At 45.5% G+C, this 138,827-nt stretch overlaps 10 protein-coding genes and 1 long non-coding RNA gene across 26 annotated transcripts in view; 7 read left to right on the plus strand and 4 right to left on the minus strand.

The window, feature by feature from the left end:
• The window catches only part of cadps2 (Ca++-dependent secretion activator 2), a gene marked incomplete in the record, with an annotated part of 66,545 nt that extends 60,706 nt beyond the window's left edge, over positions 1-5,839 (plus strand). The window contains 2 exon segments of the mRNA XM_078081966.1: positions 4,080-4,184; positions 4,717-5,839. Of these exon segments, the coding sequence (XP_077938092.1) occupies positions 4,080-4,184; positions 4,717-4,887 (276 nt within the window).
• Positions 5,840-8,179: 2,340 nt separating this feature from the next.
• On the plus strand, positions 8,180-14,774 carry fezf1 (FEZ family zinc finger 1). Its single transcript, XM_040163811.2, has 4 exons — positions 8,180-9,388; positions 10,293-10,427; positions 11,213-11,345; positions 12,771-14,774. Exons 1-4 carry the CDS (start codon positions 8,552-8,554, stop codon positions 13,004-13,006), a joined length of 1,341 nt encoding a protein of 446 aa, XP_040019745.2. The 5' UTR covers positions 8,180-8,551; the 3' UTR covers positions 13,007-14,774.
• An 800-nt stretch (positions 14,775-15,574) lies between these two features.
• Positions 15,575-33,284, plus strand: aass (aminoadipate-semialdehyde synthase). 5 transcript variants are annotated; one of them, XM_040162428.2, is made up of 25 exons: positions 15,599-16,181; positions 16,949-17,054; positions 17,859-18,094; positions 18,419-18,595; positions 18,894-18,978; positions 19,083-19,150; positions 19,230-19,376; positions 19,466-19,544; positions 19,788-19,915; positions 22,470-22,615; positions 22,997-23,119; positions 23,245-23,356; positions 23,446-23,505; positions 24,578-24,645; positions 28,240-28,361; positions 28,766-28,895; positions 29,137-29,247; positions 29,441-29,549; positions 29,759-29,899; positions 29,981-30,148; positions 30,340-30,435; positions 30,741-30,856; positions 31,475-31,563; positions 31,822-31,998; positions 32,130-33,284. In XM_040162428.2, exons 3-25 carry the CDS (start codon positions 17,876-17,878, stop codon positions 32,246-32,248), a joined length of 2,790 nt encoding a protein of 929 aa, XP_040018362.2. In that variant the 5' UTR covers positions 15,599-16,181; positions 16,949-17,054; positions 17,859-17,875; the 3' UTR covers positions 32,249-33,284. The 5 variants fall into 5 exon arrangements, with proteins under 5 accessions (XP_040018364.2, XP_040018360.2, XP_040018362.2 ...); XM_040162427.2 differs by having other exon boundaries at positions 16,036-16,181; positions 17,862-18,094; XM_040162425.2 differs by having other exon boundaries at positions 16,047-16,181; positions 16,949-16,990.
• A 952-nt stretch (positions 33,285-34,236) lies between these two features.
• ptprz1a (protein tyrosine phosphatase receptor type Z1a) lies at positions 34,237-82,156 on the minus strand. Of its 6 annotated transcripts, XM_078083053.1 has the most exons (31): positions 81,425-82,156; positions 65,430-65,492; positions 61,597-61,776; positions 60,042-60,193; positions 59,734-59,829; positions 58,892-58,958; positions 58,658-58,815; positions 57,536-57,683; positions 54,930-55,108; positions 54,579-54,708; positions 52,673-52,713; positions 51,949-52,600; positions 50,557-51,078; positions 49,096-49,234; positions 44,461-44,546; positions 43,790-43,875; positions 43,435-43,455; positions 42,785-42,881; positions 42,408-42,490; positions 40,647-40,781; positions 40,363-40,497; positions 39,720-39,883; positions 39,492-39,627; positions 38,837-38,983; positions 38,032-38,125; positions 37,856-37,929; positions 37,449-37,574; positions 36,183-36,332; positions 35,543-35,688; positions 35,331-35,466; positions 34,237-35,103 (listed from the first exon to the last, which is right to left on the minus strand). In XM_078083053.1, exons 1-31 carry the CDS (start codon positions 81,483-81,485, stop codon positions 34,960-34,962), a joined length of 4,548 nt encoding a protein of 1,515 aa, XP_077939179.1. In that variant the 5' UTR covers positions 81,486-82,156; the 3' UTR covers positions 34,237-34,959. The 6 variants fall into 6 exon arrangements, with proteins under 6 accessions (XP_077939179.1, XP_077939181.1, XP_077939177.1 ...); XM_078083055.1 differs by lacking the exon at positions 50,557-51,078; XM_078083051.1 differs by having other exon boundaries at positions 36,183-36,329; positions 50,557-52,600.
• Positions 82,157-92,525: 10,369 nt separating this feature from the next.
• On the minus strand, positions 92,526-104,145 carry tdrd12 (tudor domain containing 12). Its single transcript, XM_078083005.1, is given in 25 exon segments — positions 92,526-92,830; positions 92,927-92,987; positions 93,059-93,215; positions 93,337-93,470; positions 93,670-93,707; positions 93,909-93,952; positions 94,194-94,412; positions 94,496-94,653; positions 95,276-95,368; positions 95,450-95,663; positions 96,004-96,185; positions 96,365-96,446; positions 96,841-96,968; positions 97,078-97,293; positions 97,420-97,559; positions 97,833-97,950; positions 98,311-98,421; positions 98,542-98,567; positions 98,610-98,733; positions 98,832-98,959; positions 99,039-99,204; positions 99,312-99,429; positions 103,154-103,290; positions 103,413-103,568; positions 104,034-104,145. Coding segments are annotated over 25 exon segments (3,048 nt in total). The 5' UTR covers positions 104,058-104,145; the 3' UTR covers positions 92,526-92,756.
• Positions 104,146-105,768: 1,623 nt separating this feature from the next.
• faap24 (FA core complex associated protein 24) lies at positions 105,769-109,094 on the plus strand. 2 transcript variants are annotated; one of them, XM_078083061.1, is made up of 5 exons: positions 105,860-106,093; positions 106,190-106,458; positions 106,998-107,140; positions 107,221-107,379; positions 107,737-108,387. In XM_078083061.1, the coding sequence occupies exons 1-5, from the start codon at positions 106,059-106,061 to the stop codon at positions 107,986-107,988; spliced, it is 858 nt and encodes a 285-aa protein (XP_077939187.1). In that variant the 5' UTR covers positions 105,860-106,058; the 3' UTR covers positions 107,989-108,387. The 2 variants fall into 2 exon arrangements, with proteins under 2 accessions (XP_040018212.2, XP_077939187.1); XM_040162278.2 differs by lacking the exon at positions 106,190-106,458 and having other exon boundaries at positions 105,769-106,093; positions 107,737-109,094.
• Positions 108,322-113,495, minus strand: LOC120808925 (E3 ubiquitin-protein ligase TRIM21). 2 transcript variants are annotated; one of them, XM_078083060.1, is made up of 3 exons: positions 113,348-113,461; positions 111,520-111,675; positions 108,322-110,756 (listed from the first exon to the last, which is right to left on the minus strand). In XM_078083060.1, the coding sequence occupies exon 3, from the start codon at positions 110,745-110,747 to the stop codon at positions 109,104-109,106; it is 1,644 nt and encodes a 547-aa protein (XP_077939186.1). In that variant the 5' UTR covers positions 110,748-110,756; positions 111,520-111,675; positions 113,348-113,461; the 3' UTR covers positions 108,322-109,103. The 2 variants fall into 2 exon arrangements, with proteins under 2 accessions (XP_077939186.1, XP_040018209.2); XM_040162275.2 differs by lacking the exon at positions 111,520-111,675 and having other exon boundaries at positions 113,348-113,495.
• Positions 113,496-114,086: 591 nt separating this feature from the next.
• Positions 114,087-130,249, plus strand: ankrd27 (ankyrin repeat domain 27 (VPS9 domain)). 2 transcript variants are annotated; one of them, XM_078083058.1, is made up of 27 exons: positions 114,087-114,286; positions 116,925-117,046; positions 117,276-117,386; positions 118,594-118,902; positions 119,312-119,371; positions 119,822-119,875; positions 120,148-120,213; positions 120,376-120,452; positions 120,796-120,917; positions 121,696-121,774; positions 122,256-122,388; positions 122,467-122,559; positions 122,777-122,898; positions 123,185-123,267; positions 123,362-123,477; positions 123,705-123,797; positions 123,882-124,079; positions 124,551-124,604; positions 124,818-124,934; positions 125,007-125,051; positions 125,130-125,267; positions 125,349-125,543; positions 125,922-126,215; positions 126,683-126,776; positions 126,901-126,979; positions 127,052-127,115; positions 127,593-130,249. In XM_078083058.1, exons 2-27 carry the CDS (start codon positions 116,945-116,947, stop codon positions 127,989-127,991), a joined length of 3,297 nt encoding a protein of 1,098 aa, XP_077939184.1. In that variant the 5' UTR covers positions 114,087-114,286; positions 116,925-116,944; the 3' UTR covers positions 127,992-130,249. The 2 variants fall into 2 exon arrangements, with proteins under 2 accessions (XP_077939184.1, XP_077939185.1); XM_078083059.1 differs by having other exon boundaries at positions 114,154-114,286; positions 116,832-117,046.
• A 99-nt stretch (positions 130,250-130,348) lies between these two features.
• On the plus strand, positions 130,349-135,133 carry LOC120809548 (palmitoyltransferase ZDHHC7). 4 transcript variants are annotated; one of them, XM_040163410.2, is made up of 9 exons: positions 130,396-130,453; positions 130,710-130,784; positions 131,276-131,339; positions 131,874-132,182; positions 132,275-132,399; positions 132,672-132,768; positions 133,267-133,348; positions 133,439-133,569; positions 133,673-135,133. In XM_040163410.2, exons 4-9 carry the CDS (start codon positions 131,880-131,882, stop codon positions 133,850-133,852), a joined length of 918 nt encoding a protein of 305 aa, XP_040019344.2. In that variant the 5' UTR covers positions 130,396-130,453; positions 130,710-130,784; positions 131,276-131,339; positions 131,874-131,879; the 3' UTR covers positions 133,853-135,133. The 4 variants fall into 4 exon arrangements, with proteins under 4 accessions (XP_040019342.2, XP_040019345.2, XP_040019344.2 ...); XM_078083063.1 differs by having other exon boundaries at positions 130,397-130,453; positions 131,276-131,343; XM_040163408.2 differs by lacking the exon at positions 130,710-130,784 and having other exon boundaries at positions 130,349-130,453.
• A 1,607-nt stretch (positions 135,134-136,740) lies between these two features.
• The window catches only part of LOC120809332 (transmembrane emp24 domain-containing protein 6), a 2,213-nt gene continuing 126 nt past the window's right edge, over positions 136,741-138,827 (plus strand). The window contains exons 1-4 of the mRNA XM_040163052.2: positions 136,741-137,059; positions 137,213-137,339; positions 137,519-137,694; positions 138,206-138,827. The exon at positions 138,206-138,827 is cut by the window's right edge and continues 126 nt beyond it. Of these exons, the coding sequence (XP_040018986.2) occupies positions 136,787-137,059; positions 137,213-137,339; positions 137,519-137,694; positions 138,206-138,442 (813 nt within the window). The 5' untranslated portion in view covers positions 136,741-136,786 and the 3' untranslated portion in view covers positions 138,443-138,827. The remainder of the gene's footprint in view (positions 137,060-137,212; positions 137,340-137,518; positions 137,695-138,205) is intronic.
• LOC144383777 (uncharacterized) overlaps positions 137,936-138,827 on the minus strand; it is a 3,882-nt gene continuing 2,990 nt past the window's right edge. Inside the window, exon 3 of the long non-coding RNA XR_013451218.1 lies at positions 137,936-138,827. This exon is cut by the window's right edge and continues 801 nt beyond it. This is a non-coding gene — a long non-coding RNA (uncharacterized LOC144383777).

Here is a 138,827-nt window from a genome sequence, read left to right on the forward strand (position 1 = left end):
ATGTCATTGAAAGAGCTCCAATCAAATCCCAGCGTTACTTCTATTACACTTCTGTCCTCCAAAAAGACCCTTTTCCTCCTCAGTAATTCTCCGTCGTGTTCAACTTTTGGGTCAAATTCCCGTCTCAGCTCGGCATTTGATCAGTAAGCTCTCATCTCCTCGTGTCCTTTTTGCAACGTGCACGTAAAAACTCTCAAAGTGCAAGCGGCACAATCCTTCACAGTCGGGCGCCGGCGTGCTCGAGGTCTGATTTCTTCGGCTTTCGGAGCAGCAGTGGTTTCCATTCGAGGCCAAAAACACCGACTGCTTCTGTTGACCCGTTTATCACTTAGCGGAACACCAGGAGCCGTCTGTCCGCCCCTCCATCCCACGCTGTCTGTTTTGTGCACTACCCCCCTCCCTTCCCCCCAGGATACAGATTTGGAAGAATATTTGTTAGCGCAGAGTTGCAAAACACACCTCGGCTCACCGCCCCGAGTCGATGCAGCGGACATGGCGGCTCAGACCCTCGCACACATTAGCGCCGCGGAGCCCAGCGATGGATTTCTGCCACCTGCCGCCTCCTCCGAGGGCTCTGTGTGTGTGTGCGTGTGTGTGTGTGTGTGCGCGTGTGTGTGTGTGTGCGCGTGTGTGTGTGTGTCTTGGTCTAATGGAGCTCAGAAGAGCCCAGTCATGCACCGAGGAGGAGGTGATGGCGGGGGCCTCGGAGTGTCTCCACTCAGCACCAGTTTGTGTGCAACAAAAGTAAACCTCGTCAGGCGTCCCGCCAGGTGCATTATGGGTATGCCGTTTGTCTAGCAAAGTGTTAGTCAACACGGACGTGTGTGGAGGAGGAGAAGAGCCCGTTAGCGTGTGTAGCGCATGTGAGCATGCACGCAGCGGCAAACGTGCATGCTCACATGCGCCTGTTGGTCTATTTGTGTACAAGAGCTCACCAGGGAACGCTTTGTGTGAATGAGGAGTGTAATGCGCAAACACACACACACACGTCAGATCAGCCTTATGAAGCAGCTGAGGAGGTGAAGACAGAAATGTATCAGAAGTCATTTCCTCTCGTGGTTTCCTTGAAGCGGCTCTGGTACAGCAGGTGGCTCGAGGGTTCGGCGTTTCACTCCCAGTTTAATCCTCCTCTACGAGTCCCTGAACAAGACATTGAGCCCAAAGAGGCTCTTAGGATTTGATAATACTGTGATAAATATAATGTTCCTAGGATTCGTTTTGAGAAAAATATAATAGAAAAATTCAAATTTTTGGAAACCAAACAAGACCTTTTGTTCCCCAAGGATATATTTTTAGTTTTACAACAACATAGAATAATTTTATTATATTACATATAAATATTATATATAATATATATTATAATATATTATTAGATTTTCTAAAGGTGACACCTGATAAAAGCACAAATAATCTCATGCCACAGATATTTCAGATGAGAAAACAATATTTTGAGTCTCAATTGTGGCACTTTTTAGGATTTAGCAGTCTTTTTTTTTTCTTTTTTTTGTTGCCAAAACCAGAATGTGTCAGATTTCTAAATGACATCATTACTGCGACACCACCAACGGATGCAGCCTCCGCTTGTCATGTAGAAATTGTTTCTGACAGGACTAATGCAGACCCACAATGCCGTGCAGACCCCCTCCGCCCTCCACACATTCCCTCCATCTGTTTTCACTCTCGTCCTCTAATCAGCTCAATTAAGGAGCGTCTTCGTACTCAATTTCCACGACTGTTAACGCGGCTGGCGAGGCGACCGTCAGGCAGCTGATTAGCCGCTCTGAGGAGAGCTCCATGCCCAGAAACTCAAATGAAGGACTCATTGAGGAGGAGGAAGGAAATGAGAAGAAATCATGTCAAAAGCAGCAAAATATAATCCAGTAATTTCCACATCCTCGAGCATCTGTTAAGTCAAGAGCACGAGGCGATTGTCAGCGAGCTGATTAGCATACAAGTCGAATTCCAGCGTATAAATCTTGAGGAGAGAGGAGGAGGTGAACATGATGGAGGACATGATGATGGAGAAGGAGGAGGACATGATGACGGAGGAGGAATGAAACATATAATCTGTCACACACAAAGGGGACGAAAAAATTAATAAAAGATGTCACACATGAGGCAACATTTCACACGTAAAGGTACTTCAACGTGCTTCACATAAGATACAAAAACATTAAAGACAGAAACTACTTCTTTTTGCTCCGAATAATGTTAAAAGTCTGTCGCTGCCTCTTTTTTTCTTCCATTAAATGTGATTGCATTTATTTTCACTCCAAAAAATAAAGGCCTTTCATTTTTTTAGTTGGATTTCAATCAACAAACATCTTGGAAGACGTAAAACTATGCATGACACTAATTATGTTATATCATCAATAACTAAACGTTAAAAATAAAACCTGAGGAGTTTCCTGTAATCGCAAAAACAAATGGGCCAAATTCCCAAACGATGGCCTCTGAATTCCGTGTGTGAGCCTCGTCTTCTGACTCTTCCCATCGAGGTTCAACGATTTCAAAGAGCAATCTTCTTCGGAGTTTATTATTTTCAAAAGAAGAAGAAAAGCGATCAGGAGCTGTGATTTAAATCCTTTGACAGTCTACATAGATCTTCTCGTATTTAGATGAGACACTATCACCTAGCTTACATTGAGGCGCTAGCGTGAAGGAGGTCAGGGGGGTCGATCCCACAATAGATGGAATCAAACATTTGCGTGGCCCCCGAACCACCACGGTGTTTTGGCTTTCGTCAAGTGAATGAAATAACCTTTGCACTGTTTTTCTCTCTTAGATTGGAAGGTAATTACAGTTCTTGTCGGAGTAGAATTAAGTGTGCGAGCGGCTCTTGAAGCAGATCTGAATATTACGGGTCATTACTGTGGCAGAGCAATTTTCCCGAGCATTCTTGTTTGACTGGTGACTCAATAAAAGCCGCCCCATTGTGTGCATTTTACCAGCAGCGAGTGAGGACTGCTCTTCAGGTGAGGGAAAAGGGTGCGTTTGATTTCGCTGCAGTTGCAGCACGGGTGGCAGAAGGTGCGAAGGCGGAGAGTTGAATGAAAACCACAAAAGACGACTGCTGCGAACTTTTTAAAGCAGAGCCGTGAACTCTTCCTCAGAAGAAAAGAGGATGCTGGCGGTATTCAGACCTTTTTAAATGAGTAAACCCAGTAGTTTGTTTTTTCAGAAGCTGCCGGCGAGCAAAATGACAAACTGTCCTTGTTCACAGAGCAGACATTAACATAACGTGTCTTTTAATCATGGTCTTTTGGAGGGGTTTCAAGATGCTCCTCAGCGTGTTCCTGACTCCTGGAGCAGCACGAGGATGCTTTCAGGGGCGTGAATGAAGCCGTTCAGCTGGTTCCTGTACAGAATGCGCTCTGGTGGTTCGAGGTCGCCTGATCCTCACAAAGAAATGTGTTATACCGACCTTTTACATGTAGGCCCTGTTTGATCGCTTTCAATGCTCCTGTGCTTCATGCTTTGAGGCTCGCTGTGCTCATATCCAGGTTTGAGGCTTGGATCTTTCTCCTCGGCTTGGTGCTCCACTTGGATTCACTGCCGATGTATTTGTCTTTTGTTTTGGCTATTTGCGGTTTAAATATCAGATCTCAGTGTGAACTGATCACGGTGTGAAAGACAAAAGGAATATTAACAGAAATGTAGAATAGAGCAGGCGTTTTTTCAAAATGCAGCTTTAGTCGATACTTAAACAGGTTGAAAAGATAGCGATGGAAGCTGGTGTAGAAGACATTAAGTAACAACTCTCTTCCTCTTTAGTCACCATTACAACCATTAAGAAGCAAAAGCAGCATATTAAGACATTCAGTATACCTTCAGTAGCTAGCGTAAAAGTGCTCATGCTAGTTATGCTAACGTTCTTTGCTAATGTTAGCTCCACTGGTTTTTACCTCACAAGTGGACCGAAGTTTGAACCCCCGAGTTCGGCAGCTCGGCTGTCGCCATATTTTTTGCAACTAATGAAGGAAGTGACCACATTGGGACTGAGAAGGTCCCCACGCGTTTGAAGTTAAACAGGAAGTGGGACTGCAAGTGTACAGTAGTGTGTTTTGTGTTTCTTACAGCAATGGTACAGCAGCTCCATGAAGGTTGTGTGCGTCTGGCTGGCGGACAGACTGGACCTGCAGCTCCACACGTACCAGTTGAAGACGCTCATCAAGATTGTCAAGGTAAGAGAGTTTTCCTTCAACCATTCACCAGAACCTCTGACAAAAAAATATAATTAGATTTTGCATTTGTAGAAAGAAGTTAGTTTTGAAATTCACAGCCGAGGTTACTTTTCCCTTCTGATCCAAAGTGTCTTTGGGAGGTGTGTCAATGAATGAACTGCACATTAAAGGAAAAAAAATCTTATTTTGGGGCATATTCATGTGTAACAGTCAGAACTGACATTGAAGGAGAAGAAGAAAAGACAAATCACACCACGAGTGTCCTTGAAAGCGGCAGCGAGAGGAGAGAAAAACTGCTCAACTGTGCCGCTCGCCGCTTTTGTCTCCTCCGAGTCGAGAATGTAAAGAGACGCTCGGCTTTAAGTTGAAAGAGACGATGGTAATGGCGTCCCCCTCAAGGTGAAAGCCCTTAGACGCCTCGGCCTTCAGCATCAAATGCTTTTTTTCTCTCTCAGGCGGCGAAGCGGCACGGGCCTCCTCCCGCTCGCCACATTCCTAAAACGCTCTCTGTTTGCCTCCCCCGCCCCTACAGAAGACGTACCGGGACTTCAGGCTGCAGGGCGTCCTGGACGCCACGCTGAACAACAAGAGCTACGAGACCGTCTACACGCGGCTGGCGGGCGAGGAGGCCACGGCGGCCGTCAAGTCCGGGGACGGCCTGCAGGGCATCAGCATGAGGGACAGCGACGAGGAGGACGACTGAAGGCCCGCCTCTGCGTCTCTGTCTAGTCTTTTGTCTAGTCTTTTGTCCTCGTCCTTTCGTCACCTCCATGTCTTCGTCCTCCTCTCAGACCGGGGCCTTCGGTCGCCGTGTGCGTTCCGTCGTAGATGAAAAGAAGGAAGGCCGTTAGTTCTGATCAGATGATGACAAAACGCACGCTCAGGTGCTAACCCCCCCCCCCCCCCCCCCCCCCCCTCCCCCCTCCCTTTGTTTCCCTCCACGTTGAAACGTCCTCCTCCCTCCTCTCACCTGAACAGGAAGCCCCGCCCTCCTTCAGGTGCAGCCGTACTGATGTCACTCTGCACTGCTGTGGCGGTCTTTGACTGTCTTTTTATAAGCGACCTGTTGCCGTTTCTTTCTTTGTGGAAAAGGGTAATAATGGTGGTTTGTTCATGAGGATCCATTACAGAAATATAAAAAGAGCTTAATGAACATTTTATCGTTTTCTTTGGTTATCTCACTGGCGTAAAAAGAAAATGGTGGTTGTTGTTGGTTGCTATGGTGACAGGGTCAGTCCTGTTGGGTAACTTACATGACAAATGTGACGTGACCTTTTCTAAATGTGTCTCTCAAGCTGACAGGATGAAACTGAAAACATAAGGACAAAGTCCAAAGTTGCTTGCGTGATGTGTGTTCAGCGGTCTCACATCCGCAGGAACGTTTGGATCTTCTGAACCTTCTGGAGATCAAAATGTCCCAAGTCTCTCAGTCGGTCGTGGTTTTTACGTGTCGGGAGGAGCAGCGTGGAGGCCCAGACTCTCTCTCCGAGGCGTGGTTCCGTCTGTGATCCGACCGACTCGTCGGGGGTCTGCCGGTGAGGTGAGGTCGGGGGTCGGCCTCAGCGTGGCTCATAGGGCGACGCCACGTGAAGAAGTATATTTATATCATCTTGTTTCAGGTGTCTTCTGAGTGTAATAAAAGTGTTTTTAAATCTCCCGTGTTTTCATTCTTTTATTTCCTGCTTTATGAAGAGACGTGACGATAACTTGAGATTGACTTCTATTGTCCACAACTTTAAAACAAAAATGTTTAGATCGGAAATCATTTTTTAATTTGGGGTGAAGATCTGTAGTTTGTCTTTAAACCACTTTACGGCTAAAAGCGTTCACAATGTTGCATTTTACGTAATATTGTATACTCTAGTTCTTCACTTGTCTGCAAAGAGCAATGTCCTCAACTTCCAACAGAACAAAACCTTTTATGAATAATAATCCATCTGAACGAATCCAGTGCTTTAAAAGGGGATATTAATATATAAGAAAGATGGTGATTTACAAAATATAGAGAGATAACCATTTCAATATATCAAATACATAACCATAGGTAACCGTTATGTCTATACACACATATATTTATATATACTGTGTGTGTATATATATATATATATGTAGATGTGTGTATTTTTGTATATATATGCAAATATATATTTATACATATGTGTCTGTATACATTTATATCTGTGTGTGTGTGTGTATATATATATACATACACAAATATGTATATAGTATTGTTTTTCTTAAATCACTATTTGTGCAACAATCAGTTGAAGCTGATTTTAAAAGGCTTTAGTCTTAAAGATGGCTGCTCATTTACAGCCAAAGACCATCATTTGAAAAGTCCTTCTCAATATAGAGCGAAAGAAGATGTATTGGTGTCGAGGTTCTGAGGAGGTTCTTCTTCTGCTCCGTGGAGACCTGGTGCTGGCTGTGGGCCATCATCTGCACTTCTTCTCTCATTAAAAGAGCATCAGAGCTCTTCAGTGCTGCACACCAAGGACCACTGCTGCTTCATTTATAGCTACTACCGATAACAAAATACTCGACTTTCATGTTAGAATAATACTTGAAATTCCAGGTGTTCTAAAGCATTAAAACAAATAAATTGAAAAATAAATCAAGTTCATTAGAATCTTGTAAACAGCATTCAATTTTTTTCATCTTGATGTCATAGAAATACTGAACTGAACCTCTTTTTCCCTCTCGGACTTCTGTGAGATCATTTCAGCTCAATGGAAATAAAACTGGAGCAATTTTAAAATAATTCATAAACGTGATAATTGAAAGGAGATGAAAATATAATTACAAATTATAATAAATTCTTATTATAGCAGGCAGACAAAATACAAAAGCAAATCAACGCTTTATTACAGATACTAATATCTAATTATATTGATAATAATGACATAAAAATAAAGGCGTCCTTTCACGGGTGAAGTGGATCTGTTTCTTTGTCTCTCTGTGTTTCCCTTCAGCACGTGAACCTATAAGGACGTTTTAAAGATGTGTATTCAGTGTGTCATCGAGCATTACTTCCGATTTATTACCTAAATGTTTTGTATGATTACAAAGTTTTAATATATTTAAATCTGCTGACATATTTACTTTATTCAGCTGGAGGGCCGTGCTGCTAATATGAATGTAAAGAGCTACTTTATATTATTAAATAAAACAAAGCTCGTAACAAACTGTAAGAGGATAACTGCTCGTAATAATTATTGATTTATGTTATCACGTGACACTAATAAGAGCTGATGGTCATTTCATTCAGCTGGAATGTTTAAAAATATGTTGTTTTAAGAAAAGCGTCACGTGTCAGTTTGTGCCGCCAAAAATACATTTTATTACAGACACGTATTTAATTTTTGGCTTCAGTTTCAAGTTGTTTCAGCAGCTGTCATTAGTCAAATTGCTATTTTTTCAAATGCTATAAATTATGTTTATAGAGGTGATGAAAAAATAATATATATTACATTTTTAAAATCGCAATTTGTATTTTTTCGATATAAAAAAGCTTGTTCTTCACCCGAAGGAAAACAATCGTACAAAAATAATTTCCGTGTTTTTTTTTGGTTTGTGCTGTAAAATAATAAAAAGTAAAAAGAAAACCCATCCAATGAGTTGCTCTGCGGTCACGCCTCCCCGGATCACGGCCCCGGTTCATTCGGTGGAGGTCACGTGTTTGAGGTTCTTTTGAACCCAAAGGTGATGTTTAGGCAGAAAGAGAGAGTTCGTGCTTCCAGGACCTGAACCCCCCCCCCCCCCCGGCCGGAGATTGATGTCTTGAAATCCATCTTCTGATCAACAGATTGATCTGATCGCGTCTGGTTCCCCGCGTGGCGGCGCGGGACACCAGAGGGCCTCACGCGCCAAAAGATGCGTCCAGATGTGGAACAGCTGAGGGATCGTGAGCCTGAAGCTGCGTTGCGAGTCAAAGAAAAAAAAAAACAGAAAAACGAATGATGTCACGCAAAGCCACAAGGGGACCTGGGACTTACCAGATACCTTCCAGTTGAGCAGGAGTCCTGCCAAGAAAGGGACCTCCTCCTCTCCTCGTCTCCTCCTCTCCTCGTCTCCTCCTCTCTCGTCCAGCGGAGACAGAGCACAGAATCGACGGAGCAGAATTGAGCAAATTATCTCCTACTTTCTCCCCCGCTTCTCCGTCCTGGACGGTAACGATCGGCGAGGTCTCGGCTCTCTGCACGCCGTCATCGAGCATCAATAAGTACGGGGGCACCAGGCCGGTGATTCAGAGGGGTGGGGGTTCCCCGGCAGATGATGCCCTTTCGTGCGGGCCGGTGAGGAACCGCGCCGACCCCCAGCTTCCCCCGCAGCAGCTTCTTCTCCTTCTTCTTGTTGATGCGGAGGTGATGGACGGTCCACTCCGCCGCCCAGCGGGGATCCTCTGCTCCCCTCCTGCTCCTAGGAGCCAGCCCGCGGGCTCCGACATGCTCGCCGCCGCCGCCGCCTCCTCCTCTTCCTCCTCCTCCTCTTCCTCCTCCGGCGGCGGAAAGCCACTCGCTTTCTCCATCGACCGGATTATGGCGAGGACGCCCGAGCCCAAGTCGATTCCGCTCCCCAGCTGGCTCCAGCGCGCTCCCGCGGGGAAACCCGACGTGTGTCCGTCCTCTCTGCATTGCATGATTCCGCTGGTGCCGCTCGGGTACGAGCCGAGCCACCGGCTCAGCATCGCCGGGCTGGATCCGGGCCACTTCGACGCGTCGTCCCTCGCCGCTCCCGCGGACTTTTTGGGCTTTGGGTTGAAGGGCCAGCAGGAGGACCCCGCGTTGAGCCAGACCACCGGCGGCCAGTACAAACTCTTCCGACCGCGGGTCGTGAACCAATCATCCTTCCCCACCGTGGGCACCGTGTGCTACCTGAACTGCGGCCCGGACGCTGGGGCATGCCCGCCTCCCGCCGGCTTGGTCAACCTGCACCCGATGGCCTCGTACCTGTTCACCGCGCGGCACAAAGCCTTCATGGCGGAGAAGAGCAAGCCGGGCCTGCAGCAGGCCGGGGACAGGTACCCGGGCTCGGGGTGCGTGCAGGCCTTCAAGGAGCTGTCCCAGAGCCAGATCCAGCACTACATGAAGGAGCGGGACCAGATCCTCACCGAGAAGATGTTCAAGGGCTCCGCGGCGGCCCGGCTCGGCGGCTCCTGTCCCGGCACCAAGCCCAAAGTCTTCACCTGCGAGGTCTGCGGGAAGGTGAGTTCCGTTCCTCCATCGAGGCGGGAAACAACCGGGACAATTACGTGTTTGAGGGATTATTTTAAGGAGTTTCTTTATTTAGAAATCCAGATTTCAAATCGGATTCTTTCAAACTCTCTTGGGGAGAATGTTTGTAACTTTTAAAAAATGTCGAGATTTTAAATAATAGAAAATTTGTAAATACAGGAAAGTCGAAATTGTACGAATTTTAAGATGTATTTTATATCAGGATAGATAAAAGGGATTTTGGTCGGATTTGGAGGAAACAGTTTTTAGTTTTATTATAATGACAACATGTGGATGATGTTTTTTCATATTGTATTCCACTCTGACGCGTCAATGTCTTCTTTATTATATTTTACTAAAAACGGTGATCACGTGAACCAAATGCGAATTACATGCTGAGCAGGTTTCCATGGAGGTTATTGTGTTATTAATGAGTCCGGATACATGAACTTTATTAGACTTTTTGTCTTATTGGTCTTCTTTTTTTGGCATCAATGGAAAATAACCTTTAAGTTAACCCTTAAAATGGAGATTAGAGTGTTGTCATTAATAAACTCATGTATTTAATTCATATATCCTATTATATGCTGGACAGGCTGAAATAAGACCAAATAATATTTTAATCCATTTAAGCTGCACTAGAAACTCCCTCAGATTTAGACAATATAAATTGAATGTAGCGTTATTTGGTAAAAAAATACACTTTATGTGTCTGATTATTTAAATGTATTATTATGATGAGCTTAGTTGTTATTTTCATTTTCATTATAATATTATCATCATTATACTTGATCGTTATAATTTTTACGATATACAATTTCTTTTTTATAATTTTGTATCTTTATTATTGGCTGTTATTGTTGTTATTATATAGATGTTCTTATTTCCCTCCCAGGTGTTCAATGCGCACTACAACCTGACTCGCCACATGCCCGTGCACACCGGCGCGCGGCCGTTTGTGTGTAAAGTGTGTGGGAAAGGATTCCGACAGGCGAGCACGCTGTGCCGGCACAAGATCATCCACACTCAGGTAAAGAGCGGCGATCACGTGACTACCGGTAGAATTTCGGAAAAGACAGGACTTATTTTTAATAAGATTTTCATCTAATTGTTTTATTTTAATAGATTTTCAACCCTGATGAAATGCGTAGGGGAAGTCAACTTGCATAACTTTTTAGTAGTTTGTAGTTTATTTATCTTATTTTGGTGATACATTGTAATTCTTTACTAAATTAATGATGAATAGACAATTGTATCAAAATTGTTTTTTTTGTTTAAGGGGGATTTTAAATATCGGGACACACTAATGACGTAATACAATAACGTTTAATAATTCCTCTATAAATGTCTGTCGATCAATTTGAACTACTTTCAATTCGGTCCGATGAATTTTTCATTTTAAGGTAATCACTATTTAAACCCACGTGCGTGTTACAAAATAAATAAGTAATAATAATCTATCAACGAATTGAGTTTTTAACTGACTTTTTAACTATTTGTGTAAATAAATATGAATCATAATATCAGCTATTACGCTCATTTTTTGTATTGGTTGCTCAGCCTGTTCGTTGCGCTGCAGCTCCTCCCGGTGTCACAGTGACTCCCACAATGCATCACTTCCCCTGATGAGAAAATCAAGTGAGCAGATGTTCGCGAATGAAAGAAAATAAGAATGAATCTCATAATATTCCTGATGTCCTTGAACGCATCTTATTATAACATTTCTTCTTTATTATCATTATTTTATCGTTTACTTCATTTTCAACAGCGATTTTATATTCAATACATATTTGTTTTACTCTTGATTTCTTTTAGGAAAAACCGCACAAGTGTAACCAGTGCGGGAAAGCCTTCAACCGCAGCTCCACCCTCAACACGCACACGCGCATCCACGCGGGCTACAAACCGTTCGTGTGCGAGTTTTGCGGAAAAGGATTTCATCAGAAAGGTGAGAAAAGTTTTTTATTTGTTTGAATAGACAAATTACCTTTATAGTTTTTCAATTAAATTATTGTATTTGTATGTTTTTTAAATGAAAAACACTTCGCCGTGAAATTGTTATATTAATTATGATATAGCAATGTCGGTAACATTGTAATAAAACATTTTTTAAAATCAGGGGTCGACGTGGCGCGTGAGGTAGAGAGGGTCCGCCGGGGCGGTTCGAGCCCCCGGCTGCTCCATGTGCTCTGAGCGAAACTCCTAACCCCTAATTGCTCCCCGGGCAAAAATGTAAAAAGCTATGGGTTAAAAATGCAACGTAAGTCGCCAGCTAAAGACGTGTAATCTAATGTATAGCTTCAATTTGATTTTATGTTACATAGAAACGGCCAGCTGTCAATCTCACAGATCAAATCGTAGAAAAAAACTAAATCTCACAATAGAAAAAGTGATGGAGCATCTGTACAATAAAAACAAATCAAACACAGGGATTTAAAGAAGTTACACAAAGCTGCTGATCAAGTTACACAAGCTGATCAATCAGAGGAAGAAGTAAAAGTAAAACATTCAATATACTTACTTTTATAAAATATACTTACGGTTTGAGTAGAATGGCCCATTTCCGTGTAATATATATTCTATTGTTGCGTTTATGAAACAATAACAATAGTGATTAGTTTTTATTCTGGTAGCTTAATATGATAACACCCAGCATGTATTTGTTAATTATATTTAGCTTTAATAATATGGATTTGCAATAACTAAAGCTGTAAAAAAGAAATGTAGCAAACGTATAATAAACTGCCCTAAACGGAGTGGATTACTATAGAACGGAAGTACTCATTTCCCCCTCACTGATACCCTCAGATCTCTCTATACCTGAGTACTTCATTACTTCGTGGTACTTATTTGGGACCTGAGCATTTTTCTGCCGCGAGTAAAATAAAATTAGAAAACAACTTATTCAAATTAAATCTGCTGAGTCTGAGGATGGTTAAAAAACCCTTTATAGAAACTTTTTTTTATGTTCTTCTGTTTTTTATGATCTTTCCAAAAGTCACTTCGTCGATTCTGACATTCAAGGTTCTGTTTGCTCTTATTAGTTTTGGGAGTTACAGACGGATTGTTTCTATCCCCTTTACTGTTACTCCATTTATAGACGTATAAGCACTACTGTAAATGTTATTATAAAAATATAAAAAGCAATACAAATGTGTATCTGATTAAAAATAGGAAAAACTTTTCAGGGGTTAAAATATTCCTTTTATTCCTGAAATGCTCTTCAATGTGTGACACCAATTAGCTTTAACAGGTCAAAAGCTGAAACGTTTCACTTGAATCATAAATAATTCTTCTTTTTTATCCAACTGAATCAACCAGGTTCTTTTCACTCTTGTCCTGATCTGAAACTCACCCTCTGACCTTCGTGCAGGAAACTACAAGAACCACAAGCTGACACACAGCGGTGAGAAGCAGTTCAAGTGCTCCATCTGCAACAAGGCCTTCCACCAGGTGTACAACCTCACCTTCCACATGCACACGCACAACGACAAGAAGCCCTTCACCTGCCCCACCTGTGGCAAGGGCTTCTGCAGGAACTTTGACCTGAAGAAGCACATCAGGAAGCTGCACGACCTCGTGGGCCAGCAGTCGCCTCCAGAGGCCTGAGAGACGCCGATCAACACACTCCGCCCCCATCAGGCCTCGAACCGAACCTCGGCCCCTCTTCTTTTACATTACATGTCATTTAGCTGACGCTTTTATCCAAATTAGCAACTTGTACCCTCAAATGAACAGTGTGCCGTTTCCCCAAATGAGTGCTGCTCTCAGTTGGGCTTCTCTCTGAGCCATGAAAGAGTTTTGATGTTTATTTTCCCAAAATATATTGAAAAAATGGTTTTAAAAGCCTACATCTCCCACAATGCCCCTGGGTGGCTCAAATAATAACCCTGATGACATTACAGTGACATGATCAGGGTTATTTATTACCTCAGACTCGACTGAACTACTCCACCCGGAGGCCCCGGAGGAGGACGAGCCCCACGGACGAAACTGATCTGTGTTAAAAGCGTCCCTTCCACTTTCAGCGGGGGTTTGTTTGAGTGACAGGGACAACGGCCAATCGTGTCGCTTCTGGACAGTGACCCGAGTTCAACTTTCTCTGATCCCAGAAGGACCTCAGACCCCCTCAGTATTCATCAAATCGGCAGTATTTTGTCACATCGAGCTTAGTAAAGTGAAAGATGTTTTCCACGAGGAGGTTCTGTGGTTCTTTGATTCTTTGGTTCTGTGGTTATTTGGTTCTTTGGTTTTGTGGTTCTGTGGTTCTGTGATTCTTTGGTTCCATCGACGTGTCTCTGCTTCAATGTGAGCAGCTCGTCCGATTGACTCCAACAAAAGACATTTCCTTTGTATAAACAATGTGCCGTCCTCGACTTCTCCGGTCCATCCGTCAGGCCTGTTAACACCCCCCACCCCCGCCCCCCCGCCTTTCTTCACGCTGCAAGAGCCATCGGGACAAGTCGTAGCCCCCCCCCTGCAGGCCCCGCGGTGGGCCCCCTCAGACTCTCCTCGCGATGGTGCCCCGGACAGACCCAGCCCCCCTGTCGGCGGGTTACGTTGTGATGGTATCCACTCACCTTTCAGTCATCAGTCTCAGGTTGTGAGATTTAATGAACTGACTCCGGAGATGAGGTGAAGCGAGTTTAAGGAAACCCTGTTATTCAAAATAAGTGTCTGGTGATTTTCTACATTTATCCCATGAAAAGACCAACGATGAATTAAACGTCTGTTCTTCTGTGTCACCATGAAGTCACTGATCTTGATCCTGACCCACTCAGGTTTCCTCAAAACATCGTTGATCGAATCCTTCTCTTGTTTCCTCCAGAGGTTTAACAGTTTCTTTCAACCTCACTTGTGGTTTTTGGGTCCCCGAGGAGTCCGGAGTGTTTCACACCGTAAAGTATCCGCCCCCTTCATTCCCACTGGAGACCTTCTCTCTGCATATTCACACAATACCTTGAAGAAAAAAAACTCCATCAGGTTTTAAGCCCTGAAAACACGTTAGCCCTGCATTTCCCGTAATGCGTCTGGATCAGGTATTTTCATGCCGCCCCATTGAACAGTGTGGGAGACGGGCTTTCTGTTGCGCCCGTCTCCCACACTGCGCGAGTAAAGAGACACGAGCAGCCAGAGGGCCGGACTCATGTGCTTGACCCTTGACCTCGGGGGATTCTTACAGACACTTAAGGTGCAGGGCAACTGATTGTCTGACTGTGTTTCTTCTTTCTAGTGTAGTATAATGTTATAATTGTTATTAGAAATGGTGAAAGAAAATTGCGCTGCAATCCGAGCTGTTACGAACCAGAAGCCTCTTTTGATCAGCAACAAAAAGACACTAATTCATAAGACACTTATGAATTAAAATGCTCCAAAATGACACAAGGACCCTCCTCTGGACTTCACTCTGCGTCTCTGGTCCGTCTGTTGTTGTTTTATATTTCAATCTCAGGATTATTGTAAAACAACAAACAAATGTGTTTTATGAAATTTATTTAAAATTGTACTACGGTTATAAAAAAGAAAAGTTTTCTTGTCACAGTGAAGGTTAGTTTTTATTTTATTTTACGGATGAGCCTCTTGCTGCAGACACGTAACAAGGAAATAAAAATAAATGAATCCAATCTGTGATCCCCCCTTAAACATTGTATTTACACTTTGAATATTCCACAAGGTTGATTGAATATTAGTCAAACTAAAGGAAAAATATTATTTTTATTCATAAGCTTGGAATCTGTATTTGAAAATCTGAATATAGAGAGTAAATGATCAACTAACATAAAAAGTAGAAATATATGCCTCAAAAATATGGTGTAGAGGTATGGAGCAGAAAATGACTATTCAAGTCAGATACAAGTAGCTAAAAATAGTACTTTTTTTAAATTGAAAAAACAAATGACCAAATGAAAGAGACGTTGCAGACACACTGAACACAACAGTAGTGAGGAGCAACGGTATTCGTTAAATTGTTGCACTCCTGAAATATTTCAATATACATACACCACAGAGTTTTGTACCTTTACTTGATGTTTATAAATCAATGAGTCTCGATATTTACTTTAAACTACTAAAATCCAGTGAATGTCCCCTACGTCATCACATTGCGACCGCCAGGGCGAGATGCCGCTCCTCGGACCTGCAGCTGATTGGCGGAGAGGCCAGCGGACATGTGTTGACGTATGAACGCTCTGCGCCACCGTAGGACATTCACATCCGTAGGATAGCTGCACTCGTGCGCTCGTTTTAATATCTCCGCGCAGTTGTAGAGGCGGTGACATCGTTGCAGCTCCGTCTGCGCGTGGTATTTATCAGTTGGCACTTCACTTCCTATAGCTCTACGTTGGGTCTGCACGTTTAAAGCGTTGCAATAAACACGTCCGTTGCAACAGCGTGGTAATCCGCCCACACGGGGTGCCCTGTGCATCCAAAAACAATTACCCATCTCTTGTGTTGCTATAGCTTCACATTATAGGGGGAAATGAACACTTTTCACCAAACCTAGTAGTCTTAGCTTCAGAATAAACCCCAAATTGTACTTAAAAGTACTTCAGATCAATCTATATTCTATACATATTCTGAAACTGGGTTGAAATAGTGTTTTGTTCCACGTTTTGTTTTGAAATTCCGACCGGATACGGTTTAGTTTCGCCTCCGTCCGTGCAACCCCACAGCCCGGTGGGAGGTCGCTGATCGTCTCACCTCTGTGTGACTCTCCGGTGTTTTGTTGGTGAACTGTCGCCACGTTTTCGTCGCCAGGCAGTCGGCACGGTGAACAGAGAAAAAGGTGAGTCCGACCCCCGAGCTGCGTCACGTGCGTCCAGTTATCGGTGATCGATTACTCGAGTTAACTGGCTGAGTATGAGCGACGTAGAGGGTCGAGCGGACCAGGAACCCACCCATGCGGCTGCATGTAGGTGAAGGACTCGCGGAGCACCACGAGCTGCACCGGACTCCATTCACATTCTCCCCGATTTAAGAGGCTCATTTGGTTTGTGCACGAGCTTACGTTACTGAATGGGCTCAACCGGTTCCAAACTACTTCTAAATGCCGGGGCACTTGAGTTACATAAGAAAGTCTGCCTGTGGAACTAATTACTGTCTTCATGAATGGTTCCCAACCTGGGGATCGGTAACCCCTCCAGGACGGAGGAATCTTAAAGGCTCAGTTGATGACTTCCACTTCTCTCTCCCGTGTTCCATTTATTTCACCTCCCAATAAGTGGTTGCCAGTTTGTTGCACAGCCTGCAAATTCACAAAAGGGGTTTTACAACAAACACTGTGTAGCCCCGCCCTAAAGCGTCCCCTGCTTTATGTCAGTTTGACTCTACATGGACCATGATCTACTAAATGAACATCATGCTGTATTGAAACTAGAGATTGAGACCATACACTTGTGTTTACAATGCTTACTAATGGTATAAATCAAGAGAGAAGTAGTCATTTTCTCATAGACTTCTATGGGACCAGAGGAGTCGCCCCCTGCTGGTCACAAGAGGGAATACAAGCTTTAAAACACTTCAGCATCGGCTTCACTCTCTTCTGAACCGAAGGTTGGCGCCTTTGGTGAAACTGTCGCTTAGGATATTTCATGGGTGAGTATCATCGTTTGGTCCAGTGCTCCAGATCCGATCACACCGTGGAGCCCACTCTAAAAACGTACGTAGTTACATTTTTAATTAAACAAATTGGATCGAGTCTTTGTGGTTAGCTAATTGTACCGCCTCCTCCGCTGTACTTTGATATCAGGCTAAATAGTGACTGTGACGAGCAAAACGTTTTATCCATCGTTGATATTTAGCATCTCTTGGTGCCCAGAAAAAAACGTGTCAACGCTTCGTCCACAGACTTTATACAAGAGGTGGACATTGTCATGGTGACATTACCCATTTGTTTGTGGACTGATGTTTGGCAAATTTGCCGTCGCCGTTTTAGATAACGGCCGTTACCTTGTTTTTTTAGGGGGGCGATTAGTGAACAGGAAGCGACCGTATCTGAATTGAGGAATAAGTCTCATTTTCTCCTAGACTTCTATGGGAGCAGAGGAGACGCCCCCTGGTGGTCACTACAGAGAATGCAGGTTTAACACATGAAGCTTCAGCTTCACTATGCAGAACCGCAGGTTGCGCCAGCCTCCGTAGAAGGCCTAGCTAAGCTTAAAAACGCTCTCATAGTAAACCACGAACGGCCATTGAAAGGCGATTATTCATTGTGTGCTCCGTTTGATCAGACAAACTGAGGTGTAATTGGACAGTTGTGTCCCATCAGTTTTCTTACAGTCGTTCACTACAATCGCAGCTCTTTCAACAGCAACCACTTAACCTCTGACTTGTGGATCATTCTCTGGCCTGACTGTTAAGTCTGACTAAGCTGGTTAAACATGAAATTCTGCAATTCTGGCAGGAATTAAAGACGTATGTTTAAACTCTAAACCTGCTGAGTGACTGTGTCTCGGTCTCAAAGCAGCGTGCGGTGACGTCATGTACAGACTCCTCAGCCTCCAAGGAAGGAGGACGCCGAGCTGCCTCTCCAACCAGCGCCGCCATGAGCACCACCAGGCCGTCATGGCGATCCGCCGCGAGGACGTCAACCCCTGGGAGCGGAGGGCGCCGCTGGCCCCCAAACACGTCAAAGAGCTCACCACCGCCGGCGTCAAAGTCCTGCTGCAACCGTCCAACCGCAGAGCCATCCACGAGAAGGTGAGGAACCGGGGGGGGCTACCGTCCCCATAGCAACAGTAGTAGTGTGTACCAGTGGATACAACTTAGAATTATTAAAAACATTGATAATACAGCGATATTATCACTATTTTATATATATTATATATAATTTTCCTTATTCTATATGCCAATACATCATAACTACGAACACTATACAGTACTCGTACAGTATATGTAATTGATGGTCCTGTTATAGTATAAATACATATGGTGTTATGTATTAATCATAGCACCAGATGTATGTGTAGTATTTGTCATTCCGACGTCCACTGTGTTCTAAGTAGCCTCTTACCGTGTTGTCAGGACTACATGAGGGCAGGCGCTGTCCTCCAGGAGGACCTGTCGGAGGCCTCTCTGATTCTCGGGGTGAAGAGGCCGCCGGAGGAGAAGGTCATTCCCAGGAAGACCTACGCCTTCTTCTCCCACACCATCAAGGCCCAGGAGCCCAACATGGGGCTTCTGGATGACCTGCTGAAGAAGGTGAGCGCGCTCTGAAAGGTCCAGCAGAAGCTGTTTGATGGTGGCCGGCTTGTGAGTAAATACATATACGTGGCGTAGGGTTTATCCTCTCTATGTTGGACCTCTGACTGTAAGTGGCCGTAGTCATTTACTAAGGGAATAAATCAAGATAGTCATTTCCTCATAGACTTCTATGGGACCAGAGGAGTCGCCCCCTGCTGGTCACTACAGAGAATGCAGCTTTAAAGCTGGCGATGTGATCACACATAATTAAACCAAAGACTATTGCACTACAGCAGAATGAACCTTGTGTCCTCAGGAGGTCCGTCTGATTGACTACGAGAAGATGGTCGATGCCAACGGCTTCCGGATTGTAGCGTTCGGTCACTGGGCCGGCATCGCAGGTACCAAACCTCCTCAAAACCTAAATACCCCAATGCTCCCCAAAGTGCGATTAACTCACAGGGTTAATCGCACTTAATCTATTTGTTTCTCCCTGATGTTGTAGGAATGATTAACATCTTGCATGGGTTGGGGCTTCGCTTCCTGGCTCTTGGTCACCACACCCCCTTCATGGTAAGAGAACCGTTTGCATAAAGAGCGCATGAAGACCGCTTCCTGTTCTCACCGTGTCGTCTCCCTCTGCCGTCCACAGCACATCGGCATGGCGCACAACTACAGGAACGTCAGCCAGGCCATCCAGGCAGTGAGGGATTGTGGGTACGTGGTATCCATGGGGCTCATGCCCAAATCCATCGGCCCTGTGACGTTTTGTTTCACCGGCACCGGCAACGTGTCCAAGGTAAGACCGGCCTGCGGCTGGAAGCAGAGACCTAGTGGCAGCACTCAGGAGCTCCTCTTTCACTCTGTCTCCTTCTCGCCCCCCCGCAGGGCGCCCAGGACATCCTCAACGAACTCCCTGTGGAGTATGTGGAGCCTCACGAGCTGAAGGACGTCTCCGAAACGGGAGGTAGGTCCTCCTCGTTAACGTCACGTGCAGCGAGGTCGCCATTGTTTCAGAGTTAACGGATATTACCATGGCAACTGCACACACACAAAAAAAACACAGAGGGCATTGATTTAATCTCATCCACAGAACAAGCAAAAACAATACTACTTATTGCTATTTAAATTAAACGGAAGTATCCGAACATAATGTTGTTTATTATAGACTGTTTATGTATTTATTATTGTTGTTGTTGTTTCCTGTGAGATATGACCAAAGTGTACGCCACCGTGCTGAGCCGCCACCACCACCTGATGAGGAAGAGCGACGGCATCTACGACCCCATGGAGTACGAGGACCACCCGGAGCTTTACACCTCCCACTTCAGGACCAGCGTAAGTCCCCGGACACAACCCTCCCCGTCACCTCCACCTCCTCCCCAGGCACAACCCTCCCGTCACCTCCACCTCCTCCCCGGACACAACCCTCCCCGTCACCTCCACCTCCTCCCCGGACACAACCCTCCCCGTCACCTCCACCTCCTCCCCGGACACAACCCTCCCCGTCACCTCCACCTCCTCCCCAGGCACAACCCTCCCGTCACCTCCACCTCCTCCCCGGACACAACCCTCCCCGTCACCTCCACCTCCTCCCCAGGCACAACCCTCCCGTCACCTCCACCTCCTCCCCGGACACAACCCTCCCCGTCACCTCCACCTCCTCCCCGGACACAACCCTCCCGTCACCTCCACCTCCTCCCCGGACACAACCCTCCCCGTCACCTCCACCTCCTCCCCGGACACAACCCTCCCCGTCACCTCCACCTCCTCCCCGGACACAACCCTCCCCGTCACCTCCACCTCCTCCCCGGACACAACCCTCCCCGTCACCTCCACCTCCTCCCCGGACACAACCCTCCCCGTCACCTCCACCTCCTCCCCGGACACAACCCTCCCGTCACCTCCACCTCCTCCCCGGACACAACCCCCCCGTCACCTCCACCTCCTCCCCGGACACAACCCTCCCCGTCACCTCCATCTCCTCCCCGGACACAACCCTCCCCGTCACCTCCACCTCCTCCCCGGACACAACCCTCCCCGTCACCTCCACCTCCTCCCCGGACACAACCCTCCCGTCACCTCCACCTCCTCCCCGGACACAACCCTCCCCGTCACCTCCACCACCTCCCCGGACACAACCCTCCCCGTCACCTCCACCTCCTCCCCAGGCACAACCCTTCCGTCACCTCCACCTCCTCCCCAGGCACAACCCTCCCGTCACCTCCACCTCCTCCCCGGACACAACCCTCCCCGTCACCTCCACCTCCTCCCCGGACACAACCCTCCCCGTCACCTCCACCTCCTCCCCGGACACAACCCTCCCCGTCACCTCCACCTCCTCCCCGGACACAACCCTCCCCGTCACCTCCACCTCCTCCCCGGACACAACCCTCCCCGTCACCTCCACCTCCTCCCCGGACACAACCCTCCCCGTCACCTCCACCTCCTCCCCGGACACAACCCTCCCCGTCACCTCCACCTCCTCCCCGGACACAACCCTCCCCGTCACCTCCACCTCCTCCCCGGACACAACCCTCCCCGTCACCTCCACCTCCTCCCCGGACACAACCCTCCCCGTCACCTCCACCTCCTCCCCGGACACAACCCTCCCCGTCACCTCCACCTCCTCCCCGGACACAACCCTCCCCGTCACCTCCACCTCCTCTCCCGTCACCTCCACCTCCTCTCCCTCCACCTCCTCCCCAGACACAACCCTCCCTGTCACCTCCACCTCCTCCCCGGACACAACCCTCCCCGTCACCTCCACCTCCTCCCCGGACACAACCCTCCCCGTCACCTCCACCTCCTCCCCGGACACAACCCTCCCCGTCACCTCCACCTCCTCTCCCGTCACCTCCACCTCCTCTCCCTCCACCTCCTCCCCAGACACAACCCTCCCTGTCACCTCCACCTCCTCCCCGGACACAGCCGGTTACCACACTCCTCTTCCCCCAACTGCTCCCGTCCGTCCCCTCACAGGCCTCCTTCTCTATTTTCAGTCATTGGCGGTAAACAGCTGCTGGGTTGGCGTCATGGCCGATGTGACCCTAACATGAAAATTACTCAGCCATGTGGGAGGGGGGGGGGGTAATTTTATCCGTCCACGTTGTTTAAGCTGCGCTCACTTTTGGCCATTAAAATCCAACCAAACCAAAACTAAGCATAAAATTGTGATATTTCATCAAAAACGTTTTTTATTCTACTTGTCTTGTTTACGCTGCGTCACACCAAAGCGAAGTGAATTTTAGCCACGCTTTACTTTCTCGACTAGTTGTAGTTATTTTTGCTTCATTCGCGCCTGAAAGGGGCCGTGGCTTGTCTCCGTAAAAAGAGTTATAATAATTTCCGCTATCACCACCATTTCTGCTCTTTATTTGTTGTGTGAATTACACAAACGCCGAAACAGCAAACTGTGTTGTGTTTGGGTTCATGACATCATCCGTCGCCGCACACAGCTTGAATTTCAGCGACTCCTCCAGGAAGTGCGTCTGGATGACTGCGGCTTCCAGCGCTGCTTCAGGCGGACCAGCAGTCGTGTCGTGTCGCCTCGGTGAAAATTGGCTTCCTCTGCGACCGTCTGTGCATTGACTGAATGGAATCTACTCGTGCGAATAATGTGCTTCGCTTTTGGTGTGAACACCGCATTAGAAAACATATAATGTATAATTTATCAGTCACGTGACGACAATTCTGTCACAGCGCATTAAATCTCAGGTCTCATAAAGACGCACATGCTGAAATGTAGTCGTCCAAACCGATGCTTGAGCGAATGATCCCCCAAACGTCACCACACCTCTGTGCGACTTTTAGGGCATCCTGCAAACAAACAAATCCTTATAAAGCATGTAAATAACAGCGGTAGCTTTCCTGTGGCTCATCTCACTGACAGGTGGCGCCCTACACGACCTGTCTGATCAACGGTATTTACTGGGACCCCCAAACCCCTCGACTCCTCAGGCGACTGGACGCCCAGAAGCTGATGCGACCCAAGCCGTCGCTCACCGCCACCGAAGGGTCGCCGGCGCTTCCCCACAAGTAAGACGTCTTCCACTCGGGTGTAAAGAACCGTCGGCGGGAGGTTTCCTGCTGCTCACTGAAGCATAAAGCCGAGGAGAAAAGTCACGATGAAGGTCTTCAGAAGAGAATTATAGAACAATGTGTTACAGCATCAAAGGGATAAGCTGGGGCTCTTTCAGATGTTTGTGTGTGTAAATGTGCATATTTATGTATGTGTTTATCCATATAGTTTATATATATATATATATATATATATATATCACACACACATATATACAGACCGCAGGGTGGGAGCTGCTGTATCTCCATGGAGGTCAAAGGTCGCCTCCGTAGCTTCAGTCAGGTTTACAGAGGGACAGTGGAGTGCATCGCTGTGACCTCTGACCTCTCTGTCCACAGACTGCTGGCTATCTGCGACATATCGGCTGACACCGGGGGCTCCATAGACTTCATGAACGAGTGCACCACCATCGATAAGCCCTTCTGCATGTACGATGCCGACCAGCACATCGATCACGACAGGTACGCCGACCTCCCCTATCCATTTCATATATATATATATATATATATATTACATATGAATAATTTCCTGCATATATCCTTACCTCTAAACACTGGTTAATCACACGGCGTTGATGCCCCCGCAGCGTGGAGGGCAACGGGATCCTCATGTGCTCCATCGACAACCTTCCCGCTCAGCTCCCCATCGGAGCCACGGAGTACTTCGGAGACCGGCTCTTCCCCTACCTCTGGGAGATGGTGAGAGACCCGCCGTTCGGTGTGAGCAGAGAGCCGGGGGGGGGGGGGGGGGGGTGGAACTTTTAAACATGCTTCTGTGTCATCATCAGCTGCCTTCGGATGCCACCAGGCCGCTGGACGAAGAGGACTTCAGCCCGCAAGTCAGAGACGTGAGTCGCTTATAAAAAACAAATAAGCACGTTTGAGCCCATTAGCGTACAGATGACTGCCGTTGACCTATGAACTGGAGTTTATATCTAAACATTTAATAAAGTTGAATGTTTGACAATGAGATGAAATTAGTTAACATTAACAGTTAACCCAAACCCAACATATTTTAGAAGCATATTTTTTTTCTCTGAATGTAAATAACATTGTTATCTATGTTGACACCAGGCGGCTTCCTTCAGTTCTGAAGAGTGAAGTCAGAGCTTCAAGTGTTAAAGCTGCATTCTCTGTGGTGACCACCAGGGGGCGACTCCTCTGGTCCCATAGAAGTCTATGGGAAAATTACTCTCTTCTCTCTTGATTTATTCCCTCAGTAAACAATGTAAACATGAGTTTATTGTCTCAATCCCTAGTTTCAAGTCTTCTTCAATTCAGCATGAGGTTAATTTAGTAGATTATGGTATATTTAGAGACAGACCATAAAGCAGGGGATGCTTTAGGGCGGGTCCTCCAGAGTGATTGACAGGTCTCTAAGAGACGTGTGCAACGTCTCTACATCCTCAGTCCACTTCCCGTTCACTGGTTTCACAAAAACACAACTTTGAGACTGGTTGTGTGGTTTTTAAACAATCGTCTGTTACCGTGGAAACACGTCACTCCTGGAAAGTTGTATCCGTCTGCATGACTGGAGTAATTTGATATAAAACGCATAAACCCAGTCAAAAATTCAAATAACTTTGCAGTTATAAACAAAAGGTGACCTCATTGTTTCTAATTAGTATTAACCCAGATATAAAAAGTGATCAGATTTTAAAAGCTGCAGCTGTCAAATTGGTTCGCTAAACGCAAACATGATCTTTACCTTCGACTACTCTAAAATTAAACCGCTTCTCTGCTGCATGAATCTCATCACCGCTTGATTATGCGCATAGACTTTGGGTGTAGTGTCACTTAAACAGGAAATACAAAAATATTCTTGGAGACTAGAGAAACTCATTGTCTAACTCATTTTATTTTACAAAACTCATTTTACTCTTTTATTAAATCAATAAAATCATTTCTTTGCTCCTGAAGGCTGTCATCACATCGAACGGAGTCCTCACGCCAAAGTTTGAATACATCGAAAAACTCAGAGAAAGAAGGTAAGACTTGTTTCAGCCTGCAGAGGAAAGTTTAATCGGTTTGGTCCAATCGGTATTGATGATTAAATGTAGTGCTATTCCTATTGTTCTTGCACTATGTTGTCTATTGTCTTGTCTGATGTTATGCACCAACCATCCTTTTTTCATTCCGTCATTCTGCCTTGTTTAAACCAGAGGCATTATACTTCCTATACCGCTTATTGAGGAATCAGAAAGAAATGATGTTGCACGACCACAGCGACCTGTGCTTTGTACCTGGAGACCAGCTAACAAGAGAACACCTGGTGCCTAAGTGTGATCGGCTCATCGCGACTTAATCGCTTGCACGTTTGCTGAGCCAGGAGGAGAAGGGGGAGCTAAGTCAATCCAGGTGTACATAGCTGGGATAAGTGCACGTTCACAACTTTAAGTAGACCATGGTATCCATCACAGATTTACTGATGCAGAAAAAGCGCGCAGCAGATTTTTCACCCCCTGAGCAGCAACTAATTATGGAAATATGAATGCAAAAGGAAAAACGGCAGCTGTAATTAAACCGAGAAAAGGCCTGGCAGACAATCATGGAAGGATTTTAAAAATATCTACTAAGAAAGTTGTACACTGTTTTAATTGATTTTAATATGATTGTTTTGTGTTGGTTTTATTGCTGTTTTTGTGCTAAATGCGCTGGTTTTACTGTAAAGTGTCTTTGAGTAGCCTACCATGTAAAGCACTAAATAAATATAATGTAAGTGAGTAGAAGGAATTAATGTTCCTCTGGAAATTTACCCCAAAGGCCCTTTTCAAACCCTTATTCACAATGCCAGAATATGTTTTACAACCATATCCACAAATCTCTAAACTGTGTCTATTTCTAAATATCTTTCTACAATTAATGTTCATGCAAAACAAACATGACTGGACCAAAAAGATCCTGGCAACAGGTCAAGAGGTCAACCAGATAAATTATAAAAACATTTTGCAGGCTGGTTTGCAAATATGTAGAAATTACCTACAAGATGCCTGCTCACACATTTTATCTAAACTATAATTCATGTTACCTGCAATCATGTGGAAATCCTCTTTGATGTAACACATTCTGTGGCCAGAGAAGGTAATAAGGATGTGTGCCACGGACTTCTGACAGTACGGCAAATAGTGCCTTTATTTCCAGTTTCGGCGTCTCTGCAAAAAAGCGCAGTGCATCTGTGGGATGGTGAGATGCTTCGCGCTGTGGGTCTGATCGGCCCACAAACACCCTCTCACGTCTGAAAGCACGTCTCAATATCAGTGCTTCTTCATCCAAAACGTGGTTCGGGAATAGGCATCATGGTGCAGGAAGAACACAGGTGAATGGGACTTTGTATATCGCCCTCAACTGTTAAACATGTTGATGTCGGATCAGAGCGGCAGCTGATTTAACACATGAGACTCCAAGTCAAAGCTAAATTCATCCAGGATAACTTGAATATCTTAATCCCTTATCCTGGTTTCGTGCAATAGCCCTCTGGTCTGAAGGTTATTAGGCGGTTCGGTTCAGGCATTCATGCTCCCCCGAGGATGAATGATTTGTTTGTGCTGCTTAGCTTGGCTCAGTCGTCGACAAGCCTGATTGTAAGAATTGAGTAAAAGGTCTACTTCATCAGCTGATGCAAAGCCCAAGCCGGCTGAATTGATGACATGTGACCACAGCTTACATTTGTTTCTGTTGGAAACATTGACAGGGGATTAAAACATGTCACTCGATGCTTAAATGCAAAATGGGAATCATTAACAACCCAAGCGTTTGTTGTCTTATTGCACCAATGATTTCTCCTATTCAGATGGCTCTATGTAGCAGTCTCCAGTGTTTTTGCTAAGCTAGGCTAAACTTGTTTTGTTTTGAGATGAAACTGATCATCTCTTCTGACTTTGAATAAGACATAAAACAAAGTCCATCCGCATGTTTGTTTACTGGAAATCGCCATTCTGTTCCCTTTTTAAAAAATTTTCATCTTAATTTCTCAATTGATTACACATTTTAGCGTATTTTTACCTCGCCGCTTATCTGCAGCTTCAGTTAATGTCACTGATAAAGAAATGCATTTAAATGAGCTGGTCAAATATAATCCGATAACTCTTAATAATGTTTGTTTCTTGAGATGATTAACATTCAGGTTCTTGAGACTCGCGCTATATGTAGGCCGCCTCTAAGACCTGATGGGTTTTCTTCCTAATTGATCTTAAGTATCATTTTTCCAGACAAGCCATGCCACCAAATCTTAATCCTGTTGATTGAGTTTGGCTCCTTAAGATATGTAAACGCAGGCAGCAATCCTCCTGAGGGAACGCCCCTCTTCTTCTTTGTTTTTAATTAAGGCGATGAGGTTCGGCGCCGGGCGGACCGCCGGTCAGACCTTCAGCCGCGCTCCTCGCCGCACCCCGTGCATGTGTGCGGTGTCACGTTCAATTAGACAAGAGCTAAGGAGTCGAGGGATCTGACTCCAGAGGGGGGGTGGAGGCGGTTGGTGGTGGGATATTAATGCCACAGGTCACTCGGGGTGATGCCTCCATTATGGTGTTGTTTTTATGGTGTTTAAGATAATCCAGCATGCAGAATCAGACTTTTTACATTTAAATCAAGGAGTGTTTGTAAGAAGGCCTCTTGGTTTAATTAAGAGACCGAGATGCTTCCACTGTGGACTTACGCAGCTTCCATTGTCGCCGTGGTTACGTACTATGGACACATTGGAGCCGAACAAGCGGGCAGAAAACATTAATTAATCATGTAATTATAAAGTTTGACACTTTAGGAAAAATAAGAGCAAAAACATTTTCTAATTGAAATAAACCCAATCCAAATTTACTATCATTTATATTTTAGTACTTTAAGGTAACTCATTTCCCCCTGCTTAAATAAATAATGAAATACCCGAATATTCAAATTGATATTAATAAAGTAGGATCTCATTATTTTACCTCACTTACAAATGTCTATTTATTGTTTAGCTATACATACGTTTTTAATTCTAATCTTAATATTTAATGTCAATAAGACTAACAATAATAATATATATCAACAATAACACCTTCATAACACAAATAAGCAATGCATGTTTGTTTATTTTTTTTGATCACAGCCTCATGGTTCTCTGATAGTGATAATGTTTTAATTCATTCCCACTTTGATGTAAGAAACACCTGTTAGATCAGTGATTCTTTCTAAAACTTTGGGGGAATTAGATTCTTCTGTAATTAAACAAAAGGGGTACAATATTAAAAACAAATATTTTCAACTGATTTTTGATAATGTGTTTCATACTAAACCGATGAACCAAAACCAATTACTTTATTTTTCTTAGTTGTGCAACCTAATTGTTTTCTTTATTTATTCATTTTTTAATGAACCTGCTTTTTCCACATATATCTATAGATATATGAACTATTACAGGATTGTATCATTATTTCTTGAATTAAAACCACAACTTTCTTTGTGCAGTTTCCATCTTCGAAAGCTCACGTTCATCCCAGTTTAGTGAATCTTAAAATTCTTCTGAAGTTGGTCTCAGGCGGATCTCAGTGGGTGTGGTCTAACGTGGGTGTGGTCTAATGTGGGTGTGGTCTAATGTCCTCCAGAGAGAAGGCGCAGATCATGAAGAAGTCTGGCATGAAGCGCGTCCTGCTGCTTGGCTCCGGTTACGTCTCCGGACCTATCGTGGAGTATCTGACCCGCGACGAGAAGACCCAGGTCACCGTGGGTGGGTTCGCCTCGCAGGCCCCTCTGCAGTACAAATACACATATTATAAACACGTATGTGAGGACATGGTCTCAGTCCAAGTCTGCTCCCGTGTAGAACTTCACCTGATGGTTTCAGCTTGTTCTAATTCAACATACCTGTACTTTAGACTACTTAAACTACATCTCACAGGCACATATTGTACTTTTTACTGTACTACATCTCAGAGGCACATATTGTACTTCTTACTCGTTACATGAATTAATTCCTTTTACCTTTCCCCCTCATAATCCTTCTTAATTCATTGGTTTATTACCATTTTTATCCTCAGCTATACAACCACTGTTGCTTTCTCATGAATGCAGGGCAGTAAAAAATGTTTTGCTTTCCGAAGTAGAAGTTTAAAGTGTGTTTTCTTCCCTCAGCGTCGGTGATGCTGAAACAAGCAGAGGAGCTGGCAGCCAAATATCCAAACACCATCCCCATCATGCTGGACGTGGGCAGCCAGGAGGGACACTTGGACTCTCTGATCAAAGACCACGACCTGGTCATCAGGTATGCCATGGAGACATGTAGTGTGCCTGCTGTAATGAATGGACTACTAGCAAACTACCAGTATTTACTAGCAGAGGCTCTGCTCACTTTAACCAAAGAAAGATTCTTTTTAAAAGGTCCTCCAGAGACGGACGTTTCAAATCAGAATTGGCTTTATGATCCTATTGTATCCGTCCGTATCAAATTAAAAGCACCAGTTAACTTCCACTTCTTTCGCCAATGGATGACGTGTGCTCCTCAGCATGCTGCCCTACACTCTCCACCCGCTCATCGCCACGCACTGCATCCGGAGGAAGGTCAACATGGTGACCGCCAGCTACCTGAGTCCAGCCATGAAGGAGCTGCAGAGCAGGTGATCGCACACCATTGATTTACACTCCCACCGATGTCATTTGATGCAGTAAGATGACTCCTTTAGATTAACAGGAGCCATGTCTGATATTTCACATAAATGTTGGATTAACTTTTCACCGGCAACACCATTTTTTCCCCCCCAAAAGACGGCATTTAAAACGAGTTAATGTGTTTCTGTGTGTGCGTTACAGTGCGGAGGAGGCCGGCGTCACCATAGTCAACGAAATGGGACTGGACCCGGGGATCGATCACATGCTGGCCATGGAGTGCATCGACAAGGCCAAAGCCGACGGCTGCACCGTGAGTTTGCACAAATGAATGAATGAACCTTTCCTCCCACTACCGTTAGGATGCTGCACATTTTAGCAGTTGGTTTGAGATAAACGGCTGTAATTCTTCAGATGCGTTTAAACCACTGGAGAAAAAGAAAACGTTCTCATGCTGTAACTGATGACCGTCTGGCCTTTTTAAAACGCGTAAAAGCAGGAAGTTGTGAATCGCTGTTCCAGGTGGAGTCCTACAGCTCCTTCTGCGGCGGTCTTCCCGCCCCCGAATGTTCCGACAACCCTCTCCGCTACAAGTTCAGCTGGAGCCCGTACGGCGTCCTGCTCAACACCATCAGCCCCGCCGTCTTCCTCCGGGACAACCAGGTACGGAGGGCGGGGGGTCCACCTTTTTGGTTGTGGGAGACTTTTACTGGCGCGTTAATGTGTGCGTGCGTGTCGCCTCAGGTGGTGAGCATCCCGGCTGGCGGCGCCCTGATGGAGTCGAGCACGCCGATGGATTTTTTCCCCGGTTTCAACCTGGAAGGATTTCCAAACCGCGACAGCACCAAGTACGCCGAGTCCTACGGCATCCAGACGGCACACACGCTGATCAGAGGAACGCTGCGCTTCAAGGTGCGACACACACACACACACGCGCACGCACACACGCACGGACACAAAGGGAACTCCAGCATCACCACACCTGGAGCTACGTGGTTTTACCTTGACAAGAAGGAGATGAAAGCCCTCTGAGAGGCAGCTGAAGCTGTGAGACGTGTGTGGTGTCCCTGTGAATGTCTTCATTGTGAGTCTTTGTCCCACAGGGCTTCTCGAAGGCCATGAGCGGGTTTGTCAAACTGGGTCTGATCAACAGCGAGGCCTGTCCCATCCTGAAGCCCACTTCGGCCCCCGTCTCCTGGGTAAGGACCTCCGCCCAGGTGTCTCCTGACGGCGGTGCAGGGTTCAGAATACACGTAGCGTGTCTGTGGAAGTGCTGAAGAATTGAATTACAGTCAATGGCTGCTCGCACTATCGTTGTTTCTGTAAGCGAGATGCAGAGATGAGTAGAAAAAATACATTTTCCCCGAAGCTTCGTTAAGCTATTTCTGAAAGATACTACTGACCGTGTGCCGTGTGAAATGACATGTAATGTAAAGAGTAGGGTCGGGTGCCGTATTGGTACAGTGCTTTACAAAGCCTCTGTGATGTCCTCTCCTCTCGACAGAAAGCGCTGCTCTGTAAGCAGATGGGATTGTCCTCTTCTATTTCCCACGATGACTTTGAAGAAGCTGTGTTTGAACGCATCGGGAAGGACGACTTTGTGATGGACACCCTGAGATGGTGAGACTCGGCCTTTAGCCCTTAGTTATGCCGACTGAGCACAACAATGTGTGAATCTGGCTTCTCGTCTGATGCTCTTCAGCGTTGGCGTCGGTGCTGTGGAATGGCGTTCTGAGAACAAGGCCGCTCCTCTTCTGCACCCCCACACAACCCTTTTACTTTATTTTGAATGAAAACGCCTGAAGTGGTGTCGCGCAACAATACTTCACTTTAAACCAACTTTTTCCAAAAGTTTCTTCAGACCAAGGCCCCGTGCCGCCATTGTCCCCGGCGGTACGAGGGCCTCGTGAATTCCTCCGACGATAAGTGAAGCGTTGGAAACATTCCACTCTGCGCGGGTTAAAAAAAGGAAGAAAAAAAAAGAGTAAAAAGCCAAATGAAGCTCGAGGCTCAAATTGAATGACTTGTTGTTTATTCATTTATTCAATTTGCATTTATTCAATCTGCTCATCTCTTTAGATTTAGCCCAAGGATGTGTGGGCCACCGCCGCCGCGGTGTTAAAGAAGAGTCTTTTCTTCTTTTCAACCCTTCTGAAACAGTTTAGTGAAGGTTCTTTTTTTGTGTTGGGAAAAAGTCACTCTCCTTTTTTTCCTTTCTTTTTGTCTCCGTGTGCTCAGGTTCGGGATGCTGAGTGACGAGTCGGTGGTTCAAGCCGACAGCGTTCTGGCCGCTCTGGCGAAACACCTGGAGGCGAACCTTTCCTTCGGTGAGTCGCGCTTTATTACCAGGGCACCTTTTTTAAAAGACGACATCACAAGTACTTCTCTTCATTGGCTCCCTGTTCATTTCCAATGTTTAAAAAACTTTTTTTTTTACAGTTTTAAATATATAGCAGGAACGTTGTCCCCTTATAATTCCTGTGTGGGGGGGGGTCTTCTAGGGGTTATGTTGCTACATAAATAAGGTTACTATTGTTAATAAAGAACGGTACATGACCAACTATTGGCTTTTATTCCTCGGTCAGACAAGTCCGAGCGAGACATGATCATCATGAGGAACGACATTGGGCTTCGCCACCCAACCGGTGAGCTGGAGACCAAACACATCAGCCTGGCGGTGTACGGCGACCCCAGCGGCTTCTCCGCCATGGCCAAAACCGTGGGTTACCCAGCAGCCATTGCTGCCCGCATGGTCCTCGATGGTCAGTGACCTCCGTCTGGACGATTGTACCCGTCGCGAGAATGAACTAAAAAGAACGTTTAAAAACGTAACTGCACCCCCACCCCCCACCCCCCCTTTTTTTTATTTTTATTTTTATTTTTATTTTTACAGGCGAAATCACCACAAAGGGACTTGTGGTTCCGATGACGAAGGATATCTACGGGCCGGCGTTGGCCTGCCTGAAGGAGGAAGGCCTTCACTTCATGTCCAAGAGCACCCTGCAGGAGTAAAAGCCGAGGCTACCGGGGGGGGGGGGCTGTCAATAATGTTCAAGAAACCTAAAAAAAACACGCGCCATCAAATGACCTCGTCAGCGACTTTATCCAAACCGGATTGGCTCAAAAAGGTGAAGGGGAAAAGGTCTAAAAGAAATAAATATAATTTAGGGAAGTTTTTTGTCAGAAGCTGCAAAGGGAAGAGGTTCGGATAATGTTCATTAATCTCAGTAAAGTTAGCTTCGCGGACCGACTGGACAAACTAACGTTGGCTTGAGTGTTTTTTAAGGGTGAATTCTGTATTTTTGGACCGGAAGTTACCCAGTTTGTAGTATTTATTGTGTGCCGCCTTTAGCTATATTTCTTTTTTGGTGGGGAGGGGGGGTCGCCGCCTTGTAAACGGTTTGTTACATGCTTTAAACAAATACCCAGAGAGAAATATAGTACCTGAGATATATTTTTAAAAGCATGTGTGTACTTTATATGTGGGCCTCCAGAAGGAAGTTGGATTTCTATGTTTGGATCTGAACACAAACTACACATTTTGCGGGTTAAAGAGAAAAACACTAACATGTTTAGTGTTTAAAGTAGATGTTTTATTAAACATCTACTTTAAACATTTTGTCCTTAATGTTTCAGTTGACATTCATACTATTCCTGATTACAAAACTCATTTGTGTGTAAAAACTTGCTTTGATAAAACATTTTGCTGTCGAAATGTAAAAAAGTTACATGAATAGAACTTTTAAGGTTCTTTCTCCTTTAATGGTTTACACACGGAGAGGCTAACTGCAAATGGAATTATTTGGATTTACACTGTAGTTTAATTGTGAATCTATTTTTAATACTACAGCTGCTTCAATTTATTAATTCTAATGAACACAGGCTCCATACGTCCATGACTGCACTCAAATAAAGTGGAATGTTTCTTTAGTACGGTATTATTAGTAGGAACCAGTTATGTCATGTTTATTGGTTTGGCTTGGTTACTTCAAATTGATCATTTGTACACAAACTGTTGATTAAGCCAATAAACATTCGATCCAACGTACATTTTGCTCACTATACTCTTGTGCTTCTACTTAAGTACAAAACTTTCCCTTTCTAATGTAAAACATTCTGCGTTAGTATTTTACTTGTCTTGGATAAAACACCTTCTTCACCATTGTCAGATTTAGACAATGGTGAAATATTTGGTTAACCAGACTCTGGACTCGGGACTCTGTTCTGGAGCCTGGAGAAGAAAAGACAAGCAGCCTGTTTGCTTGGACTCAATGTGGAGGCAACCATGCAAACTAGGCCACCAAGCCGGGGATAATTGGTCGTGTAATTATGAGAAGTCAAAAATGCAAATGAAGGTGTGGATACGGCGGCCGGTCAAGACGACGTCTGGGACACTTGACCTATTTTCCGTCCTAAAAAGACGCGTTTCTTGCATCTTGAGTCTTAACCCGGATTAACACTCAAATTCAATTGGAAAAACCAGTTCAGCGCCGGGATTAAAGCATGACTCCATAAAGGGAAAATGTATAATCCATAGGACGAACAACACTTGGTTTTCATCAGAACCACATTTTGATTTCATCTATTTTTGTGTTTGTTTCTTTAACACCTCTTTCAGATGTCTGCCTCATCTTTTGTCTTGCCGCTGTGACCTTTGATCTCCTTCCTGTTGGTAGACTGAGGCCCCTTCTGCTGAGTCCAGAAATGTAAATTTAAGTAACCGGATTTTTCAGACACATTTGATTGAGTCTTTCTCCTCCGGCTTGAAGGGGAATCTTACTTTTTGTTTTTACTGTGATGCAAAAAATCCTGTTAGCTCATAGTTAGCTACCGTTGTTACATTTCCTTGTGGATGTTCGTGGTCCCCACAGGCTGAGCCCTAATATCTTTGTTGATGCCATATTTTATTGGTGTGTTTTTCATAATAACAGAGTGCACTATTTGTGTGTTGGTGTGTTGTAGTTATGCACAGAGCAACAAAAATACTCAAATACTCCTTCTAGGTGTGTTCTTTCACTTATTTAATCCTCTAACTAATAATCCAGCAGTGTGTTTTCATGTCCAGCTAAAAGACAAATGTCAGTACCCCATGCATCGCATTTAGTCGGTTACAAAACCCAGAATATAAAAGCATTAATGTTCTCCAACTAAGCAATTAAAATGAAACACTTGAATGCGCTACAAATGGTAAAATATAAAAACCTAAAAGTATAAATAGAAATTTGGTCCATCGAGTTGATTACTATAATATTATTTACATAAGATTATTATTTGTATTATTCAAGGCCCTTTTTATATTTGACTGCTGTTACTGTTGGTATTTACAGAAGCCCTACAAAAGACAAGCTAACAAAATATCTTATTTGATGTAAAAAGATTGAGGTTTCCCTTTTTTCTCCCACCCCTCATTTGGCTCAGTGCCAATAAATACAAAGGTTCAGGAATAGTTGGTAGAAAGGTCTCGGGCCGGTACACGTTAAACAGTTAGTCTACAGCGCGTATCAAAGTTAGAAGTACACAATGAAAAATACGAAAAGGCACACGTTACAAAACAGCATCCAGCAAAGAAGAAAGTGTTGGGATGCAGGAGTCAGACAGACAGAGTCCTCCTGGATGCTGGGACGGGGACGGGGGAGGGAGGGAGGGGGTGTAGATGTATATGAAGTGGAGGGACTGAAGGCTGTTGCCCTTTTTTTTCCTTTTTTAAGTTCTTTGTGGGGGGGTTACACCAGGGATTCAAGGCTCTCTGCAGTGCTGGCGGTTCCCACTACGATGGTCCCGTTGACGTCGGAGGACTGGAGGGTTTCCTCATCTTCTTGCGTCCCGATGAGACTCAGCATGGCTCTGTACAGGAACTGGTACTGCTCCTGTAAACGATGCCTTTATGTCACGTTCACATCCTGTTAGATGTACCTCTACCACATTAAGTTGGTTTCTTTCCAAACCAATCCTGCCAGCTGTTAACTTGGCAAATACAATGTTGTAACATGAACGCAGCGTGACAGACATGACATCATCAACGTCGCGTCTGTCACGCTGCGCTCATGTTAGCCCCGTACGACGCGGGGGATATTTTCATTGTCGTTGGCCTCACGATGTCGCTGAAGACTCCCGGCCTCATCAGGTTCGTCAGCTTGGCCACTTGGAAGACGTCCACCGAGCCCTCGGCGTCCAGCTGACGCGTCAGAGACGTCAGAGCGCAGAACGTCCCCGCCGTGGCTCCGCCCACACTGGAAGAAGAGAACTTTCCCCGTGAGAAGGCCTCGTTGAGAACAACCAATCCCTGGAACGTGGTCGTGGTCTTACTCGTCGTGGACCACGATGGGGCCGTCCTTGCCGTCGCTCTCCTCTTTCACCAGGTTGAGGAGCTCGAAGGTGTTGCTGATGGGGCTGTCTGGATTGGGCCAGCGGGGGGGGGCCCGGAAGTGTTTCACATCCAGAACGTAGTCATCCTGTTGAGATGAGAACCAATCAGGAGGTTTAAAACTATTTGTCCCGTGGCCCTTTATTGTTTTTTATTGAGCTATAATTAATCTTATTTACAATATGAATCGCAAATGATACACAATTGATCTTATCTTCTTGTTCAAGTGAAGCCACACTAAGACACAGCTTCTAATGGTCCCTTATTTATATGTCTTAATCATTGATATTGTTCATCTAACCCCTTCCCTCTTTTATTGTAAAATAGGATGTTCTTTGCCAAGAAATGTGTCATGTGAGAAGGGCTGATAAAGGGAATCCTATGTCATTTAAAAGATACTTAACTATGTATAAATATATATTAAAAACTCATAAAAAAGGCATTAAATAGCAGTACAGTACGATTGAAAATAGGAAGAAGTAATATATATTGTTTTTCTTTTTAAGTCATATAAAGTATATTATGTGGAAAAAGGTCATACAAGAGTCATAGTAGCCTATAGATGTTCAAGGTGGCTCTCACCTGTGTAGCTTGCAGCACGTAGTCCTGGACCACCAGCATGTCCTCGTTGGTCAGGCACACGAGGTTCTCACTCCTCTGGCTGACCGTGAACATCTCGTAGCTGATTGGCTGCCCTTTGCAAGGCCAGACAGCGCACATATCCGCCTCCTCCTAAAAACATAAAAACATACACGACACTCCAATACAAATCTGTAACCACGCCGACATGTCATCTTCTGACAAAGAGCTGCTCCTGCTGTGTGACCTCTCCGGTTGGTCATCAAGTGAGACCAGGTGCAAAGAATAAGCTGACTCCACTTGTTTAAAAGTTACGGTGTGTCGAATTTAGGGAGACCATAAGATGCATGAGATGTAATACGATATGATTAAGTAGATTTTAATTTGCACATAATTACCTGCAAATACGAATTGTTACACTATATGAATAATATGAATAAGCAATGACACTAGAGAGAAGTAGTCGTTTTCTCTACTTCATACACTTCTATGGGACCAGAGGAGTCGCCCCCTGGTGGCCACTACAGAGAAGTAGTCATTTTTTCATAGACTTCTTTGGTACCAGAGGAGAATGCAAGGACTTTAAGCAGTGGGAAGCAGCCTAGCTCTGATCAAAGTTATGGATATGCAAAAGAAGACAGTCCATCCATCCATTGTCAAACCGCTTATCCTGCACACAGGGTCGCGGGGGGGCTGGAGTCCATCCCAGCCAACTTCGGGCGATAGACAGGATACATCCTGGATTGGTCGCCAGCCAATCGCAGGGCAACACAGAGACACACAACCATTCACACTCACATTCACACAACTACGGGCAATTTAAAGTCCCCAATTAACCTGATCCCCAGAGCATGTCTTTGGACTGTGGGAGGAAGCCGGAGAACCCGGAGAGAACCCACGCAGACACGGGGAGAACATGCAGACTCCACACAGAAAGGCCACTGGGTGGAATCGAACCCAGGACCTTCTTGCTGTGAGGCGACAGTGCTAACCACCACGCCACCGTGGCGCCCCAAAAGAAGACAGTTCTTCCCAAAAAATGTTTGACATTTTTGCACAGATTACTATAATTACAAAATGCCAATTAGTGAGCTTAATGGGCTCATTTGTTAACTTTGGACAGAGCTGGGCTAGCTATTTTCATGCTAACCCCTCCCTGGCTCCAGCTCTGTATTTAACACACAAACATGAGCTCGACTGAGCATCTCTGAACCTAAACAACGGGTATTTCCCAAAATGTTAAAAGAATACAGACTTTGCAGTCCTCACCTCGCCAGAGCCCGTCAGCGACACGATGACCTGGCTGTTGTGGTCCCATATCATCCTCCAGAAGTCCTTTATGGTGTCGGGCAAAGGGTTCTGGGTAATGATGAACTCGCTGCTCTGCTTGTAACCCTGCAGGAACAGAACCCGGGCTTAATATCAACAACTGAAATCTCGTTATGATCCATCTACAAACTCTTTTGTTAATCCACACATAAATAACTGTGTGGCTCACTGCTGGCATCTTTTACTATGTGTAAAAAGGACACGTCTATCGCACTCTGTCCATCCCGATAGAGGGTTGTTATACATCATTTATTACACCCCCCCTGACGTTTCTTCCTCTTTCCTGTTCCGATAGAAGCGTCACAGCTGGACCGACTCACAAGGAGAGAGAAGCACTTTGTTCTTACTGAGATGTACGATGCGTTAATGTAGTCGCAGGTTTCCCCCGCCGCCGTGGACAGGCGCACTCGAGACCTCTCGACTGCAGAGACAGAAAGAGAACGTGTCCATGTCCAGTTTCAACACGTCCCCAACCAGTAACCCCCAACCACGGCAGGTCGCCCTGCAGGAGGCTGCAGCTCACCTGGGAGCGCCGAGTCGCTGCGGTTCTTCGTGCGGTTGCAGTCCTGCAGCGCTGCAGAGGAGTCGCACTGCCCCCCAACGGGGAGACACACCAGCTGTGGAGGAAACACACCAAAGATCTGTTTCCACACAAGCTGTGCAAAGTGCTCGGAAAATAATCCTTGACTAAGTGTGAACAATTAGAAACAGGAAAAGTACATCAGTCAGTCGTTTCTGAATGTTAAAGCCTTCATCTGTAACGCCGAAAATAAGAAATACTTTCCTTTCAAGTTGTTGTAGAGTGTCCCAATTATTTCACCCTTCACTAAAATAACCTCCACTTGTTATTCTAAATGTAAACCCTAAATCACATTTAAATCACAATATGAAGCATCGGGGAGAAGCTTTGGGTTCATTATTTAAATAAACTATTATCTAAATATAGCTACTCAGTATGTTGGGGGTCTATTTGTTTACTTCATGTCAATATTTTTTTAGCTTATATTTTAAATGAATTTAAAATATGAGTTTTCATTTCTGATATTATAACTATTCAATATTTATTTGTTTTAGGAGATTTTAGGGCAGGCACTTTCAGAGACATTTCAGAGACAAGTTGAATCAAAAATGTATCATCCTTTCGAAATGGTTCCTGTTTAGAAATCGATCGTCTTTCAAACACTGCAGGTTTGGTGTAGACGGATTTTAAACAAACGGAAACAATGAAGGAAAGAAGCAGAACAACCATCAACATGTCTCAGATAGCTGTAGCGTTACACAGAACAAGTCCATACAGATAAGCACATGGTGCACCTTTCACTGCTCACCTTGAACTGTTTATCCAGGCGTGTCCTCCCAGCATGCACCGGGGTCAGCAGCTCGTCCACGTACCTGTGCAGCTGAGCCGCCGCCACCTCCGTCTCCCTCGACAGGATCGCCTCCACCAAAGCGTCGTGGATAAAAATGTACTGTTCCTGCAGAGGAGGGACGGAGAGCGCCATGGTTAGACCGGGCGCATCCTCTGGGGACCATGACTGTCTTGATGAAATATCATGGCTATAAAGTTGTTAAGAGATCCCCTTAAACCATGAATTTGAAGCTTGTGGAGGCAGTAAGGTAAAAGTCCAGGGATCAACAAGCTCCATAACATAGATCATCTGGGGAACATGAATGACTGTAGAAATAATCAAGCATGTCTTCCAATAGTTGTTGAGATATTTCACCAAAAACCACTTATGTGAATCTCATGAAAGGCGCTCCGGGAAAAGTCATAGGATCCTCAAAGTGATGAGGTTACATCCTCTGGAAACACCGAATGTCTGTACAGACGTGACAACGGAAGAGAGGCGGATGTAGCAGAGCTTCACTGTGTATTTGGGCTAGCAATGATTTGGTGCCTGGCTGCAAAAGGCAGACCGGTAAAGCTGAAAGTTAAGAAGTGCATTTATGTGTGAGGGGCAGACGGACATGTTGACCTCTGACCTCGGTCTGGACCAGGTTGTTCCTCTGTGTGCGGATGTGTTTGAGGAAGCCAGTGATGTTGACGGTGCCCTCCTCCCTTATCTGCTTCAGCATGCTGTCCAGGACCACGTACGTGCCCGTCCGGCCTACGCCGGCGCTGCACGGCAACGAGAGGGAGGGGCCAAGATAAGTCAAGGATCTACTGGCGGCGTCTCTCGCCGTTTAAAAAAAAAAAAAATCTGATCTTACCTGCAGTGCACCACCACAGGCCCCGCCTCCTCCCCCCCGGCTTTGGACGACTTGCAGACAAAGCTGAGCAGCGGCAGAGCGAGCTCCGGGACGCCCATGTCGGGCCACTGGGTGTAATGGTACTGGGTCACAGTCCGCTCGTTGGTCCGCCCCTTCTGGGAGCCCTACAGGTGGACAAACAGGAAGTGACTGAAATAAAATGTTGGGTGCAGCAGGGACAATCATTTTCAACGTGGACATGTAGAAGAGATAACACTGTCAGTTTGACAATTTATTTGAGATTTGTTTGTTGTATAAAACTGTGAATTTATAAACCATAGAAATGTCATCGCCAAAAAACAACAAAGAATTGTTTTTTAGCGATGACATTTTTTTTGTCAAATGTAATGATATTTAAAATGATTATTATTTTACTTTGAGCTTTTTACAGAATAATTAAAATGCAACGTCAATGTCTTGTTTTGTCTGCAGCTTCAAACATATTCGGTTTAGTGTCAAGAAACCAGACAATATCCTCATTTAAGAAGCCGTATTCACATCATTTGTTTAAAAAGTTCCTTAAACCGCTAAAAGGTATGGATTCTTTCAAACTACTCGATTGGCCTAGTTTGGACCTGATCTGCCGAGGAGGGGGGGGTCTGACCTTCTTGGCGTTGGTGTTCCTCACGGAGAAGGTCCTCTGGGTGTAGTAGGCGAGTACTCTGCTGCTCTTCACCGTCACCAGGAAGCTGCCAAACTCCTCCTGCACCTCTGCCGGCCAGTACTGGTCACACTTCCTCTGAGGGGGGGGGGGGGCAGTGAACACGTCCAACGTTACAGGGTGTGATCAATACATCCTTTACGACATGTTACCAGCACATATCCACAGTTCACTTGACTCAGATGATCTGTGGAAGACAATAAGTGAGTAAAGACGGGCTCGCTCACTCTTCCTTTCTCCACCAGGTTGGTGATCATAACAATGACGCAGACATTTTGCTCCCAGATCATCCTCCAGAAGTCCTCGATGCTCGTTTTCAGGGGACCCTGAGCGGCAATGTATGACCGCGGCTTCTTAAAACCCTGAGGATACATAATATAGAACATATAACTACAAAAAACGCATTGTAAAAATTCTCCAACATAAAACCCAGCTGGGTGTTAGCGCTAGTGTAGCGTTCTCGTGATTCAACATCGAGTTAAACCCAGGTAATGAAGACATTAGGTCTTGTAGGTTTGACCTTTTACTTTTCTTTTATCACCATGCTGGTGAAAACTGCAAATAAAGACAACACACAAACGTTCAGAGTCCCAAATAAGACATTTTACAGCATAAGCTACATAGTCCAAAGAAGCCCACTCACACAATTGCAAACAGATCCAACCGCAGCCAGAACATGTATCAGAACATCCACAGCAAACACAATATTTAACAATATACTCACAGCATCGCCTCTACGATGCTTCGTAGTGGATGCAAGCAGACCTCTCTCGAGCACATGTGATTCTTGGCTTTTTGTACTGACACCAATTACCAAACCGGAGCACAGAAAAGTTTTGTTTTGAAAATAAAATCAGAGAATGCCCTAATGTTGTTGTCTTCTATTAGGTGTTCTGAATATAAGAAGTGGACGACATGAAGTCAATCCGTTCGTTTGTGGACGGAGGTTTAAAGCCTCGAGTTGTGCAATCGTGCCGTCGCCACCTCATCTTCAAATTGTTCTGTTTGACTCTAAATGGACCATAATTTACTAAATGAACATCATGTTGTACTGAAGAAGACTGGAAACTAGAGATTGAGACCATGGACTTGTGTACAATGTTTGCTAGAGAATAAATCAAAGGGAAAAGTAGAGTCCTTTTCTCCCCTCCGGGCTCGACATGGCGCAGGGGTAGAGACGGTTGGCGGTTTGAGGCCCGTCTGCCCCATGTCAAAGTGTCCCTGAGCAAGACACCTAGCCCCTAATTTCTCCCCAGGCAAAAATGTAAAAGCCATGGGTTAAAAATGCAATCTAAATTGCTTTGGATAATCTGATCTAAGGCCTGGAGGTTGTTGCCTTGTCAAGTTCCAGCTAGAGTCCACCAAATGGCCCTGACGCAGAAGACGACTATTCCACCACTGATACAGGCGGCGGTAACACGCCGAGAAGAACTCTGCTTATCAGTACACGTGAACGCATACAATGGATTCGGAGTAGGTTGAAAATCTGCTTTGCAAATGTTTTTAGAGGAAAGAGCAAACTAGCATCTATTTGTTGGAGCTCAAGGATTCGCACAAAGCGTTTTGGTGAGCAAAGCTCGCCAAGGCCTCTCGAGGGGAAAGGAAGTGGCACTTGTCCTCATTGGAGGTCGGCATTCAGTCACTCGCTTCGTGACCTTGCATGCCGTGAGCTGGAGAGATCCTCCATGTGCTTTTACCAACTACGTAGATCCGATGAGAGGCTGTGACTGACTGCTTCCTTCCCTTTTCCCCCTTTTCTTCTCTTTCACAAAACGCTGGGAAATGAGATTTTGAATGCGACGCGCATAATGGAGAGCCTCGCCGCCCCCCCTCATACCAGGAAGCAACATGAAGAGCTTCTAAATCATGCAAAGTTGAGGAGCACAGGAGAGGAACAACAAGTGCAGTTGCTCTGAGAAAACAAAGAGGAATTGAATACGCGGCGGGGATGAAGGCCTCGCGTGAGAGCCAATCGGAGAGAGCCTTACATCCACGTAGTTGGCGTTGATGTAATCTCCCACCTTCCCGTCTTTGTCCCCCTGCTGAGATAGTCGCACTCGGCTGTGGTCATCTGAGGGGGAGAGACAGATTGAAACAGATTTTAAAAGCAATGCGGCTTCAGGTCAACACAGAAAATACTTCAGGTTCTTTTCAAATCAGGTATAAATTTCAAGGTTGTTTTCTATTCTTCTTGTCGCCATCGAATCCCATGAAAAGACAAACGTAAAAGACGTAAAAACACCTGCCGCCTGGTTTGGAAAAGAGCAGTAGATTGGATGAAACCCATGTCAATCAATCCGAGCAAAGCCTTCAGTGCTGCTCTCTGACAAACAGAATGTTTGTCAGAACAGTAGGTGTGACTCACAGGCCAGGATGTTGCTGTATCGGTTCTTAGGTCTGTTGTCAGGGTGGTTGGAGCTGTCAGTGGTCATCCCCATGTCCACCGAGCAGGCCTGAACCTCCTGGAGGAACACACACACACACACACACACACACACACGATGCTGGGTGTCCGTACAAGACATTTTCTGTTTCCTTACTTTGAGGAATAGAAATGTGGCTCTTTTTAATTTTTCGGGTTTTAGGATTTGTCGCTGGTGGTTTGTACATTTTTGAAAACATTTCTATTTTTTAACAACAATATAACGGGAAATTTAAGTAAAAAGGTGGAGATTTTAAAAATGTGTAAAAATGTGAAATTTGAAAAAAACAATTTATGAATATCTCAAATAGGGATTGCTCAATGTATTTAAATGGGTTCTTCTGTGGATGTATCGTAAAAACATCAGTTTTTGTGACAGTTTAATATTTGTGAACCTTCATGTATTTTACATTTTTTGGGGCTTTTTATTTTTTCGTCTGAAAAGAATACAGTTTAATACTCATCTCTCACATCCTGTACATGCCAAACAGAACATCTATCAAACAACACACCAGACAAAACACACAAGCAGCCCCGCGGCTACGTCAGGAGGGAGGTGGAGTAGCAAGAGGTGCAGGAGGAGGCGGCCTTACCTCGTAGCTCTCCTTCAGTATCTAACGACCAGGGGCGGAAGCAGCAGGCAGGCCGCGGCATTTCCGTGACAACACGGTCAACCAAAGAGGTGCGAGAACACAAATTACAAGACAACACGTAGAAATACACACGATACAGAATCATGCTGCTGCAGACAAGAAACACTGATTCTACTACTGATGGCTCGGGAATAACAGGGAGAAATCTGTTATCTCGCCAGTTCCTCTTTGTTAAGTTATTTAGCGCGTTGGTATGATGTGTGTGCATGTGTCTATGAGGCGGTTTTATTATACATTCATCATTACACACACACACACACACACACACACACACACACACACACAGGTTTGGTACCTGGAACTCTCGTTGGAATCCGTCAGCCTGGTGAAGCTCGGCCACGTGTTTCACAAACTGCTTCACCGGGAACGCAGTCAGTTCCTCTGGAGGAGGAAGGGGAGATGGAAGGAGGTAGGGAGGATGGAAGGATGGCGGAAGGAGGCAGGGACGAAGGAGGAAGAAAGGAGGAAAGTAGGAAGATGAAGGGAGGATGGAAGGAGAGAGGAGGAAGAAGGAGGAAAGAAGGGAGGATGGAGAGAGGAGGAATTAGGAAGGAGGGAGGAAAATTGGGAGTGTGGAGGGAGGAAGGAGGGAGGTAGGGAAAAGGAAATGAGCACACAGGCGCGGGGGAAAAGAACCAGAGGTCCAAGCGTCTGTTGTGTTGTAGGAATACACTACATAGGAAGCATCGAGCTGTAAAGGAATTTTTCCGGAATGTTTCTTTTAAAGTGAGGATTTATTTTTCTAAAAATAAAAGACATTTTTGGAAAAGCGAAAGGATTTTAAAAACTATCCTGAGATGAGTTTTGGGGACATGGTGACGTTTGTGAAAAGTGAGGACAATTTATCCAACAGAGGGACAATTGTTCAGAAAATGTCACTCTTCACACTTGAGAAAGTTTCGGAGCATTTAAGAAATTCAGGACATGTTTGAGCGAGTGAAGTGTGTGTGTGTGTGTGTGTGTTACCAGATGTTAATGCAGCGGCGGGCGGTGAGATGACTCTGGGTGACGAGTTGTCGTCGATGTAGAAGTGAGCCGTCTGAAAACACGTCCTGAAAACACACACGCGTGTTGTGTTAATGGGTGATACATATAATATAAATGCTGAGTGTTAATGGGTGATACATATAATATAAATGCTGAGTGTTAATGGGTGATACATATAATATAAATGCTGAGTGTTAATGGGTGATACATATAATATAAATGCTGAGTGTTAATGGATGATACATATAATATAAATGCTGAGTGTTAACGGGTGATACATATAATATACATGCGGAGTATTAATGGGTGATACATATAATATATATGCTGAGTGTTAATGCATGAGACATATATATATATATATATATATATATATATACACACATAAATGCTGAGTGTTAATAGGTGATACATATATAAATGCTGACTATTAATGGATGATACATATAATATAAATGCTGAGTGTTAATGGATGATACATATAATATAAATGCTGAGTGTTAATGGGTGATACATATAATATAAATGCTGAGTGTTAATGGGTGATACATATAATACAAATACTGAGTGTTAATGGGTGATACATATAATATAAATGCTGAGTGTTAATGGGTGATACATAGCATATATATATGCTGAGTGTTAATGGGTGATACATATAATATATATGCTGAGTGTTAATGGGTGGTACATATAATATAAATGCTGAGTGTTAATGGGTGGTACATAGCACATATATATATATATATATATATGCTATGTGCTATGTACCACCCATTAACACTCAGCATATATATATGAGTGTTAATGGGTGATACATATAATATATATGCTGAGTGTTAATGGCTGATACATATAATATATATGCAGAGTGTTAATGGCTGATACATATAATATATATGCGGAGTGTTAATGCATGAGACATATATATATATATATACATATATGCTGAGTGTTAATAGGTGATACATATAATATAAATGCTGAGCGTTAATGGGTGATACATAGAATATAAATACTGAGTGTTAATGCGTGAGACATATATTTATACATATATGCTGAGTGTTAATGGGTGATACATATGTAAATGCTGACTATTAATGGATGATACATATAATATAAATGCTGAGCGTTAATGGATGATACATATAATATAAATGCTGAGCGTTAATGGGTGATACATATAATATAAATGCTGAGCGTTAATGGGTGATACATATAACATACATGCTGGGTGTTAATGGGTGATACATATAATATAAATGCTGAGTGTTAATGGGTGGTACATATAATATAAATGCTGACTATTAATGGTTGATACATATAATATAAATGCTGAGTGTTAATGGGTGATACATATAATATAAATGCTGACTATTAATGGATGATACATATAATATAAATGCTGAGCGTTAATGGGTGATACATATAATATAAATGCTGAGCGTTAATGGGTGATACATATAACATACATGCTGGGTGTTAATGGGTGATACATATAATATAAATGCTGAGTGTTAATGGGTGGTACATATAATATAAATGCTGAGTGTTAATGGATGATACATATAATATATATGCTGAGTGTTAATGGATGATACATATAATATAAATGCTGAGTGTTAATGGGTGGTACATATAATATAAATGCTGAGTGTTAATGTGTGAGACATATAATATAAATGCTGAGTGTTAATGTGTGAGACATATAGAATAAATGCTGAGTGTTAATGGGTGATACATGTAACATACATGCTGAGTGTTACTGGGACTGGAGAACCTACTCAACGATGCTTTTGTTTTCGTGTGACTCTCCCTTAAAACCAGATTTTGGAGAATACACGTAATCTTCCCAAAAACACAGGAAAGAAGATGTTCCGTTAATCCTCGACACGTTTTTAAACGGATGAGATCTCGTCTGATGAACCGGCGTCGTCTCGGCCAGAAATGGGCATCAGGGATTATGACGGAGATTAAAGACGTGTTTTGGAGGAATCACAAGCAGATTCTCTCGTATGAGTATAAGACGGATCTAGAGGATGTGTTGACTTCTCTTAACTTCTTCCACTTGCTTTTGTATTGTTTAGACGTCTCCCTTTGTGTGAGGATCAAAGCTTGAACTGGTTAAAGGCAATCAATAACCACGGGAAAATCAATAAACCAGAGAAAGATATTTAGATTAATAAAGGGATTTTCGAGTACTACTATTGCAATGATTGCTTTGATTTGAATCTCTTAGAGACACTAACGGCTGCCATAAAAATAGCCTTTGGGTTGGTATTTTTTATCATTTTTATTTGAATTCAATTTATTTTATATATCCCAAATCCCAAACCAGACCCGGGCTTTAAACTCCCTGTGATTGTTAATTGAAGCCGTAACTACTTAAACCAATAAATATCATTGTTATTGTCATTTCAATAATTTCTCTTCACAAAAGCACACCCAGGCTTTTGTAGACTTCAAGCATGTCTTCATGGGAACTTATACTTTATTTATTTATGGACGTTGAGAAAAAGGGTTTTAAAGCTAATAGAAGTGGACATTTCTCCATTGGGCGACGTGTTGAGTGTGAATTATCTTCCCCGATGATCCCACTCAGGGGTCAAAGGGTCTTAAGGCATTAACACTGCAGATGGTTGTAGGTTTGAAACCTACTGGAGCAGAAAATGACATGAATTTGTTAATCAAATCCATACAGCGGCTTTCATCCAAAGTTATGCTTCACATAACAGATACTCTCTCTGCGATGTCCGATAACCTAACGTCTGATTTTAACCATTAAAGTGTCTTCATCTCTGGACAGATGGTCCTTGAGGCCGTGAGATTATTGTTCAAAAGATGTCATTCTGCTGCTGTTCATTGGCCAATTTAGTGTTCTTCTCTTGTTTGTCTGTATGACTGAGACTACTTAATCTGATTATATTGATGTAAAGAAGCTCAGCTACAAGTTCAACTTAAAAAAGAAAGAAAAGGTCAACAGCTGCTGCGCATTAATTACCAAGCACACAGTCGCATTCACTATCTGAATCCTCCATGGACGGAGTGTAAGAAGTGGACTTGGTCACCGTGACGTCACCCGTCGGTTTGAGGGATAAAGTCCTGAAGCGGCATGCTGGCCGTCGCCATCTTTGTTTTTTTTGTAACCAGCAGCTCAAGAGAGTCGAGTGAACTACAATCCAACTGAATAAAACATTTTTTGTGCAACCGAAAGATTACCAGTAACTTCCATAATTGTTTTTTCGCAACCCGTTAACATGACCATATTTGGAGGGACAAGGACGTATCTGTCTCTGTTAGAGACCTGTCAATCAGCTTGTAGCCCCGCCCTAAAGCATCCCCTGCTTTATGGTCTGTTTGACTCTAAACGGACCATAATTTACTAAATGAACATCACGCTGTATTGAAGAAGACTTCAAACTAGAAATTGAGACCATAAACTCATGTTTACAATGTTTACTGAGGGAATAAATCAAGAGAGAAGTAGAGAGAATGCAGCTTTAACTTATGAAGCTTTGGTTTTACAATAACGCACCAGAGGTTTTCTGCCTGCGATCTCCGGGCTGAAGGTTTGTCCGCAGGTGTAAAGATGTGAAATGAATCAGAAGCAATAGGCAGTTATTAGTGGAGCTTTTACTGATCATTCAACTTGTTTATCCAATAAAAACTGATCCGGGACTCCAACAAAAAAGCTGCACCCATGAGAAAAAGTTGGAAACCTCAGCGGAAAAGTCGACCTTCTCAAACCGCTTTGACCTCAAAAGCACAGCAGCGACACGTCTCCTCCTGTCCAACATAATCCCGCGGATGTCCTTTTTCCATCCCCCCGACGTCGGCCAAGGTACATCCTTCGCCGAGGATTAATCTCCCCCTCCCCAGATTATTACCGGCTTAGCACTGCTCAATCTTAGAGATACAACAACAAGCGGGGCCAAAAACAAGAACAATATGTGGAGATGAAATGTTCAGAATGTTCGACAGCGTCCTTGAGCCCATTTCTCAGGTTGGCTATTTCACGGTCTGAGTGGGAGGCGGATTTTATTTTCTCCTTCATCCTTCGGCGCGGCCAAAAAACATGTTTTCAGCACACAAAGAAAAGAACGTCCTGAATAGGGACACGAAAAAAAGACAGAAAACTTTTACAGCGTTCCCAAGAAAGAAACTTGTTTTCTTCAAATCGAGAAATGAATATTGTGAATGTTAGAATTCTGTCAAGGTTCCTGAGAGGAGGAAGAAATGTAAGAAGGAAACACCCCACACTCAGTATTCAGAGATATGATGGGGTTGAAGGGCAGTGTGTGCGTGTTTTCATAAGAAACCAGATGCATCATACATATAACGATCAATAATCGGGACCCATTTGGCCGTTCTGACTGCGACGTGAATTATGCCTTTAAGTGACATTCATCGGATTTCTACTCAAAAGGCAGGATGAAAGAACGTTTTGACCCCCGTTTAGTTAGAACTCCTCCATGTGGTTGTTGTCTCTGTGGAGCCAGGACAACATGGAGATAAACATGTCTCCTGTTCCCGGGCGCCAGGGCTCGGGGGCAGAAGATGCTTCACGCCTGAGGCCTGACACCCGGTCGCGGGTTTGATTCCGGCGGGACCAACCTCCAGTAGACGAGGATACCGACGAGCACCACCAGGCCCAGGCCCGTGAGGGTGGAGATGACGGCCAGAGGCACCATGGCCTCCCTCTCGCGGTCCCGGATGGAGCCCACCCTCGACTCGTGGCTGCTGTTGCTGGCGTCTGGGGAGAGACGGGGCGGTCAATCATTCAACACATTCATCAAAACATTATTGCAACTGTGGAGAAGGTGAACCTGATGTTTAAAACACTGGTACGGATTAACCCTGACCTTCAACCCTTACTGGGTTTGTCAGAACTTACCTGCCCTGCACAAAGAGACGAGGGGAAGGTTTGCTCTCTACTCTCTGTGCAACCTCAAGAGTAAGAAAACCAAACCACTCACTCTCTCGTCTCCCACCAAACGGGAAGGAAGGAGGAGAGGTCCGGAGAGAAGGAGGAATGAAAGAGGAGGAAGGAAATAGGAAAAGCCCGGAGAAGGAAGAAGGAATAGCTCTCAGAGAAGATAGAAAAGTAATTTGTTCTGGTGAAGAAACCGTAGAGAAATAAAAGATTCAAAATCCACCTTTAAGGACACAAAGCCGGCTGAATGTCCCACTGATAATGAAGATGGAGATGGACAGTGTGTGTATATGGACATATGTTAAGTTAAGGATGCTAAAATTCCTAAAGTAAATATGATACGACAATCAGGTATTAAGTAGCTACAGACTCATCGTCTCTGGAATCGTTTTCATGGAAGTTTACTTAAATAACTGTTTCTTGTCAGAGAGGAAACCAGTGAAGCGCTGAAGTGTCACATTCAAACAGTGAAACATGAAACTTCCCCGGATGAGATGGGGCTCTGCTGCCACCTAGTGGACACTAGTGGCACGACTACTTTCACACGGAGTTGCAAAACTAACATAAAATTATAAATAGTATCATATTGCAATAGAGAAACTTGGAAATAATGATGTGTGTTTTAACACAATAGAAAGCTTCAACAATAAAGTACATCAGCTCCCAACGTTTATCAGCATGGATTAAAAGCATTTAACCATTTAAGTGCACTTTAACGATGCATCATCTATTGTAGAAGTGAATGATGTCGTGAAGCAGCTAAAGAAACTAAGCCGTCGCCACTTCTTGTTTGCTTCTGATGACGTTATTTTGAACTGACGGTCGGATCTGCTGATTCTTACTTCATGGTTAACTCGGTAAGGCACTGAGAGGTCCCTGGCAATGCATGCTGGGATACGCTCCCAGGTCTAGACCGACTACCTGCTTAGAAAGTGGCCGGGTGGGGGGTGGGGTGATTAAAGGATGAAGAAGGGAGGGGCTCAAGCCTGGTGACCTTTCACCTCGCATGCATGAAGAGAGAAGACGAGGAGAGAGCAGAGAAGTGTTGCAGGTGGATGAGTGGATCAGCCGGCTCGTTGCTCTCAACCCTTCGGCGTCTTGCAGGTGAAATGCAGTACTTGTTTGTTTTTTAGTGGTTTTACCTGCGACTGGCTCCTCCTCTTCCTCCGACTCTCTCTCCGTGCGCTCGGAGATACTGAAGTCGGACGTCTCATTGTCATACGGACCGCCCTGCCCCGAGCCGCTCTCCTCCCCCCCCCCAGCTGACCAGGGCGAAGCAGGCGTCACTGCGGCGGCGGTCGCCGTTGCCCCCGCCTCCGAGGCCACGGCGCTGCCGCTCCCGCTGTCGAAATAGAACGCTGAGGAGTGCTCGTCCGAATCGTCGGCGGACCGGCCGGACCCGGGGGGCATGGACGGGGGGGCGGCGCCTTTGGTTGGACGAGTGGAGGCGCTCGCTCCGGAGGCCGAGGTCTGAACCCCCTCCCACTCCTGATCCTCGCCCTCCGGGGGGTCGGGGAACAGGGCCGAGCCAGAGGCGCCGCTGCTAGTGTCCAACGCCCGTCCTCCCGGGGTGGTGGTGAATGGGGGGGCCGTGGGAGAGGAAACGAGGGCGGGGGTCAGCGGGGAGGAGTCCCCGTCCGATCCGGAGAACAAGGGATCGAGCGCTGCAACAGAAACGGGCCGGTCACTGGGGGCGACCCCGAGGAGGAGGTAGTTCGAAGAGGTCGACGTTGGAGAGATGCGAGCGCCGGGGGGCGGGAGGGAGGACGGGCCGCGGGCCCCCAACACGGAGGCGGAGCGAAGGAGATCGTCTACACCGACACCAGAGGACGAAGAGAAGCCCCCGCCAGAGTAAAGCGCTAAGCTAGCAGGGTCCCAGGCAGAGGAGGGCAGGGGTGTGTGAGGAGAGGCGTGCCCCCAGGGCGTGGAGGCCGTGGGCTCCAGGGAGCAGCCGCACAGCGGGTCGAAGGGGAACCCCCCCCCGCTGACCTCGGGGAGGAAGGACTCCACCGGGCTGCCCGCAGCGTACCTCGCGTCCTCCCACCCCACCGAGAGAGAACGGGCGAAGCCCGGAGTGGCGCCGGAAGGGCCGAAGTCACCAGAGAGGAGAACCGAAGGCTGTAGGGAGGGGCCGAGAGAGAGAGAGTCCGTCGAGAGGGAGGGGTCCCGGGGGGAGGCAGACGCCACTCTGAGGGGAGCCGTGTAACTAAACACTGAGTGGTCACCTGAAGGGGCTGACCAGGACCAAGACCCAGACAACATATCACCATTGCTATCGCTATCGTAGACCCCGACACCGGGGGAACCAGTCTCCCAACCAGACAGGGGAGGCCAGGGGGGAGGGGAGTGAGGAGGGGTGGAGTCAGGGAACAGGGGGGTTGGAGGGAAAGCCGGAGTGGTAGCGGCATGCTGGGAGTCCGGGGCAGGGGTGGACAACAAGGGCCAAGACGAGGAGGGAGGGTCATGCAGGCAGGTGGAGGGGTCCGTGGTGTCACAGGGTGGGAGGGTGGAGGAGGAGGCAGAGAGGGGCTCACCGTTGGACATTGGCTGTGTTGTCTGCAAGAGAACGCCACTCAACTGGACGGAGGTGGCGATGGACTGAAAGGGGGGCTCGCTGGGACTCGTGGGCCCCCGTGGAGTCGCTTCACCTGAGGAGGAAGTCTCGGAGGTCAGAGTTTGGATCTCCGTCGGCCCTCTGGGTCGGGGTGAGACGTCTCCGGTTTCCACCTGGACGAAGGGTGGCGGCATGCGGGACCTTGGCATTGTCTCTGTGCTGCTGTGTGAAGAAATGCCCTCGTCCCTGGGGGGGCCGGGAGAAGAGGAGTCCGCTGGACCAACGCCTCCCTGAACCGAGTACAAAGGAGCGGTGGAGGTGGTGCTGCTGGTTGTGGAGGGAAGAGGAGCGCTGCCGGTGAGGTCAGCTTCTCCTGCTAGTCGGGTGGGGAGGGGGACCTCTGGTGGACGGGTGGAGGTACTGCGGTGAGCCGTCTCTTCAGACGGACCCAGGATTCGACCGTGCTCGGTCGATTTGACGGGGGGAACCGGACCAGTTTCTGCTGTTGTGGTGACGTCAAGTGGGGGTAACAGTGGTACCCGGGGCGTCGTGGTCCTCGGGGGCTGTGTGGATGTGGGTACCCAGACGGTCTGGACCGGTTCGTTCCAGGCCCGGTCGGGTTCATAGTTTTCCTGTCAATGGGAGAGAGGTTTGTGAGCGGTTTGTAACTCGGATCAAACCCAACGATCAGAAGCTTGTCTTACCTCGTCGTCAAATTCAATCAAATCCAGATCCAGCACATCTTCTGCAAATAAAAAAGGTCAACGGCACTATTATTAGATCCTCAAAATAAAATCAAAACAAGGAGTAAAATGATTCTTAGAAATTGTCAAATACACAATTTAGCTACTTTGATCTCTACATTTCTCTCAAGTCTTATTGGTGTTGGTGTGAATTTCCTGAGTTTGAAAATGTACAAAAAGCAAATGGAACATTAAGGAGGGGGAAGGGAGGGGGAAAGGGGGGGGGGGGGTTAACAGGGTACATCCATCACTACAGGAAAACCCCCTCCCCCGGCTCACTTTGGTTCACTCCAAATGAATAAAAGATTCTTACTAATGAAACCCAAGTGTGCTTTTGCTGAATGTAAATGTGAAATAAAAGGGTGAGAAAAAGTAAAGGAGGGGAAGGCTGTGCACGTCACCATGCAACATGTCAGACACCCACAGCTTCATGCATCGCACACACACACACACACAAACAAACAACAAAACCTCTTGACAGAAAGCATTTGCAACAAATCATTCATTTTGTTTCAGCAGAAAAATGACTTTCCTCTGATCCTCTAAACGCTTAAAAGTACTGAAACTCCACCCGTCTGTCACCTGAGAGGAATAACACAAACTCACAAAAAGAGTTACTTGCAGATGGCACACACAGCGAGGGGGGGGGGCTCTTACCTGTTTGTACCACATGATGGAGACCAGATCAAACTGGTTTGAGAAGTAGGAAGTGAGGCTTTAAGGTGTAATGGAGTGGGACATGAAACAGGATGAAACGTGATGCATTGATCACATTCTCGGCTCATTAATTTATTCAAGTTAGTCAACAAGTTTTGGTCAAAACTAAAATGTACAAAAATAAATGAAAACCTGCATGATTTTGTTTATTATTATTAAAGCAAACGTTTTAATAATAATGTCATATCAACTAACTGTAAATCCTGTTAATTGTAAACTGACATTTTATATTAAAATATATTTTAAAAAAATACAATATATTAATACAGGTCATAATGATTTTATTGGAATAAAAATCTTGTTGAGATGGATTATTGGTCTTTTGTGAAATCAGAAAGTGAACCCCAATTTTATAGACAAATAGCATTATTGAAGCTACAAGTGCTCCAATCAGCCAGTTCTGTTAATATATAGATTCATCTATGGCTGTGAATTGTCTATCAAAGGCTCTTTTTCCGCTGAACCACTAATGGTATAGTTGCAATATAACTACAGTTTTTCTATTCAGACCTCCTTCAGTCGCACCACTTTGAGGTGCAGCTGAGATGGCAAAGCAAAATTAGCTTAGCATAGCACAAACAGCTGTGTCCCCGGAGGCTGATGGGACGAAGCAGAATATCACCCACTCGTGCAAGCTGACACTGAAATAGGATGCAGGGTATTTTCACTTTGTCACAAGACAATATTAGTTTATTCAACAAAGTTCAGATGAAATACAAAGTAAATGTTACACAAAATCATCTCACAATATAGAAATATAGAATATAGAGAGGGTGCACATGTGAAAGGTACACAGAGAAACAGATTAGTAGACAGAAAACTAAGAGCAGGGTGTATGTTTGTGTGTGATTAAATTGCCCAAAGTAAAAGGTAAGGAGGCTGAAGAAGGACACACCAAAGTATACATGAGTCAGGGTTAGGAGGGAGGAGAGGAAGAAAATGTTTCTAAAAGATAAGAAATGTGTCTGCATTTCTTTGTTACGTTGAGCCAGGGCATTGGTTTTCTCATATAGTAAGTATATTTTATATATATACACATAATTTTCTGTATTTGCCCATTTACGTAAAATAAAACAAAGGAGAAGAAGAAAAAGAGAGAGTGAGAGTCTGGATTTCTGCACAGTCTACGCTTGGCCTCGGTCGCTCTTACCGGCGTCGTCGTGGTCGGGCATGGCGACCGTCAGCTGCTCGCTCACACGCCCGTACAGACCGCTGGTGCAGACCGCCACCACCTGCACCACGTAGCTGGTGTTGGCCAGCAGGTCGTCCAGCATCGCCCCCTGGTGGAGGGAGCAGGGAGGCGCTTACGTTTCTATGCAGACGTTAGCATGTCGTGACGTTAAATCTGATGCAAAGTGGTGATGAAGTTCCACATTGACACATACAAAACATTATTGAATTAAAGCGTATGTCTTAGTGATGATTTTCACTGCACTGTGTGATAAAAACGGTCCGGCTGTGAGGAAGTCGTCGTTGACGATGTGGAGTCTCCCCCGCTCACCACGTCCTGGTCCCCGTCGGTCAGGTACGTAGCGGCGGTGTCGGCGGCGGCCGGCCGGAAGGTGACGGAGTATTTCTCGATGGCGGCGTCGTACACCGCCCGAGGCCGCTCCCACGTCACCAGCAGGCTGCTGGTGTTGAGGGGCGTGGCCTGTACGTCCTCCGGCTCAGAGCTGCACACTGACGGAAGCAGACGGACGACAATTTACATTAATCAAATGAATTACCTTTCGCTTCCTAATGTTTGTGTGGAAGAAATACGAAAAAAAAATGTTTTCCCTCCAAATTAAATATGTGAACAATACGTATAAAGGTTACAGACATTATCGATAAATGTACAAACGATTACTTTAAGGTAAATGCCAATAATGAAATATTGTATTACTGTTTATGTATCTTTATTATTCAGCGTTTAACAAATGCATGTAAATCTGTAATCTGCAATTAAATGGTTCCCCTCTTTCCAGCATATCGTATATTTCATTTTTTTAAAACAACAAAGCTGCACTGCTCTCGAGGTCATATAGTGTATAAAGATTAAAAAGCAGATTTAGTTCCACTTTGTGAAGAATAATTCTTCTCGATCATGCAAATATTCAGACACTACAACCTCATGCTGCAATGATTTCTTCATTTCTGTGGTTTAAATGACACTAGCAGTTACTTTAAGGCAGCAGGCAGAATAATGGATCACTTAGAGATTAGATCAGGCTGACGGGGGCCAGAAGGGGGGGGGGGGGTCTCTCCTGCACTCAGGGAGTCTGGGTCATAGTTGAGATTAGAGGAGCAGAGATAATGCAGATGACAGAAGTCTAGATTAACTCAGATTAAAACATGACAGCGGACACGAGGACAAACAAAGACACACTTCCTCCTCTATAGGAACCCAAATCCCCGACCTCTGACCTCCACTTTCCCAGCGGCCTCGAGGGGAGCAGCGACTTCATCTGAGGAGAGAACTCCTCCTCCTCTAACTCCTCACTAAACTACTTCCTATTCCTCCACCTCTGATTTCCAAGTCAGACTTTTATTTATGAAAATCATTTGTGCGCTAATGTTCCACACGCAGAATTTATTCACGTTAAACGTGGCGGCAGGTGAACATTTAGGGATCACAAGACAGAGAAGATTCATTCAACATGAAATCAGTGATGAAATGACACCAAACGTGTCTTATTAATAAGCTGCTTTAACATGCTCATTATCTTCATAAAATATGCTATTCTCTGTTTTTAGGCCTACAGATGTTAATCATCTGGAATATAAAATAATTAAATAGTGGTTTCTGCTTTTTTCAATACAGTTACTTTTATTACTATTTATGTAATATTATTAGTAGTCAAATTAGTGTTTTTTTTCAAGGAGCCGCGTTTGTCCACAGGGAACCCCAAAGTCAGCATTTACATTAAGATACAGTAATATCACAATAGTATGCCTTATATTGTTTCAGAATAGCATACATTATAATAATATATATATATATATATATATATATATATAATATCTATTGATAAATTCAGTTAACACGTGGATTTCATTTTATGCCTTAATAATATACAACTTGACCTATAATAATAATAACAAATAAAATAAAAAATACAATATTTCCCTCCGAAATTTAGTACTGCAGAAGAATAAAGTAGCAGTAATACAAAAAATAACTCATAAATTGTAAATGTATAGAAAATCAACTTTACAACCGTTTATTAGAAGGAATTATGTGAACGTTGTGTCCTGTAAGCAGACATATAAACTCTGGTCTCTAACGGAACTGAAACGCTAAAAAAAACACAGATCAATAACCTGCTCGTTACTAATTATCGAATACAAACGGCATGGAAATCGATCCTCCGCTGCCACCGAGGACTCATTTGGGTCACCAGAGTTTAAAGCTTTTTAATTAGAATCGACCGGGATTCTTCGCACGAGGTCCAGGACCAGCCGGGCGAGACGTCCATGTTGTAAGGAAGCGGTTAAAACTCGTCTAACAAATTAATTTAATTCATACAAGTAAAATGATTATAATACTACAAGACCAGATATGTTTTTCTTACATTCTAAATATCTGTCTTTTATGTTTTTCCTAATAGCTAAATGTGTTTAAATATAAATCATGTTTAGTGCAGTAACGTTCTGATTTCACTGGATTCATTTGGAATAACACCGACACATCAGGAAGTTCAAACTTGTCTAGAGACAGCCGGCGTTTATCAGACGTCAGTCTGAGGACACAGAGGCTTCGTGCTACTCATTCCCCTTTAAAACAATCTGAAGTTATAGCAAGCGGCAACTTTGGGTTCTATAAAGTGAGACCTGATTGACAGGTCTCTAATAGACCATAAAGCAGGGGAGGCTTTAGGGCGGGGCTACACGCTGATTGACAGGCCTCTAGTGGCTTTTCCCCTCAAGCGTGACTTCCAAAATGCCAGGATGGGGAAGGCCGACATGACAAACTCAAGGCTTCCAAACAGCGGCTGCGTTCCTGTGTTGGTGCATGTGTGTCAGGGGCCGACGTCAGAGATTCCCATGATCATCAATCAGGGTCTCTCAGGTGTTTGTGATGTTACAGTGCATAAACAAGGAGCTTCCAGCTGCTTCGGTGGATACCTGGTGTGAGCACCTCCTCAGTGCCGGTGTAGGAGGAGAACACCTGACCCATGAACTGCTGCCGCTCCCTGTAGTTGTTCTGCAGGTAGTCCATCAGCATCACGTATCCGGCCTGCTGCATCGTCATCACCTCGCAGAACATCTCCAGCTGCAACCACAGAGAGCAAGAGAATAGCTGAAACACTTCTACTGAGAAGTACATGATATATATACACATGTATATGTGTGTGTGTGTGTGTGTGTCTTGTGCGCATGTGTGTGTGAGTCAACAGGTGAAAGAGGAAAGAGTTTGGAGGACGTCTGATCCTCAGGAAAGAACCTTTACGTTGAAAACCTTTTGTGTGTGCGCTTTCACGTGTGTGTGTGTGCGTGCGTGCGTTCAACTTAAACACGAAGATCTTTTGTGAGACGAAATTTGTTTGATGTATTGAGTGCTTCTGCTTGGCCGTCAATCACTCACTTGGCCCAGGGCAATGGCACACCCACCCACACACACACACACACACACACTCACACACACACACGCACAGCCTCGCCTATCACTTTGTGTGTCTTCTGGTATGATAATTCCTCCTTTCAGCTGCTTCAACATGTTTTCTAAAAGCTTCTTTACGGACGTTTTCTGTAGTTGTGTGACTTGTCTTCTGGAATCTGGTTCTTAAAAGTTCAAACCACTAAACTAAACCTTGAGCTTCAGACGCGCTTCCACCATGGAGACGGGGGACGAACACGCCACTAACCAGGCACAAATGTATTTATTCAGCATGTAATGCTAGAAAAAACACCGCTTTCGTTATGACGTGTGGTGAATCTTGTGGTTAGTTCACCTTTGAGTCCTGGGGAGATAGTACTAATGGTAGTAATACAGATCATGGACACCCGAATGGTTTTAACGTGTTTTATTCTCGCTTCTCGTGTGTGCAGCCGGCTCACTAAGAAGAACCCCTCCTCCTGTGAAGCCTAGCGTCTGAGGAGAGGTTATAAGGACAAAGGAAAGACAAGTCGTTGTGCATCACCGGTGTACTAGAATCTCCAACGACACCGAAACTACAGGCCCAACACGACCGGTAGTTCCTACTTCATGGCTGCTATCGGGTTCTACCGGGCGGCCCCCTCCCTCACCTGGTCGTCAGAGACGGACGCCGTGCTCTTGAAGACAATCCACTCCACGGTCTCGCTGCAGGGTGGCGAGGTCAGGGAGCCGTTGTAGACAAAGTACTTTTCTGTGGAGTTGGGCAGAAGGCCCAGCGGGGCGAAGGGCAGGACCCGGGCGCTCTTCCCTGGAGGGAGGAGACGGGCTCGGGTTAGCAGAGGAAGAGGAGGAGGAGGAGAAGGAGGAAGGCGGAGGAGTCGTACCGTATCTGCTCACGCTGTTGATACCGTCGATGATGGCGCTGAAGTTCAGGTTGTCGTTGACGCTCGTCTGTAAAGTTGTGAGTTTTTTGATCACTTGATGAAACTACGTTTCCACATCCTCTAAATGTTTTCATTTGGATTGTTCATCTCATACTTTTACTCATTTCAACTACTTCTCCATAACTTTGGCTCATTTTATGTACAATCTAGCCGTCAATCACATCTTGACTTGAAGAGATAAAAGTATCAGCACCATCAGGTAGAAATACTCATGTTTACAATGTCCATTTTCTCACAGACGTCTATGGGATCAGAGTCAAATAAAGACTACTGCTCATGAAGTTGTTCTTTTCTTAATGCAAGTGAAATGTGAGATGAAGTAGAATTATTTTAAAATCAGGCCAATCAACAATAACATGACCTTTATAATAATTTGACCTTTTCCAATAAAGCAAAGCTAAAAAAAAACAGAACAGGCTTTTCTAGTTTTTTGTCTGGCGGTTTTCCCACCCTGCTCTCCGCCCAGAACACACGCTAACAGAGCCCCTGGCGTCACAGCACTTTTTCTTCTTTATTTGTCTGAGCGCTGTTCAAATATGACCTCCGTCGGCTCCAACACGCCAACCTGGAGGCAACGCAACGCACAGAGCGAAGCGCGGAGAGACCTCCCTCTGATCCTCGGCATCGTGGTCTTCTTCAATACTGCAGTATTTACACTTTTACTTGGATAAAAGATCTGACAACATATGAAGAGGCTCAAAATGAGTCTTTGTTGTGCAGCCCTTTGATGTAAAGAAACCAGCGGGTCACGTGGCCATCTGCCCTGAGAAGAGGAGGCGCACCTCGAAGAGCACGGCAAGCGCCGTGATCCTCCCTCCGGCCTTGATGGTTTCATCCAGCGAGGCGAAGTGATCCGCATCGTAGCAGTAGATCTGCATCTGTGCGAGAAGAAGAGGAGGATGAAAAGTCCAGTGAGGAGTCACGGACGTGTCAACGAGCTGTCGACTCCTTCTGCAACAGTTCTGTGTGAAAGTTGATGATGAAATAGGCTAATAGTTATAGAGTGAATGTGCTGTTCTGCTACAACGCCCCACGATAACAGAATGTTACTGTAAGATGTTGAAGGAATATGTACGAGAAGATGTGTCACCTCCAGAGGGAACTTGACTCCATCCAGACTGTGTTCGGAGCCCTCTGAGGAGGCGTTGCAGCGCCCCCAGTGGAAGGTGACGCGTCCAACCTTGAACTTTGACCTCAGGCCGCCTCCACTGACGTAGAACTCACCGCCCACATCGACCGCCACTGACAACGGAAGAAGAGATAAATGCCAACGGGCTACACATCATTGAATAAAATCACATGCAGGTCAGATGTGTCCTTCAAAGCGCTGAAGACCTCTAATTGAATCGATGGATTCTAAATGTTCAGAAGATCAAAAGCGCTCGTGGGCCACACAGTACTCCACTAACGCCGCCATTACAGCGCCAGACAATGAGTCCGCCTCCTTCGGGTCGCTCTTTGTTCGCCCGACAAAGGCTGCCTGCAGGGCCCGAACGACCTTTGATGGTGTAACCGCGGCGAAGCGTCTGCCCTTTCATCTCCTGTGCTATCATGTACGTCTCAGTTAATAGGTAAGGTACCAAAGTCTTGATAGCTGCTGTATCAAGACACCTGGTGTAGAAACTTCATATTTAATACTTTCATGAACTTAGACCAACATCCGACGGCTCTTCACGTCGTTGCTGGAAAGCCTCCGTGTGTCCTCATGCTCATCTCAACTTGTTCTATTATGTCTTCCTTTAACCTTGTGTCGGCAAATATTGACTCAACTTGTTGCTGATTGTCTCCTGTTGAAAGGTGTGTTTGTGTATCAAAAGGCATGAACTGATGCATGCGCTCCATCAATCAACTGTTTTAATACTGAAATCCTCATTTTGTGGCTGCGTACAGCCGATAAAAAGGTTTAAGTGAACTGAATGGTTGCTGGATTGTGCGCTGAGAGCATCTCCACTGATAAAAGGCTTCTTTGCAGCTGGCGAGTGAACAACAACCACAACAGAGTGCTTCTCTTTCCCCTCAGGGTCGCGTTGCTAAGAAGCACCGGGCTCCTCTTTTAGGAGCTTTTTTTTGTTTTTAAATAAGGTGGGTTCCCTCCTCGTCTAAATTTCCCTCACAAAGACCTCGAGGGCTCACTGTAGGCTTTGTGCGTCCCACCATTAGAGGGAGGAGACGGATAAAGGGCTCTCGATCCACTGGAATGAGAAACTGGAAACTGTACCCTTTAAACCGGGTCTGTCTGCTTAGACAACACACCCCTTTATATGGCTTCATATGCCTTTAAGGAACATTCATATACATCTAAGAGAATAGATCCTGGCAGTGTGCTACATTTTAAACCAATTTTACCTTCACTTGAGATTACTTTCATTTTATTAATGCAGGCAGGGGACTCTGATATCACAGATGAACAATCCCCAAACCTGAAATACGGATCATTGATGCCCTCTTTCCTTAGTAACGGTAACTCTGATCTGTGATCCGATCCAAAGCCTCGGTGTCACCACCCGCTCTTCCACACTCTCATTTCCTTTGCATATAAACGTATCGATGGAAAAGACCGGTCCACCGGCTGTGGGAAGCGACGAGCACTGTCCGGTCCTCCCCAGCGGCGGGGTCTGGACCTCTCACTGGTCCGGACCGCTTACCGGTCTTGCCGTCGTTCTTAATGGTCGTGGCGCCGGTCGTCGGACTCTCCCAGCCTTCGAACGACAGCTTCTGGTACTGCAGCTTCACCTGGGCCAGGTTCTCCTCGATGTCGATGGGGGACTGCTTGGCGTTGCTGCAAGACGGGAACTTCTTGGCCCAGTTGTTCTGATTCAAGGTTCCTGGAGGGAGAAAAACAGTGTTCAGAAAAAGCTGCTTCGGTCCCGTTCAGAGCGACCAAGAAAATAATAACTAGAAGACTAGTCCCACAAAGGTGTTGTGAAAAAAAACAATTCTAAATGGGGGTTTTTCTAATTCCAAAGTTGGAGAAAAGCCTTTAGTAATGGCTCATAGCTGCATAACCACATATTAAAAAAATACTGATAAATACTGATCACTGCGGTGCTTTGACTAACTGACGCTTTGACTATAAGAAGTTCACTCCTTTTCAACCGATGTTATTTGGTCCACCTCAGCTTCTACTTTGCTATTTTCTTCACAATAATCTATTTAAAGGATCGCTAACTGACGTAGCTTTAATCGCCACCTCCTACTTGCCAAGCAAGCTTTCGAAGCGCTGTATTCTGTAAAATGAAGGTTGTATGCACACAATTGTTTGGAAAATATATCTAAGTATGAACAGGGGGCAGAGATCACAGCATGAGGGGCCGTTCACAGGTGTGCAGCTCCGGGAGAGCTAGCGCTGAGCTAACGAGCTAATAACCTCCAGCTGCTCTGCCGCACTCCGGCTTCCAACATCGGCTCTCACGGTTTTTTCCTCTAATTGGGGTCAAGGTCCACGTTTTTCAACGTTCGAGCGCAAGTTTCCCAAATCCAATGTCGTTCCGCTAACAATGCTGCTCGAAAAGAAAAGAGCTCAGCTTCAGGTTTCCTCTTCGCTTTCGACCACAAAGAACACACAACATGACGGATGCCATGAATACAGTAAGGAAAGTGCTGCAGCCAGGAAGACAAATGATCATTCATTGTGTGTGTGTGTGTGTGTGTGTGTGTGTCAGCTGCACTTCCAGCACCTCGTATTCTTGTCCAACTGATCTACAACCTCAAACTTTTAGTTTCCCTTTTATTGCAGAATTAATCCGAGCAGCATGTGACGTTGCTCATAAATCTCGATATAGGCGACTGCTGCGGCGCCTGGGGATTCGTTCCCATTAGCTCATATTTAAGAGAAGTTGCTGTGTCGTATATTCCATGTAACACATCCTCACATGCCGCACATTAAGGGAACATCACTGTTTTAACGTTCTCAACAATGATTTTTTTATTGGGTTTTAAAGCCTTGAGTTCTGAAAATTGGCCGTCTCCATCTTGGCTTTTTTCAACCAATAAGCAGGAAGCGACCATTTAAGGACTGAGGAGGCTGTAGAAATGGCATAAATCTGGTAGAGATCTGTCAATGAGCGTTTAGCCCCGCCCTAAAGCATCCCCTGCTTTATGGTGTATTACAGACCTGTCAATCACTGCGTAGTCCCGCCCTAAAGCATCCCCTGCCTTCTGGACTATGAGACCTGTCAATCAGGCTGTAGCCCCGCCCTAAAGCATCCCGTGCTTGATGATCTGTTTGAATCTAAATGGACCATCATTTACTAAATGAACATCAGGCTGTATTGAATGCAGTTTGTAGTTTTGGAGGTAAGAAAATGTAGTTCAGCGTTACCAAAAAGTGGTCAATGCAAATTTGTATTTTGATGCATTTCTCTTCAAACTTTTGAAATAAGGTCAGAATTTGACGTTTACTAACACATCAAGGGAGCTGAAAGGTGACGTGGTGACCTGGTTCAGACCACAAAAGGGTACTGAGATGAATTAGTGTTTAATTCCTGCTACTGATCATCTTTACATCACAATCCAAAGAGAACATAAGTCTATTTACCTCAAAACGACTCGTTGAATATTAAACTAGACAAGATTGAATGTTTAGATGACTTGAATACATTAACGCAGGACAAGAAAAGAAAGCTTGTCAACCCAAAGTCTGTTTAGTACTCTTATGACATCCGACAACCATGTTAGCAGCTTTTCCCACACCAGGTTTTCAAACATTAAAAAAATATTCCTGTCAAGGTGTGGTTTATTTCTTGTCTTATTTTGTAGTTTTCTGCTTCTTGTCTCCCTGGGTAACTTCACTTCCTGCCTTGTCCCGTCATCCCCTGTGATTGGCGGATTGTTTCCACCTGTGTCCAATCACCTGCACCTCCCTAGTGTATTTAAGCCGTGTGTGTCTGTTGTCACTTGTCGTGTCATTGTTGATTGTTGGATTGGTTCCTGCCTGTATTTTTGCTCCGTGGCCCTTTCTGAGTTTTTGACTATTAAAGTATTTTTGGTTTGACGTCTGCATTTGAGTCCTGCCTTCCCTGCATCGTGACAATTCCTGGATTAGATTATTCTAATATTACGTAATCTACCATATTTGGCTGTATGAAAAGCTGAATTAAAAAGCTCCAAACCTAAAGATTCAACTGGATAAATGTTTATGCTGTAAACTCATAAACCTGTCACTCCTCTGACTCAGAGCGGGAGGTGTTAGCGAGCGGCTATGGAGTTATATTTTGTGCCACAATCCTGAGCGCGTAATTTCAAGTATTGAGCACAGAGAACTATATTTTAGCAAAGAAAAACATATTCCGTGCGCGCAGTTTACTCTGGTGCCCTCTCTACAAACTGATGGAGACCAACAGCCAATCACAATTGACCTTCTTTAATTCTGATTGGTTGGTTTTGTGGCACAAATGTATGGCGTTATATTTGTGCCACAATCCTGAGCGCGTAATTGTAAATTTTGAGCACAGAGAACTATGTTGTAGCAAAGAAAAACATCCCGTGCGCGCAGTTTACTGAGGTGCCCTCTCCACAAACTGGTTTTCTGCGCGCAGGCAGCCGTTGCTGCGCTCTCTCTCTCCACCTCTTCACGCTGCGCTCGCTCGACGTTTCACTCACGCGCTCGCTCGACTTGCAGCAGCGTTACATTTGTGCCACAAAACCAACCAATCAGAGAATTAAAGAAGGTCCATTGTGATTGGCTGTTGGTCTCCAATCACAACGCTAGTAGAACTACCTACAGCATCGCGGAAGCTCAGCGAGTTGTTGAAGTTTGCAGCATTTGTGCTAAATGCTAATGGCCTGGATTAAAACATTTGGTGTTCTCATCATTTGCTTCGGTCATGTCTGATGGTGGCTAGTCGGACTTCTAATATCACTCGTTTTCGTCTTCTTTAGGAAGCGTTGTGATTGGAGACCAACAGCCAATCAAAATGGACCTTCTTTAATTCTCTGATTGGTTGGTTTTGTGGCACAAATGTAACGCTGCTGCAAGTCGAGCGAGCGCGTGAGTGAACCGTCGAGCGAGCGCAGAGTGAAGAGGTGGAGCGAGCGCAGCAACGGCTGCCTGCGCGCAGAAAACCAGTTTGTGGCGAGGGCACCTCAGTAAACTGCGCGCACGGGATGTTTTTCTTTGCTACAACATAGTTCTCTGTGCTCAAAACTTACAATTACGCGCTCAGGATTGTGGCACAAATATAACGCCATAAAAATGTAACGCTGCTGCAAGTCGAGCGAGCGCGTGAGTGAAGAGGTGGAGAGAGCGCAGCAACGGCTGCCTGCGCGCAGAAAACCAGTTTGTAGAGAGGGCACCTGAGTAAACTGCGCGCACGGAATATGTTTTTCTTTGCTAAAATATAGTTCTCTGTGCTCAAAACTTACAATTACGCGCTCAGGATTGTGGCACAAATATAACGCCATACAAAACCGCAGACCACACGACCACACGCACGCACGCGCGCGCACACGCACACACAAAGAAGTGGTTTTGACTCACCTGCGTACGACCAGTCGATGTCTTCTGAGAACTTGCGCTGGTTCCTGTAGGCGTATCCTCGGGCTGTGAGAGGAGCAGAGATGGTCGTCCATGACGAGCATTAGTGACACACGCAGGACCAGGAAAACATCTCTTTGAAAAGGTCCCGCGTTCACATACACGTATAGCGCTTTTACAGAGGAAGTCGTTTCATTATATCTAGTTTCTAATTTCCAATTATGTGAAAATAATTGCGTATTTTATTGTGGTGAAAAGACACACTTTCCTCCTCCCCTTTGACCCCCACATTCCATATTTTCCTGTGTCCTTCCTAGGTTGCTGCCTTTATCTGATGAATTATGGTGTCAATAAAACCATGTGAGAACTGGAATTAAAACCAACCTGGTCGGAGTTTAGCTGCAAGGAGGAACCCATCAGGTGCCACTATTAAAAACACCTTTCTCTGTAATGACGCGCATTAAAACAGCAGAACTAACGAGGGCTACTGCTCTAAGTCACATCCTTCATTCCATGATTTCATCCTATTACACGTCTGTGGGAAACCGGCATGATTGGAACACAAGTTCTTCACGCTTTTGAGTCCCAAACACACGATCCCTTCGGCCAGGCAATTCTCCAGCTCACGACCTTCCCCTTGACCTTGTGATGAGATGCAAGATGTCGGGGTGAGTTATTGACCCCTGAGCGGCCTGTCCAGGCAGCTGTCACATTAATGAAGTGAGGCCGTTAGAAAGGTCAGAGGTCACATGCCGCCATGGGGATCTAAAAGTGACGCGATGAGGTGTGCATTCACGAGCAGTCGCAGATGGAATTTCCTCCCATGGAGAAAATCAGTCATTTACTACTTTCAGGTACTTATGTTTTAGCTTTCCTGCTCAGTAATTGACTTGTGTTCTCAAATGACACAGACGTTTTCTTCAGGCAACACACCACACAACGAGTCTACGAGAAGGGGCAGAAGTTCATGGAAGACATCAAGCATCCAGAAGCACTTTGTGTGGTTCTTAATTCCCGGCCTGGTAGAACGAGGCGCTGAGGGGGGTTCGATTCCCCCGTGTTATTGTGAGTCAAATTAAAGCTTTTTTTCTGTTACACCAGGTACATGATTCTCACAATAACGCAGCAGTCATTGTGTTCAACTTTCTGATAAGCATAGTCACCACTCTTCTGCTTCACCGGAGGTTCATGAGTTGAAATCCAGTCTCGGTAAAAGCTTCGGACGTATTAGATGTCATGAGAAATCCTAACTATCTGGTATCACTCAAATATAAACCCAAATGCAGAGGTTATACAGGAACCTCTTTAACTACTTTTCTTAATTGAATTTCATGACCCAACCACTTGGTGGGTTCAGCTTAATGGTCTGCGATAAATTGAGAGATGGGGTCTCCTGCTGCGTGGCCTTTATTCCCTCTGAGCTCTGGATGATAGCGGTCTAATCCAAGATTACGTGTTGGACAGTCTGCAGAGACAGGAGGTCGGCCTGCAGGGCGACCTCTTGGCCACGAAGACCCTCGTACATGGAAAGCAGGCTGCCAGTAATCTGACTGCTTTAAAACCAGAGTACCAGCATAAGATTAACTCCTTATGAGTAAAGAGGAGATCGCTTTGAAAGTTTGGATCGGTTTGGGTTTTAAAAACTTCCTGCAGGGGGGATTTTACAGAACAGAGGAACAAAGGCGCAGCAGAATGAGGGACTTTCTACTTGCTTCAAATTAATCGCAGGAAAAATGTATTTTTCACAGAAGACATGTGAGTGGACTTTTAACAAATATATGATTATTAGATTGTCTTGATCCAGAACGGCTATTAAATGGATTTATGGAAGAGTGAATTCTTTAGGAGTTTTAAAATAACATCTCTGATGCGCTGTGTTAGAGTAAGAGTAGGACAGACATCCCGTTAAAAATCAGAGCGACGTTCCCCTTTATTGCCATTAGGCCGCTGAATCCCGCTAACTTCTGCATAAAAAAACAAGACCGACAGTCGCTGAGGGTTCGCAGTAGAGCTGTGCGCTACACCGGTTCAAACGGTATACCGGAATAAGATCTCCTACGGTATGAATTCCTCACCGTTCACTGACGTTGATCTTCGGCAGGGGACAAAACATTTTTTACACGTCATCGAGGGGCGCCCAGCGGTCGGAGCTACTTGTCTTACGTGTGTTGATGGTTATAACTTTATACGGACAATGAATAACCAGCAACAAACACTCTTTAACAGGGTTTTTACCCTGATTTATTGCAAAGTGCGCCGAGCCTCCGGTGGCAACACTAGCAGCCACAACAAGCTAACGCGCTAACAAGTTAACTCGCCAGCCAGTTGCGACCAAGTTGGCTCGCGAGCGGCGAATAGCTGTTCGGGTAGCCGGCGGCCCTTTTCGGGGTCAATTAATGAATGTGTGTTTACTTGAAAGAGCAATACCGTCACATATCGGGATACCGTCAGAAGCTTTAGGACTATATATATATATATATATATATATATATATATATATATATATATATATAAATAATAGGCCTATAAATAGGCTACCGTGATATGGATTTATGGCCATACCGCCCAGCCCTACTTTGCAGTATCGTCTAAAACCAGAGTTTGAGTAGTAATGTCATAAAGCGCAGAGCCACAATAAATGAGTAAAATTAAGTGAAACCAAAACTTTGTTAAAGTTGCATTATCTGTAGTGACCAGCAGGGGGCAGCTTCTCTGGTCCATAGTCTATGAGAAAATGACTCCACATCTCTCTTGGTTTGTTCCCTCAGTAAACATGAGCTTGTGATCTCAATCTCTAGTTTCAAGTCTTCTTCAACACAGCATGATTTAGTAAATTATGGTCCATTTAGAGTCAAACAGAACATAAAGCAGGGGATGCTTTAGGGCGGGGCTTACTGGGATGGACAGGTCTCTACGTCCTCCTCAGTCCAAATATGGTAACGTCCGTTTAAAAGAAAGTTGAAGAATGTTAAAGTCTCCCAACTGTTGGCTTCTCATGTGAGTACATGCACCTCTTAGAACAGACTATGGATCTTTGATGTTTTGCAAACTGAGAGACTTTAAAGCATCTTCTCCCGCCATCCAGCATCAGCTACGTTGGAACATGAGCCAGGGTGACCCAGGAGATCTGCCTGTGGGGTCAGTTCAGAGAGAACCTTCTGCAGAAGATGATGTTTGTCTGGTACTCCCGGTCCAGTGGAAGATCACATGATGGTCCACTCATCCTTTCAGTGGAGAAAAAATAAATCCCTGCATCTGAAGAGTGATGAATGGTAAAAATCCAACAGACAACTCTAAACTGTCTCGTTTCTGTCGATTTAAAGAATGACGGGCCAGCAAATTGGAACTAAACCTCCCGATGAGGCCTTCCCGCCACCTTCCCATGAGCCATTGCTTGAACATACATAGAGAACGAATGCGGTTCACGCATTACAGCTGCGTTACAACTTGTGCCGCCTGCAGCTAGTTCCCTTCAAGCGCAGCGATAAAGAAACGGTTCTGAGCAAATGACACCTCCCTACTTTCTGTAACTTTGTCCTGGTGTTTCTTTGCACTCGTTTTCCACTAGAATTTGCTCAGAATTTGATGTGTTTCTTGTTAACACATACTAGGAATTCATAATGACTGATATCAAAGTGGTTGTGATTTGTATGGGCGGGACCCGATGGGAAGTTGAGAGGTGGAAATGGAAACCAGACTGTAAACAGAAGCTCTGAGACCTGTCTGCTCCCCGAGCGGCACGTCAGCACCAGCCTATTACATGTGTGTGTGTGTGTGTGTGTGCGTGCCTCGGTATGATGACCAAACCGGAGCCTTTGCCAACGAAGACCTTCTGGAGTTTAAATATCTGACGATGTAAATTAGTTCTTACAGCTTCGGTTTAGTGACGGCTCGAAGAAAACATTGTTGCTCAATCCCGCCGGTGGTAACATGTTGTTGGATTATTTGGTTTTCTGGATGTTCATCCATTAACAAAACTTCACTGTGGGTATTATTCCCATTACAGGCGGCCTTACTGGAAAACACCTGCAGAGTTTGTCACAGAGTCACTATGTGAGAACGGAAACAACGCACACAAAAAGGAGCCCTACTCCTCCTCCAGCACCACAATGAGGTTAACGCTCCGGGTTTCCAGCTGAATATCTAAACAACTATCGGATGTTTCGCTATGATACTTTATTCAGACATTCATGATCCCCAGAGGATGAATCCTGCTCACTCCCCCTAGCACAAAGTTAGCATTCCTGGTTTTGAAGGAAATATCATCCATTGTATGAATTGTAATGATATAGGTACAGAGAGAGAAGTTCATCTTAGAACAAATCGTAATAACTTTGTTTTTACATTACATTACAGGTCATTTAGCAGACGCTTTTATCCAAAGCGACTTACATTACACTTTAAACCCATGGCTTTTTTCACATTTTTGCCCGGGGAGCAATTAGGGGTTAGGTGTCTTGCTCAGGGACACTTCAACATGGAACAAGGGGCAGCCTGGAATCGAACCACCAACCTTGTGCTTCCCAGCACACCTTCTCTAACCCCTGCGCCACGACGACCCCGCTTTTTTCATGCTTTCATATCAAACATTTTGGTTGTTATTTACCACTTTTTGACGAAAAATCTCTTGAGAATTATTGGAGAAATTACCAAAGCCCTCCGAGAGAGAAAAGTGATCTTAAAGAAGCAAAAACAGGAGCAAGAGAGTAAAGCAGAATGGAGAGAAAGAAGGGGGGGCTGGGGCGGGACTGGGGGGGGTAACATGCTTACGTTCCACAGCAAAAGATTGAATGAGTAGAATAGATTGTTCAGCGATTGCTCAGCGTCTGTACGGGAAGAAAAAGAACACAACTGTGTCAGTGTGTTTGCTCAGCGCAGAGCGGGCGGCTCGGCGCTCCGGTCGGTGGGGGCCTGTGGCCCCCAGCCGGACGCTGAATAAGAGGATTAGCCGAAGCCCTGGGAGAGCCGGGACGTCCACAGGCTGCGGGGGTGAGAACCGGTGCCCACGCCAGAATGTGTGACAACACCCCCCCCCCTCACACAGCCAACCGAGCCCCTCTCCTGATGCCGGGGGGCGGGGCGAGGGGCCATGGAGGGGGGGGGGGGGTGATTCCAGTAGGTTAATCTGGGGACAGTCTGGGCTTTTATTTCTTTAAAAATAGGGCCGTACTGGCGGCACTGCGCCATCTTAGTTTGGCTAACTTAAACGTTCACATTTTTTTATGATATCTCGATGTAATTATAAGAATTGTTACTGTACCACAGTCCAGGTTACACTGCAGATTGTGGGTTATGACTCGTCCTGGAGGCTGAGCAAAGGGAGAGAACGGGCGTGTGAGTGTCATACCCCTGAAGCCAGTGTACCCGAGCCAATACGTGATCTCTATCATTGCATTGACTCAATGTCAAGTGTTTTACAACACATTCACTGTGGTGACCACCAGGGGGCGACTCCTCTGGTCCCATAGACGTCTATGAGAAAATGACTACTTCTCTCTTGATTTGTGCCCTCAGTAAACATTGTTAAAATGTGTTTTATGGTCTCAATCTCTAGTTTCAAGTCTTCTTCAATACAGCATGATGTTCATTTAGTAAATGATGGTCCATGTAGAGTCAAATCCTCTCTCTACATCACTCCTCGGTCAAAATTCATTAACTTCCACAAATTTTGTTGAAGTTGGTTCGAAATAAAAACATGGTGACGGCCATAATCCAAGATGGCGATGGGGAAAGAGGAAGTCGACCATGACAATCCCTTTTCCAATTATAGTTTTTTTTGAGATGTTAAACGTTCAGAACACTTGGACAAGTGGAAAGGACATATTTACTGAAGTATCTCTATCTCATGATTAGTGACAGTGGTGATTAATCAGCCTTTAGAAGCTACAGAATTAAGGTTCTTCAACCTTTCTGCAGCTTCTGCTCTCGGTTGTCTGTTCATGTTTCTCTGTGGTTGAAAAAATGAAGTATTTCAAAAAAGTGCATCAAAAATAACACCTCCAAAACTGCCTTCAAATTTGAATCGGAGGAGAAAGAAGAGTTCGACCTCTGAGGCTCAGACAGCACGGTGATTCATGAAAGTGCTCCTCTTGGATTTACACACAACAGAACCTCCATAAAACGCAGAAATCCCCAAGGAGACCACCAACAGGATATCAAAGCACCGTGTCACTGCACTGCAGGCATTAAACAAATGAAAAGTCAGTTCTACCTAAAAGCAAAATCCCTTCAAACTGCGGCTGGGGGCGTCAACAAAAGGTAGAAAACCAAACCCATCAGCCGAACGGAGGCCTCGAGCTCTCCTCATCGATCAGCCGTGCGTATCTTTCCCTTTTAACTATAAATGGCAAAGAACAAAAGCTGCAGATTATCTACAGGCAGAGTCCATCAGCCCTAAAAAGGAAGACAAGACATGAAAGAAGCAGAGAGGAGGGCTTCATATGTGCACTTTGGGAATGAAGGCAGGGAGAACACACAGAGATGAAAATATGAGCCGCTGATGCCTGAATATCATATTTTATGTGTGTCTCAGTAGGAAAACTTGCCCGTAGGTGAGATGCTTTCAGATCATCCCTGAATGTCAAATAGGAAAAGAATAGATATTCTGATTCAAACCGCTGCAGCAGGAAAGATTTTTATGTGTGAATGATGTTGATGCACGCTAATGTCCATGTAAACTAATCGGGTAGCAGTGCAGGTAGCTGTGACCCTGCATCGACGACCGTGGCCTCAAAGACATTACTGTTAAAAATCAGATATGCAGTCTATGGTATCAAAGAAAGGATTTTCCTCACAGATGGGGGTTTAGTTTGTGTTGTAGAAGAATAAGTAACTCGGAAAGACAAAAGCGTTTTGGAAAGTTACACAAATGCGGATGTGCAGATGAGAAACGCCTGCAGATGTGGACTTGTGTTGTATTTACGCAGGTTGTCAGCGCTGACACAGGCGTCCCATCGACACCTGTTCATCATAAACGCTCGCCCACTGGTCACCATGTGCCCGCCTCTGCTGCAGCATCAATCTCAAGCAAACCCTGCAGCCCGAAACCTTCAAACCGACTCTCCGTGTCAGCTCCACTTGTTTACAGAAGAGGAAGATTTAAAAAGGGAAACTGAGAGAGGTGTATTTACTTTAAACTCGGCCGTCGGCTGTGCCAGACTCAGCTTTGTGTTGAAGTCGCTGCTGAGCGGAACACAGAAACCGATTCAAGAGGAAGCACTAAACGTCTGCAGCATGTGGCTGGTGTTGGCATCAATCAGAACAAAGCAGCTGTGTATGTTCTGGGGGACTGGTGGTCTGTAGTTCACATCCATTACACCCCTGTAGCATGCACAGCGTTCCCTTTGGGGTGTAATGTATAAACAAAGTGGTGTCCAGGCGGCCTTGTGTTTACAGAAACCGCCAATCAAACTGACAGGAATTTGATCCCTGCTGCAGCTTCCTGTGTAACCCAGAACTACCCGATGATCGATGAGAAAACGTCAGCTGTAGAAGTATAAAAACCGCCAGGGATTCAAAAACGCATGAAACAAAAGACAAAAGACTGTTTATAAGAAGTGTTTGTAGTAAATGTGACCTTGTGTCCTACATTTCAAAAAATGTTTTCCTGACGTTTAACTAAAGGAAAGTATAACTGGAAAATGGATTGTCATGGTCGACTTTCCCCATCGCCATCTTGGATTACAGCCGTCGCCATGTTTTTATTTCCAACCAACTTCAACAAAATTCGTGGAAGTTAATTTTGAACTGAGGAGTGATGTAGAGAGAGGATACGTCTCTGGCAGAGAGCTGTCAATCAGCGTGTAGCCCCGCCCTAAAGCATCCCCTGCTTTATGGTCTGTTTGACTCTAAATGGATTGCATTTTGAATACGACACTTTTCGGCCCGTAAGTCTCTACAAGTTTCTCTTCTCAATACCCAGTCGCCAGCGAAAGGAGCAGCGGGTGTCCTTCTTTGCCTAGATACCACCACCCCCCCCCCTCTTAAATGTATGAGATGTCTGTTCCAAGCGGAGACGCGGTTTCTAATTGTACGCACGGTGACGAAACAGTTTGTCAGCGCCCCGAAGAAAAGCTTCTCGAACAGAAAAACGACTTAATTAAATACCGGCTGAAAGGACGAAGGAGAGCGCCAACGGCGTGTCCCACAGCAAAGACAATGAGGGAGGAAGTGTGTGTGTGTGTGTGTGTGTGTGTGTGTCTGTGTGTGTGTCTGTGAAGGCCTCTCACCTGTGTTACAAACCTGTTATTGATTCATTTACGCTTGAGCTCGGGCTCAACATGAGCCGGATATCGTTTTCAAAAATCATTTATCAAGGTCATTTTAGCTAATGCTGCATTCAAGTCGCGTAGGATTTCTAAACTGCCAACAGTCAGAGAACACTAAACTCCACGGATGGTGGTTTCCAACCATTTTAACAGCTATATAAATTACCTGTGCATTCCGTTAAACGAAATGTGGTGAAAACTGCAAGGAAAAACATTATATTATTATATTAACATATATTATTTAATTCAAAATAAACAAACCGATAGATTAAACAAACGTTTTAAGTAAAATATTTTTAAAAGGGAAGATACCAACACAATGCCAGTAACACTAAACCTCTATCGCCAGGTTTCCTTCTGAATGTAGCACACATTTTGTACCAAATTTCCACATTTTTGGCACAATAAATTGTGAACTAGAGGCGGGGGCTTCGGTGTTTGTGTGACGGATTGGCGACTGTTGGTCCTAAAGAACGATGGCGACAAGGTTAACGTAGATGCTTCTTCTTCTTCATTCAAGTAGAAGCAAAGAAGGATTTTTCACTTTTCACCCAACTGGCTTCAAATGAAGACTTGATTGACAGATACCACCAGGATGCCCCACCTCCACCCAGATGATGTCAGCGCCCGCATCATCATCAGCGGGGGCCGCCCTGCAGGAGACCACTAATTGCTTTATTTTTTTTACACCTGCGTGAAACCGCTGTTGCGCTTTTGAGTGAAACCCGGCGAACAATCAGCAGCTTATTAACAGGCGCACACTTTGTGACGGTGCCTTAGGGATGAGGGACTATTTTGAGGAATGACCTTATTGAAATTAGGCAGCAGGGGGGCACAGAGGAAATTATGGATTTTACGCTCTGTGGACTTCTTTAACCTTGACACACATCTGTTGGATTCACTAATGTAAAACAATGATGGAAGATGTTTCCTCTTTCATCACATTTTATAAAACAGGTTTTCTCTTTATGAGATTATTTAGTTAAAACGTTTGTTGGTTTAAGCATTGAACATAATTGTTTCCCCAAATTAACCTAACAAATTAGGTTCATAGGGGCATCTCAATATATATAATATATATATATTGTACATTTATAATAGTTATATAATATACTAAATATATATATATATATATATATATATATATATATATATATATATATACATTAATTAATATACTGATTTGTAATAAATCCTTATTATGTTAGATTGTTGGAATAAATGTTAAATATTTAACTGGAAAGTAATAATGCGTGCGTGATACCATTTTTTTTGCATTGAATCATGTTTGCTGAAACTGATTGGCTTCCACCAGCCGCCACTGTACGTCACAGCTCGACCCCCCTCCCCTGTTAGCTTGTAACGCCATCGCTAGCTTGTAATGTCGCTGATCGAGGAATTTAAGCTCTCACTCAAAGGAGGCTGATCTGGATAAGAGGATCAGACCCGTGTCTGAAATGTAAAGTTCTGTAGATACTTGAAGAGGCCCATCGACTCCCTTTGTGCCCCCCAACATCTGCCCAGAGCGCCCCTCCCATCACCTGCTTAGAGCTGGGTGAATGGGCCCTCGACCCACCCGCGTCCTCCACGCTGGCCTTTTTTCTGTTTTACTTTCTTTTGGTGGGTGAAACAGGACTTGAGTAGAGACCACACACTCACAGGCAGCTGAGGAGTGGAGAGAACAGGGGGGGGGGCACGTCAAATGGCTCTCCACCAGCTACCCTACGGGGGCTGCACTTGTTCTCAACCCCCCACCATCCGCGCAACCCTCCACCCCTTTTCAGAGGGACTGTGGGCCAGTCATCCATTACAGAGTCCAGAGCGGCGGTGGGCACTGAGGAGGAAGAAGAGGAGGAGGAAGACGATGAAGACGAGGAATAGGAAGTAGAGGAAGAGAATGACGAGGAGGAAGACTAGGAAGAGAAGGGAGAGGAAGAGGCGGCGGGTGCGTGATAATGGCGGCGGCGCTGAAGAGGCGAGATGGTTGGATAACAAAAAAATAAAAAATCATCCCTCACCCTCTCCGAAACAAGAAAGGAGACAGATTTCAAAGGGGGGGCGGGGGGGAGACGGAAGATGCGCTGCAGCACTGCAAAGTGAAATGAGAAGAGATAAATGAGAGATTAAGGGACGAGGAGAAAGAACGAGAGAAAAGAAATGTTGAACAAGATTGAAGAGGAAGGAAGAAAACACAAAGAAGAGAAAAGAGACCCTGCCCCCCCTCCCATCGAGCTTCAATCTTTACAATCGTTTGTCAAACACTGAGAACCACAAAAAAGTGGGTTGAAAATTTAAAAATAAAAACACACTATAACACTAATTGCCAAATTTAGGATTTTACCTCGGAGAAAATCAGTGGAACTACTGGCCCTGGCATATTTTTTGTGACGTAGTCGTTGTGACTCATTGGTATGTGTACGGATACTTTGATGCTTCGAGTTGTTCATCTTGTTTTTTTTAGCCAAGGACTGAGGAGGACGTAGAGACGGTGTATTTGTCTCTGGTAGAGACCTGTCAATCAGCGTGTAGCCCCGCCCTAAAGCATCACCTGCTTCATGGTCTGTTTGACTCTAAATGGACCTTAATTAACTAAATGAGCATCATACTCTGTTGAAGACGACTTGAAACTAGATATTGAGACCTTTACTGGGGGAATAAATCAAGGGAGAAGTAGTCCTTTTCTCATAGACTTCTATGGGACCAGAGGAGTCGCCTCCTTCTTCTACTCCATTTACTGACGGATTACAGCCTTGTAATCTGCTTGCCATCCTGGCTTCTTGTAGCCAGTAAACAGAAGCTACCATATTTGGGCTGAGGAGGGGTGACCTAGAGACCCCGACCTTGCTAAAGACCCGTCAATCACAGTAGTTTCTATCCATCATTTATTGGATTCCAAACCAGTTCATGAGAACACAGCTCATTCACTTTGTTTTGTGATATTTCAAAACTTCAAGTGGCTCCACCTACTAAACAGCGTTTTTTCTTTTTTACAGTATGAGTGGTGAGCGGGGGGGGGGGGGTTACGAAGACTAATGAAGACAGGAGTGCTGCTTAACCTACACTCCATCACTCTGCAAGGCATCGGAGGAAGAATGAGTTGTGTGTGTGTGTGTGTGTGTGTGTGTGTGCGAGCCCCCCACCCTAACACACTGCGCTCCCACACTTCAGCCTCGGTGTGACAGCCTCCTCTCCGCCACTGGGACAAATCGCAGTGCCATCGTGCGTCACGCTTAAAAGCCTCCCCCTCTCTCCCGCTCTTCTTTTCTCTCCGTTGCAGCTCCCACTCTGTTTGCCCCGCCCTCCCACACCCCTCAATCTGCCTCCCCCCTCTCTGCAGTTGCCCCCTTTCCTACTGTTACAAAACAAATCTCCCCTCTGACAGCATAATTCAGCGAAGCCGGGGCAGAGGAGGCGGCGCAGGAACGGCGGAGGCCTCCTCTGCTGACCTCCGCCGAGGACCCGGCTGGTTGGCCCCCCCCTGCAGCCTGCATTCAGCCGAGGGCCGTCAGAGGGAGAAAGAGAGGGGCGACTCTGGAGGATTCAAACCGGTGGCTCCTGTGTATGCCTGACTGAATGCCGTTGAGCCTAATACCCACTAATCTGTCATCAAACACGCTGCCACAATTCAAACCCTTTTTTCCTTCTCCACACTATCAGCGGGACAGAGACGTCTGTCCAGTAGAAGCTGCTCGGGACAGAGATGGTGGGATAAGGAAAGGGACGCAGGAAGAAAGGAGAGGACAGAAAGGAGAGGTCATACGAGGTGACCATCGTCTGGTTTGTGTCTCGCCTCAAAAGGACAAACAATAAGTTGTTTTCCGGATTGCTTCTTAAACTACAGTTTAACTGGATCCACCTGAACCAGAGCATCAAACCCCAAACTCAGGTTCTTCATCCTGTTGGGTTCCTCAATTCTCTGCCTTCAAATAAAAAGACTAAAAACGTCTTCAATTCAACGTTGATTCCTTCATATCTTTGAGAAGGCCAAAAGATTCCACCGCAAAGAATTTGGTTCACAGACTTTCTTTCAGTTTGTAACAGAGCTTTTAGTCCACATTTTCAATCTGAATCTAAATTACAACTGAAAAAAATCTTAAAATCAAAATGGCAAACTCTCTTTTGGCAACCGAAAGCAGATACCTGGTCGCCTGCTAGGATACACCTGTGAGGAGGAAGGAGCGAGTGGAGAACTAAAAAGTCTCCATAACTCAACTAGAAGTCTAAAACGTATCTCTCTTGGTCCTTGAAGTAAAGATGCTGGAGTCCAGATGACCAGTGAAACCATACGTACATCTTTATTCAACATATCATCCTTCATTGCATCATTCTACAACGTATCACCTTCATACAACGAACCATGCTCATCTTCATGCAACGTATCATCCTTGAACGTATCACCTTCATACAAAGTATCATCCTCATGCAACGTATCAACTTCATACAACAAATCATCTTCATACGACGTATTATCCTCAAAAACAGTTACGAGCTGAAACATTATTAAAAAAACCTTCGGACATCAAACTTATAATATGACCTTTGATTGGCATGCTCTGTGCCCCCCCCCCCCATCGCCCCTGCATGTGTTTGACTGACAGGCTGCCTGACTGTGACGGCCATCTGTCAGCAGACTCCCTGTTAGACAACAAGAGGCCTGGAGGCTCCTGGAGGTTCCAGGAGGCTCGGGCGGGGCGGGGTTCGGCTGGCACTGCCCATTCACAAATATCTTTTGGGAGCACAGATGGCGCTGGAGATTTTTCCTCATGCATCTTTTCTTCCACTGTCAACCATTCTTGCACCACCTCCTCTGCGAGCTGGCACAGACTGTATACCCCCCCCCCCCTCCACCCTCCCGTCTCAGCAAAGCTTCTTTTAGAAGAAAAAAAAAAGCCCAAATGAAAAGCGAGCTTTGAGGCTTTCTGCAGGTACCGAACCGTCAAGCACAGATCCAGGCTCACTGGCCCGGGCACAAAAGATTTCACATCCCTTAAGCTAAAACTGGCTGCGACCAGCTTCCCCTCCCCCTTAATCTTTGTTTCAAGTCTCACCCCCCAAACAGATTCAACCGAGCAGATCAGTGCCCTCCCTGGCACGCTGCGACTGTCCCGTACAGGCTGGGAGGGCAAACCGAAGGATAAGGACTACGAAGCCCCTTCCTGTGGAGACAAACCCCAATTCATCTCCAACAACTTCCTAAACCTCATCAAACCTGCAGGAAGCACTGAGCGGTCCCTTAACACAAGCACTACTGAAATATATTACAGGATTTTAGCAGAGATTGTTCTGGTCCCCCTTTGACCCTCGGAGCAGCATCCTGAAAGCTCGTACAGGACAACGGATAACGCACCGTAGAGAAAACTAAACGTTGTATTCGAAAAGGTTGACTGAAGGAGATACTCAATCGCAAAAACACTGACAGGACTACTGCTACCAAACGTGGTGGGATCGTTTTCTGCTCCTTCCAGCTTTAAAAAGGTCCGGTGTGAAGGATCTGATAGCATCTGGGTAGCTACAGATTTGAACTAACTGAAGCTGAAACCATGCAAGAGAGCCACGAAAAACACCCACAAAGGCCCCTTTATAGGGTCAGTGTTTTGGTTTGTCCATTCCAGGCTACGGTAGAAACAATCCGAACTCCGTGAAGAGGACACGTAGGTACGCTCCGTTCATCCTAGGGTAACCAAAACACAATTCTCTTTTTCAAGAGATTATATGCCATATTTAATTTCTGCCAATAGACCCTTACTGTTTGAACCTTTAAACGGGCAAGTGGTGCCTCCTGTTTCTACATCCTCACTGGCCTCCCCCAGCTGGTGAGAGCCATCTGATAGGGTCAGGAGCTTCAGAAGGTCTACCGAATGGACTTTATACGATTTTTTTCATTGACTCACTCAGATATCTGTAAGAGGCTCATGAAACAATATACTCAAAGTGTTGCCATATAAGTCTGAGCCAAAAAGGCAAACTTTATTACACCTCTTAACATTAAAAAAGGCAGGTCTACTCCTTTCACAATAAAAGCCCTGGGCTACGTAATTGTTGGCCAGAAGGATCTCACTCAAGCATGTCAATTAAAGGAATCCAAATTAAATCTCTTCAGTAGCAATTTAGTAGCTTCCTATCCAATGCCGTTTTAGTCAAAATTAAATACATGAAATATGCATTTGAAATACATCATGAAATAAATAAATGAGGCAATAAATACATAAATATGAAATACATTTAATTATTTCATGGTACTTTTATTTCATAATGCCACTTTTCATTTCCAGAGACTTATTTCACAATGCCGTTTTACATTTCACGTTCTTATATGCAAATCAGGGGGCGTGGCTACATCTAACATTCAGAAACGACAACAGAGCCGTGTGCAAAAGAAGGCTGGCTAAGGGACGTGAGTGTTGATATAATGGAAGACATCTGTGGGCTCCGAGATAGAATGCTAGCATTAGCAGATCAAATCGATCAACATGGGTTTTCTGCAGATACGATTTTGACACATATTGAGGGTTTTTTTGGAAATACTGGGGCGGATAAGTGCTCTTCAAGATGTATACATAGACGACGAAGTTTTAAATTGTTTAAGACTGATTGAGCACCGCGTGCGTGTGCTCAATCAGTCCAAGTTGAAGAAGTTAACATTAGCGCTGGTACTACAAGCACAGGTGCTGGACGCCCGCCTCTGGATATTCCTGGCGACAAGCTGGCTAACTTTGTGTTGTTTGTGTTTGTGTGTTGAATATTCTATTCATTTAGGATTGTATTGGTTTTATATACAATGATGAACATAGCAAGCAGCCCTGACTCAGAAAATCTAGCTCTATAGTGAGAAACCTTCCGACACTTCAGGCCTCCACCCAAACTACGAGTAGTGAACCGGAGGAAACGCGTAGTTCGTCATCACGATCCGCACAAGTGAAATACATTTGGGTTTTCTGTCAGATCCTTTGAATCCTTATCAAAAATGTTTTTGAGTATTACTGAACCTGCCTTTTCATACATGGCTCCATCCCTGCTGCATGTTTCTCTGCACCTTTTTCTTCTTTTTTTTTAAATGCAGTCCTTTACTTTTGACAACTTGGAGACCACCGTCTAAACTTTCAGCTTCACAAGTCTCTTCAGAAAGCAGCAGGGCTGCTTGGAAACAGCCTCAACATCTTCTAAAAACGTGCATGGATTTCTCTCTCGCTTCCACCAGCACCGCGCATTAGTTTTGCAGTGATTGTATCCGTTTCTGAGAATATGGCGTTGTTGTTGTTGTTGTTGTTGTTGTTGCCAGATATGGAGCCTCTGACACCGTTAATAAGCCGCTCAGACTACCGTGTCCAAACTCCTCTTTTCACGCTCTGACAGCTCCGGGGTTCGGAGCTGATTTCCCTGCGCCTCTCAAAACGTTTTAATCCGCGCTCCCACAGACCCTGAAGGGAGCGGAGACACGCTCACACAACCCGTCATCCATTTCCAACAACGTCTCCAAAGGCGCACCGCGCGTTACGCACCGCGGGGCTCATTCTGTGAAACAAAGCAACACCAACACAAAATCTCATCCCGACCATAAAAATGACAGGAACGCAGCTTGCACGAGGCCATGTCTGTTTTGGGAAGGAGCTCACGTCATCGCATCACAATAATAATACACAATAAAGTTGGAAAGCACTCTGTCTCCACGTGAGGAGATTTAAGCCGTTCTGCGCCGTTTAAGGACAAACCGTGGAGGGTTGCGCGTCTTACCTTGCTGGCAGATGAGGACGAGAAGTCCCGCCGGCAGCAGCCAGCAGCGCGTCGTCTCCATGTCGCGGAAAAGAGATCTTGCACAAACGGTAAATACACAAAACGGCAACGTTTCTTTGGGGGGCAGGTCCCGGTCCGCCCGCAGCCCTCACAGCTCCATCACCATCCGCTCCTTCCTGGTCGCTCGGCGGGCTGTGGTCTTGCTGCCTCGTGTGCGTGTGAGTGTGTGTGCGTGCGTGCGTGTGTGTGGTAAAGATCCCGGTTCCCGGTGCGCCGCTCCGCTCCGTCCGCTCTCCTGCGCACCGACTGGCTGACTGAAGCTGCACCGCCCCCAACCCGCGCACCCCGGCCCGCGTCCTGCGCACGACCAACACACCCGACGATGTAAATGTCCCTTCAATCAATCAATCTTTGATTCATGCTTTTTGTTTATTTAGTGTTTCCATCGGAGCAGGGCGGGAAATAAAACAGGAGGTCTTTTTGGGAATTAGTAATAAGTTTAAGGGGAGATAAAAAGAATTGAAAAGAGAATAATGGAAGGAACAAAGAAAATGAAACTGAAGATGAATAAATGGGAAAAATAAAAATGAGAAAAAAAGAGCTGGAATCCCACATAACGAATTTTGAAACAAATTTTAATAAAAAATAATTTGACAAGTTAAGCTTGAATATATATATAGCAGGACCAGATCATTATCGCCCGAAGTTGGCTGGGATGGACTTCAGCCCCCCCCGCGACCCTGTGTGCAGGATAAGCGGTTTGACAATGGATGGATGGAGGACCAGATCATGTTGTAAGGGGGCCCCCAGTGAGCTGTCGGCCCCTATGGAGCCCCCATGGCTTTGAACTTTGACTTTGAATCTTCCGATTAGAGGACGACCTCAGATGCTCCTTTCTTATAATAACACAGCGTAGAAACCGTGTGAAGCCCCGTCGTCCTCCCGCCCTTCGGCCGCAGAGGGCAGAGGTCACGTTATCCTGTTAAATGTACAACCCTGTCTGAGACAATTACATGCCCCCGCCCTCTTTTTTTGACACATTCAGCATCGGCTCCACTTCTCAGAACCGGAGGTTACTGCCTGGTCCAAAACTTTATAACCAGAAGTACTGCTTCTGTTCCAACCTTTCACAATGCGCTGATGACGCAGCCCAGGTCCACCGCACAACGGAGCTTTTCCAGTGGTTTATTCCTCCCACGCTCGGTGTGTGTCGGCCTCGGGCTACAAACCCAAACAACAAATAACCCAAATGCACATCATCATCAGCCTGCAATCGGCCTCCTAATGAGGGATGGATGCTCTGCAGCCTCGTCAGAGCTCGTCCTTCAGAGTCAGAGGTGTCTGAGCGAGGCGCAGCGGACAGCAGGGAGTTGTTGACGCAATGTCAAGAGTAATTGAGTGAAACAACAGGGAGGAGTGTGTTTAGCTTTTCTGAAGTGTGTGTGGGGGAGTTCACGGGGAGGCCGACCCCCTGACCCCGGAGGGACTCGTCTGCCGCTCGCTGAAATGGAGACCAAAACATCAGCGGTGAGAAACCACAGATGGCTCAGTTGGAATGTGTTTTTATGTGTACACTACTTGCATCTGACATTTAAACACCTTCCAGGCTTCTTCAAAAGGAACAGAGGAATCCTCATATTCTGGGTTTTCTCCAGCGTCACAAGAGGTGCAGAGAGGTCAAGGAAGTGTTTAGCCTAGCTTAGCACAACGTCTGGAAGCAGGGGGAAACTGCACCCATTCTACCTGAGTGGTGGTTTCTTCTCGACCTTCGTCAAGGACCAACCCGAGTGCTTCTATCGCTGCTTTTCAGATTTCAGATCCGCCCCCTCCCTTTATCGGCGTGAATACATTAGCATAATTTACTCTGGATTATCTTTAATTTATGCAGAAACTGCTTTCCACTTGTTAGGTTGAATGTTTCCCGGGGGATGGGGGGAGGGAGGGGGGCGCTGATAAGGTTAGTTGTACTACCAAAAAGGGGTGGGGGGAGATTTTGGTCAGTTTTCCATAACTTTTTCTTGTTCATGACTTGTTTGCATGAAGCCAAGGGGCCAGGTAGCGAGACAGATGTCTTATTTTACTCGTCCTGTAGAGCAGTTTTTCTCACGGTACTCGGCCCCCACCATCAAACATCAGCTTGTTTCTGGGGCAGAACTCACCGCTGTGAAGAGGCAGGAAACAGATTATCGACCCTGCAGGCAGGGGGGCGATCGATCAGCACAGGAAGTGATTGTTGTGATGGGATCGTCCAACACAACGTGTGTACGACTCCTCCTCTCATGTGCGTTTTCCTTCTCAGAGCTCAACAACTCATCCCCACTTTGGCAAGAACGTCCTTCTCAGGATGAACTTTCGTCTTCACAGCAAAACAAGAGAAAAAGATCGTTGTTTAGGTTGAAATTATTACAGAAATGACGTAACTAATAATAGTGTATATATCTCATTTAGGGCGGCACGGTGGCGTGGTGGTTAGCACTGTTGCCTCACAGCAAGAAGGTCCTGGGTTGGATTCCGCCCAGTGGCCTTTCTGTGTGGAGTCTGCATGTTCTCCCCGTGTCTGCGTGGGTTCTCTCCGGGTTCTCCGGCTTCCTCCCACAGTCCAAAGACATGCTCTGGGGATCAGGTTGATTGGGGACTTTAAATTGCCCGTAGGGATGTGAGTGTGAATGGTTGTGTGTCTCTGTGTAGCCCTGTGATTGGCTGGCGACCAATCCGGGATGTACCCTGTCTATCGCCTGACGTTGGCTGGGATGGACTCCAGCCCCCCCGCGACCCTGCGTGCAGGATAAGCGGTTTGATGATGGATGGATATCTTAGTTATACAGTGTATGCTACTTCATGTATATTTCATATTGTACATATTCTTATTACTTTATATAGGGTTTGACCTGTTGTATCACCCTGACAACCAAGTTCGACCCTCCTGTCCTGTTGGGCTCTTGCAGCCTGGTTTTTGTGGTCATGTGGTTTGGATTCACGATTTTCTCTGGTAGGTTTTAGCAATGAACGCGTATACAGTCAAACCGCTGCAGCACATGACAAGTGGGCAAAAGTGATTCTGAACTTTAACGTCAACAGCTCCTCCCTCTTTGTTTCATCACTGATGGAGGAAGCGGCGTCGAGGTGATAAGTTTCCTTTTACAGTCACAGAAAAAAAGCAAAGGGTGAGAGGTAAAGAGCCTCAGGCGGGTTCCTCCCTCGGATGGTGTTACGTGGGAACAAGCAGCGGCCATTCAGACGCACGGACATCAGGGAGACCCCGGGGGAGAGACGCAGGGCTTTTATCAGGACATCAGGTACGTTTTTATTGTTGATTTTTATTCTTAAGGAGAGACTTTGTGCTTGTCTGATGGAAGTCAATGCAGGCATCACGTTCTCACACCTTCATTCATGCTTTTAGTCAAATATACATATTTTCAATTATCTCCTTTAAAATAAATATTACATTTTTTTTGTAAAATGATTATATATATTCTTGTAGTATAAGAAATGAAAATCGTATCTTATTCTGTCAGGAACAACGTGTGTTATGTCACAAACAAGGTAAAAATCACTAAAAGGAGAACTAATTGGAGCATATTGTTGAAATGAAAACAAGAACAAATAAAGACAAATAAGGAAAGTACAGTAAAGCAGAATGACATGAAAAAGGGAAGAAAATAAAAAATACAAGATGAAAAACAAAGCAGTAAATAAAAACATGAGACAATGAAAATTAAATAAAAAAAGAACAAAATAAAGACAAACAAGCACAGGAATGAAAAAACCAAAGCAAGAAAAACAGAATAACGAGAAAAATGGGGGAAAAAAACCTGCGGTTCTGTAAAATGTTCATGCATGTAGAACATTTACGTCCCATAAATCACACGACACATTTCTACATTGGTGAAGAGATTTTATCCGCATGTTTCACTGGAGGAGTGAGCGTCATTTGAAAGACCTGAACCCTCAACAGCAGCAGGATAATCCCCCCCCCCTATCAATACATGGATTGAGGTAATGAGGTCATGTCAAACACAGAACAGACTGGGTGTCATAACCCCCCCCCTCCTTGCTCCCACACTCACTGTACACACACACACAGCCCTGCCGAGGTGGGGAGGGGGGGGGGGGGTCGAGCTCTGGAGCTGGTAACAGTCAGGCTCAGAGTAATTACATTACATTACATGTCATTTAGTTACATGTCACTGACGCTTTTATCCAAAGTGTTCTTATGGTTGAAAGTGCATTTCAACCATAAGAACACAGACACAAGAGAACAAAAAAAACAAAAAAGTGCAATTTCATCAAATAAGTCGATCTACAACTTGCTATAGTCACATAGGTGACGGGCAACTATTATGTTCTTTAACTGTTTACTAGGTTATGGTGTAGATTTTCCTACTGTTGAGATAACAGATAAAGTATTTATCAAAATATTTCTGATTATTTTAGATTCACATCATCAACAGGAACCAATGGATTTGTCCTTGAGAGCCACAGACAGGAAGTCAGGAAGTACTGACAGATGACAACAACCTTCACATTTGCTGACAACAACAAAAGACACCAGACGTCTGGCTGAGGTCAGGCAGTCACACACCCAAAACATCCGTGTGGCAAAAGCGGGTCTTTGGAGCCGTCCAGCGGACACAAAGTCCCCTGTGAGGCGTCCTCGTGCAAACACGTCCTAATTGGACGTTTAATTGAGGTGGAAATGTCTTCTTTGGCACATTTAGGAGTCCAAACAAACGTGAGTCCCTCTGTAAACCCTGATGTTTACTCTCTGCTGAGGCCCGTGTTGATTTAGGTGATGGGAACCGGCTGCTCCCCAATCGCACCCCACAATCCTGTCCCCCCTTACACACTTTGAAGTCTCGTCCGCCATTGTGGCGACGGATCTGAATCACAGGCCGGTTGGTTGGATGGTTGGCAGCCATTGAACACCCCCGCGCGCAAAGATTAACTGTTATTACCGGCGTCTTTGTGGGTCCGCATACCAGTTGCAGGACCCCCCCGCCCTCCCCCTTCCAAAACACTCCTTCTCCAGCCTCTCCAGTGGAGGAGGCTTCAGGAAAACAGCCGGTCCAATTCAGCTTTCATCTGCACGCCGACGAGCACTAAGTGGTCTCTCCACTGACAACAACAAAGTTCCTTTTAAGGAGGGAAGAGGTCCGATATGCCGACATCAGCCACACACACACACACACGCACACACAATGGAAAAGGTTCTATTTTGGGACAGACGAGGTCACGGATCGCCCTAATAAAGAGGCAGGAATGTGTTGAGACACTGTCCTCGTACAGCCTCTCAGCCGCTAATGAGCTTCACGTTCAGTCCTTCAGTCGCTCGTATTCTTACCCCTGAGTGCCTCCAAAGCACGTGACCACCACGGCGACGCCAATCCGCCTGCGCTCGGAGTCGTCAACCCGAGGTTCACCTGGAGGAAGGTGGGACATAAAGAACATTGGATTAACACCGACTCATAAAAGACACTTTATGGACCGTCACACAGGTTGATACAGTGAGGTCACACAAGCCGTGTCTCAAGGTCGCTAGGCTGCATCCTTGTAGCCTCCAGCCTCCAGCAGCGTTCACGGTAGACCTGGGCTGATCCTCCAACAACCGCATCGGCTGAACCGAGCGGTCTTTGAGATGGGACGGTCCAGCCTACGGGGGGACATCCTGCTTGCGTCATCAGCTTTACCTCCGCTTCTCCCGTTGCCTAGCAACGTGCCGAGCTTAACAATAAAAGCCCGAAAAATGTATAACGTGCAGATAAGGAAGATAAACTTTTTATTTCATTTAATTTAGGAAGATACGCTTCTCCTCCGGAGCATGATATATTTCAGGCCTTTTCCGGTTATTTTAAATCAGTTAATGTATAATATTCTACTAATTTATAATTACTTTCAGCTAAAAGTAATATTGCAATCTTAAGGCAGAGGACATTTCATCAATGTTGTCAATAAAAACCACAACAGCAAACACATTTATTAAGTTGTATAATACAGGTTCTGATTGGTTGAGAGTGAGTCACGGGGTGTGCATTATTGAGCGCTAATGTACAGTTGTTGTTCACATTGACGCGAGCGTTCCGTATCACTGCGCACTCAAATTGACAGGTTAGATTTTCCGTGACCGTTAGTTGACATTTTAGCTTTTAGCACGGTGGCGATCGCCGAAAAAATTGTTGTTTTTTGGCAATGCGAGCTTTCACAACCGGACAATTAAGGTGGACGTCATGGGCGATGTGAATGAATGAGATGGTGCGAGACCCAATGCGTTTTTTTTATTTTTTCTCTAGACTACTGAAATGAGATACACAACGTTTGGTGGATACAACTATTTTGTGGTGAAAGGCAGCTATTTACTTACTATTTATAATTTCACTGGTAACCGTATTATAAAAGCAATAAGGTACTTGATGCAGAACTTTATCTTCAGTAATGTAACAGTTCAAGGGTAACAACACCCCCGAGCTGTTACATTATTGGACGATAAAGTACTGCATCACGTACCTTATTGCTTTAGTATGCACTTTTTCTTTTTTTCTTGCATAGGATACAAGCTATTTAAACTGTAAAATATTACAGAATATGTCCACGCTACAGACTCTGAGAGTCAATACACACACATTGTTCTCCTTCAGCTTGATGCTTCCTCCTGCTCCATACAACACTAAACGTAAAGTTAGTTTATAATCACACCACAAAACAAAAGGAGCAAAGCAAGTTCAGTTTGTGTATTTATTCTGTAACGTTACTGACTTAGAAAGACTGAGACACAGCTACGGGTTGGTCACGGTGAGGTCACGCGGGTTGGTCACAGTGAGGTCACACGGGTTGGTCACACGGGTTGGATAGGTCAGGTCACACGGGTTGGTCACAGTGAGGTCACATGGGTTGGTCACAGTGAGGTCACATGGGTTGGTCACAGTGAGGTCACGCTGGTTGGTCACAGTGAGGTCACGCTGGTTGAATAGGTGAGGTCACGGGGGGAGGTCACGCTGGTTGGATAGGTGAGGTCACGGGGGGAGGTCACGCTGGTTGGTCACAGTGAGGTCACGCTGGTTGGATAGGTGAGGTCACGGGCGGAGGTCACGCTGGTTGGTCACAGTGAGGTCACGCTGGTTGGATAGGTGAGGTCACGGGCGGAGGTCACGCTGGTTGGTCACAGTGAGGTCACGCTGGTTGGTCACAGTGAGGTCACGCTGGTTGGATAGGTGAGGTCACGGGGGGAGGTCACGCTGGTTGGATAGGTGAGGTCACGGGGGGAGGTCACGCTGGTTGGTCACAGTGAGGTCACGCTGGTTGGTCACAGTGAGGTCACGCTGGTTGGTCACAGTGAGGTCACGCTGGTTGGATAGGTGAGGTCACATGGGTTGGTCACAGTGAGGTCACGCGGGTTGGTCACATGGGTTGGATAGGTGAGGTCACACGAGTTGGTCAAGCGAGGTCACACAGGTTAGCTAGCTAGTTAGTTACATACGGTGAGCTGAAAACATCTAAATTGCCAGGTTATTGTAAAGACCGTGATAAATAATTTAATCAGGGTTGCATTAATGAGCAGTTGATAAATGTCTCCAAAACCAGACATTTGACCAGTGTGTCTCAGTGCCCCCCCCCCCCCCCCCAACAGGAGCAATTTTTCAAACCAGTGTTGGCTTTTTGTGAATAAACCTTCCCACTGGGCTCTAAAGGAGCCGCTTGCTGGAGACTCGGAGGACAACAGAGCCACCTGACGGAAGCGCCGCCAGCAGGGCTTCACCTCAATGCCTTCGGAGCTGCTTCCTGCGTCCCAAGGGAGGAGGGAGCAGGAAAAGGGCTCAAAAGAAGAAAAAAAAAACAGTCTGCAGAGTGCAACTCTGAGTCTCCTAGCAACGTGCTCTGCAAGATGAAACCCAAAGGGTTTCGCCCACCTCTTGATCTTCTTTTTTTTATTCAACGTTATATTGTTTTCTTATTGAAGCAAAGTTGTTTTTTTTGGTAAATTCCATGGCACAAGTTCCTTTAGGGTTCGTTAGCCCTTGAATCTCACATCCACACAATTCTCCCTCAATGAATTTCCCCAAGTTAGTTTTTTCACTGTAATCTCTCGATCGGCTCAGACCTGTTGAGTCTTAACCCTCGCGCCCCCCCCTTAAGAAGAGAAAAAGTAGCCAAGACAAAAGCACGAATGCATAATTGATACGGAGAAGCTGCACTTTTAATTGTTGCTGGTGTTCAAAGTCGCTCTGCGGCTTTGTCTCTGGGTCTGGGCCGGCTGCTTCCGATGGTTCCAGTTCCATTCAGGTCTTCTTTAGCGGCCAAAGACAACGGCTCCGAGCTCGCCTCTTTTCTCAGGGTGTCTGCCCCCACAATGCACTTCCTTAGGCTGCACACAAAAGAGGCCGGCGCGTGAAAAAAAAAACACCCAAATTCAATGGCATTCCTCCCCACAATGCGCTGTGAGAATATGCGCTTGTCCCCCCCCCCCGTTCCCCTTGAGCGCGGGGTGATGAATTAGGATGATGTGTGTGGGATCAGGATGGAATATTTAGATATATAGCGCCAGCAAAACGAAACAAATTGTGTAAAAGTGGGAGGTGATTAAGGAGAAACCGGTCGACAGCCATGAGATGCGCAGTGATGTGCATCGCATGAGTGAGGCTCCTGTTCGATCAAAAGTTATTCGCATTCTGACTTCCATTTAACGTGTAAATGGTTACTGAGGGAATAAATCAAGAGAAGTAGTCATTTTCTCATATTCTCTGGGACCAGAGGAGTCGCCCCCTGCTGGTCACTACAGAGAATGTAGGTTGCCTCCTGTTTAGTTTGAAGATCCAATAAACCTCATAATCAAAGATTGCCGCTTCGTGCATCAACAGGAAAAAAAGCTGTATTAATATGCTGTTTATTAGCACTTCTGTCTCATTTGCGTCTCCTTCAATCCATCGTACCTTCAGTGGTCTTCTGCTAATCAGCTGTAATCAACTGGTAACAGAGCAAAAACGCTGTCCCCTTCGTGACGCTGTTCTCACGCTCCAGAGCTAAATGGAATGAGTCGACCTCTAATGGAGAGAGTTGACTAAAAACAGACTTATTCTAACGTATTTACTTTATTTTAATGCATAAACTTGAACCTTTTGGCAAAGCTAACCTCGCAGTCTGCAAGTGAGACCCGGGCTGACATTAGCTCCCCAGTCACATCCGCTGGGTGAGGAGGGAGCCGGAGGCGGTGGTGCTGCTGATGGGGTGGTGAGGGGGCCGTTATGAGGGGGGGGGGGGGGTCTGCACCATTGTCGGGTGTGCATTGAGCCCTGTTGGCACGCCGGCCGGTAGCTTACAAAGGGCGGGGAACGTCAGACACCCGCAGCCTAATCCTCCAGCTCTGTAAATCTGCGCTGGGCCACTTTCTAAAGCCAGACCCCCTTTCTGTTTCTCTAATTCCCCCCCTCCCACCCCATCACACACCCTCCTTTCTTTCCTCTGGGTTTTATTCTTTTGTGGCGGCCTGATGGTGTCACACAGACTCAAGACCCAGCCAGTCGCCCAATGGAAGCTCTCCTTTCACGGTGCTCACTTTGCTCATGTCGACTCGGGGAAACTCTTATTTCAGCACGTGAAAAGGCTCCAGACGGGAACACAGAGGTCGGCCCTTCACATCGGACACAATCGACTTTAAAAGCCGGTGTTCCTCAGTGTGTTGGCATCGTGTTTTAATTGAACTCTAGCGTCAGTCTCAAAGGGGCCAAACAAGCTTATTATGAAGACGCTCTTCTGGACAGGAAACAAAAAATAGGTCAAACAATTATAGCAACTATAAGGCTGGTGATATTTTACATTTCAACACAGATCCTCCTGTGAGAAAATTACATTAATAAAAACCTCTTCAACATCGCGTGGAAGACTTGAGTGCCAGTAAATGCACAGTGCGCGTTTTTTCATTAAATTCCAGATGACCTTATTCACCCATGGCGCGTTCTTTTAACTTTGACTTCTTTAAAGGAAACTATTAATTGTGGTCTGTATTGTGGATAAGATGATGTTGCTATCTTCAACACTTGCACCTGTTAAACAGTTGCTCCAATCAATTCCTTGTACAGCATCCTCAAAGGAATGTCACTTTTAGGTATTCTTAATTGGTAAGCCTTTCTGGTAGACAACATTAAAACGTTTCTTTGTAAGTTTTCTGGTTGAGCATTACATTATCGTGAGAAAACAGTTACCATATTGTGCGTTTAGAGTGCTTTTGTTTGTACCTTGGTTTTACTTATCTTGGTGCATTGTTTGCGGATTCTACTAGAAATTCCAGTGAAATGTTCTTTCTGCCAGAAAATGGAATAAGAAGTCAAATATCTGTGTCCAAAGAAATTCAATCTCGCCGAGACATTAAAGTAATTGATTGCCAGCCAAAGGCCTTGGCCAGTTGGCGTAAGCAAAATCCATATGCAGAATAACGGTGTCCAAACACCTCCATTTTCTCTGTACCTCTTACTTGATTCAAGTAGGTCTTTTAGTTCATTTTTGTTGAAAAGCATCAGCTAAAACTGAGAGACTCTGGAGTAAAACGTTAAATAAGCGACGATCACAGACAGGTGTTAGTGTCTCCAAAAAACAAAATGGCCCCGAGGACAGATGCGCTGTGTTGGGCTAAGAACACCTGTGGTCATCGTCACAACAAAAAGAAATAAGAAATAACACCAACATTTTTTCTGCTGTTTTGCATTGGTGTTTTCCATATTTCTGTTTTATTCATTTCTACTCAGGAAGTGTCTTGTTCTACAGCAACCCAGAACGTACAAATAAACGGTTTATTTAATTACCTAAAAAAGGTGTTCAAACTCAAATCAAGCAGCTTATTGTATGAAACAAATGAATTACTACTTTATCATTTACTAATAGAATAATCACCAGCAGAGGGATTTCTCACAACCTGGCAACCTTCAATCACTGACCTATAGAGCTTTTTTCATTAAAGATTAGTATAGCCTTTAGGTAAAACGTATTAGCCGTATAAAAGAAATATTAGTTAACTCAGTGTTTGCCTTCGGTTTATAACATCACTTGCCTCCTGATATAATTGTAGGGGAAACACTACAATTAAAAAGTACCTTTTTAGAAACAAACAAAAATGATATTTTGAATTAGTCTTTAATAAGTAATCAAGGCCCTGAACTTTGGCATTACATGAGTTTGTATTACAACAGTAATATTTATAACAGTGTTTGAACGAGTTGCACCGAATGTTCTTCAATAACCGTTATCGCGCTTTCTGGCATTTTACGCGCCTTTGTCAACCCCCAAACTCTTCCTTCTTGTTTTCCAAAGGCTCGAGTGGAGTGGGGGTGTTGTCCCGTCGGTCTCATCTTCAGTCGCTCTCACTGCCACTCTCCAGGTTCACGTACCAGTTGTCCTTTCCCAAGTCCTCGACGAAGCACGGGCCTGGAGACCCAAAAGGCACGGAAGTCACTCCAGACTTCAGAGCCCACGCTGTCACTCAATTCCAGCCCCCTCCCCCCCGTTGGGTGTGCTCCTCACCGTTTGGGGTTCCGTCTTCGTCCTCTTCGATGTGGTCGGTGTCGTAGCTCACAAAGATGTTCTGAGGAAACACAGTAGAGTTAAACATGAGTCCAAAGACTGTACTGGCCGTGGTGGAGCCTGACCCAGTACCTTGCTCCTCAGGAGTCGCTCCCAGTGTCCCGGCTGCTGTTTGACCAGTCGGAGGACTGGCTCGTTGGACTTCATCTCCCAGCAGCAGCAGCGGTCAGCAATGCCGTCACCATGAAGCTGCAGGTCGGCTCTGTAGGTCCGACCGTCGGCTCTGGCACTAAACACAATAGAGAGGGTGGGCGGTTGGGGGGCAGGAGAAGAAAGAAGTCCAAGCATACGCTGAGCTAGTTTGATTCACAGCATAGCGGCTGCCTGGTGAGGGGGGGCTGCTGACTGACCTGTAGACCACCCGGTCGGGGTAGAAGTCACAGCGATGGTTCTCCGGGTTCCTCAGCTTTACCGTCACAATGGCAAAGCGGGACGTCTGGTACCAGTGGGCAAGGGGGTGGAAACTGAACGAGTCACAGGGAGATTAAACGCAGACGTAATGTGTGCAGATTTAGTTTAACTACATCTTTATTGTCAGAAAACAAATATCAAAGAGAGTAGGAAAACTATGACGGGACATTTAAAAGAACATGACGCCATAAGGTATAACATCGGACGTTGCCACGAGCGATGACGAAGGACGTTTATTTGAATATCCACTTTGTACATTTTGGGGGGGGTCACCAGTCTTCCTCGTTGGTGCAGTCGCTTTGATGTTCACCTGCAGGAACACGGAGATCATCACTAAACAGAATGCTCCTCTCCTATGTTGTCACATTTCATTTTTCTGGGTACAGAAGCAGTGACGCGTCATCTCCTTTATGTGATCATGACGAATGGAACGGCCTCTCTTGTGGAGTGAGAAGCCAAACAACGATGTCGGTCTCACCATCTAAAGTTAGACTATTATATTATTTTTTACCTTTGCTGAGATGAGCAGCAGGAGGTTCTCTTACATTTTGGATCCTGTGACGCAAACATACAAGTTGTATTAATATTGCTCATGATTAATTGATGATAAAGGGCAATGCCCACCATTTATCATCTTGTATTGATGGATCCAAAGCTAATATGGAAGTATGTAGTAGATGATACATGAATAAAGTTGTGCTGGTTGGCGAGACCGCTGCCGGTTGACCGACTGTGGAACATGTTTGTGATGTTTTATCTAATTGATTTTAGTATTGTATATATTTACGCTGCTGACCTCGTGGTCTGCTCAGCAGACTTCAGATCAGCCGTGTGGAGGCTTTTCTGTCCGACGGCGGCCCGGCCGTCGGGCGGGGGTGTCTGACCACACACCGGGATCAGCTCGAGGGGAGAAAGCTCAGCGAGCGGGTCGACCTCGGCCGCTCTGAAGGCTCCGGCCAGAACCTCCACCTCAGCCTCGATCCCGACCGCCAGAGACGGTGGCGCGTCATCAGACCTGCGGACAAGAGAGCCGTGCTTCATTCGTCACAGTAACGGAGGCCAGCGCCTTGTGGACCCGCCGCTCTGGTGTTTGCTTACTCTGATGCGTGACCCGCCTCCTCGGCGTCCCGGCGGAGCGCCCGCAGCAGGTTCAGGTGCTCCTGGTTGGTGACTCCCATCCCAGTGTTCAGGATCTCCGCCTGCACGCTGTATTCATTGATCACAGTTTTCATACCCGGAACCTGAGTCAGAAGGACCTGAGGGGAAAAACACATTTAATAATCATTTCTCTTCTGCCAACGGAACCAAAACAGTGCAGTCCCACGTACTTGTTCCTCTTTGCTACAAGATGGAAATCTGATCGCAAAAAATGTCTTTATAATCACATTTTTTGAGATGCTAGAAATTTTTTTGTGCGTTTATTTAAACGAATGTCTCGAGCTAAAAATGTGAACGACTGTAGCAATATAAAATCAAAAGCATTAATGCAGTAAAAAGACCATGTGGTGGTCCTGATGGCAAAGACACCTTTTAGTTCGGAGCCTAGACTTCGGAACCACTAGAAAGCCCCACGTGAAGATCATGAGTCAACATGTCGGCTTCATACGTGTGTGTGACCTCAGGAGAAGGTCACAGTAGTCTTAAGATAACTGCACTAATTACTTTGAACAAAAAACAAAGTTAAAACTTTTAAATCCCGTTTTTTTCTTGGTGTTGTAATATCTTATGGGATACAGAATAAAATCAATGATTTGTGCCTCAGAGTACTGAATTTACACGCGTTGGAAGGTTAAGAATCGAGGCCAAAGTGGTAGCAGAAGTGCAAACCAAGCTTCAGAGTTGAGATAAATGTGCGAATCAGTAACTGGATGAGCTCACCATGGCATCAACAAACACGGTGTTTCCCAGACTGAACACGGCTCTGGCTCGGTGCTGCAGGCCTTGGATCTTCTGGCTGATCGCTCTGGTGACCTGAGCGATGAACCGGGGTCCAATAACATGTTTAAACCACCAGGACAGTAGGAGGCACTAAAGGGGGGGGGTGTCACAGACCTCGGGGTGCCAGTCGATCTCGCCGTCGCTCGGGTTGACCCGGCAGACCACCATCTCCACGGCCTGGCCGGGCAAAGAGCAGAACCGCTCCGGCAGCTGGAGGACCTGATGGGATTTGACCTCCTCCTTGTTTCCCACGTCGATAAACCGAACGAAGACGGAAAAGAACAGCTGGTCGGCTCTGGGGGTGGGGGGGGGGGACAGGACCTCCACCCTGCAATAAACAGTTATAAACCAGTGTAAAAAAAAAAGCTGGAGTCAGACTTGCATACAATGAACATCTGGGCCTTGGATCACGGCCCTTTAAATAAAACCTTTGTCCTCCCGCAGGGTTAAAGGTCAGCAGACATATGAAGTCACATCACAAACACAGTCGGTCACTCCTAGAACCTGGAGTGGTTTGAGCGAATGGCCTTCAAAAGGTTCTGGACCCTGCGAGCTTCAGGAACATTTTAAGCCAGATTCTTTCGGACGGAGCAGCTGTGACTGGTGCTCGAGTTACAACGAGCTCAGCTGCATTTGTGACCAAAGTTCTTTGTGTTTGGACGACAGACCTGTGGAAGACTTCGTCCTCCTGAACAGCGTACAGGCCGCCCTGCAGCACCTCCTCAGCTCCGGGTTTCTTGTCGGCGTAGAAAGCCGACATCTCTGCCGCCAAGCTCTGGAAGCCTCCTCGGCCCTCCTCCACCAGGCGGCCGTAGAACACCGATGCCGTCTTGACATGCAGAGGCAAGACCTGCCAACATCAGATGCAACGTTCTACATTTGTGAGCAGCGGTATGGTAGCTTCAACATTATTATGTCAAACGTTTTCGGAGGATTAACATCCCATCTTGCCACAGCCATCTTGTCCTTCACGTCAGGATCCTGGACAGTTGAAGCCTAATTATTTAAATCAAAGATAAGAACAGAGACCTCTTTGAGTCCCGAGGAAGGAAGCAGCGACTCGTCCAGCTTGGTGATGAATCTGTGACGGTTGGGACACACGCTGCGGTCTCTGCAGACGCAAACACAGGAAATCACATTTTAATTTTAACCAGAAGGATTCTTTTATTCAATCAAATTATTATTTGAATTATTCAACCAGAATACACAGATCCTACAAGCTTTATTCAAAGAGCAGATTCTTTCTCACATTATAGCATTTAAGCCATTTTATAGTCAAAGTGTGATTGATTATATATATATAATCAATAATTTTATATATATATATATATATATCACACATAAATTTACATTCATGGTCTTTTATTCATTCAATATTATAAAAAAAAAAAAAAGGTGTGCGATGTATGGCGTTACTTTAACTTTAAAGTAAAATAGATTAAATTCTTGCTGTAGTAAAACATAGAATTGAGGATGTGACATGACAACATGAATAACAAACAAACCCTCCAGTTGAAGTCGTAATAAAATAACGTTTCCACTCGTAAGCCTTTAAGCCGGTCTCCTTGTTTTCATACTCTGATGAGAAAATATGCAAATAAATAATAAGGAAATAAAGCTTCTGTGTTCTGGTCTAGATTACAAAGTGAGGATTAAACGATCAGCTCGCTGCACAGAAATGGAAAGAGAAACCATACAGCGGATCATCTTTTATCTTATCAGACAAGTGGGAAAGCTCATCTGCAGACTCCGAAGCTCTTGAAGTAGCTGCATAGAGGCCTGTCGGCCTTATGGTCCTCCCGGGCCAACTGGACCCCCCGAACGAAGGACAGCAGCTCGGGGGGCAGCGGGGTGACGGTTCGCTGCAGGTAGCCCACAACTCCGACCATGTGAGTGGTGTTCCTCTCAGAGATCAGCAGCACCGACCTGGTGAGCCGAGGCTGGTCCTCGGAGGAACCCTGGAGGAACAAAGACAGGCGTGAACACAAATGTCCTCTGGCCCATTGTCGGGCTGCAGACGAGGACACTTTGATGCGAGACGTCTTCTTTTAGCATCGATCACTTCCACAGGTATCAGCTCTCACGCGCTCCGAGAGGTTTCTGAAGTTCTTGGCCATACAGGACAGCCGGTCGCCGAACAGTTTGGGAGACGCGGGGAAGCCGTAGTGGATGACGCACAACGAGTCTCTGACTCCCAGGGACTTCAGACACTGGGTGGTGGTCACTAGAGGGCAGAGGTCAAATACAGCATGACCAAAGGGTTCACAGGAGAAAATTCAGAGAATAAGTGTTCTTTATTCATATTTCAACAAAATCTAGTTAAAATGGGGCAGAGATTTAAGGTTTTGCCAACGATGTAGCCACAAACTCTTTTTAATACTCATGGTTAAATATTAGTGAAACCCAGAAACAAAAAGGTGACCAATAGAATTGATCCATGAGGCGTAATAAAAGGTTTCACCCACATTGTGTGTGCGTGTGAATATGTGTAGTTTACCCAGAATGACGTGGGTTCTGGGGCCGATGGCGTTCCCCCACTGCTCGATGACGAAGTCAAAGTTGTGTGTTAACCGCTCGTGGGTCTTGAGGCAGAATACAGACCTGCTGCTCATAGCCTGAAGATTGCAAACATCCTTAGTTGTTATTATTGCTATTTCAAGGCTCTGATATTACAAGTAAAAAAAGAAAGCTGGTAATTTTATAGACAGTGTATCTGACAGTAGAATGACTCATACTGTAGGTTTACTCATTTAAAAACAAAGGAATGTACAGCATAACCGCAGTTCTTAAATAAGTATACAACGTCTGTCTGGCTGCCATCATTGTTACCTGAAGTCCATCTAGTGAGAATGTATCTGATCTGAAGTGTTTTGTCTTCAATGACTGTCAGTGAAGACAACTCTGTGCTTTCTACTCAGCAGGAAACGACCTCTTGGCTCATTAAGAGCGAGTGAAATGAGTAGGAAGACTTCAACCTCCTCAGCAGAGTCTGCTACAATCAAAGTCTTCTGGCCGATGACGGGGTTGAAATCCAACGCACCCAACAGCACTGAGATCTTACTGCTCCCCAGAGTCATGAGGACGACCTGCAGGAAGACCGACAGCTCCTTTAAACAGAGCATCTCATCACACAACCAACTTACAGTTGAGCATCAGTCTGCACTACAACTTGGGGCAACATAAAGCTGTGAGTCATTGGCACTGACCTGCTGAACGTTACCATAGAGAACAGCTTCCTCAGGGACAGTCACAACAATGCAAGGGTATGGCATTTAATTGGCTACCAAACCCTCCATGTGACCGGGCCACCTTCTTGCCGCGGCGACGAGCTGCAGAGGACAGGAAGCCTTCTCCTCGCTGGACGCCTCCTTCTGGAAATGCTCCAAAATGGCTGCCATCTTTCCGAAGAACATTCGTCAGTTTAAAAAAAAAAAAAAAAAAAAAACTAGTCGCTGTAGCTCAGAAACTGGAGTGAGAACGAGGAGCAGTCGGTTACCTGATCTGGGGCGACAGTGAAGAGCCAGTTGGCCTCGTCCAGCACGAGGTGGTAGAGACGCAGGAATAGGAAGCAGTGGCTGGACAGCAGACGGACCAGACTGAAGGGAGTGGTCACTAAGAGCAGGCCTGTGCAACGAGGATTAGCAATACATTTTGTGTGGGATTTTATCATTTCTAGCGGGGAGCACTAGTGTGCGGAGATGACAGTTCTCCACTTAGTCTTTGGGGATCTTGACGGCCTTGGCCTCGTCTTTGCCGACGCCAAGCAGCAAGATGGCCGGGTGGAGGACCGGGGCCACCTTCATGTCCTCCAGCAGGCCGTAGACCACCTGAGCTTTCTTCCAGCCTTGACACAACAGCACCACTATGGGCTGGAGGTTAGAACCAACAGTTAAAGCCCCCAGCAACGATATGACAGCAGTCAATCAAATCATGCCGCTGCCGGAACAATCTAAAATCAATGCGTTAATGTTCTCACCCCTGTGCCTGAGGTGAGGGAGGAGAAGATGGAGACAGAAGACATACGAGACAGTAAATAATAAACCCCGCTGAGTTCTGCCATCGCCGACGCTCCTTCTGCAGCACATCCAGCAGCTCTGGGGAAGCAACGTTTTGGTCAATTACTTGCATTATTTATTTTATTTTTTTAATGTTAGAAGTCTGAGTTGCCTCAGCTGAAATAAACACTACCTTCAACAATGTGAGTGAAGCTCTACTCCCCAGAGACAAGGACGCTTTAGAGGAGCTTAACGCGTTTACCAGTCTAGATAAGGTTCCATGTGCATTTTACCTCCCAAAAGATGCACTTACCATCTTTAACTACAGGAAGTTTCAGGGAGGGGTTTGCCAGGATGACTGTCCCCGATTGGTTAACCATGCACCGCCTTGATGCTTTAACCTGTTTACCTTTCATTCATAAAACAAGGAAATCATTTTGTATCAATTTAGTACCATTGCAGGACAAGAGGAGAGCGTTTCCTTTCTAATTTTGTGGATTCAGTAAAGCAGGTCAAACAACCATAAGAACACTCGGAGCATCGGCTGTATGAAGAGGAAATACATTTTGGTTTGTGAAGTTTAGGATAAGCAGAGAGAAACAAACGTACCGCGTCGTCTGCTGCCTCCGAGTCGGCAATCGGGGGCTTCGGGTTCAACCACTCCAAAAGGCTGAACGGGACGCAGCAAGTTACAAATCAAAAACAGTCTTCAGCATCGAGAAGGGAGTTGGTGTCACGTTTTTTTTACCCCCCGATAAAGAGATTCACACTGCCAGACTCCTTCCTCAGCTCACCATGAACAGGCCCACTCCTCTTCGTTCCTCCGCGTCCTCTCTGCTGACCTCGAGACGCTAGCACAAAAAAAAAAAACACACAACTCAGCGAGTTGTTGAAGTTTGCAGCATTTGTGCTAAATGCTAATGGCCTGGATTAAAACACTTGCTGTTCTCATCATTTGCTTCGGTCATGTCTGATGGTGGCTAGCCGGACTTCTAATATCACTCGTTTTCGTCTTCTTTAGGAAGCGTTGTGATTGGAGACCAACAGCCAATCGCAATTGACCTTTAATTCTCTGATTGGTTGGTTTTGTGGCACAAATGTAACGCTGCTGCAAGTCGAGCGAGCGCGTGAGTGAAGAGGTGGAGCGAGCGCGGCAACCGCTTCCTGCGCGCAGAAAACCAGTTTGTGGAGAGGGCACCTCAGTAAACTGCGCGCACGGAATGTTTTTCTTTGCTAAAATATAGTTCTCTGTGCTCAAAACTTACAATTACGCGCTCAGGATTGTGGCACAAATATAACGCCATAAAAATCTACCTCCTCAACAACGGTCGCGTTAGCTAATCATTTCCCACCGGGGCTTTAGCTAGCTGGCCAACGTTGCGTTCTCTCCTGCGGTGTTAAATGACTGAACTCATCAAGCTGTAGCTAACATTAGCCAAGTCTATGTCAACAAAGCTCCTGGGTAACTTCACTTGGATAAACCAGAAAATATTAAAATTATTGAAACCATCACTCACCCTGTTACCAATTCACTCAGGTTGATGCACGCGCGCAAATCTCCGCCTCGCTCGCGCAAATCTCCGTCTCGCGCGAGACGTGAACTTCCTCGCTCGCGAGGTTAGTCTCTGCTCGCGCTCGCTGTTTTTCTTTCTGACAGTAAGGGGGCGGAGCCAGTCACCATGGTCTCTACATCGGATTGGTTACAAACCCCGTCTTTGGATTGTCTGGAGCGATGCATTCACACAACTATAGAAGCCCATTTCCGCACTAAAGAAAGGGGATGGAAAGTCGAAATTATGAGAAAAAACGTTGTCAAAAAACAAACGCTCCCCTTTGGTAATCGTAGTGGACCGTAGATGACAACCAGCTAAACCATCATTTACCATCATTACTGGCACATTAAGAGCAATGCGTCCAGCTCGTAACAAACCTGATTTGCGCTCTCGAATTTTGACAGTGATTTGCCGCATAAAACAGGAAACTTCCTTTCGGTGCCTGAGCAGAGTGAAACAATCACTGTAGCGGCTTATACACAACAAAAACTATCCAAAAGCCGCAGCAGGCTAAGACATGAGGAGATTATACTTAAGACGCGTCGCACTGAAGTATTTCATCTGATGTTTATTACTCCCTTTCACCAGCAGAAAGAATACACACCAATCACTTACATTGATAGATGCCTTTCATCAGTCAAGAGGATCAACAGCGCATAAAACTTCGTAGTGACGTTAGTGACAATAATTACTCCAGTAACGGTCAAAAGAACGTTTGTTACCCATGCTCACCCTGCAGACATGCTCCAAACAACCCGCCGAGCCCCACAGGTGAACAGACACACGCTTATATATACACACACCACACCCCCTTACGGTGTCGTAGATACAAATGACGTCACACCATACGCGCACATACCAACAATGTAGAAGGAAAGAAGAAATAATACAAAAGAATAATCAAACCCAATGTATGGCTCCTACATTCACTGTGGTTCAGGCACTGGTATTGTTTTAAAAAAGGTAAAAAAGGTTTTTTCCGGTATCGGAAAAGAAACAAAAAACAATACCCATCCATAATCACTACATTAAGAGGCACATTAAATTGAATTGCAGGTTTTATCAAATGTTATGGTTAAATATGCAAATTAGGATGTAATAGTAACTTTGGCTGATGACGTGTCATTGACTGTTCAAATTGACGACTGTATAAACAAACAATAGTGTCTCCTCACAACAAAAAATAAATACATTAAATTGACAAATCTTATCTAATGGACTGCGCTCACCTCTCCGCAGCGGCCGAGCGGTTCTGTTCCTGCGTGACCTTTGACCCGGTGCCTCCTTCAGAGGTCTGTGGCTCATGTTGTGGTTTCTGATGCAGGCGAGAGGTCAGGGTGTGTGTGGGTATTTACCGGAGAATGGACTGTGAGCAGAGCTGCTAACCTGAGGCGTGGAGGGAGCCGCAGGATGTTCCACAGAATCAAAGCCCGGAGAAAGAGCTGAAAACAAGCGGCAGGGCAGACGTCAGTGGATGCAGTCGTTTAACGGACCACAGCTACGGACTCTAGGAGGAACCAAAATCCAACTGTTGTTGCCGTCTCCAGGGCCAAGAATGAGTAATCGGCTCTAAATCCTGACAGTAATGACGATCCAGTATTACAAATGCACTTGTCTGTAACGGGTCAGTGTGACTCCTCATGTTTAATCTGACTGTGATGACACAGACGACAAACAAAAGTTACAAATCAGAAAGCACAACCACACAAACGTAAAATCTTTCACTCAGTCTCTTATTGCACTTATACCTTCAAATTAATTTATTTCAAATCCCAACATGTTTTGAATAAATAGACCTGGAGTGTAATTAAATGTCTTATAGTAATAAAAGTGTGGCTTCTGCGTAGTTCACTAGTCAAATAATCAACTGTGTTGGTCTCAATCTATAATATATAGCAGCAGCATTCAGTGTCCACCCGACCGCTCCGCTCACTCAAAAGCATGTTATGGTGTTTGTCATAACGGTGTCCGAAGTTCACGATTGACAGACACGGGGAAAACAACGTCGACAGCGATGCAGCGATGCAGCGAAAAGTTTAAGACAAAGCGGCAGAGCGCTCAGAAAATAAAGATGCCGTTGGTGACGCATCTTCTGTAGACGCCGCATGCACTCTGTCCCCGTGAGGAAAATTGGAAAAAAGACACCGGTGCTCAGAAACAGTCAGCAAACAGAGAATTTCTTTGGTTGAGGACAACCCTACAAATAGGCTTGTGTGTGGACTACTTTGGTTAAATGGCGGTGGTGCTGTGGAGGACTGATCCGGGCTTACTGGTCTGAGGGGACAATAAGCTGCTCTCCTTGGTCCACCAGGAGGCAGCGAGCCTGAGAGGACACGGAGTCCATCACGATCGACTCCACCACGGCCCGACACCAGGACTTCATCCACGACCAGTACACCACACACACCTGAGAGGAATCCCAGCCACACACACACACAAATGAAAACAATGTGCCCCAGGGTCAGACTCCGCACCCGAGTCGGGCGTGTAAGAACTGAGGGAGACGGCGGACCACAGGTGCTGCGTTACCTGTCCCTCCTCCAACGAGGTGGGCTTCAGATGGCGCAGGTCCTGAGTCACGTCCTTGTAGAAGAGGTTCATCTGGGCCTGCAGTCGGTCGTACTGGTCTGTGCCACTGCCGGGATCCTGCACAAACCGACCCCAGATGCAGGACGGGCTCTCGACCTGCACAGGCATAGAGGTTACAAAGCAGGCACCAGAACTGGGTCCAACTTTACAGGTTAACACTCCGTTCACGTAATCTCCAGTCCTACAATCCTTGTTTGGTTCCCACTCAACCGGTCACAGGAAACAATGAAACATTTAACACCAGCAGAGGCATTTGGGGCATCCTGATAGTTATGGCAAAGCAGTGACAATACGGTTACTAAACAAAAACTCAACATTTAACATCAGGCATCAGTCAACTACCACACCGGTCTTTGAGTCAAAGAGCAACAACAAAACTAAAAGCCTTGTGGTGCAACGGGCAAGGACAAGAAGTTTGAAATGGGCAGGAATTAAAAACATGCCGAACCCCGCAAATGTGGTTACATTGTTGCTAATTGCATCATGGCGACGATAATGTTACTGAAACCAACTACTAACCATTAAACACTCCGCCTAAGTTACCGTTAACGGGATACCCACCCTCAGAATGGAGATGTTCACCATGGTGTGAGCGGCTTCCTCTGTAAGACAACCGCTAGTTAACGTTAGCTGACCAGCGCAGAGAAACGCAGAGAAAAGCCTAGAAGCGGAAATAACGTTTAAAGTTAACTTTAACTTAGTTGGCTAATCGCTGAACAACTCAAACAAATGTCTAGAAGCCGATCTCGAATTTTAAAAGTTAGCTGAATAACCCAACAAAGCGGAAATACATAAAAATTGTAAAATGAACGCTAACTAGTGGTCCTCGTTTAGCACCTGTGACTCAAGGCTGGCGCGTGCTTCTGCGTCTTTGCGCACCGTCGTGTCGACGCACTCGTTTCAATTCATGGTTCTAAAAGTCTTGCGTGTGTTGCAGAGCAATTCACCGCCAGAACAACAGGTGGAGTAACGTGTTTTGTTGAAGACGACCTGGAGAGTCACGTCTTTGTGTGTGGAAGTCGTTGGTTTGTTTATTTATTTATCATAGACTTTATTGCCTCGTGCATCGCCACTGCTGCTTTTCATCAAGGACACATTTGTCCCGTATTTTCCTCCACAACTTTGTTCCCCTCGACCGGCAAACCGCGCGTCCTTATTGTCCGCCAATGACTGCTTGTATAAGCCGTCATATTTACGCATTTATTCCGACAAAAGCGCTTCAATCTGATTCATTCTCTCGTAAACATTCTTCGTTTTAATACTGGCGGTATTGTGGTATGAAACCGGAAATGTGAGAATCCGTAAAGGAGTGATGGTGCGATGAGGCATCGAACCACTTCAGCCAATTGGTTCGATGAAGGGTTAATTTCTGGAAGCTTCATGTGCACACGAAACCACCTACTGGCCAAGTGTATAATCACAGGCAGCTGTATCTGAACCACGTAATGGATGCATTGAATTTTTGTGTCTGTTACGGCTGTTGGGAATGACTGAATTACAAAAATGTATGACCAAATCATTTCTGTACATAAATTATCACATATGTGCATAATAAAATGTTTAATGTATTCTGTGTGTGTACATTTTCCCAAAATGGTGGTATCATATGATATGGCAGGTTATGTAATGATATTCTGTCACTTTAGGAAAATGGCATGAGCTTAAGCAGGCAGAGGACAGTGCATGTGGAACTAGGAAGAGGGGACTGAATATGCTTGTGGAACTTGGACATTGATGTACAGGACAGGGGACATTTTATTTATTTTTATTCAGAAGTAACAGAAACACACGAGCAAGTCTATATCAATTTTGATACAGTCTTCCGTGCCTCCATGACGCTGGTGTAGGCGATGCCACAGTTTGCTACCTACATCCTTTACAGTCTCACATTTCCGTTTTCATAGCACAGTCCGTCATTATTAAAACGAAGATTTTTTACGAGAGAACAGATCAGATTGAAGAGCTTTTGTCGGAAGAAAAGCGTAAATATGACCATCTACAAGCCGTCATTGTCGGACTATAAGGAAGCGCGGATGGCCTCTGATTCACGGAGGGAGATCGCTGCAAACCAACGACTTCCACACACAAAGACGTGACTCTCCAGGTCGTCTTCAACAAAACACGTTACTCCACCTGTTGTTCTGGAGGTGAATTGCTCTGCAACACACGCAAGACTTTTAGAACCATGAATTGAAACGAGTGCGTCGACACGACGGTGCGTAAAGACGCAGAAGCACGCGCCAGCCTTAAATGAACTTTACTCTACGTTCCATCACTTTTCAACTGTATTTGAGCACTAGGTAACTAGTTCGAGGAGGGTGTGTTTCCGATGTCCGCCTGCAGGGGGCAACCTAGAAACGTGTGCTCCTCAACTACACTAACGCTCTGCAGACAAAGAAGAGATTTGGCCGTTTGGGAGTCAATACAGGCAACAGAACGAGGCATTTGTGACGTGAGCGCCATGGGTTTGTGTGCTTTTATATCTAATCGTAGCGTCACTATTTGACCTTTTATATTTAACCCCATGGAGACCAAAGCGGTGCTGAATGCGGTTCCTCCGTACGGACACGTTTTTGCCACCGAGAAATGGAGAAACTCGCCCCTCGTTCAGAGCTTAAAGGGTAATTATTTTTGTTATTTATGAATCACAAAAGTTCCAAATACCAACGCCCAACAACAACCAGGTTGGCAAAAGTGTTTTATTTTTTTCCATTTAGACAAACTTGTGAGGGCGTCACGGTGGCGTGGTGGTTAGCACTGTCGCCTCATAGCAAGAAGGTCCTGGGTTCGATTCCGCCCAGTGGCCTTTCTGTGTGGAGTCTGCATGTTTTCCCCGTGTCTGCTCTGCTTCTCTCCGGGTTCTCCGGCTTCCTCCCACAGTCCAAAGACATGCCCCCCCCCCCGCGACCCTGTGTGCAGGATAAGCGGTTTGACGATGGATGGATGGATAGACAAACTTATGCTATTCAGAAACGACGATCGAAATGTAAGATAATTTTGATGAAATCCAGACAAATCCAGTAGTTATATGATATAAAACTGTAACCGTATACCTGGGATTCTTCTAATACCGCCACTCTTCAAATCGGCTCACGTGCCATTGATAAAAAATGGCGTTTTATATATTTTAAATAATTAGACTAAATAGCGTTGCACACGTTTTGGATTGGGTATCGGCATGAAAGGCAAACGCTCACTAAAATGCGTAAACCTAATAAGTCGATTATAGTTTGATTAATCAACAGTAAAAGTCCTCATTATTTGCCACCCTGCACCGTTTCATTTCGTCTGCGAACAGCAGACCCTCTCTAAGGAGCCTTTTCACCATGAACATAAGTTTGATGCAGCACACCCCTTGTTTCTGCTTCGCATTATTTAAAATGGGCTTTAACTGGTACGTGATGCTGTCAAAGAGGTTTATCATTGTCTCGTCAAATACAGCATGTCCCTGCAGAAAGGACAACAGTGTTTTCTCATCCGTTTCCAGTCTCCATTGTCACTGACAGGCTTTGGCTTCTGCTGCAGGCGGCGGCGTGAGGATCCTCTTCGAGGACGAGCTCGGCTTGGCAGATTTCCACCTGCCCAACAAGAGCTGCGTGCTGTACGTGTCCGAGTGCGACGTGGTGGCTGGAAACAGCTACAAGAGGAAATTGGTCCGCTACAGAAATGTAAGTTTGGGGAACGAGACGTAGTGGTTTGTTTCTACCGATGTGAACTTGCTGTACCCTCCCCCACTTCTTCTTTAAAGACCAGCAGCCACGGCTTCCAGGAGCTGGTTCTGGTGGAGAAAACCCGACTGAGTGAGCAGTACTTCGGCGCCATGCAGAAGTTGGTGGTGTTTGACCTCGGCCTGACCCTGTTGCCAGTCGGCGGGCAGGCCGAGGCCTCGCAGCTCATCGCGCAGATCGTGAGTACTCTGGACGGATGGCGGTTTCATTTGTTCGACTTTCTCCGTGTGCGTCTTACTTACTGACTCGAGACGCAACGCGTTATCTGACAGCCAAGATTTGATTGGCTGAGCAGCGTCCCATGGGATCATTTTAAACTATTACATTATTTCTGTGGGTTTCCAGCCATGTGACTTTTAGAAAAGCTCTGCTGTTCAAATAGAAACCCTTCCCTAAGACGTAATAATGTTTAATAATTGATCAGGTGTAGTCGTGGGTTTGAGCAGGAATGCGTCTGGACTCTGACAGCAGTCCTCCTATCAGCGACCTGTTGTTTACATTTCTAGGGTCTAACGCTGACTGTCCCACCATCTCAGGTCCATGGGGTCGGCAGAGAGAACCCCTTCAGGAGGAGGACCTCGTCCCGGCTGTTGGACCCGCTGGTCCTGGCTCTGGTGCAGCATGTCCCCGGGGTCGGCCGGGTCAAAGCTCTGGCCCTCCTGGAGCGGTTCTCCAGCATCCAGCAGCTCTGCAACGCCGCCCCCGCCCAGCTAGAGCCCATCGTGGGTCAGGCTGCGGCTCAGCAGATCCACGGCTTCTTCCACAAAGACACTGCTGCTGGAACCTGATGGTTCAACTCCGGGTCCTTATTCCACCGGGGGCGTTTGGGGGAAATGACGTGGATGCACCTCGGCACTCAAACAAGTCCAAGTTTGGTTTGTTTCTGCAGGTGTTTGAACTACAAGAAGCTAAATGTGTCTGTTGACTGCAGGAAGCCCATGAGCCCGATTACAACACAGACGTGGTCTCAGAGATGACAGAGCCACGTAGTCTGGATATAAGAAGTGGAGTTTTGACGTTTTAAGTCTAAAGTTTGGTATTTTAGTCAAAAGTCGGCATCTTTAATTCTGTTTTTACTTAACAAATAGGTAACAGTGATCACAGGAGGAGGCGCGTAAATAATTCACTGTTCATTTATTCAGACCACAGAGGTTGTTTTGTTGCCATATAAACATGTTTATTTCTGCTGTAACGTTGTTCATTTTAACATGGAGGTCAATGGGAATTGAGCAGATCAGATTTAGGAATAATACAACATGTTTAAGCCTGGGCTTTAAAGAGTTAATAGCAAATTTGTGTTAGCTGCAACATTAACATAAAGATGATAAAACAATTAGCTGAGATCAAGTCCTATCAATGCAAACACTGAACATCAAGATATTAAAGTCCTCTCTGCTGCTGCTGTTGTGTTGTAACAAATAGCAAATGTGACGCATCAGCTAAAAACAGAGAAAAAAATGTTAATCATCATAATCATAAAAACACCAATGTAAACACTGAGCAATACATATTCACTTATTTCAAGAAATGATTGAGAATCTTTCTGTAGGAAATTAAAAGGTTCCTCTCTGTGATTCACAGGACAGATGATCAACAAACAGGAAATTAACTCAAGGCCCGTTTCCCTTTATGACATAATCATTGATTAACAATTATAAAGCATCCAGCTCACGAAAAGATCATCAGTTGTCTGACAGCTTCCATCTCTGTTTATAAACAGCAACGTTCAATTTATCTCCTGGACTTTATCAGGTTTTGTCTTTTCACTCCATTTCTGTGGAGCTTTAAAAGGTTTGAAGGACGTGATTGTCCCGTCAAAGTTGACATGTGATAGAAAAGAGAAAAGGGTTTTTCAGCTGTGACGTCAAAAAATTATTAAAATGTTAAGTTAAAACCTTTTGTTCTACTCAGTGTGATTGACAGCAGATATGATCAGAGGAGCAGAGTTTGTACCCTTATCATTAAGACATGGACCAAAGTATGGGTAGAGTTTCTCAGTGAAGCAGCAGTCAGTAAAGGAGTAGATCAGAGCTGCAGCACCAACGTCATAAAAGGAGACCAAACCCTCCTCATATTCCACAAACACCCCCACCTTCTCAGGCCGGGACTCCAGAGAGAGACGGACTGATGGGTCAGCACAAGCAGAGTAATTATTCTCATTCCTCAACCGTATCGCCCAGTAATCATCCTGAGGAGACGCTGAGATGTTTCCCTTCCTGTTGATGGACTCTCTCACCACTCCTAAATCCCAGTCAGTCTTCCCTTTAACCTGAACCTCGTAGTAAAATCTACCTGAAGAGAAACTCTGCTTTCCTAAAACAAGAACACACTGATTAAATCTCTCTGGATTGTCTGGGAGATTCTTCTTTTCATCTCCATCTTTAACTTGTTTTCCATCATCAGACAGGATGAGTTTAGGATGTGCTGTATCAGGATCAAGTGTCACATCCACTGCAGACTGCTGGACTCTCTTCAGCTCGACCTCCAGCAGCTTCTTCATCTGTTTACTGAGCTTCTTCTCCAGCTGGTGCACAGCTCTCACCACAGTCCCCTCATGTGAAGGTGCACTGACTCTGACTCCTGTCCAGTCCTTGGTGGGTGGAGCAGTGTTCAGGGTCCTGAAGCTCTGGAGGAGGTGGAGAGGGTCTTTAGAGTGCGAGAGCTGCTCCACCTCAGTGCTTCTCTTCTTCAGCTCAGAGATCTCCTGTTCCAGCTCTTTGATGAAGCCTTCAGCCTGTTTCTGTGTCTTTCTCTGCTTCTCTTTGATGGTGTCGACGAGCTCCGCCTGGCTTCTCCCAACAGACTCCTTCAGAGCGCTGAAGACCAGGACACCTTCTGCTACCTCTCTGTCTGCTGCTTCCTCACTGAGCTCCACTGAGTGTTTGATCTCCTGAATCTTCAGTCGTCTCTTCTGGATCATCTGCTGGACTTCAGCCTCAGTCTTCCCCAGCTCGGCCTTCTTTCCTTCATATTCTTCTCTCAGAGGAACATACTCATGGTTCTTGTGGTCTAAAACAGTGCAGAGCATGCAGACACACATCTGGTCGGTCTTACAGAACAGCTCCAGCAGTTTATCGTGCTTCGTACACATCCTGCCTTCCAGGTTCTCCACAGGGTCCATCAGCTGATGTCTCTTCAGACCTGACGTAGTCAGATGAGGCTCCAGGTGAGCCTCACAGTAGGAGACCAGACACACCAGGCAGGACTTGAGGGCCTTCACTTTGGTTCCAGTGCAGACGTCACAGGGAACTTCTCCTGGTTGGGCAGCTTGTTGCTCTGAGCTGCTGCTGCTGGCTTTCTGTTGAGCTGACAGTCTGAACTGAGCAGCCATCTCAGAGATGAACGTGTTGACCTGCAGCTCAGGTCTGGTGTAGAAAAGCTTTTTACAGTTGGGACAGTTAGACGGGGCATTAACGTTCCAGTGGTCAGTGATGCAGGCTTTACAGAAGTTGTGTCCACATGGTATGGTGACTGGATAAGTGAACACGTCCAGACAGATGGAGCACAGGAACTGATCTTCAGTCTGCAGACAGCTGGCAGCAGACATATCGACACTCTGAGGACAACAGGATACACTAATAAAACGTTTACTCCTTTAATAACCAACAATAAAACCTTCAAGAAGCTCAAAGTGAAAGTGCATTAAATGAAGTGGAGAGAAGAAGAAAAGGCAGCATCAGCACGCTGTGCTTCAAGTAACTGTAAGTCAGTTCAAGGTGGAGATTCAATTCTAAACTGATGTTGGATTAGTTTTAATCGAAAATAATGCATCATTAAAGAAGTGTTTATTATGTTTTGAGTAAATCTGGATCTGCAATAAGTAACATGTTTAGTTGAACAAACAGTATCAACTAGGAACATGAATCTACTATTGATGGACCAATGTGGTGTCTTCAGCATCGCAGTGATAACATCCAAACTCATCTGGTTATTGTTTGGATCATAATCTAAACAGAAATAATGTTAAACCCCAAAACACAAAGTGACGCCTCCATTTCTGTCACATTGCACATTAAATATTTCAATAATTCTGCTACTCTGCGTCTTACATCCTTATGAGAGGAAAATACATTTTCAAAGTAGGCTAAATTTCTTAAAACCAAAGACCTGGTCTTCATCTTTGAGGAAGAGTCTGAGCATGGAGGCCACTGAGCCAAAGAGGAGGAAGAGGAGGTGCAGAGAGATGATGATAGAAACAGATGCACTCAGTCTGCAGAAGAACCGATGGAAGCTACTTCTTAGTGGGTCTCACTTATGAACCGCTGCATGAGGACGGCCCTGAAAGAGCCGCTAAAGACAAACTAGCAGGATGAGCTCACCTGAGGATGAAAGGTGACGTAATGAATCCTTTCTCTTCACATGTTACTCTCCATCACAGCCTTCAGAGCAGCCAGGGCCGTTTGAAGGAATTTGGGGGCCCCAAGCAAAATGGACATGGAGGCCCCCCCAAGCCCCCGCCGCGCGCACGCCACAACCTACAGGAACCACAGCACAGCCATAAAGTTTAAGTTCACCCAGACTTTATATAAATAAAAAAGGGTTTACAGTGCATAAACATAATGTGCATTAAACTTGAACATTTAACAATTTAACATTTGCACACTACCATAAAATCAAATATACATAAAAAAATGCACAATAACTAAATCCAACATACTTAAAAACACACACACACACCACACACATATACACTCACATTAACATTTTTCAGTTTTCACAAACATGTGCGAATTATCTAAAACTGCTGTTTTGTGCAAAGGCAATCACAATGTCCTCCATGTCCAAAGACTGGCGAACATCGCGCTCAATTGAAGTAAGTGCCAGTCCTGTGAGCCTCTCCGCTTCATGATGCCGGGCTAGGGTTGCCAACTGTCCCGTATTACGCGGGACATCCCGAATTATGGGCATTTTTGATTTGTCCCGACCGTGACAGCTCCAGTTCCGTTTTCCAATCACAGCCTCCTAAGTCAATGACGCGCGAAAAACTCCCGGTTGTTGTGACGCATCCGACCAGTCAGCCTAGCAGTGAGGGGCCCCGATAACTGTGTCGTTGCACTTTACTGCATTGACTATCAAAGGGGCACTCACACAGTTTGTCGTTGCATTTGACTCTTAACCAGTCGTTGTCTTGGGGCCCCTGGCCAGCTCGGGGCCCCAAGCAATTGCTTGGTTTGCCGGTCCTGTCGCGACAGGCCTGAGAGCAGCAGTATTATTGGTGCCTGTGCTGATGAGTCTCAGGTAGCGTGCTTGGTATTTACAGGTACTGGTTGAATGTGGGGGCGGCACGGTGGCGTGGTGGTTAGCACTGTTGCCTCACAGCCAGAAGGTCCTGGGTTTGATTCCGCCCAGTGGCCTTTCTGTGTGGAGTCTGCATGTTCTCCCCGTGTCTGCGTGGGTTCTCTCCGGGTTCTCCAGCTTCCTCCCACAGTCCAAAGACATGCTCTGGGGATCAGGTTTATTGGGGACTTTAAATTGCCCGTAGATGTGTGAATGTGAGTGTGAATGGTTGTATGTCTCTGTGTAGCCCTGCGATTGGCTGGCGACCAATCCAGGGTGTACCCTGTCTATCGCCCGAAGTTGGCTGGGATGGACTCCAGCCCCCCCGCGACCCTGTGTGCAGGATAAGCGGTTTGACAATGGATGGATGGATGGTTGAATGTGGGTGTGTACAGAAGCAAAGAGGAGGCTCATCCGGCTCCACCAGTCCAACTTGTACTTTCTGTTTCCGTCTTTAGTTCTCACAAACACTTTTTGTTTTACGGAGCCTACGCCCTTTATGAATGAGATGTTTTAGCACATTATGCATTTATCATTACATCGTTTCTCAGCTAAACATCGGTCGAGTGGAATTCCTGTCCGAGTAGTTCTGAGGTTTCATGTTAATCCCTGATGTTTGACCACAGTCGATATTTTTGAGGTTCAAAGGATGATGTAACAGCTTGTATAATGTCAGATTGATGCCGTAATAGGGGATTCAAGTCATAAGATAAAATCAGATAATATACGTTTAACTTTTAGTAAGCTTTTAGCGGGCCCTGTTGGTCTCTGATACTTATTTCTTATTATTTAGTGTGTTTATTTAAGTGTATATTTCTCTTTAAAAGCACATTTTAATTACATCTAGTCTTTGTAGAGCAGCGTACTCACCAGAGTTTGTCAGAGATCCTGTTGTGTTGTTGATGAAAAGCTGCTGGATTCAGTTGTTTCCTTAGAGAGAAACAGAGAGACTCGTCTGGACTGCAGCTCTGCGTCGCTCACACCAACTTTACTTTACCTTGAGCAAGTACTTAATCTCTCCTCCTCTACTGTCTCCTCCTCGCGATCTTATGACATCAAACAACATGAGCTTTTACTTTCGTTATCCCTTTTCCTCCTTTTCTTTGTTTTAAATGTTAAAAATATTAAACACGGTATGTTTTACGTATTGCAGATGTTTTTATGGATCTCGTTGGAAAAGATCTCGATGAGACTAACCTGTTTAAATAAAGGTTTTGTTGCTTAACTTGAGTTAGTTGAGTTAAGAATGTGAATGGGAACCAGTGTACTGGTTTGTTTTCTGTGTCCTCCAGTTACACCTAGTGACCGAAGTTCCTGAAGGAAGGAGATAAGGATCTGGTGGTTTACTGTGTCAAATGCAGCAGAACGGTCCAGAAGGATGAGGACAGATGGAGGAGAAGTCCAAGTTTCTCTTATTTTAAAATAATATTTATAAGAACGTTAATATCACGCTCTCATATCACAACACTGATAATCTAAAAATATTTTTTTGATGTAAATGTTTTCATCTCATCATAAAGACTCAATCTTTCTTTCTCCATCACATCGGCGGAAATGAGTTTTCACGGCAAAAGCGACCCCTTTTTCTCCGCCTGTTTCACATGTTTCCTTTCCGATGTCTGGCAACCCGGGACCACTTTTCTCACAGCTGGTTTTACGCGTTTCCTCTCAGTCTGGCAACCCGGACCGGCGGGTGAGGTTTCGCGGCTGGTTAGCCAGCTGATCGCTGTAGACGGCTCCTGGCAGTCCGCTGTGGGTGTTTCTTCACCGCCATGCTGAAGCCTGGATGACCCGAGGAACTAATAACAGGTATATTTTACTTCTGTTAGATGGAATGCTAGCTGCCCATGCTAACACGCTAATAAGCTAACGTCAGATGTGCTGTCTTTAGGCTACGCTTTACATTCTCCGCTGGTTGATATTGTTTTGTTGTTAGCTAGCGGGCTAATTGGGAAACTTCCGGTGCCCGGTTCTGATGGCGAGTCCCGTTAGAAGCCGAATATGTCAATCTTCAGTACGGAAGTTGCTGAACGGTTCGTATAATCTAAAATATCACCGGCTACGCGAGTTTTGTGAACCGTTATTTAAAGACGACCGCTAATACCACACAAAGCCGCGAGCCGCCGGACTCGTCCTACCAGACTCCAGTCAAAAAATGGAACATTTAACGTATAGTTAACTTCACTGTCAGAACTGCATATTGTAACATCAAAGTACGTTTTGACTTGCCTATACTTGCATTCGTTTCGATTTCAGTTTATCAACGTAAAAAATAAATACGTTAATGTCAGTTAGAATAGTTTATTTTGGCCAAGGAATCGGAAGTATTGTGTGCACTGCTCCTGTGTCAAACAAAGAAACATTAAAGTGCTAGAATTTTAAAAGGGGTTTGGTTCGACAAAATAAACCCGCTGCTTTGAAAACTATTTGCTGAAATAGAAAAGGAGCTTCAACCTGAACGCCTACTGACGGTCCCAGTGGTCGGTTTGAATATCTCACAGGTACATCTATTTAGTGGCACTGGAACATGTTGCAAAGTGTTTGTCAATAACGGTTTTATTTTGAAAATATATCCCGTCGTTAGCTGCGACTGTAGCTTTGCAGAGGCTTGTTTTGTCTGGAAGGTTATTCAGGCTGAAGTGCTGCACTGTGCTTGTTTTAAGAGTAATAGAGAGGTCAGAGGTCAGCTTTGCCTCCTGTTAATTACATTATGCTCATTATGTGTGTGATGGGGTGGTCTCCTCCAGGCTGGGAACCCTCTGGTGGTTTTAGCATTCAGCTCACTAATGACTTTTATTTTTTTATGAGCCATATTAATATCCACATATTGAACCACACGCAACAAAAAAAGTGTTTTAGTCATCCGGGCTGGAAAAAACAAACTCGGGAAAGCTCTGTGCATTCAGCATTTATTTCTGCACAATCTACAACCTCCAACTGTAAATCCACTTGAAATTGTCCACTCTGAACTAAATTCTGGTTGTACACAGCGTTTTTCTCTGAAACACCAGAGGGCGTGGAAACAAAATGACGAGTCTCACCGGTGAAACGCCATAAACTAACTTCCACAACGTAATTAACTGTAAACCCATATCATCCATGGGCTACTTTATCATAGAAGTTAGCCATTAAAACCATTAAGAGGGAACGGTTTAATAACCTGTAAATGTTCGTTCTCCAGTTTCAAGTATTTCAAATGAGCCCAATTGGGCAGTTTCTTAAAATTCTGTGACGTGTTTTCTGCGACCGTCACGCCGGAGGAGCCGGGATCCGTTCGGTTACTCGCTGGCTCAAGTTTCGCTTGGCTTTCATGTGGCGCCAAATCCTACAGCCAGAACCTTTCTCCTTCGGTTAGTTACCAACCTCTGCAAGGCGTTTTTTCATTCGTTTGTTTATTCCAACAAAAGTTCATCCCGATCGAGCCCTCACACACACCCAGAGGGGCTGGGGGGGTCATTTCTCCACGCCGCTGACTTACAAGGTTAGTGCTAAGCCTTGTGAGGTCACGAGGTGTGTGTGCGCGTGCAGCAATGAAGTGAGTTGATCACATGAAGAGTTTTGAAGATCAGATATTTTTCATTAAGAATAATACTACTATTGTTTCAGCACTTGTAGTTATCATGTTAATGTTTCTGTTGCTGTGTGTGTTTATTCATGTTCACTTATGTTGGATTTCTATTATCGGATTGTATTGTGGGTCGTTGTGTATTTGCACCTCGATGGAGGAGTATATTTTATATTTAGTTTTTCGGGTTTGTTGGTGAAACATCTCCGAGACATTTTGGAAATACGTTCATGTTCTCCAGCAGCTCCCTAAAATAAATCCATTGTTAAAATTTGTTGAATTATTGATGCATTGTTTGTTTTCAAAAGGGGAAGCAGACAGTGTGAAACGTTTATCTATTTCAGAGACATCAGTGAAGCAAATGAAGTAGTTGGACTTTTGGATGCAAAGTCCAACTCATCAACATAACGGGCAAATACCGCTGAAACTGAAAAAAAAGACTAAAGCTAGATTGTGAATCTGTTCAAGTCAAAGCTTTGTGAGGCCGACGCATCCCAAGAATTCTACTGTGGAGAAACTGTGAAAAATAGTGCAATATTATTGGAACGGTAATCAGACTCTAATGATTCATGCGCCTGGCGTCGTTTGAATCTTCTGCTTCTCACGTGTTTTTGATCCGACGCTCAGAAGTGGCTGTCAGATAAAAAGTTTTCTCCACGTGTTCCATAAGCTGATCTTTGCTAGGTTTACATCTTCGATTTATCATCTGTGAACAAAAATCTATTTCTAGATATTTATGATTTTTTTAAATCTGCAGCGTGTAGATAGTTTTCAACCTTTTTATTCAAGATGTCTTCAGTGACTTGTCTCCATGTCACGGGGCGGTCGTGACGTCATAGTTTGAAGAGCTCAGAACGGATCAGAACTGTCCTTCCTCTCCAGGACCCGACCTGAGGCTGCTTATGGCTCTGTACGACGAGAACATCCTCAAGAACCCGTTCTACTCGGCGCTGGAGAAGCAGAGACCGGACCTCTGCAGCCGCGTGGCAGAACTCCACGGCATCGTGAGTCCGTCTGTCTCTGTCTGTCTGTCCGTCCGTCTCTCTGCCTTCAGAGAGGATTCACACCCTGTTTATTTTTCTCTGGTAAAGGAGTTTTCTTTCTGTTTTTTACAGTGTTGTCACGTTCTGTCACAAGTCTATGATCAATAGGCAAACGTTTTTAACTGAAACGAATAGAGAATAGTTGTTGAAATCAAATGAAGAACAATGTCTGTCTCCACATCGCCTGCAGGTCCTTGTGCCTCGTTGTGGGAGTTTGACCGCCAGCAGCTTCTCGGACTCCCGATTCGACAGCTATGTCCTGCAGCCGGCGGGGGACGGGTACCGGACTGTGGACGGAAAGGTTTGTCCCGCTGCACCTCATGAACTCCATCCGATACCAACGTATCAGTCTGACCGGGCCACACTGTGACGAGGCCTTCCACAGTCCAGTAGACAAAAAGACTGTTGCTTAGACAGATGTGAGTCGACATAACCGAGCTGCAGTGACTCAGAGGGATCGTCACGAGGACACGGAGCTCACAGCGCGGTGTGGCAGTGCGTGGTTGAAGGCACGATCGGGCGTAACTTATTGCTCTTTTACTGCTACTTGTGCCACACACTTCAAACGATGTTTTTACTCTGGTCAATGTATAGAAAGTGATGATTCGCAATGCTCGCGGTTCCTGAAGGCAACACAGGGGAAGAAGGTTGTTGTCGTCGCACTCGTTTGAATTCATGGTTCTGCGTGTGTTGCAGAGCAATTCACAGACGGAGTGATGTGTTTTGTTGAAGACGACCTAGAGAGTCACGTCTATTTGATTATTTATTTATTTGTTTATCATAGACTTTATTGCCCCGTGCATCGCCATTGCTGCTTTTCATCGCGGACACATTTGTCCCGTATTTTCCTCCACAACTTTGTTCCTCTCGACCGGCAAACCGGCGTCTGCGGCGATCTCCCTCCGTGAATCCAACCCGCTTATACAACCAATGACGGCGTGTATAAGTGGTCATATTTGCGCATTTCTTCCGACAAAAGTTCTTGAATCTGATCCGTTCTCTCGTAAACATTCTTTGTTTTAATAGTGGCGGTATTTGGCTATGAAAGCGGAAATGTGAGACTCCGTAAAGGATGCAGTTAGCGGACCAATCGCAGCCTGGTGCGCTGCGGGAGGCTGCGTCGCTTGCGTAGCTTTCGACGCAAGCCTAGATAAATTGCTCGACAAGGACACAAGGAGGTGTGGAAAGCGACGCAAGGGACACGCAAGGGGGGCTTGCGTCTGCGTCGCTCTGAAAACGCAGAAGCATTAACTAGGCTTTAGTCCTCTTCCTTATGCTGGCACTTGTGATGCCACGCCCCCTGCGCTGATGCCACCACGCCCCCCAAGCCAGAGCACAGCCAAAGGTCTGAGAGTGGGAAAAAAGATCTGAAACAGAAAGAAGATTAGAAAATAAGATTTATTTTGTGTGGTTTGTTCGGATCTTTCAAGGCATTTTGTCGACAAAAAGAAACTCTATAAACTCCAGAAACGTGGCGTTAATAACTGGAGGTGGTGGTGTTGTTCCAGGAGGTCACGATTCAGGACCGGCAGGTCCTGCTGGGCTCCGGCTTCCCGGCTCCCTCTTCAGTCCCCATCCTGTTCGAAGAGACCTTCTACAACGACCAGGAGCAGAGCTACAGCATCCTGTGCATCTCCAGGCCTGTGGAGGCGGAGCCGAGCGAGGACCAGCTCGGGCCGCCGCCCCCTTACTGCCTGAGGAGCCTGGAGGACGTCCGTGATTTCCTGGGACGCCACGGACAGAAGCTGGACAGATTCATCCAGGGCTTCTGTCAGGCCTTCAGGGAGCAGGAGAGGAAGGGACTCCGACACCACATCGTAGGAAATATCCTCCCTCTTCCCTCCTGCTGTTTTCTCTCTGTCATTCTACTTCCTCATCGTCCCCTTTGTCCTCTTTCCTTCGGTTGCTTCCTTTCCTAACCTTGTCCTAATTTTGTGTCTTCTGCTTTAATCTGTCCTCTATTCATTTTATTTCACTTTAATCTCTTACCTTCCTGCAGCGTGCCTCACTTTCTCCTTTTCATTCTTAGCAAATGTCGGGCTTGTGGTCTGAAACTACTTGAAGAAATGTTATCTTTTCATAATAATATCTTTTCAAAAATCAAATGCTGATTTGCTGGTTGAGTTTAAAAAGATATATAGAATAGAGACCCATTATACCTCAGTAGGAGAGCAAGTTCCTCCCTGTAACAGAGGAGTGTGTAACTAAAACCTCCTCTCCTCTCAGGACTCGGTCAACGGTCTGTACACTAAATGTCTCCAGTGTCTGCTGAGGGACTCTCGTCTGGTGAGTACTGACGCCGATCACAGGAAGTGAGTCTTTCTTTACGCGTGTCGTTTCTCCTGACCCTCTTACTACCGGTTCCTGTTTATTACCGCTGAGCTGGTGACCGAAACAAGTGCACCCTCAGCTGCTCGGTGCATGGACTTTCTCTGCGAATGGAGAACTGTTGACGGCCGTTTCCGAGGTCGAGGTCTAATTAAAATATCCTTAATTTAATGCAGCATGAACCAAAAGTCCTAAATGAGACAGGTCGAGACAAGCCGGTGTGAAGCGAGACATTAAAAGGTGAAATATTTCCGAGCAGGACAACGTCATCCCTCTGAACAGGAGGCCTTGTAGAGAGCTTAACGCCTTAAGACCGAATAGGTGACAAACTACACGTATGAATCTATTAACCCGTCACAGTCGAGGACGTTCGAGATCCGATGACGCAGCTTCTTGTTCCTTCCACAGAAACTTCTGGCGAAGCAGGAAGTCCAGATGAGTCTTCTCAAGCAGGCGGTGGAGGTAAGGTCTCCCTCAGTTTCTCCTTCTCTTCTTCCAGGGAGGTGTCAAGTTAAAGCCGAGCCCACGGACAAAACACTGTCTCCATAGCGACCCTGTTGGAAAATTAAGCTTTTGTCCCATTTTAACTGAGTCTAGTGTACAGCCAACGATGTGCGTAACGAACATCTCTCATTCGTCGTCACCACGGTTACGGCTCGCTGATGTAATCAATCCGATGTTCTGACTCGTTCTCACAGCCGCTCACTGAAATGTTTTATTTCTTCTTGTTCCAGATGTATGTTCATCATGGCATCCATGATTTAATTTTTAACTTTGTGGGAACGCTGGAAGCCAATCAGGTGGGTCGGAACTCTGATAGAAACGATAGATCCGCCTACAGAAAGCACTTAAACATCAAAATAACTGCAGGAATGTTGCACGCGTCCCGTTGAGGAGACCGGTGCAGCCAAACTGGCCTGTTGACGTAGTTTTCACGCTGGTGAAATGTGTCCGGCCAACAGGACGCCGCCTTCAACAAAACCAACAGGAGTCTTCAGGAGCTGCAGCAGAACGAGCTGGGAGTGAAGCCCGAGTTCAGGTCAGTTCAGCTGTGAAATCCTATTAGTGACCAGCAGGGGGCGACTTCTCTGGTCCCATAGACGTCTATGGGAAACAACTCCTTCTCTGATTTATTCCCTCAGTAAACATTGTAAACATGAGTTCATGGTCTCAATCTCTACTTTCAAGTCTTCAATACAGCATGATGTTTGTTGAGTGAATTATGGTCCATGTAGAGTCAAACAGACCATGAAGCAGGGGATGCTTTAGGGCGGGGCTAAGGGCTGATTGCATTTCAAGTTTACGTTTTAATTATGCAAAGTATCTAATGGTATTTTCCACTGTTCTACTGTAGATGTATAACTCTTGCTGTGTTTCTTCAGTTTAAACTTGTCTCGAGCAAAGAGGGAGCTGAGTAAGCTCAACCAGCAGACCTCCCCCCTCCTCAAGCTGCTCTGCCTGCGCAGAGTCGCCCTGACCGCCACCCAGACCCCCCGGGGCACAGGTACTGCCTGTCTGTCTCCGTGTCTCTCTCTGTGTCTGCCTGTGTCTCTTATGGAAAACAAGTTTTGTCGAGATAATCAATCTGTTATCACAAGAAAAGAGACGGTTGTTAGCTTTTTGAGCTGATAATGTTCATCAGTCACAAATGATTTAAGCTGAAAAAAACTCTGTAAAAATAAACTCTTTGTGTAGTCCAGAGGCCTGAGAGGGTCACATGAACTCTCCGTGACCCAAACTTCCTCCAACCGTCTGTAACCCAGTCAGCAGGCAGGACAATACCTGCTCTCAAAGGCCCTTAAGTGGGTTAGTCCAGTTTGCTTTGGAAATCTAAACCCGCCCTGTGAGCCGCGTGGTTTGTTTGTTTTGGACAAACAAGTGTCAGGGTGTCTCGGCCGATTTGAGATGATTACTTTAAGCGCGTGTTCATCCTTCAGAAGCTCATCCAAGCATCACATCCCAAGTAGCTCCTTAACTCCACTACTAAGACAAATGGAATAAAGACGAGTCAAAATGCCTTTCCCAGTTATTTAGTGCGGGTCAGAGAAACCGGCAATGACATCACAGGAGAGTTTCCCAAAGCTTTCATCACACAGACCAATCATTTGTTGCTGGATTTTAACTTGGATCAGCAGTGGTACCTGCATACATTTCTTTGAATTCAACCTATTCGTCCTGTTTTTTTGTTTCCTGGAGCAGAACTTTGAAGCATTTTCCCTAATGTCCTTCAGAATGCTCTTTGCAAAAAGAATAAGTGTGTGTGTGTGTGTGCGTGTGCGCAGTCAGCATAGAGGCCGTGTGTGCAGACGACCTGCTCTCCGTCATCCTCTATCTGCTGGTGAAGACGGAAATCCCCAACTGGTGAGTGAGAAGGGAGGGGGTGGGGGTTGTTACTTGTTTAGAGGAAATCAGTTTGCCGTCTACACCCCCCCACCCTCCTCCCCCCTCCCCCCGTCTGTATATAATCTAACATTGACAAAATCTGAGTTGAGCTTAATTCATTGAATCCATATTTATATTAAGCATAGCTCTGTTGCACAAGTTTAATCTAAAGTTAATTAGCATTTTAAATATAATGCTTGTTTACCCCAAAGGATTAAATACATCAGTAAAGGCTGTAAAATAGGAGGAGAACATTAGTATTCATTAACCCGATCAGTCAGCTAGTTAGCGTGATGACTCGGCAGGAAGCTGGAGGTCAGTTGGCGTCTCACAGCCCGTCATAAAGAGAAGAGTGAAGAGAAGAGTTGAGATTGACGCCTGTGCAAAGAAGCTTTTCTGTCATCAATGCCTGAAGAACGAGGGGGAGTTTAATCTGCACTTCACCGTTATGTGTTGTCAGGATGGCCAACCTGAGCTACATCAGGAACTTCTGCTTCAGCCTCTCCAGCAAAGACGAGCTCAGCTACTGCCTGAGCACCTTCGAGGCCGCGCTGGAGTACATCAGCCTGGGGAAGCTGCAGGACACGCGCTCCGTGAGTCATTGGCCTGGGGGATTTTTCCTTTTCCCCCTGCCCCCCGCCTCAATTAACTCAGCGTGTCCCCTCCCCCAGGGCTCCGGGGAGCTGAACGACAAGGCGCTGTTCAAAGAGAGGATGAGTCTGCTGTGTCAGAGCGCTGCCACGCCCATCCACCGCCTGTTTGAGGTGAGCTCACGGAGCCTGGGGGGCCAGACTGGGGGGCCAGACTGGGGGGCCAGACTGGGGGGCCAGACTGGGGGGCCAGACTGGGGGGCCGGACTGGGGGGCCAGACTGGGGGGCCAGACTGGGGGGCCAGACTGGGGGGCCGGACTGGGGGGCCGGACTGCGGGACCGGACTGTAGCGATTGTGTAACTCGGGCCATGACGCTGTGTGTGTTGTAGCACATCGCCAATGGAAACGAGGAGGAGGTGCAACGTCTGCTGAGTGAAGGAGAGCGCATCGAGGACGTCACAATGTGTCATCCCCTCTGCTCATGTGACCTCTGTGACCTCCAGCTGTCAGGGTCAGTGTACACACACACACACACATTTTACTGGGACAGTTTCATTATTATTTGAGCTTTTTCTATTATTTCATCAAAGACTCCGGAACGAAAAGCTATTTGCTTACTTCCTACTTGACCCCCCACCCCTCCCCCACCACCCTGGCTGGAAACTGTTCAGTCAGATCTGAATCTTTTCTTTCATCCCTTTCACCTGTCACCGAGCTGCCCTGTCAGTCAGTGGCGGGGTCTGATTGACCCGTTGACCCCACCTGTTAGTGTGAGTAACCTGACTTCCTGTCGGCAGGCGGTTGAACGACCCGTCCATCGTCACGCCGTTCTCCCGAGACGACCGCGGTTACACCCCGCTGCACGCCGCTGCCATCTGTGGTGAGCGCACACACACACACACACACACACACACACACACAGAGATAAAAGATAAACATTCACTGTGACCACGATGATTGTGTGTGTGTGTCAGGCCAGACCCAGCTGATCGACTTGCTGGTGTGTAAAGGAGCGCTGGTCAACGCCACGGACTACCACGCCCTCACGCCGCTGCACCTGGCCTGCCAGAGGGGATACCAGGGAGTCACGGTGAAAAAAACACGCACACACAGCATTTGACTGTGTGAATCATAATACAAAAAAAGATTTAGAGAAGCTTTTTAAAAAAAACGAAAACGATGGAGGAAAGCATTTTATTTATATATTTTCTGATTCATCAAATATCTTGAATTCTCCTGTAAAACCCTTTCCACTAAATTTCAACAACATGAAACTCTGCTGACATCTGATTAGATAAAGTCTAATTTGTCCCGTAGCTGCTGCTGCTGCACTACAAGGCCGACACGGACGCTCAGGACAACAGCGGGAACACGCCGCTGCACCTGGCCTGCATGCACGGGCACGAGGACGTGAGTGTCGCGCTTATTACAACTTCTCCTGATGCGATCACATCCTTTGCGTACTAGGACTCTGAAATTTTTTACTTGTGTCAGTGCGTGAAGGCGCTGGTGTACTACGACGTACAAACGTGCCGCCTGGACCTGCAGAACGACAAAGGCGACGCGGCGCTGCACATGGCGTCCCGCTGGGGCTACGAGGGGATCATCCAGGTGCTGCTGGAGAACGGGGCGAGCACCCACGTCCTCAACAAGAGCAAGGACTCGCCGCTGCGCTGCGCGCTCAACTCCAAGGTCAGCGGCGCACGCAGAGACCCTTCATGGTCTATTAGAGACCTGTCAATCAGCGTGTAGCTCCGCCCTAAAGCATCCCCTGCTTTATGGTCTCTTTGACTCTAAATGGACCACAATTTACTGAGTAAACATCATGCTGTATTTAAGAAGAAGTTTGTTGTTTGTTGGCATGTTGCTCTCCTTTGATCACTAGACATTTGTATCTATATTTCAGTATTGGTTCTTACGCAGTGTAAAAGAATTTAAAAGAATATTCTTTCTAATTTGTTGAAGCTGGCTTCGTGTTAAGAATGACGTTTGGTGGAGAGACATTTAATACAAGCTGCTGGTCACAGATCATTGAAGCAAACGGACGTGAAAGCGACTTGTTTCAGAGCTCAGCTGATGGGATTAGTGGAACCACTGAGTGTGAGAACCTGACCTCAGATCAGCACAAACCATTCTGAAACCTTCTCTTCCTTCCCGCTGCAGATCCTCGGCCTGTTGCAGTCTGCTCAGAACGGCTGCCAGCGCAGAGAAGTCGATGTGAGTATGATTGAGTAAACCCCCGGGGTCAGAGGTCATGAGCCGCACCATGTGACCTTTTTAAAACAGTCAGTAGTTGCTAGGAATGTTTTTTTTCTTTTTTCGTTGGTTTGTGGAACATTTTCAAGTTTTGAGTTTGGAGATTTGGTTGTAGCCATCTTGCATTGTTACACATACCTGTCACACCTGTCTGTCTGTCCTCCACCTCCTCAGTCCCCCAGCCGATCCCCTCTGGCCTCCGACTGCAGCAGCCGCCGCTCCTCCGTCTCCAGCACCTCCTCCCGGGAGCCTGAGGTCAAACCGGAGGTCGAACGGGTCAGACACAGAGAGGTAGGAGCGATGACCTCACTGGTGTTCCCTGAGAGGCCGTTTCCGCGGGGACTGACTGTGTGTCATCGACAGGTGGAGAAGCTGCTGCGGGCCGTTGCAGACGGCGACGTGGAGATGGTGAGGACAAAGTGTCTCCGGCTTTGTCCGGCTTGTGGACTCATTAACGAGTGCCGTCTCCCTGTGTGTGTGCTTTAGGTGCGTTACCTGTTGGAGTGGATGGAGGAGGAGGAAGAGGAGGAGGAGGAACAGCGGGGAGGAGGGGGGGCGCTTCAGTCTGAGGCCTCGCTGTGCCACCCGCTGTGTCAGTGTCCGACCTGCGCCCCCACTCAGAAGGTGACTCGGCAGAGGCCGTCTTCAAGCGGCGTCGGCGGGAGGCGGGGCTCTAACCCGCGGTGTCCTCTGTGTGTCCCCCAGCTCTCCGTCCTGCATGCCGGGGCCCTCGGGGTCAACAGCTGCAACGGCGGCGGCTTCACGCCGCTGCACGTCGCCGCACTGCACGGCCACTGCCCGCTCGCCGCTCTGCTGATCCGCCACGGAGCCAACGTCAACGCCCGCACCAACCACAGCGCCACGCCGCTACACCTGGCCAGCCAGAACAGCCACGTCCAGGTAGGAGTGGGAGGGGCAAGTGAGGAACACTTATTTATCGCCACATAAATAATAAATAATAATAAAACACAGAAAATAAAGAAATGAAACGTTTGAAAACAATCTCCCGCGGTAATGAATGAAAACAAAGATGAATCAAAAAGTTCAGGAGAGCTCCCACGTAAAGATTAGTTTCTAATACTTCCGGTCCAGTGGTTTGTTTGTCTTTGTTGTGTGGTTTCATTTATTTTTTTGCTTTTGTCTGAAAATCAATATAAACCTGCGTTACCGTGGGCTACAATACATCAAAGGGTCACACTGCACGAGAGCAGCAAATGTGGATTAATCCGCTGCTGAAAATAGTCCCCATCAAATGCAATATTTTTGTTGTTTTTTTAGGTGGTGAGATTTCTGCTTGAGTGCAACGCCAAACTGAACAAAAAGGATCACTATGGCAACACGCCGCTGATACAGGCCTGCCTATGCGGGAGCCCCGAGACGGCCAGCACGCTGCTGCAGAGCGACGCGCTGGTAAACGCGGCGAACCGCCAGGGCAACACAGCTCTGCACGAGGCGGTGCGCGGCGGCCACCAGGAGCTGGTGGAGCTGCTACTGAGGGGCGGGGCTTCGGCCGGCCTCAGGAACAAGAGGCAGAGGACGCCGCTGGACTGCGCCTACGAGCTGGGCGGCAAGGTGGAGCTACACGCGCACACACACACACACACACACACACAGTAAACTAGGACAACAGGGTCCTAGATGGGATCACATATATTCATATTTCTGTTTCATTTATGTCAAACAGAACATTTTCAGAAATGTTGAAAACGGGACGCTCGGCAGTCTGAACCAAACGTTGTTACTGCTGTAAACCTTGGGCAAGGCCACGCTGAGCTGACCCACTGCTTTTCACAATAAAAGCCCTAGATATTTGATATTTACAGGCGTATTTTACTCTAGCTTGTAAAGGCCTTTTTAGAGAGAGACTTTGTGCCTTAAACATCGACATGCACACCGAGCACATCACGTCGCAGGTTCCGGGTGGTCGATTTAACACGAAGGAAAGCGTGGGAGGAGACGATGGAAAAAATGATCGATATGTGATGAAGCATTGGTGCTTGATGATGATCACAGGAACTCTTTGGCGTTTTCCTCTGCAGAACACGGAGATCCTGAGAGCTCTGCAGAAAGCGTCAGGACTCTCCCCCGACGCCGAACCAATCAAACTCCTGTCTGTGCCCAAAGGAGCTCTGGGTAATTTGGAAACCATTCATCGTTAATGAGTTTCTGATCCCGACTCGGCCTCCTTTTTAGAGTGTCGTTGGATGCTTTGTCACTCGTTATTTAGGACCCCCCCTCCCTTTTGTTGTCTCTGCAGCTCATTCGTTCGTGCAGCGTCTGAAGCTGCAGGATCACAACCACGGCCGCAGACAGAAGCTGGCCCAGCCCATCAGCAGGTAGCGCCCTCACCTCCCTCCGCCTCCCTCAGAGACTTCTGTGGAGGTAACCTCTGTTTGTTTGTGATTCAGGGTCCAGCAGATGAGAAAGGGCTCCCCCAGTCCTCCCTCCAGGTGTTCAACCAACACCAGCCAGGTACGTGCCTGCACCTCTGGCCTGTGGCGTTGCTCCACACTAAAATAACTAAGGCGTTCGGTATCCCCAGAGGATGAACCCATTGGGACTTTTTGGGTGGGGGTGAGTGAGTGAGTGAGTGGTGGAGATGTGGAGACGGGCTGTTATCGTAGATGTTCCATTGGTTGCATTGTGGGAAATGTAGGACTGTTTTCGTAGAATACATGAGAGAGTACTTCATAGAGTACTCGTACGTAGAGCACATCTTTGCAATGTGAATCAGAAGAAACGGATTAGACCTCAGGATAGATAAAAGGCAACTAGCGTTTTAATCCTCTGATCTGAGGGTTTATTGAAGACTGTTCAGGCTCTCGGCCTCCGAAGCTTCGTGTTGAAGCTGCTTCCCCCTGATGACCAGCAGGGGGCGACTCGCTGTCAAATATTCTCTTTTGATAACCCTTGAAGTTGTCAGCCCTGTCTTCCACTTTTCTCCCCCAGGGGGACCCCGACAGGCGGCGGTTGAGGCGAGGGGAGACGGTGGAGGTCAGCAGCCCCTCTACGAGCATGGAGGCGGGGCCCCGGCTGAGAGAGCGGCCCCTGGGACGCTGCCACACCCTGGACCCAGGAGGATGGACCCCAGAGCCCGCACCCACCGGACACGGCCACACGGCGGAGGCGTGCGCTGAAACGTACGGCGACTCGCACACGACCTCGGCCCCTTCGACGGGGTCACCGGGTGAACATACTCACGCTGGCGTCGAGGCCCAGCAGGAGGAGAGCAGCGAGGACGCGGGCTCGAATCCCGCTGACCTCGACCCCGTCGAGGGAAGCGATCGGAGAGAACGCGACCAAACGTCGGAGAGGCGAGCGGGGAGTCCGGTCGTAGAGGTGTCGTGAGAGGGAGTCGGGTGGGGGTCAGTTCTTGGTTCCCCTCAATGAGGAAGAAGGAAAGCTCACAGTTTGAGGTCAGCTGAGACAACTCTTCATGTCTCTTTGCTGAATATGAACTAAACGGTTCTTTTAACTCGACAGAAACAACGAGAGGAAAAGACTCTGTTCACAATAAAACACTTTTTCACCCCCCACCTCACCGGGACCTTTCTAGCGGAGATGGGATCGATGGTATCAGAAAGGCGTCTGGTGCTGGATCGGGTAACCACCACATTGCGTTATCGCATAATTGATCAGCGCGTGTCATCGAACGTTTGACGTTACGACGTGAACGACGAGCTAGGTAGCGTGGGCTAGGTAGCGGCACAGTCCGGATCAGCTACGCAGCAATGCTAACAGTTAACGCTAACGGAGGTTGTGATTTGTTTAAATTTACTCTTTACTTTTAAAATGCTGTTATTTTGGTGAAGAAGTTATGACCTTTTAACTTCCCAAAACTAGATCTAAGCAGGTTATCATCTGTCTCATAAGAATAATTATTATTATTTATAACTAAAACTGACCGATTGGATTGATATCACTTAAATCCATGAGACGGATTAAACCAACAGTTGAGAGAGAAGGTCTTTAGTAGATTTTGGCTGTATTGACCCTTCTTAAAGTCGCAATGAAATGATAGAATGTATTCTGCACAGTTTGTCAGACATTTCGGGAGTAGAGGGAGGTGTCTGCTTTTAAGACAATGTGGAAAAACCATAAAAAACGAATGTTAATTTAAGGTCCGTCTTGATTTCGAGTGTCATTGTATAATTTATTTTGAAGCCGTATCTTATTCATTTAATTTTTCTTACTCTAATGTTGAATCAAACCAACTGACTTTTATTTGAATACCATCAGCGCAAATGTTAACTGTCGATTCTCTCCTCAAGCCACCAGACTCCAGAAAACCGAGATTCCAGCTCCGAGAAGACGGTAGTTTGAGTCATTATGCGACTTAACCTTTTTAAAACACCAAAGTCACACAACAACACCATAACAGTAACACAAATACACAATCACACAACCAGTAGCTCCGCTGTTCTGAGAAGTTAAATTACTGCTTCAAAGGACTCTGGTAAATATGCCTTTTTTAAAAGTGAACCCCATTTTATATTTTGTGCTAGTTTTAGCAACAAATGTATGAAATTGTGTAAAATATTATTTCATTGTGACTTTACATGCTGTTTGGTACATTAACAGAGTCTTTTCTTAAACTCTTCCTTCTTCTCTTGAGTTTGAAGCACTTTCTTCTAGCCCTCTCAAAAAGAAAGAAGGAAAGCCGGTAGTTTTATTTTGAAGGATCCGGCGGGTCTCCAGGCAGCAATAGAAAACCCTTTTATTTCACTTAGTTTCAGGTCGTTCTGCTCCATAATGTTTTAATCCCGTGAATGACAAATCTTGCATTTGACATCCGTGCCAAAGGTTTTCATTATCACACCAACGTAGTTCAAATTAAATCTTAAAGCTATTACGTTCAGGAGCGGGTTTATTAAACTGTTCTTTATTCATTTAATCAGAAACGAGGTTGAATTCGATCAAAAATCAATTTGAAATTTTTTTGTTTGCGTCAAATAAAAATATTTTTTAGCTCATTGTTTCCAAACTTTTTTTTATTTTTTATTTATATATAAATATATTTTCTATGTTTTCACAGCAGTGCACTCGTCTTGATAAATATTATGCCACAGGGTTTTTTCCTCATCGTATGAATTGAACAATATTAAATTACTATTCTCTATCAGAATGATGAAATCAGCAGTGAGCAAGTTTCACGTTTTTGCGAATTTTTCACAACAAACTCGAGATTTTAAATTTAGGAGATATAAAATATGCAAAACCACCAGTTTGGTTCCTTTAAACATTACGAGATCTTAGTCACATTTAGCGTTTCTGTTCCTTCGTGTCACATGTTCCCCTCACACCGTTCACTTGTTTACTGCGAACGTTCAGGTCGCTGCTCACCTCTTCACGTTAAACTTCTTTGGTTTCTTTCCTCCGCCGATGTTTGTCGATAGTTTTTGTTTTTTTTGTCAAGGAAACCAGTTGCGAGCTTTCAGCTTTTGGTTTCCAGTGTTACATTTCAAGATGAAAGGATGTCAAACGTAATCTGAAGTCAAGTCTTAATTATTTTTGTAGCACTGATTTTAGTTTTTGATGTCTTATTCAAATATAATGTGAATGTGCCTTATTTATCTGCCAACCAGTAATAAACGTAATGAGATGAATTGTTTTTATCGAGGATTATTTTTCAATGAATGGTGATTACTTAATATTGAACAAATGCTATAGTATAAATATATATATACAGATATTTTAGTTTATTTGATTACAATCATGGAATATTTTTGGTGGGTGCTTCTCCTCAAGCGGCCACAGGGGGGCAACATGAGCCCTGAGTCACATGAACAAACGCAACAGGCAATGCGAAGGTGAGATTTATTCTTCGAAAGCGTTTTCAAACGCAATTTCTTTGGTTTACCAGATAAAACACTTAAAGCAATTTAACCAAATGGTCTGTTGGACAAATGTCCAGTCGGGATAAACCAACCAACTTCCGGTTAAACAGTAGCTCACAGCTGCTTTTCTATGCTAACGTTAAACACTCTGAAGACGCTGCCGGTTTATTCAGCGCAGCTTATGTTTAGCAAGTAAAAGCTGTCACTCACTGAATGAATCGCCTGGCAGACTCAAACCGTGTGTCGGTTTATCTGCTGGATACCTGCAAGAGGAGCATCGGCAGTTAAAACACATGACAGCTGGGTAAGCTAGCCGTTAGCTAGCTTGTGTTATCCCCCGTAGCTAGCCGGGTAGCCGTGCTGCTCGGTTCGTAGCCGGGTGTACTTTATTTAAGTTAAACGTTTATCTAAAGGGCAGAGCGAAACGTGGCTAACACACACGCGGCTAAACTGAGCTAGTGGCAACGCTGGGTTTGTTATGCTAAGGTATTGGACTAATGCTAGGTGTCTGTTGTCCATTGTTATGCTAACGTATGCTAATGCTAGGTTAGGTGTCAGCTAGGTTTGCTATGCTAATGTTCTATGCTAATGCTAGGTTATAGGTGACGGTTTTGGTTTAAATGTCTTTCAAATAGTGACATTAATTTGAATGGATCTCCTTCCAGTGAGAGCTCCAATGCTGTAATGAAGTACAGTTTGCTGATAACACTTGGTTTCTATTTGTAGTGGAGTAGCTTCACAGTGTGGTGTAAGCACTTAAAGAATCCGAGTAACGTTACTTGAACTGATCCACAGCGATATGACTCCACGGAGCAGCTGGAGGAGACGCGATGATGCTGTAACGTGGAGACACTGTTAAGTAGGTAAACGTGCTCCTAACTTCATCTTTTACGTTGCATCTTCTACTCATGTAAGTCATCGTTGAAAATCAGGAGGAGCAGCAGAAATAAGATCAGAGGAACAGGAAATAACTAATGTTTTAGTACAATAATTATAGAAGTATACATTTTAAAGTAGAGTATTTGGTATCCGCTAAAAACGTTTTTGATGTGTAAAATATAATACTGTTATACTGTATATATAATGTACGTTTATGTTTAATATCAAAGCATATTACAGCAGAAATATACTTTAGTGAGATAGTTAAACATTTGACATTATCTAGTTGTATATATTAATAAATGATCGTATGCCGTATAAATATGCTATAAAAGCCTATTTTTGAGCGCAGTAAAACATAGTATGAGATAACAAAAGTCATCTGATGTTTTCTTAAGACTTTTCATCTCAACAACAATAATAACCAGTGACCGAAATGATGGACACATTAATCGCGTCTAAGACAAACATATCACAGAAAAACGTCTCTTAACGCCCCTTGTCCCTCCTTCAGGGCAGAATGTCCTCAGGCCACAGGCAGCGGGACGTGGAGCAGCAGCGCCCCCTGCTGGACGGGGAGGAGGAGGAGGAGGAGGAGAGGAGCCCCGAGGCCGAGGGACGCCTCTGGTTCATCCCGGACTGCTGCGGCATGGTGTGCGCCTTCATCACCTGGTTCCTGGTCTTTTTCGCCGACTTCGTGGTGACCTTTGTCATGCTGCTGCCCTCGCGGAGCTTCTGGTACGCCGTGGTCAACGGGGTGCTCTTCAACAGCCTGGCGGTGCTGGCGCTGGCCTCCCACCTCCGCACCATGCTGACCGACCCGGTAAGGGAAGCCGGCCCCGGTGGAGCTTTGGGGTTAAATGGCAACAATGATGAATACACTAATGGAATGGGTTCAATGTTTCCTCCCTGCAGGGAGCCGTTCCCAAGGGAAACGCCACCAAGAAGTACATGGAGAGTCTGCAGCTGAAGCCCGGCGAGGTCATCTACAAGTGCCCGAAATGCTGCAGCATCAAACCGGAGAGGGCTCATCACTGCAGGTCGGACTCCTCAGACGAGTCTTTCTCCGTTTGCATCTTTTCTTCAAAAGCAGAAAAAGAATCAGAAATTACAGAGTTTACTTTGTGTGGATAACATTTATCAACTCAAGGGTCCACTTACTGTTTGTATCCGTAGCTTTCAACCCCATCACACAGCTGGGATGATTCATCCATTTAGGATTTACTCACCAAAGGTCAACAACAGAACCTTTCATCATCTCTTAAATACGAAAACAAGCCAGATGTGTTCCTCTCTTCTTCTTCTACTGCAGCATCTGCAAGCGCTGCATCCGCAAGATGGACCACCACTGCCCCTGGGTCAACAACTGTGTGGGGGAGAAGAACCAGCGCTTCTTCGTCCTCTTCACTGTGAGTTCACTCAAGGTTGATGGCACACCTGTGAATGATATCTGTGAGAGACCCTTCCTCTCTGGATGAACCACCTGGGAACATCTGGCTTGACTAAACCTGTTCTTCCTCTTCTTCGTAATCTGTTATTTCAAATTCTCAGAGGTCTCAAACCTCATATCTGTTTACTAACCTTGTGTTCCTTCACCTTACAGAAAAAAGTAACGTAAAGAAAAAGGTCTTTTGTTGTTTTTTGCTGTTTTTTTCCACACTTAAAAATCCCTTCCATGTGTGAATAGTCAAGACGACGTTGTGTTGCATCAATACTTGTCTACTTCCTGTTAGAAGGTTCTACTTCCTGTTAGATGAGTCTACTTCCTGTTAGATGAGTCTACTTCCTGTTAGATGAGTCTACTTCCTTGTTAGATGAGTCTACTTCCTGTTAGAAGGTTCTACTTCCTTGTTAGATGAGTCTACTGTTAAAAGGTTGAACTTTAGAAGTGTCTCTCTCGCCCACAGATGTACGTTGCTTTGATCTCCAGTCACGCTCTGGCTCTCTGTGGATACCAGTTCATCTCCTGCGTCAGGGTCCAGTGGAGAGGTGAGATGATTGTTGTCACATCTTCTCGTCGTTCACTTTGACGATGGAGGACTTTTGTGTCTTTAATTGAACCTGTGTATGTGTGTCCAGAGTGCAGTGACTTCTCCCCCCCCGTGACAATGATGCTGATGATCTTCCTCTGCATGGAGTCCCTCCTCTTCTTCACCTTCACAGCTGTGATGTTCACCACTCAGCTTCACTCCATCTGCAGCGACGAGACGGTGAGGAAGCAAACTCTTCCTCCTCTTCTGTGTTATTTAAGAATGACCTTTTTATGATGTGAGGAGGTCTGTGCGTAACAACGTTGTGCGTGTTGTGCATCAGGAGATCGAGCGGCTAAAGAACCAGAAGCCCACGTGGGAGCGTCAGACTCGCTGGGCGGGGCTGAGGTCGGTGTTCGGGGGTCAGCCTTCGCTGCTGTGGGTCAGCCCCTTCGCCGGACTCAAACTACCAACCCTGCTGCCCAGACGCAGCTGGAGGGGCGGGGCCGAGTTCTCTGTTTGACGTGCTGTCAATCAAACCTACCACGGCACAGATGAACCGGCCGTGGGTGCAGAGCGCCGCCTCCCAACTGAGGTGTGAGTTGTTTGGCCCTCCTTCCTGGCGGGTGGGGATCCACTAAAGACACTAAGGGTCTTACTCAGGCCGTCTGAGTTTAAAGCCGCTGGATGAATAAATAAATCTTCATTTATCAAACTGATCGTTGAGATGCTGCGTCTTTAGTTAGGTGACTTTAAAGGATTTTATGACTACAATCATCAGTGCTCTCGTGTTATTTTATTAACATAAAGCATAAAGCCACCATGAAATATCAACAATTACAATCTTGATTCGTCCTTTCTCTTGATCTTAACTAGGAGTTTTACTATCAACAATAGTTTAGGCCCCTTTACAGTGTTGACATATTGTCAAGTTTTGCAGAGACGTCTGCTGATGCTAACAAGCTCGCATGCTAACCCGTCCTGCCATTTCACTCCTACCGCTGTCACCTGTGCAGAGTCTCTGCAGCCGCCAGTCGGTCCTCAGTCCAACAAAGACGCTAACGCACCACTGTGTTGGTTCAACGTCAGATTGTTAAAGTTTCTCCACGATGAATCAGACAAAAGCATTTAAATCTTGTCTACCACATAACCATTTTTATTTTAAGAAGTCACTTTGGATGTTGTTTTTTACTCCAGAATCTTTTTTTATTGTCTCCGTTTTTTGGGGGGGGGAGGGTTCTGCACAATCGTCTTGTTTTACCCAAATTATATTAAATCACCTGTTTGTGCCATTTAAGAACAAACAAAATGTTCATTTCTTTGAGATTTAGCTGTTATGAAAATGTCATCTTGCTGTTTCTGGATGACAGGAAGTGCTTTGTGGTGAATGTGTTGTGTTTTTGGCCTTGTTAAACATTCTTTTTCAAATCACTGAATAACTGATTTCAAAATATCTCTTGTCATTTCATGCTCCTTCATCATCACTAGGTTATATTCCACAAGGTATTACAAAGTATTTAGCTGAACACTAAAACAAACTGACATTAAAATGACAATTTAATCAAATGTAAAAGCATTTTTAAATAGTTATCTGTGGGGATTCAAATCAGTTTTTCTCACTTCAATCATAAAATATCCTCAAGTCTTGAATTCAAACCTGAAGAACCTGCCGAAAAGAAAAGAAAAAATTGAGAGAATGTTATTTTAAAGAATATATTTGTGTCAGTACTGTATTTGTTGTGGGATTTCTGAGCCTTTTTATAAGTTGATCCAAATAAACTGTTCCTTTCTACCTCTTTAAGAATCTCAGCTTCTGACGCGTCTTTATTTGTCTTATTTTGATTTATTTTGTTCTAAGTTTGACATTGTTTTAAATGAGCCACTGGCCCGCTGATGTTTCTGCTTTTTGGCCTTCCTGTTGAATCTTCTTTTTTTGAACTATTGATGCGAGGGTCAGAGGGTACATATTGTCAAGCCCTCAGAGGCACGTTTCTGATTTTTGGGATGTACAAAATATATTCTATTGAGTAGTTTTTATATCTCAAACTAAATGTTTTTGTTTCCTGTACTTTCTGCGAAGACTGAAGTTAATTCACTAATAATTCCAGCATCCTGTACGAGCTGTAGTTTCAAGCCTATGTATGTTCTGCTGACTGAGCATGTGACCAAATTGTCAAGGGAAAATATGTTAAAAATATTAGGTGAAAAATAGTCAACCTGTTATCATGAAAAAGATTAGATGAGGTCAAATCATGTGGAAAAAGTAAATATCGTATCGAAAATATAAAAGATTTAAAGAAATATTAGGGCTGTCAAAGCCGCCTTAGTCTATGAGATTATTGTGGTCGAGATTAATGCAAAAATATTTTAACACAGTTAACAAAACTTTGTTTTCTTGCAAAGGAATTCGTCCACATGTCCAACAGCCCGTGAATTGATAGCTGTTAGGCCACTTCCCTCTCAACATCTACCCTGCAGAGGACCACAACTGTGTGCCTAAAGGACTATGGTTTGAAAATGTTTTTGCTAAATGTGGAGAGATTGTTGGCACTTTAAACACAGACGTTAAATGATGGAGAGTTGAGAGCAAAGTGCATGGGGGCGAAAAAGTAATTCATTTTTTTCAACTTGTGAGATTAATCTGTTAATTATCAGTTATTGTTTTAATCTATCAACACCTTATATTTTTTAAAGTAGGGTGAAAAACATTTATTTAAAAAACTATTGGGTAAAAAAATGTTTGGAAGCAAAGCCAAAATATATTGGGTCAAAATGTTTTGAAAAAAGGTCAAAATATATTGGGGCAAAACATGTTATGAAAACAAAGTCTAGATATGTATGTTTTTAAAATATATTTCGTCACAATGTGTTGAACATTTTTTGAAATAAAATCATATTTAGACTGTTTTGAATTTTTTTTTAATATGTCACGTAGATAAATGTCAAATCCTATTTTTCAGATTTCCTTTCACGACATTTTTAGACACACCTTATTGATTGTTTTTTTCGACCTTACATATTTTCACTTTTTTTCTAAAAATCTTTTTCATTTTTATTTAGAGTTTTTTTCTAAACACATCATATTATTACTGTTTTTTATAACATTCTTTGACATATATCGAATGTTTTTCGATTGTTTTCCATCTTACATATTTAGATTTTTTTTTAAATATTGTTTTACCCTTTCCCCCACGATATAGTGGCCTAGACACAACATATTTTAACTGTAATTTAACTGTCGTACCTGGCCCCACAAAACGGATTTCAGACTTCTAACCAGAAATACAGATTTCCTGAGTCTTAAGACTCATTCCTGCAGAACTCTAACAGCAGCTACTGGAATCTCTATAAAGCTCCAGCTTTTTCTTCATCATTTGTCCCTCTTTGTCCCTCCCCCTTCAGCCGACTCCATCTGTCGGCGCAGACCACTTTTCCCACCATACGTGTGAGCAGGTTAATGATTCTACGCGGCCCTGAAACCCTTTTCCTCCCTGCAGAGCTCACATTTCCAGACATGCCGTCCGGGATCACCTCCTCGTTCCTCCTCCTCGTGGCGGTTCTGGGTCCGGTCGGCGGCGGCCCGCAGACGGGCCTCCGCCCCGACATGACGGACCAGGAGCTGTTCTGGGGCACCGACCAGTACGACTTCTCCGTGGTGCTTCCTGCCGCCGGGCTGGAGTGCTTCTGGCACTTCGCTCACCGCGGAGAGAGATTCTACCTGAGCTTCATGGTGAGAGGAACCCCGGGATCCTTCTGGGGCTTCTTCCTGCTGTCAGACATCCTTCACCACTTCAAAATGTGTCCCTGCTTTTAAGCCAGCGTATGGACAAACAAAATGCCTGTCTGTCTGTCTTTCTGTCTCTGTCTGTCTGTCTGCCGCTAGGTCCAGTGGGTGACGGGAGTCGGCCATGACAGACACCTGTCTGTCACCGTCAACGCTCCCAGCAGCGAGCTTGTGTCGACTGTCGATGACGCAAAGGGTCAGATCAACTTTGAGGCCCAGGAAACAGGTGTCTGTCTGCCTATATATATATATATATATATATATATATATATGTATATATATTCTGTAAAATGAATACTTTTACTTCTGCCACTCAATGTTCACCTCGAGGTCAACACTTGACTTGAGTCTATATTCTCTGATGGGTGATACGTGTGTGAATGTGTGTACATTGTGTCTTTCCAGGTTTTTACCAGATGTGTTTTAGCAACTTCCACAACCGCTTCGCCACCATGCAGGTGTTCCTCAGCTTCGGCGTTTACTACGACGGCTACCAGGAGCCCACCAAGCGCCGCGAGGAGGAGAACAAGAAGAAGGAGGAAGCCAGCAAAGACCTGAACAACACGCTGAGCTTCATAAAGGTGCACACACACACACACACACGCGCGCACACACACTAGCGGAGGAAGTGTTCAGTTCTTAGTACCTTAGACGTAACATCCTTTCTTCGTGTTACCTCATTCGGTGATGAACAGCGACTTGACCGACATTTATTTAAGTTAAACATCTTTAAGTAAAAGTGTGTTGGTTGTAATAATAGTGCTGCTAATCGTTATACCGAAGATGGTACAGATTCATGTGATATTCATTTATGAACCTCAGTTTTTTTTTTTCTTTCAATCAATTTATTTTGAGTTTATTTATATTTATTTATTTGACGCATAACATCGAAGAAAAAAAACAATAACGAAAAAAAGCACAGAATGAAAAACTCGTCATAGAAACTAAATATTGTGTTCAAATATCTATTGTTTTAATTATCAGTAGTAAGGTTGGCGGCAGTTCTGACAAAAGTACCAGTACCAGTGGTAGTAGTAGTCACAGTAGTAGTACTAGTAGTACCACCAGTAGTAAACTACTGGTTTGTTGCAGGACGCGACTCACAAAGTGGAGAACCACGTCTTCCACATCTTCCGCTACTACAACTTTGGACGCATGAGGAGAAGCGCCGACTACTTCCTGCTGCTGTCCAACTCGCGGTACGTGACCCGCTGGTCGGTCGCCCTCAGCCTCCTCGTGGTCACCTCCGGCTACCTGCAGCTCCTCTTCCTCCGGAGGCTCTTCGTCACCCGGGCCGGCGGCGCCGAGGAGGAGAAGCCCCGATGCTGAGGAGGAGAAACCCTGCGGATGTCTGTGTTTGTGTGCTTTTGTGATTTTCTTCAATAAAAGCCGTGGAGGACGCGGCCTGTGAGTTTTCTTTCCTTTGGGCCAATCAGAGGATGGGTGAGGGCGGGGCTAAATGTTCCTGCTGCCGAGTTAGTGGAAAAGGAGGTGCTGTGGTTTTATTTCTATCCGCAAATCATTTTGTATCAATGTTTGTTTTATGTGAAAATTTGGGGTGGATTGAGACTTTTCCTAAACAGATTTTGTGTTTTGACTGAACGAGAAAGTGAACATTTATGTGCAGTGATGTCGTCGCAAAGAGGATTTCTGCCTCCAGAACGCCTTCAAAACACATTACATGTTCACAACTTTTAACTGCTGCGGATTGATT

The sequence above is a fragment of the Gasterosteus aculeatus genome, chromosome X (assembly GCF_964276395.1).
Source record: "Gasterosteus aculeatus chromosome X, fGasAcu3.hap1.1, whole genome shotgun sequence".
In the NCBI taxonomy this organism is placed as follows: domain Eukaryota; kingdom Metazoa; phylum Chordata; class Actinopteri; order Perciformes; family Gasterosteidae; genus Gasterosteus; species Gasterosteus aculeatus.

Coding starts and splice junctions, on each gene's coding strand:
- fezf1 (XM_040163811.2), top strand. CDS start 8,552: ATGGACGGTCCACTCCGCCGCCCAGCGGGGATCCTCTGCTCCCCTCCT. Junction 10,428..11,212: donor ACAAGATCATCCACACTCAG/GTAAAGAGCGGC, acceptor GATTTCTTTTAG/GAAAAACCGCACAAGTGTAA. Junction 11,346..12,770: donor AAAAGGATTTCATCAGAAAG/GTGAGAAAAGTT, acceptor ACCTTCGTGCAG/GAAACTACAAGAACCACAAG.
- aass (XM_040162425.2), top strand. Junction 28,896..29,136: donor GACCACGACCTGGTCATCAG/GTATGCCATGGA, acceptor TGTGCTCCTCAG/CATGCTGCCCTACACTCTCC. Junction 30,436..30,740: donor CTTCGGCCCCCGTCTCCTGG/GTAAGGACCTCC, acceptor TCCTCTCGACAG/AAAGCGCTGCTCTGTAAGCA.
- ptprz1a (XM_040162423.2), bottom strand. CDS start 81,485: ATGGAGACGACGCGCTGCTGGCTGCTGCCGGCGGGACTTCTCGTCCTC. Junction 61,777..65,429: donor CATCGACTGGTCGTACGCAG/GTGAGTCAAAAC, acceptor TTCTCCCTCCAG/GAACCTTGAATCAGAACAAC. Junction 43,456..43,789: donor GATTCCAACGAGAGTTCCAG/GTACCAAACCTG, acceptor CCTGGTCGTTAG/ATACTGAAGGAGAGCTACGA.
- faap24 (XM_078083061.1), top strand. CDS start 106,059: ATGGAGAAACTCGCCCCTCGTTCAGAGCTTAAAGG. Junction 106,459..106,997: donor TCAGAAACGACGATCGAAAT/GTAAGATAATTT, acceptor CTTCTGCTGCAG/GCGGCGGCGTGAGGATCCTC. Junction 107,380..107,736: donor CGCAGCTCATCGCGCAGATC/GTGAGTACTCTG, acceptor CCACCATCTCAG/GTCCATGGGGTCGGCAGAGA.
- LOC120808925 (XM_040162275.2), bottom strand. CDS start 110,747: ATGTCTGCTGCCAGCTGTCTGCAGACTGAAGATCAGTTCCTGTGCTCC.
- ankrd27 (XM_078083058.1), top strand. CDS start 116,945: ATGGCTCTGTACGACGAGAACATCCTCAAGAACCCGTTCTACTCGGCG. Junction 122,560..122,776: donor CCATCCACCGCCTGTTTGAG/GTGAGCTCACGG, acceptor TGTGTGTTGTAG/CACATCGCCAATGGAAACGA. Junction 123,798..123,881: donor GCATGCACGGGCACGAGGAC/GTGAGTGTCGCG, acceptor TACTTGTGTCAG/TGCGTGAAGGCGCTGGTGTA.
- LOC120809548 (XM_040163408.2), top strand. CDS start 131,880: ATGTCCTCAGGCCACAGGCAGCGGGACGTGGAGCAGCAGCGCCCCCTG. Junction 132,183..132,274: donor GCACCATGCTGACCGACCCG/GTAAGGGAAGCC, acceptor TCCTCCCTGCAG/GGAGCCGTTCCCAAGGGAAA. Junction 133,349..133,438: donor CGTCAGGGTCCAGTGGAGAG/GTGAGATGATTG, acceptor ATGTGTGTCCAG/AGTGCAGTGACTTCTCCCCC.